This window comes from Scyliorhinus torazame, chromosome 4 (assembly GCF_047496885.1).
Source record: "Scyliorhinus torazame isolate Kashiwa2021f chromosome 4, sScyTor2.1, whole genome shotgun sequence".
NCBI lineage: Eukaryota > Metazoa > Chordata > Chondrichthyes > Carcharhiniformes > Scyliorhinidae > Scyliorhinus > Scyliorhinus torazame.
Window position 1 is genome coordinate 23,770,871 of NC_092710.1, and position 143,858 is coordinate 23,914,728.

The window sequence follows — 143,858 nt, forward strand, 5'->3', positions numbered from 1 at the left end:
CAGGTGCAGCACGTGGTAAAGAAGGCTAATGGTATGTTGGCCTTCATTGTGAGAGGTTTCGAGTACGGAAGCAGGGATGTGTTGCTGCAATTATACAGGGCCTTGGTGAGGCCACACCTAGAATATTGTGTGCTGCTTTGGTCTCCTTCTCTGAGGAAGGATGTTCTTGCTTTCGAGGGGGTGCAGCGAAGGTTTACCAGACTGATTCCAGGGATGGCGGGGCTGTCATATGAGGAGAGATTGACTAGGTTGGGATTGTTCTCGCTGGAGTTCAGGGGGGATCTCATAGAGACTTATAAACGTTTTACGGGACTAGAAAGGATTGATGCAGGGAAGATGTTATCAATGATGGGTGCGTCCAGAACTAGGGGTCACAGTCTGAGAATTCAGGGTAAACCATTTCGGACAGAGGTAAGGAGACATTTCTTCACCCAAAGAGTGGTGAGCCTGTGGAATTCATTACCACAGGAAGTAGTTGATGCTAAAACATTGAATATATTCAAGCGGCGGCTGGATATAGCTCTTGGGGAGAAGGGGATGGCGGAGGAGGCTCAAAGGGCCAACACTCCCCCTCCTGCTCCTATCTTCTATGTATCTATGTAACAGATTCACCACAGTTTTAAAGGATCGTCCCTTCAGTCTGAGATTGTGTCCTCTGGTTCCAGTTTTTCCTACAAGTGGAAACATCCTCTCCACATCCATTCTATTCAGGCCTCGCAGCATCCTGCAAATTTCAAAAGGATTCCCCCCCCCCCATCCTTCTAAACTCCAACCAGTACAGACCCAGAGTCCTCAACCGTTCCTCATACTACAAGCTCTTCATTCCAGGGATCATTCTTCTGAACCTCCTCTGGTGCCTTTCCAAGGCCAGCACATCCTTCCTTAGTTACAGGGTCCAAAACTGGTCACAATACTCCAAATGGGGTCTGACCAGAGCTTATTCAGCCTCAGAAGAGCATCCCTGATATTGTATTCTAGCCCTCTCGACATGAATGCCTTCCTGACTGCCGACTGCACCTGCACGTTAACCTTAAGAGAATCGTGAACAACTCCCAAGTCCCTTTCAACTTCTGATTTTCTAAGCATTTCCTTATTTAGAAACTAGTCTGTGCCGCCATTCCTCCTTCTAAAGTGCATAACCTCACATTTGTCCACATTGTATTTCATCTGCCACTTCTTTGCCCGCTCTCCTAGCCTGTCCAAATCCCTCGGCAGCCCCCTGCTTCCTCAATACTACCTGTCCCTCTACAGATCTTTGTACCATATGCAAACGTAGCAACAGTGCATTCAGTTCCTTCTTCCAGATATTAATGGAGATTGTGAAAGGTTGTGGTCCCAGCACAGACCCCTGAGGCACACCACTAGTCACCGGCTGCCATCCTGAAAAAGACCCCTTTATCCCCACTCTCTGCCTTCTGTCATTCAGTCAATCCTCTATCTATGACATGATCTTACCCTTAACACCATGGGCTCTTAACGTATTTAACAGTCTCCTATGCGGCACCTTGTCAAAGGCCTTCTGGAAATCTAAATAAATCACATCCACTGGTTCTCCTTTGACTAACTTACTTGTTTCCTCTCAAAGAACTCTAACAGATTTGTCAGACATGACCTCTCTTTGTCAAAGCCGTGCTGACTCAGTCCTATTTTATCATGTACTTCCAAGGACTCCGCGATCTCATCTTTAATAATGGACTCTAAAATATTACCAATGACCGAAGTCAGGCTAACCGGCTTATAATTTCCCATCTTCTGCCTCCCTTCCTTCTTGAACAGCGCTGTTACATTAGCCACTCTCCAATCCTCTGGGACCCTTCCTGCCTCCTCAGATTCCTGAAAGAACACCGCCAATGTCTCCACAATCTCGTCAGATGTCACTTTTAGAGCCCTGAGGTGTAATCCATCCGGTCCAGGTAATTTATCGTCTTTCAAACCTTTCGGTTTCCCCAGACGCTTCTCCTTAGTAATGGTCACTGCACCCACTTCTTCCCCCGATTCTCCTGGAGCTCTGGAATCCCACTGGTGTCTTCCACCGTGAAGACTGATGCAAAGTAACTATTCAGTTCCTCTGCCATTTCTTTGTTTCCTATTATTTCTTCGCCAGCCACAATTTCCAGTGGCCCAATGTCTATTTTAGCCTCTCGCTTACCTTTTATATATGAAAACAACTCTTCCTATTTCTCTTAGATTACTAGCTAGCTGACTCGCATATTTCATCTGCTCTCTCCTTATTGCTTTTTTAGTTGTCCTCTGCTCTCTTTTACTGGATTCCCAATCCTCTGTTTTCCCACTAATCCTCGCCACTCTGTATGCTTCTTCTTTTGCTTTTATGCGGTCCCTGACTTCCCTCGTCAACCATGGATGCATTGTCCGCCCCTTATCATGTTTCCTCCTTCTCGGGATGAATTCCCGTTGTGCCTTCCGAAAACTCCCCCAAACCCCTGCCATTGCTGTTCCACTGTCTTGCCTGCTGGGGTCCTTTTTTAATCAACTCTGGCTTGCCTTCCCTCGTGTCTTTGTAGTTCCACTTATTTAATTGTAATACTGTCCAGCTTCTCCCTCTAAAACTGCAGGGTATATTCTATCATATTGTGGTCACTGCTCCCTAAGGGTTCCTTCACCTTAAGTTCCCTAATCAAGTCTGCCTCACTACACATCACCAAATCCAGATTTGCCTGTTCCCTAGTAGGCTCTGTCACAAGCTGATCCAAAAAAACATCTCTTAGACATTCCACAAATTCCTTTTCTTGGGATCCACTACCAACCTGATTTTCCCAGTCCATCTGCCTTTTGAAGTCCCCCATGACTATTGTGATAGTGCCTTCTTTCCACGCTTTCTCTATCTCCTGATTTATTTTCTGTCCCACATCCTGACAGGGGGCCTGTCCATAAGTCCCATCAGTGTCGTTTTACCTTTGTGATTCCTCAACTCTACAGAAGCTAAAGTAATTTGGCATGTCTGCCTCGTGTTGTGGGCCAGGGTTCAGAGAACCCCAAAGTGTATCATAGAGTTCACCTGACCCACAACTTTTACTAGATTGTGGTATGGGGAGCACACCTACAGGTGTGGGACAGCAGAAATGGAAAAAATATTTTTTAAAGCAAAACAATGTTTATTCTATTAACTCGTTAACCTTTTTAAAACAAACAGTGAACATCTTAGCAACCATTAATTCAAATACAACCCCCAAAGAATACAACACAAAGTAATCCATAAGCTGTCCTTTTGACATCCAAAAGACTTTAAAAAAAACCTTTAGACAGAAGCACATCAGGTTAAAGTCACTGCTGCGAGCAGTTATTAGTTTTAAATCACCAAACTACCGATTTACATTCTTTAGATTACAGAGGGAGACTCTAATACACCTTCTGGCTGTGACTGCAGCTAGTCAGCTCTGAAAACAGAACTAAAACACACCCTGCAGCAAACAGCCTAAAACGAAAAATAACCAATAGGCCGCTCTAGCCCTTCGTCGTCGTCTTGTAGAAGCACCGCACATACACCCACATCACTCGCATCAACAGCCACTTTGAATGGTTTGGTATAATTTGGGATGACTAACACAGGAGCAGTGGTTAACACAGCCTTCAGGCCGTCAAATGCCTGTTGACACTCCACTGTCCACTGGAATTTGTTACGCTTCTTGAGCAAGTCCGTCAGTGGAGCGACCACACTACTAAAATTCGGTACAAATTTCTGATAAAATCCACTCACACCAAGAAATCGCATTATTTCCCGTTGTGTCGAGGGTATCGGAAACTCCCCAATAACTTTTGTTTTCACATCCTGTGGGACCAGTCGACCGTGTCCGATTGTATGGCCAAGGAAAGTGACTCGGGCTTTTCCAAATTCACTTTTGGCTAGGTTTATCACCAAACCCGCCTCCTGAAATCGAGCGAATAACTCCATCAGATGGTTTAAATGTTCTTTCCATGTCTGGCTGCAAATTACCAGATCGGCGATGTATACCACACAATTGGGTAATCCTGAAACGACTTTGTTAGTTAACCGTTGAAATGTGGCTGGTGCGCTTTTCATACCAAATGGCATAACTGGTATATACCATCTGGAGTCACATAAGTTGAAATCTCCTTCGCCTTTCGGATAAAGGTACCTGCCAGTAACCTTTCAGTAAATCCTGTTTGGAAATAAAAGCTGATTGTCCCACTTTCTCAATGCAATCCTCCAAACGTGGGATAGGATAAGAGTCCGTTCTTGTAACTGCATTAACCTTTCTATAGTCCACACACAACCGTTGGGTACGATCTGGTTTAGGTACCATCACTATGGGTGAGCTCCATTGGCTGCAACCCACTTCAATTATGCCATTTTTAAGCATACTCTCAATCTCTTTGTTAACCTGTGCCAATTTTAAAGGGTTAAGTCTATATGGATGCTGCTTGATTGGAACAGCATTTCCCATATCTACATCATGTATAGCCATTTTAGTACTTCCCAATTTATCTCCGCAAATATGCCCATGTGATATCAATAACTCTTTCAGGTCAGTTCGTTTTTCCTCTGGAAGGTAACTCAACAATTTATCCCAATTTTTAAGAACATCCTCGTTTTCCAATTTAATTTGAGGTATGTTAAATAAACAGTCATCTGCATTTGGTTCATCACTTTGAGTTAGAATCATTAAAACCTCCTCCTTTTTCTCTCCTTCCCTTTCAAAGTACCTTTTAAGCATATTCACATGACACACTCGGTGAGTCTTCCTTCTATCTGGTGTTTTTAACCATATAATTCACCTCACTTAATTTCCTTTCAATCTGATAAGGTCCACAAAACCTAGCTTTTAAAGGTTCACCTACCACTGGTAACAACACTTTATCTCCACTGGCAAAACTACGAACTTTGGATTTCTTGTCCGCTACCGGTTTCATCACATTTTGTGCAACTTTTAAATGTTGTCTAGCTGATGCACAATTGATTACACTCGAGACAAGGGGAGTCATGTCTAATCGGCTTTAATCAGCTAGAACTGTACCCAGCAGCTTCGATACAGAAAGTGAAGGCTGCTGGGACGGCATGGGTTCTTACACCCCGCCTCTCAGGGCGGGGCGATGCAGTTAGCCAATGGTAGACTCCTAGGTCTAGCCAATGGTCATTCACCTTTCAGGTACTGCAATACCTGGTATTACCACATTCACCCCCTGTTAAAAATGACCCAGCGGGGTGATGTCAGCTTTACTGTCAGCTTTTGCATGGTAGGACCAGGTATGGAGGTACCGTGATGTCAAGGGTAACAGAAGAAGTGTTTATTGTGCAGCAATCAGACGATCGGGTTGCCTGGTCATCTTTCTGGAGCGTCTGAGTTTTGGCGATGATCCTGGTGGGGGCCCCGGCGATTGCGTCTCCGGGAATGTGGTGTCTTCCTCCCAGGCAGCTTCGTCACCCCAAGGCGGCGCTGTTGGGGCGAAAGGTGGGCAGGGGGGAGGGGCGCCTTTAGGGGGCGTCGGTGCCTGTTCGGCGGCGGCGGCAGTACTGACCCTCCGGTCAGGTGCTGCTGGGAGGGTGGGGGTGGGGGCAATGGTGCGGGTGCGCGTGGGGCTCCGGCGGGCGCCAGGTCCCGAAGAGAGACCGTGTCTTGGCGGCCGTCGGGGAACGCTACGTAGGCGTACTGGGGGTTGGCGTGCAGCAGGTGGACCCTCTCGACCAACGGGTCCGACTTGTGCGCCCTCACATGTTTCCGCAGCAGGACGGGTCCGGGTGTCGCTAGCCAGGTGGGGAGCGAGGTCCCGGAGGAGGACTTCCTGGGGAAAACAAGGAGACGTTCGTGAGGTGTCTGGTTGTGGTAGTACAGAGCAGCGACCAGATGGAGTGAAGGGCCACTGGGAGGACTTCTTGCCATCGGGAGACTGGGAGATTCCTGGACCGAAGGGCCGGCAGGACGGTCTTCCAGACCGTTCCGTTCTCCCTCTCTACCTGCCCGTTTCCCCGGGGATTGTAACTGGTTGTCCTGCTCGAGGCGATGCCTTTGCTGAGCAGGAATTGACGCAGTTCGTCGCTCATAAAGGAGGACCCCCTATCACTGTGGATGTATGCGGGGAAACCGAACAGTGAAAAAATATTTTGGAGTGCTTTGATGACGGTGGTCGTGGTCATGTCCGGGCAGGGGATGGCGAATGGGAACCGGGAGTACTCGTCAATCATGTTCAGAAAGTACGTGTTATGGTCGGTGGAGTGGAGGGGGCCTTTGAAGTCCATGCTGAGGCGTTCAGAGGGACGGGAAGCCTTTATCAGATGCACCCTCTCTGGTCGGTAGAAGCGCAGATTCGGCAGTCCCTGGTGATGGACCTGACCTCCTCAATGGAGTAAGGCAGGTTGCGGGTCTTAATGAAATGAAAGAAACGAGTGACCCCCCGGGTGGTAGAGGTCCTCGTGGAGGGCTCGGAGGCGGTCCACTTGCGCGGTGGCACAAGAGCCGCGGGACAGGGCATCAGGAGGCTCGTTCAGCTTCCCGGGACGGTACAAGATCTCGCAATTGTAGGTGGAGAGTTCTATCCTCCACCGCAAGATCTTGTCGTTCTTAATCTTGCCCCACTGCATTATCGAACATGAAGGCCACCGACCGTTGGTCAGTGAGGAGAGTGAATCTCCTGCCGGCCAGGTAATGCCTCCAATGTCGCACAGCTTCCACGATGGCTTGGGCCTCTTTTTCGGAATTTCGGAAGCATGGAGAGTGCGGGAGAAGAAGGCCATGGGTCTGCCCGCTTGGTTGAGGGTGGCCGCCAGAGCTACTTCGGATGCGTCGCTCTCGACCTGGAAGGGGAGGGACTCGTCGATGGCGCGCATCATGGCTTTTGCGATATCCGCTTTGATGCGGCAGAAGGCCTGGCGGGCCTCCGTCGACAGGGGGAAGGTTGTGGACTGGATCAGGGGTCGAGCCTTGTCTGCGTAGTTAGGGACCCATTGTGCATTGTAGCTGAAAAGCCGAGGCAGCGTTTTAGGGCCTAGGGGCAGTGAGGGAGGGGGAACTCCATGAGGGGCGCATGCGCTCAGGGTCGGGGCCTATGACCCCATTTCGCACTACGTAGCCTAGGATGGCTAGACGGTCGGTGCTAAACACGCATTTATCCTTATTGTAGGTCAGATTAAGGATATTCGCGGTCTGGAGAAATTTTCGGAGGTTGGTGTCGTGGTCCTGCTGGTCATGGCCGCAGATGGTGACGTTATCAAGATACGGGAACGTCGCGCGTAAGCCGTACCGGTCAACCATTCGGTCCATCTCACGTTGGAAGACCAAGACCCCGTTCGTGACACCGAAGGGAACCCTTAAAAAGTGATAGAGCCGCCTGTCTGCTTCGAAGGCAGTGTACTGGCGGTCACCATGACGGAGGGGTAGCTGGTGGTAGGCAGACTTGAGATCCACCGTGGAGAAAACCTTGTACTGCGCAATCCTGTTGACCAGGTCGGCTATACGGGGGAGAGGGTACGCGTCCAGTTGCGTAAACCTGTTGATGGTCTGGCTATAGTCGATGACCATCCTATGTTTCTCCCCGGTCTTTACCACTATTACTTGAGCCCTCCAGGGACTGTTGCTTGCCTCGATGATCCCTTCCTTCAGCAGCCTTTGAACCTCGGACCTGATGAAGATCCGGTCCTGGGCGCTGTACCGTCTGCTCCTGGTGGCGACGGGTTTGCAATCCGGGGTGAGGTTCGCAAACAGGGAAGGCGGTCGACCTTAAGGGTTGCGAGGCCGCCGAATTTAAAGGTCAGGCTTTCTAGGTGGCACTGGAAATCCAGCCCAAGAAGGGTGGCTGCGCAGAGGTGCGGCAGAATGTACAGGCGGAAATTGCGGAATTCCCTGCTTTGGACAGTGAGGTTCGCTAGGCAGAACCCCTTTATCTGCACTGCGTGTGACCCGGAGGCCAGGGAGATCCGTTGGTTCACGGGATGGGTGACAAGAGAACAGCGCCTTACCGTGTTGGGGTGGACAAAGCTTTCCGTGCTCCCGGAGTCGATCAGGCACGACGTCACGTGGCCGTTGATGGCGATCGCTGTGGTGGCTTTCGCTAGCGTCCGGGGCCGACTCTGATCCAGGGTAACGGAGGCCAGCTGCAGCAAGGGGGAGTTCTGGTCGGGCAGCGTGTAGTTGGCTGTGCTGGGGGCTTGAGGCCCCATCCAAGATGGCGTCAGCCACGGGTCGCACATGGAGTCCGGTGACGGGGATGCCGAAGATGGTGGCGGCGAGGGTCAAGATGGCGGCGCCCACCCATCCAGCGTGGTGGCCGGTGGGCAAAATGGTCGCGGCCGTGGATCGCACGCTACCTGGGGAGAGAAGGGCGGCGGTGGGCCTTGGACTGCCGGGACCTGGAAAAAAGGCTACGGTGGGCCTTGGACAGCCGGGACCCGGAAGAAGGGCTGCTGATAGTCGCTGGAGACCGCGGCCATGGCGCGGGCCAGGCAGACCGCGACATAGCGTTGGCCGGCGGCGGTAGCGGGCCGTCTTGCCGCGCAGGCCTGCGGGGTTAGCGGGAAAGTCTGGGGGGCTGCTGTGGCAGGGTGCCACGCAGCCCAGGGGGGCGCCGTGCGTGCGGGGGCAAAAGCCAGTGCGTTTTTGTACGCAACGTCCATGGACCCTGCCAGTGCCCGTGCCTCAGTGAGGCCCAGTGTGTCCATTTCAAGGAGCCTTCGGCGGATGTCGGGGGAAGTCATACCTGCCATGAAACCGTCCCGAATTAAAAGTTCCGTGTGCTCGTTCCTGCTGGGCAGCCGCAGTTCCGGCCCAGCACTAGTAGAGCCCGATAGAAGTCTTCCAGTGTTTCATCTGGGCTCTGCCTTCTAGTTGCCAGCAGGTGACGGGCGTAGACCTGGTTCAGTGGACGGATGTAATGTCCTTCTAGCAGCTCCATAGCTGCAGCATAGTTCGCCGCCCCTTCGATCAGGGGGTAGATCGCAGGGCTGACCCGCGAGCGTAGGAGGTGTATTTTCTGCCTTTCCGTGGGGGTGTCGGCAGCCGTGTCGAGGTAGCTCTCAAAACACGCCAGTCAATGCTTAAAAATAGCAGCGGAGTTGTCTGTGTGGGGGCTGAGCTGAAGGCACGCCGGCTTGATGCGGAGATCCATCCTTTCAGAAGTAATAGCTGATTAAATTGATGCACAATTGATTACACTCGAGACAAGGGGAGTCATATCTAAACGGCTTTAATCAGCTAGAACTGTACCCAGCAGCTTCGATACAGAAAGTGAAGGCTGCTGGGACGGCATGGGTTCTTATACCCCGCCTCTCAGGGCGGGGCTATGAACGTTAGCCAATGGTAACTCCTAGGTCTAGCCAATGGTCATTCACCTCTCAGGTACTGCAATACCTGGTATTACCACACTAGCCAATTCACCTGCTCTATTTATGCGTTCCCTAAATTTTGACATATATTCCAGTAATGTAATTTCTGATTTCTCACTCACCAATTTTTCCTTAATCAATTTAACTCATGACAAAGAACAAAGAACAAAGAAATGTACAGCACAGGAACAGGCCCTTCGGCCCTCCAAGCCCGTGCCGACCATACTGCCCGACTAAACTACAATCTTCTACACTTCCTGGGTCCGTATCCTTCTATTCCCATCCTATTCATATATTTGTCAAGATGCCCCTTAAATGTCCCTATCGTCCCTGCTTCCACTACCTCCTCCGGTAGTGAGTTCCAGGCACCCACTACCCTCTGCGTAAAAAACTTGCCTCGTACATCTACTCTAAACCTTGCCCCTCTCACCTTAAACCTATGCCCCCTAGTAATTGACCCCTCTACCCTGGGGAAAAGCCTCTGACTATCCACTCTGTCTATGCCCCTCATAATTTTGTATACCTCTATCAGGTCGCCCCTCAACCTCCTTCGTTCCAGTGAGAACAAACCGAGTTTATTCAATCGCTCCTCATAGCTTATGCCCTCCATACCAGGCAACATTCTGGTAAATCTCTTCTGCACCCTCTCTAAAGCCTCCACATCCTTCTGGTAGTGTGGCGACCAGAATTGAACACTATACTCCAAGTGTGGCCTAACTAAGGTTCTATACAGCTGCAACATGACTTGCCAATTCTTATACTCAATGCCCCGGCCAATGAAGGCAAGCATGCCGTATGCCTTCTTGACTACCTTCTCCACCTGTGTTGCCCCTTTCAATGACCTGTGGACCTGTACTCCTAGATCTCTTTGACTTTCAATACTCTTGAGGGTTCTACCATTCACTGTATATTCCCTACCTGCATTAGCCCTTCCAAAATGCATTACCTCACATTTGTCCGGATTAAACTCCATCTGCCATCTCTCCGCCCAAGTCTCCAGACAATCTAAATCCTGCTGTATCCTCAGACAGTCCTCATCGCTATCCGCAATTCCACCAACCTTTGTGTCGTCTGCAAACTTACTAATCAGACCAGTTACATTTTCCTCCAAATCATTTATATATACTACAAACAGCAAAGGTCCCAACACTGATCCCTGTGGAACACCACTGGTCACAGCCCTCCAATTAGAAAAGCATCCCTCCATTGCTACCCTCTGCCTTCTATGGCCTAGCCAGTTCTGTATCCACCTTGCCAGTTCACCCCTGATCCCGTGTGACTTCACCTTTTGTACTAGTCTACCATGAGGGACCTTGTCAAAGGCCTTACTGAAGTCCAGATAGACAACATCTACTGCCCTACCTGCATCAATCATCTTAGTGACCTCCTCGAAAAACTCTATCAAGTTAGTGAGACACGACCTCCCCTTCACAAAACCGTGCTGCCTCTCACTAATACGTCCATTTGCTTCCAAATGGGAGTATATCCTGTCTCGAAGAATTCTCTCCAGTAATTTCCCTACCACTGAAGTAAGGCTCACCGGCCTGTAGTTCCCGGGATTATCCTTGCTACCCTTCTTAAACAGAGGAACAACATTGGCTATTCTCCAGTCCTCCGGGACATCCCCTGAAGACAGCGAGGATCCAAAGATTTCTGTCAAGGCCTCAGCAATTTCCTCTCCAGCCTCCTTCAGTATTCTGGGGTAGATCCCATCAGGCCCTGGGGACTTATCTACCTTAATATTTTTTAAGACACCCAACACCTCGTCTTTTTGGATGACAATGTGACCCAGGCTATCTACACCCCCTTCTCCAGACTCAACATCTACCAATTCCTTCTCTTTGGTGAATATTGATGCAAAGTATTCATTTAGTACCTCGCCCATTTCCTCTGGCTCCACACATAGATTCCCTTGCCTATCCTTCAGTGGGCCAACCCTTTCCCTGGCTACCCTCTTGCTTTTTATGTACGTGTAAAAAGCCTTGGGATTTTCCTTAACCCTATTTGCCAATGACTTTTCATGACCCCTTCTAGCCCTCCTGACTCCTTGCTTAAGTTCCTTCCTACTTTCCTTATATGCCACACAGGCTTCGTCTGTTCCCAGCCTTTTAGCCCTGACAAATGCCTCCTTTTTCTTTTTGACGAGGCCTACAATATCACTCGTCATCCAAGGTTCCCGAAAATTGCCGTACTTATCTTTCTTCCTCACAGGAACATGCCTGTCCTGTATTCCTTTCAACTGACACTTGAAAGCCTCCCACATGTCAGATGTTGATTTGCCCTCAAACATCCGCCCCCAATCTATGTTCTTCAGTTCCCGCCTAATATTGTTATAATTAGCCTTCCCCTAATTTAGCACATTCATCCTCGGACCACTCTTATCCTTGTCCACCAGTACTTTAAAACTTACTGAATTGTGGTCACTGTTACCGAAATGCTCCCCTACTGAAACATCTACCACCTGGCCGGGCTCATTCCCCAATACCAGGTCCAATACCGCCCCTTCCCTAGTTGGACTGTTTACATGTTGTTTTAAGAAGCCCTCCTGGATGCTCCTTACAAACTCCGCCCCGTCTAAGCCCCTGGCACTAAGTGAGTCCCAGTCAATATTGGGGAAGTTGAAGTCTCCCATCACCACAACCCTGTTGTTTTTACTCTTTTCCAAAATCTGTCTACCTATCTGCTCCTCTATCTCCCGCTGGCTGTTGGGAGGCCTGTAGTATACCCCCAACATTGTGACTGCACCCTTCTTATTCCTGATCTCTACCCATATAGCCTCACTGCTCTCTGAGGTGTCCTCTCGCAGTATAGCTGTGATATTCTCCCGAACAAGTAGCGCAACTCCGCCTCCCCTTTTACATCCCCCTCTATCCCGCCTGAAACATCTAAATCCTGGAACGTTTAGCTGCCAATCCTGCCCTTCCCTCAACCAGGTCTCTGTAATGGCAACAACATCATAGTTCCAAGTAGTAATCCAAGCTCTAAGTTCATCTGCCTTACCCGTAATGCTCCTTGCATTAAAACATATGCACTTCAGGCCACCAGACCCGCTGTGTTCAGCAACTTCTCCCCGTCTGCTCTGCCTCAGAGCCACACTGTCCCTATTCCCTAGTTCTCCCTCAATGCTCTCACCTTCTGACCTATTGCTCCCGTGCCCACCCCCCTGCCATACTAGTTTAAACCCTCCCATGTGACACTAGCAAACCTCGCGGCCAGGATATTTATGCCTCTCCGGTTTAGATGCAACCCGTCCATCTTATACAGGTCACACCTGCCCCGGAAGAGCTCCCAGTGGTCCAGATAACGGAAACCCTCCCTCCTACACCAGCTGTTTAGCCACGTGTTTGTCTGCTCTATCTTCCTATTTCTAGCCTCACTGGCACATGGCACAGGGAGTAATCCCGAGATTACAACCCTCGAGGTCCTGTCTTTTAACTTTCTGCCTAGCTCCCTGAACTCCTGCTGCAGGACCTCATGCCCCTTCCTGCCTATGTCGTTAGTACCAATATGTACAACGACCTCTGCCTGTTTGCCCTCCCCCTTCAGGATTCCCTCTACCCGTTCGGAGACATCCTGGACCCTGGCACCAGGGAGGCAACATACCATCCTGGAGTCTCTTTCACGTCCACAGAAGCGCCTATCTGTGCCCCTGACTATAGAGTCCCCTATTACTATTACTCTTCTGCGCTTTGACCCTCCCTTCTGAACATCAGAGCCAGCCGTGGTGCCACTGCTCTGGCTGCTGTTGTTTTCCCCTGATAGGCTATCCCCCCCGACAGTATCCAAAGGGGTATATCTGTTCGAGAGGGGGACAACCACAGGGGATTCCTGCACTGACTGCCTGCCCTTTCTGGTGGTCACCCATTTCTCTGCCTGCACCTTGGGTGTGACCACATTTACATAACTGTGATCTATGACGCTTTCCGCCACCTGCATGCTCCTAAGTGCATCCAATTGCTGCTCCAACCGAACCATGCGGTCTGTGAGGAGCTGCAGTTGGGTGCACTTTCTGCAGATGAAGCCATCCGGGACGCTGGAAGCCTCCCGGACCTGCCACATCTCACAGTCAGAGCACAGCACCCCTCTAACTGACATTGCGTCAATTAATTAAAATTAAAATTTGTCTTTTTTTTTTTTTAAGTACTTTTTTTTAAAATTGCAAAGTTACTGTCAACTATCTGTTTCCTAGCACTAGATTTCTAATAGAAATGCGATAGCTAACTATAATACTCTCCGATCTCTGGCTTAGATATCCTCTAAATTATAATTAAGTTATGATGTTTAATTAGTTCCCAAATACTCACATTTTTTTTTTTTTTAATTTAGGTTAGAATCCCAACCAGCCACTCAGGTCACAGCTTTTCTGTGATGTCACTTCAGCTTCCCCCCGACACACACAATTTGAAAAAAGGTATAAAAGTAAAAATCACTTACTTATCTTCTGAGTGTCTGAGATGTTCTCAGGTTCTCTCGCTGACAGAGACTGCTCCTCCACCTCCGATCCTTGACCTGCACAATGCTAATAATATAATAATATAATATGGCACTTACCTTACACCAATGGGTCTTATTATTAGGTTAGAGGAGGAGGGCGGGTGGGAGACACTACACGTGTAGTGTCTCGGGTTTCCTCTCCACCAGAATTTATTGGTTGGGGGGGGGGGACTTGCCAGAGGTCGAACTTCCGGTTCCCGCCTTATATAAAAACAAATAAAACAGAAAAGAAGAACAGACACGGGACCAGGCAAGGCTTTTTAAATTCACTACTGACCTCCAAGAAGGCCCCTGCGCACCGCTGCCGCCGAAATCCAAAGGGCTGCTCCTGTAAAGGTAAGGTTTTTAAATACACTACTCACCTCCAAGAAGGCCCCTGCGCACCGCTGCCGCCGAAATCCAAAGGGCTGCTCCTGTAAAGGTAAGAGCTTTTAAACTCACTACTCACCTCCCAGAAGGCCCCTGCGCACCGCTGCCGCCGAAATCCAAAGGGCTGCTCCTGTAAAGGTAAGGTTTTTAAATACACTACTCACCTCCCAGAAGGCCCCTGCGCACCGCTGCCGCCGAAATCCAAAGGGCTGCTCCTGTAAAGGTAAGAGCTTTTAAACTCACTACTCACCTCCCAGAAGGCCCCTGCGCACCACTGCCGCCAAAATCCAAAGGGCTGCTCCTGTAAAGGTAAGGTTTTTAAATACACTACTCACCTCCAAGAAGGCCCCTGCGCACCGCTGCCGCCGAAATCCAAAAGAACTAAATTTGGTTGACTCATTTGCTGCATCCCTAATTGCAAACAGTACGAATGGAATTCCTTTGTCCCAATCCTCTGGATAATCGTGACAATAAGCCCTCAACATTGTCTTTAATGTCTGATGCCACCTTTCTAACGCTCCCTGCAATTCTGGATGGTACGCAGTTGATTTAAATTGTTTTATTCCTAAGCTATCCATAACTTCTTTGAATAACCTTGAGGTAAAATTTGACCCTTGATCCGTTTGTATTTCTGTGGGTAGTCCATATCTAGTAAAGAATTTAAGTAACGCCACCACAACCTTTTTAGCTGTAATATTACATACCGAATGGCCTCTGGAAACCTAGTAGACACATCCATTATAGTCAAAAGATATTGATTCCCACTTTTCGTTTTAGGAAGTGGTCCTACACAATCAATTAAGACCCTTGTAAAAGGTTCCTCAAATGCTGGAATGGGTATAAGGGCACTGGTTTTATCACTGCTTGAGGTATCTCTAACACTTGACATGTGTGACATGATTGACAAGATTTAACTACATCTTTATGTAGTCCAGGCCAATAAAAATGCTTTTGAATTTTAGCTTGAGTTTTCCTTATTCCCAAATGACCTCCCACTGGTACCTCATGTGCAACTTGCAACACCTCCTTTCTATACCCTACCGGCAATACTACTTGATGAGCTTCAGCCCACTTTTCATCCGCATGCTTTCTGATACATCCGTTTTATTTCTATATCTTTTTGTTGTAACTCCGCCAATTTTCCTGAACTAAAAATATCTGCCTCATCTTCCACCTGTTCTTAGGCCCCATTTAGAATGCTGTGAGCAATTTTGGGCCCCACACCTCAGGAAGGACATACTGGCACTGGAGCGGGTCCAGCGGAGATTCACACGGATGATCCCAGGAATGGTAGGCCTAACATACGACGAACGTCTGAGGATCCTGGGATTATATTCATTGGAGTTTAGGAGGTTGAGGGGAGATCTAATAGAAACTTACAAGATAATGAATGGCTTAGATAGGGTGGATGTAGGGAAGTTGTTTCCATTAGCAGGAGAGACTAGGACCCGGCGGCACAGCCTTAGACTAAAAGGGAGTCACTTTAGAACAGAGATGAGGAGAAATCTCTTCAGCCAGAGAGTGGTGGGTATGTGGAATTCATTGCCACAGAGGGCGGTGGAGGCCGGGACGTTGAGTGTCTTTAAGATAGAAGTTGATAAATTCTTGATTTCTCGAGGAATTAAGGGCTATGGAGAGAGAGCGGGTAAATGGAGTTGAAATCAGCCATGATTGAATGGTGGAGTGGACTCGATGGGCCGAATGGCCTTACTTCCACTCCTATGTCTTATGGTCTTATGGTGTGCCACCATTACACAAAACGGTTTGCTTCACATTTGGCTCAGTGAGGCTCCCTTCCTCCTGTGCCCACCCGAGCCAGGTATTGCACTATCGTTCTACAAGATGCCATTGTAGGTTTTATTACCCTCCCTGTCTATGTATTCAACATCCGCCATGGAATCAGCTCAAATTAGACACCCATTGATATTTCCATGACTTGAGATGGATGCCCCCATTAAACAGTTTAGAACGAGCTGGCACCCTTGCTCTGTCAGCTCGACCATTCTGCACCCTGTCCTCCCCAGTCTTTGAGTGACCCTCCAGGGCTGGTTGGCCTCCCATTTGCTGCCGAGATTGTCAAGTGTTAGCAAGCTTATTTTGCTTTGTAAAAAACTGCGCCATGCCATACACTGCCACTTGCATCATTGCCAATGAACAACGCGACGTTTGGAGGCGTCAGTCCACTGGATCTTCCCCGTTGCTCTCTTACGGCTGATTCTGCCTTAGTGGTTTTCCGCCCTGTTCGGACAGAAGCTCCTTCAGGAACACCAAATTGCCTTTGAGCCTGAGAGATTGAAGCAACACAAGAACATCCCAATAGCAGAGAAGGCAGGAGGGGATCTAGAGAATAAACTGCTACCCCATCATCCACTTGGAGGCCTGCTCACATATTTGGTACTGTCCATTGCCAGCGCACATCTGAACTAATGACTTCATTCTTCAGACCTTTCTGCGAGGAAATTAGGTTCACAGAGGGACCAGTTTGGCAATGTTCAAATTCCCCTGCCTGACTAAAAGGTTCTGGAAACTCAACATCAGCTCCATCAGGTCAAACATCCACCCAGGCAGATGTCCAAGACACTCCTAGCTGTGCGGCCAACTTTCACTGGCCAACCTTATATACATGGTTAATTGAGATACCCCAACTTTCACGATGATCGCAACAAGCGTGGAATATTATTTGGTTATCTCCATTGGTGACAGCTTGTGCAATATTTACAAATTTTTACAAGCTCCGGCGCACAAACGTTTTTGAGATAATTTTCACGGTATGTGGGCGTCGCTGCCTATGCCAGCATTTCTGTTGCCCATCCTTAATTACACCTCAGGAGGGATTGGTGAGCTGCTGCAATCCATGTGATGTAAGTACATCCACAGTGCTGTTAGGAAGAAAGTTATTTGCGAGTTAAGAGACCTGACTGCTGCAGTGTCTCTTTAATAAGGACACGGGGGAGTCCACACCGAGGGAAATAAGAATTAAAGTTTTATTTACACAAATAATTATTTACACTGCCCAGTAGACCCCCTACCGGGTTCCTGCTGAGGACGGCACCTGACTGGCCAACCTTATTTACTTGGGTTAATTGAGGTACCCCACCCTAGCGAGGGAGCTCGAACCCGCAAGGAGCACGGGGAAGACAGGCATTGTCATCCCGTAGGTTCCGTGCGGGATATTACACTCCCTTGCTTCTGCTCTGACTCGACGACTTGCTTCATTTCTGGTTATGGTTCTACCACCCCTGCTGAACACTCGGTGCCTGACAGGACTATTCCTGCAAACCTCACACCAGCTCAGCTATCTGTGCCGTCCACAGCTCCCCAGGGGTGAAAGAAGTGGGAGCTTTGGGTCAACTACTCAAATTCGTCAGAGGGATCCCACGGTCCTGTCTCAATCACTGCTATCAGGATGAATCTCTGAGCTCTCCTCCTGATGTGGGGACAAGGATATTTGATCCAGAACAATGGTCTTTGCCTCCTGCTCCAGTTCTTCAGGCTCATGTTCCTGAACCTATATCACCATCTTGTCACACATACACCCAGTTACCGGTCCATCACTACCCCCTGTTCCCTCAATGCCTGATTTAAGATTCTCCTCTCGACAGAGACTTCACCCACACGTCGAGTAGATTTCACATTTCTGGAATGATGCTGATATTCAGGTGCTCGATGAACCCAGTGGTTCAAAGGTAGTTCATCCCTCAGGAAATGTATGTGTGTGTGTTTATATGTGTGTGTATGTATGTATGCGTGTGTGTATGTGTGTGTGGGTGTTTATATGTGTGTGTATGTATGTATGTGTGTGTGTATGTATGCGAGTGTGTGTGTGTGTTTATATCTGTGTATATCTGTGTATGTGTGTATGAGTGTGTATGTATGTGTGTATATATGTGTCTGTGTGTGTGTATGTATGTGTATGAGTGTGCACATGTGTGTATGTACGTATGTGTGTCTGAGTGTGTGCATGTGTGTGTATATATGTGTGTATATATTGTAGCCACCTAAAATGGCTGATTCCCGATTAATTTGGCCAAAACCCGATCTAAAATGGCTACCTGAAAAGGCTGATGGGAAAAGCAGCCAACAGGGCACAAACGGACAGCTGCAGACAGAATAGCGTATTCGGCTCTGGGGCAGTCGGCCCAGATCGATACCTGCGACCATTAGCAGCTCATCAACCCAGACATCTGCAGTTTAATCGGCTATCCCCGGGAACAATTGCAACATATTAGCAATTGAATGCCGGGCCAGACCTCTCGGCGCCAGCAGTGGCCGAGACAAAGACAGGTGAACGACCACCCCCCGATCAAGGAATCGCCCCATTATTGGAGCATATCGAACCCAGTGATTGGGAACAAGTCCAATCACTTGGGACTCAGGGTCAAGGTCCGCCCTGAGAGGCGGGAAGCCCCTGGCCCCTATAAAAATAGGGGCCAATTTCAGATCGACCCCTCTCTCTCCCTTCTTCTCCTGCTCGCAACCTTCGCAAGAACATCGACCAGAAACTGTAAGTTTGACTCCAGCGATCGCTACCCGATAGAGACTCCTAGCCATCGACCCGTATCAGCCTTTGAATCCCGCAGGCCAGACCCAATTCGATAAGCCATTCGTTTCCCTGACCTGGTGGGCCATCCCCAAAAGTTAAGTATTGGCCAGTAGCGGTAGGTAGTGATCTAGAAAGTAGTATTATTGTATGAACATTTATTGCTGTATATAATAAATGACCGTTGATTTTGATCTTACTAAGCGGTGTGCTGTCTTATTAATCATAACTTGAGCTTGAACCACTTGGCGGTATCAGAAAGATACCTGCCGACTCGTGAGCAAAGGTGACATAATTAAAGGTAATAAAACTAAGGCTAATAAGAGCAACAATATGTGTGTATGTATATGTGTGTGTGTATTTGTATGTGTGCATGTATGTGTCTGTGCTTACATGTGTGTGTGTGTGTCTGTATGTGTGTGTGTATCTGTGTATGCCAGTGTGTATGTGTATCTGTGTAAGTGTGTGTATATGTATGTGTGTGTTTGTGTGTATGTATTTGTGTGTATATGTATGTATGTATGTATATGTGTACGTATGTGTGTATGAGTGTGTTTTTGTGTGTGTATGTATGTCTGTGCATATGTGTATGTGTGGGTGTATCTGTGTATGTGTGTGTATGCTTGTGTGTATTTATATGTGCGTGTGCATGTACGTGTGTGTATGTGTTTGTATGAGTGTGCGCATGTGTATGTATGCGTGTGTATGAATGTGTGCGTATATATATGTGTATGTATATGTGTGTGTATCTGTGTATGTGAGTGTTTGTGTGTGTGTATGTATGTGTGTATGTATGTGCCCTTGTGTATGTGTGTGTGTATGTCTGTGCTTGTGTGTGTATGTATCTGAATATGTGTGTGTGTATCTGTGTATGTATGCCAGTGTGTGTGTAATGCTGTGTGTATCTGTGTATGTGTATATATGTATGACTGTATATATGTGTGTGTCTATGTGTATGAGTGTGTTGTGTATGCATGTGTATATGTACTTTAAAAAAAAATTAAAATACCCAAATCATTTTTTCCAATTAAGGGGCAATTTAGCGCAGCCAATCCACCTAGCCTGCACATTTTTAGGCTGTGGGGACGAAACCCATGAAAACAGGGGGCGAATGTGCAAACTCCTCATGGACAGTGAGCCAAAGCCGGGATCGAATCTGGGACCTCAGCGCCTTGAGGCAGCAGTGCTAACCACTGCGCCACCATGCTTCCCTATATGTGTGTATGTACGTGTGTGTGTGTTTGTATGTGTGTCTCTGTGTGTGTATGTGTATGTATGTATGTATCTGTGCTTGTGTGTGTATCTGAATGTGTTTGTGTATCTGTGTGTGTATGTGTGTGTGTATCTGTGTGCATATGTATGTGTGTGTATGTATGTGTGTAGGCCTGTGTATGTGTGTACCTGTGTGTTTGTGTGTATGTATGTGTGTGTATCTGTGTATGTGTGTGTGTATCAGTGTGTTGTTTATGTATGCGTGTACGTACTTTAAAAAAAAATAAACTTAAAGTACCCAATTCATTTTTTCCAATTAAGGAACAATTTAGCGCAGCCAATTCACCAATTCTGCACATCTTTGGGTTGTGGGGCCGGAACTCACGCAAAGCTGGGGAGACTGTGCAAACTCCACACGGTCAGTGACCCAGAGCCGGGATCAAACCTGGGACCTCAGCCACTTGAGGCTGCAGTGCAAACCACTGTGCCACCGCGCTTCCCTATATGTGTGTATGTGTGTGTATGTATGTGTCTGTGTGTATGTATGTGTCTCTGTGTGTATACCTGTGTATGTATGGGTGCGTATGTCTGTGTGCATGTATGTGTCTGTATATCTGTGTATGTGTGTGTGTGTGTGTGTATGAGTGTATTTTTGTGTGTATATGCCTGTGTGTACGTATGTGTGTGTGTGCGTGTTTTTGTGTGTGTGTGTGTGTATGTATATATGTGTCTGTGTGTTTGTATGAGTGTGCGCATGTGTGTGTGTACGTATGTGTGTGTGAGTGTGGGCATGTGCGTGTCTATACGTGTGTGTATATATGTGTGTATGTATATGTATGTGTGTGCGTATTTGTGTGTGTGTGTATGTATGTGTCTGTGCTTACATGTGTGTGTGCTTCTGTGTATGTGTGCATGTATGCAAGTGTGTATGTGTATCTGTGTATGTCTTCTTATAGCATTTACAGTGCAGAAGGAGGCCATTCGGCCCATCGAGTCTGCACCGGCTCTTGGAAAGAGCACCCTACCCAAGGTCAACACTTCCACCCTATCCCCATAACCCAGTCACCCCACCCAACACTGAGGGCAATTTTGGACACTAAGGGCAATTTATCATGCCCAATCTACCTAACCTGCACATCTTTGGACTGTGGGAGGAAACCGGAGCACCCGGAGGAAACCCACGCACACACGGGGAGGATGTGCAGACTCCGCACAGTCGCAAGGGAGCCTAGCAGCTGCACCGAGGCATGGACGGGATGTGTGTATATGCTTGTGTGTATGTATCTGTGTGTATTTGTATGTGTGTGTATCTGTGTATGTATGGTGTGTATGAATGTTTTTGTGTGTCTATTTGTGTGTATGTATCTCTGTGCGTATTTGTGTGTGTATGTATGTCTGTATACGTATGTGTCTGTGTGTATGTGCCTGTGTGTGTATGTATGTGTGCATGCATGTGCATGTGTGGGTGTATCTGTGTATATGTGTGTGTATATGTGTATTTATATGTGTGTGTATGTATGAGTGTGCGCGTAGAGATATGTGTGTATGTATATGTGTGTGTATCTGTGTATGTGAGTGTTTATGTGTGTATGTATGTGCTTGTGTGTGTATGTATCTGAATATGTGTGTGTATCTGTGTGTGTATATGTGTGTGTGTATGCCAGTGTGTGTATGTCTGTGTGTATCCGTGTATGTGTGTGCATATGTATGAGTGTGTATATATGTGTGTGTGTATGAGTGTGTTGTGTATGTATGTGTAAATGTACTTTTTAAAAAAAAATTAAAGTACCCAAATCATTTTTTCCAATTAAGGGGCAATGCAGCGCAGCCAATCCACCTATCCTGCACATTTTTAGGTTGTGGGATGAAACCCACGAAAACAGGGGGCGAATGTGCAAACGCCTCATGGACAGTGACACAAAGCCAGGATCGAATCTGGAACCTCAGCGCCTTGAGGCAGCAGTGCTAACCACTGCACCACCGTGCTTGACTATATGTGTGTATGTACGCGTGTGTGTGTATGTGTCTGTGTGTGTGTATATCTGTGTATGTATGTGTGTAAATGTGTATGTATGTGTCTGTGCTTGTGTGTGTGTATCTCAATATGTGTTTGTGTATCTGAGTGTGTATGTGTGTGTATATGTATGTGTGTATGTATGTGTGTGTATGTACGTATGAGTCTCTGTGTGTGTATCTGTGTATGTATGTGTGTAGATGTGTGTGTGTGTATGTATGTGTCTGTGCTTGTGTGTGTGTATCTCAATATGTGTTTGTGTATCTGAGTGTGTATGTGTGTGTATATGTATGTGTGTATGTATGTGTGTGTATGTACGTATGAGTCTGTGTGTGTGTATCTGTGTATGTATGTGTGTAGATGTGTGTGTGTGTATGTATGTGTCTGTGCTTGTGTGTGTGTATCTCAATATGTGTTTGTGTATCTGAGTGTGTATATGTATGTGTGTATGCAAGCCTGTGTATGTGTGTGTGTGTTTGTGTATGTATGTGTATCTGTGTGTGTGTGTTTGTGTATCTGTGATGTGTGTGTGTATTAGTGTGTTGTGTATGTGTGTAGGCACTTTAAAAATAAACTTAAAGTACCCAATTCATTTTTTCCAATTAAGGGGCAATTTAGCGTAGCCAATCCACCAATTCTGCACATCTTTGAGTTGTGGGGCCGAAACCTACGCAAACACGGAGACAGTGACCCAGAGCTGGGATCAAACCTGGGACCACAGCCCCTTGAGGCAGCAGTGATAACCACTGTGCCACCATGCTTCCCTAATGTGTGTATGTGTGTATGTATGTGTCTCTGTGTGTGTATCTGTATGTATGGGTGTGTATGTCTGTGTGCACGTATGTGTCTGTGTGTGTATGTCTGTATGTGTGTGTGTATGTCTGTGCATGAGTGTGTTTTTGTGTGTATGTGTGTGTATATGCCTGTGTGCCTGTGTGCGTATGTATGTGTGTGTATGTATGTGTGTGTGTATGTATGTGTGTGTGTGTGTGTCTGTATGTGTTTCTGTGTGTATCTGTGTATGTTTGGGTATGTGTGTACGTGTGTGTGTATGAGTGTGTTTTTGTGTGTGTAGATGCCTGTGTGAACGTATGTGTATGTGTGTATGTATGTGTATGAGTGTTTTTTGTGTGTATGTGTGTATATGTATGTGTGAACATATATGTCTGTGCACATCTGTGTATGTGTGTGTATATGTGTGTGTCTGTGTGTATCTGTATGTGTGTGTATATGTAAGAGTGTATTAGTGTGTGTGTGTATGTCTGTGTGCATGTATGTGTCTGCCTGTGTGAATGTGTGTGTGCCTGTGCATGGATGTGTCTGTGCGCATGTATGTGTGTGTATGAGTGTGTTTTTGTGTGTGTATGTCTGTGTGTATGAATGTGTCTGTGTGTTTTTGTGTGTATCTGTGTATGTACATATCTGTGTATGTGCATCTGTGTGTGTATGTTTACATGTGTGTATGTGTGTGTGTATCTGTGTATGTGTGTGTATATCGAGCATACACGCCATGTGCTGACATTCCGAGGTAGGGCTTTGGTTGCTTGTTCACATAGTCACGGTAGCACAGTGTCAGTGTGGGTTTCCCGGGTCTCCCCGTGTCTGTGTGGGTTCCCTCCGGGTGCTCCGGTTTGCTCCCACAAGTCCCGCCGAAGTGGCCGCACTGTCGTGAACGCCGTCGAGGTTCACGACGGCGCGAAACGGCCCCGGTCCCGACCGATTCAGGCCCTGACAATGGGCTAGAATTGGGGCCGCGTCATCTACACGCGCCAGGCCTTGTCGCTCGCGTAAAAGCGGCCCCGCATAGATGACGCGGCTGGCGCCGCATAACGGGCGTCATCCGCGCATGTGTCCTCACACTCTCCATGTTCCAGTAATTGTACACACTGTATCCCTCACACGCTCCATGTTCCAGTAATTGTACACACTGTGTCCCTCACACGCTCCATGTTGCAGTAATTGTACACAGTGTCCCTCACACCCTCCATGTTCCAGTAATTGTACACACTGTGTCTCTCACACTCTCCATGTTCCAGTAATTGTACACACTGTGTCTCTCACACTCTCCATGTTACAGTAATTGTACACACTGTGTCCGTCACACTCTCCATGTTCCAGTAATTGCACACACTGTGTCCCTCACACTCACCATGTTCCAGTAATTGTACACACTGTGTCCCTCACACTCACCATGTTGCAGTAATTGTACACACTGTGTCCCTCACACACTCACTCTCCATGTTCCAGTAATTGTACACACTGTATCCTCACACTCTCCATGTTCCAGTAATTGTACACACTGTGTCCCTCACACACTCACTCTCCATGTTCCAGTAATTGTACACACTGTGTCCCTCACACGCTCCATGTTCCAGTAATTGTACACACTGTGTCCCTCACACTCACCATGTTGCAGTAATTGTACACACTGTGTCCCTCACACACTCACTCTCCATGTTCCAGTAATTGTACACACTGTGTCCCTCACACTCACCATGTTGCAGTAATTGTACACACTGTGTCCCTCACACACTCACTCTCCATGTTCCAGTAATTGTACACACTGTGTCCCTCACACGCTCCATGTTCCAGTAATTGTACACACTGTGTCCCTCACACTCACCATGTTGCAGTAATTGTACACACTGTGTCCCTCACACACTCACTCTCCATGTTCCAGTAATTGTACACACTGTATCCTCACACTCTCCATGTTCCAGTAATTGTACACACTGTGTCCTCACACTCTCCATGTTCCAGTAATTGTACACACTGTGTCCCTCACACTCTCCATGTTCCAGTAATTGTACACACTGTATCCCTCACACGCTCCATGTTCCAGTAATTGTACACACTGTGTCCCTCACACGCTCCATGTTCCAGTAATTGAACACAGTGTCCCTCACACTCTCACTCTCCATGTTCCAGTAATTGTACACACTGCGTCCCTCACACTCCATGTTCCAGTAATTGTACACACTGTGTCCCTCACACTCTCCATGTTCCAGTAATTGTACACAGTGTCCCTCCCACTCCCACTCTCCATGTTGCAGTAATTGTACACACTGTGGCCCTCACACTCACACTCTCCATGTTCCAGTAATTGTACACAATGTATCCCTCACACTCTCCATGTTCCAGTCATTGTACACACTGTGTCCCTCGCACTCGCCATGTTCCAGTAATTGTACACACTGTGTCCCTAAAGCTCTCACCCTCCATGTTCCAGTCATTGTACACACTGTATCACTCACACTCCATGTTCCAGTAATTGTACACACTGTGTCCTCACACTCTCCATGTTCCAGTAATTGTACACACTGTGTCCCTCACACTCTCCATGTTCCAGTAATTGTACACACTGTATCCCTCACACGCTCCATGTTCCAGTAATTGTACACACTGTCCCTCACATGCTCCATGTTGCAGTAATTGTACACAGTGTCCCTCACACCCTCCATGTTCCAGTAATTGTACACACTGTGTCTCTCACACTCTCCATGTTACAGTAATTGTACACACTGTGTCCCTCACACTCACCATGTTGCAGTAATTGTACACACTGTGTCCCTCACACACTCACTCTCCATGTTCCAGTAATTGTACACACTGTATCCCTCACGCGCTCCATGTTCCAGTAATTGAACACAGTGTCCCTCACACTCTCACTCTCCATGTTCCAGTAATTGTACACACTGTGTCCCTCACACTCTCCATGTTCCAGTAATTGTACACACTGTGTCCCTGACACTCACCATGTTCCAGTAATTGTACACACTGTGTCTCCCACACTCCATGTTCCAGTAATTGTACACACTGTGTCCCTCACACTCACCATGTTCCAGTAATTGTGCACACTGTGTCCCTCACACTCTCACTCTCAATGTTCCAGTAATTGTACACACTGTGTCCCTCACTCTCCCACTCTCCATGTTCCAGTAATTGTGCACACTGTGTCCCTCATACTCTCCATGTTCCAGTAATTGTGCACACTGTGTCCCTCGCACTTTCACTCTCCGTGTTCCAGTAATTGTGCACACTGTGTCCCTCACACTCTCCATGTTCCAGTAATTGTGCACACTGTGTCCCTCATACTCTCCATGTTCCAGTAATTGTGCACACTGTGTCACTCGCACTCTCACTCTCCGTGTTCCAGTAATTGTGCACACTGTGTCCCTCATACTCTCCATGTTCCAGTAATTGTGCACAATGTGTCACTCGCACTCTCACTCTCCGTGTTCCAGTAATTGTACACATTATGTCCCTCACACTCAAAATGTTCCAGTAATTGTGCACACAGTGTCCCTCACACTCTCACTCTCCATGTTCCAATAATTGTACACACTGTGTCCCTCAAACTCTCACTCTCCGTGTTCCAGTTATTGTGCACACTGTGTCCCTTACAATCTCCATGTTCCAGTAATTGTACACACTGTGTATCTCACACGCTCCATGTTCCAGTAATTGTACACACTGTGTCCCTCACACTCTCCATGAACCAGTAATTGTACACACTGTGTCCCTCACACTCTCACTCTCCATGTTGCAGTAATTGTACACACTGTGTCCCTCACACTCTCCATGTTCCAGTAATTGTACACACTGTGTCCCTCTCACTCTCCATGTTCCAGTAATTGTACACACTGTGTCCCTCACACTCCATTTTCTAGTAATTGTACACACTGTCTTGCTCACACTCCATGTTCCAGTAATTGTACACACAGTGTCCCTCACACTCCATGTTCCAGTAATTGTACACACTGTGTCCCTCACACTCTCCATGTTCCAGTAATTGTACACACTGTGTCCCTCACACTCCAATTTCCAGTAATTGTACACACTGTCCCTCACACTCCCACTCTCCATGTTGCAGTAATTGTACACACTGTGGCCCTCACACTCACACTCTCCATGTTCCAGTAATTGTACACAATGTGTCCCTCACACTCTTCATGTTCCAGTCATTGTACACACTGTGTCCCTCGCACTCTCCATCTTCCAGTAATTGTACACGCTGTGTCCCTCAAACTCTCACCCTCCATGTTCCAGTCATTGTACACACTGTATCACTCACACTCCATTTTCCAGTAATTATACACACTGTGTCCCTCACACTCTCCATGTTCCAGTAATTGTACACACTGTGTCCCTCAAACTCTCCATGTTCCAGTAATTGTACACACAGTGTCCCTCACACTCCATGTTCCAGTAATTGTACACACTGTGTCCCTCACACTCTCCATGTTCCAGTAATTGTACACACAGTGTCCCTCACACTCCATGTTCCAGTAATTGTACACACTGTGTCTCTCACACACTCCGTGTTACAGTAATTGTACACACTGTGTCCCTCACACTCTCCATGTTCCAGTAATTGTACACACTGTGTCATTCACACGCTCCATGTTCCAGTAATTGTACACACTGTGTCCCTCACACTCACCATGTTGCAGTAATTGTACACACTGTGTCCCTCACTCTCCATGTTCCAGTAATTGTACACACTGTGTCCCTCACACTCTCCATGTTCCAGTAATTGTACACACTGTGTCCCTGACACTCACCATGTTCCAGTAATTGTTCACACTGTGTCTCCCACACTCCATGTTCCAGTAATTGTACACACTGTGTCCCTCACACTCAACATGTTCCAGTAATTTTGCACACTGTGTCCCTCACACTCTCACTCTCCATGTTCCAGTAATTGTACACATTGTGTCCCTCACTCTCCCACTCTCCATGTTCCAGTAATTGTGCACACTGTGTCCCTCATACTCTCCATGTTCCAGGAATTGTACACACTGTGTCCCTCGCACTCTCACTCTCCGTGTTCCAGTAATTGTGCACACTGTGTCCCTCACACTCTCCATGTTCCAGTAATAGTACACACTATGTCCCTCACACTCTAAATGTTCCAGTAATTGTGCAAACTGTGTCCCTCACACTCTCACTCTCCATGTTCCAATAATTGTACACACTGTGTCACTCACACTCTCACTCTCCGTGTTCCAGTTATTGTGCACACTGTGTCCCTTACACTCTCCATGTTCCAGTAATTGTACACACTGTGTATCTCACACGCTCCATGTTCCAGTAATTGTACATACTGTGTCCCTCACACTCACCATGTTCCAGTAATTGTACACACTGTGTCCCTCACACTCTCCATGATCCAGTAATTGTACACACTGTGTCCCTTACACTCTCCATGTTCCAGAAATTGTACACACTGTGTCCCTCACACTCAACATGTTCCAGTAATTGTGCACACTGTGTCCCTCACTCTCCCACTCTCCATGTTCCAGTAATTGTGCACACTGTGTCCCTCATACTCTCCATGTTCCAGTAATTGTGCACACTGTGTCCCTCGCACTCTCACTCTCCGTGTTCCAGTAATTGTGCACACTGTGTCCCTCACACTCTCCATGTTCCAGTAATTGTGCACACTGTGTCCCTCATACTCTCCATGTTCCAGTAATTATGCACACTGTGTCACTCGCACTCTCACTCTCCGTGTTCCAGTAATTGTGCACACTGTGTCCCTCACACTCTCCATGTTACAGTAATAGTACACACTATGTCCCTCACACTCTAAATGTTCCAGTAATTGTGCACACTGTGTCCCTCACACTCTCACTCTCCATGTTCCAATAATTGTACACACTATGTCCCTCACACTCTAAATGTTCCAGTAATTGTGCACACTGTGTCCCTCACACTCTCACTCTCCATGTTCCAGTCATTGTACACACTGTGTCCCTCGCACTCTCCATCTTCCAGTAATTGTACACGCTGTGTCCCTCAAACTCTCACCCTCCATGTTCCAGTCATTGTACACACTGTATCACTCACACTCCATTTTCCAGTAATTATACACACTGTGTCCCTCACACTCTCCATGTTCCAGTAATTGTACACACTGTGTCCCTCACACTCTCCATGTTCCAGTAATTGTACACACTTTATCCCTCACACGCTCCATGTTCCAGTAATTGTACACACTGTGTCCCTCACACGCTCCATGTTGCAGTAATTGTACACAGTGTCCCTCACACCCTCCATGTTCCAGTAATTGTACACACTGTGTCCCTCACACGCTCCATGTTCCAGTAATTGTACACACTGTGTCCCTCACACTCACCATGTTGCAGTAATTGTACACACTGTGTCCCTCACTCTCCATGTTCCAGTAATTGTACACACTGTGTCCCTCACACTCTCCATGTTCCAGTAATTGTACACACTGTGTCCCTGACACTCACCATGTTCCAGTAATTGTACACACTGTGTCTCCCACACTCCATGTTCCAGTAATTGTACACACTGTGTCCCTCACACTCAACATGTTCCAGTAATTGTGCACACTGTGTCCCTCACACTCTCACTCTCCATGTTCCAGTAATTGTACACACTGTGTCCCTCACTCTCCCACTCTCCATGTTCCAGTAATTGTGCACACTGTGTCCCTCATACTCTCCATGTTCCAGTAATTGTGCACACTGTGTCCCTCGCACTCTTGCTCTCCTTGTTCCAGTAATTGTGCACACTGTGTCCCTCACACTCTCCATGTTCCAGTAATAGTACACACTATGTCCCTCACACTCTAAACGTTCCAGTAATTGTGCAAACTGTGTCCCTCACACTCTCACTCTCCATGTTCCAATAATTGTACACACTGTGTCACTCACACTCTCACTCTCCCTGTTCCAGTTATTGTGCACACTGTGTATCTCACACGCTCCATGTTCCAGTAATTGTACATACTGTGTCCCTCACACTCCCGATGTTCCAGTAATTGTACACACTGTGTCCCTCACACTCTCCATGATCCAGTAATTGAGCACACTGTGTCCCTCACACTCTTCATGTTCCAGTAATTGTACACAGTGTCCCTCACACCCTCACTCTCCATGTTCCAGTAATTGTACACACTGTGTCCCTCACAGTCTCACTCTCCATGTTCCAGTAATTGTACACATTGTGTCCCTCACACTCACCATGTTCCAGTAATTGTACACACTGTGTCTCCCACACTCCATGTTCCAGTAATTGTACACACTGTGTCCCTCACACTCAACATGTTCCAGTAATTGTGCACACTGTGTCCCTCACACTCTCACTCTCCATGTTCCAGTAATTGTACACACTGTGTCCCTCACTCTCCCACTCTCCATGTTCCAGTAATTGTGCACACTGTGTCCCTCATACTCTCCATGTTCCAGTAATTGTGCACACTGTGTCCCTCGCACTCTCGCTCTCCGTGTTCCAGTGATTGTGCACACTGTGTCCCTCACACTCTCCATGTTCCAGTAATAGTACACATTATGTCCCTCACACTCTAAATGTTCCAGTAATTGTGCAAACTGTGTCCCTCACACTCTCACTCTCCATGTTCCAATAATTGTACACACTGTGTCCATCACACTCTCACTCTCCGTGTTCCAGTAATTGTGCACAGTGTCCCTCACACTCACCATGTTCCAGTAATTGTACACACTGTGTCCCTCACACTCTCCATTTTCCAGTAATTGTACACACTGTGTCCCTCACACTCTCCATGTTCCAGTAATTGTACACACTGTGTCCCTCACACTCACCATGTTCCAGTAATTGTACACATTGTGTCCCTCACACTCACCATGTTCCAGTAATTGTACACACTGTGTCCCTCACACAGGACCGGTTCCACTACCTCCGAGAACTTCTTGTAAAACTCTACTGGGTATCCATCCGGTCCCGAGCTTTCCCCGACTGCATGGCCTTTAGGCTCCCCAATACCTCCTCTGCTCTAATCGGGGGCCCCAGCCCGTCCACTAGTCCCCTGCCTTCTTTTGGGAAGGTTAGTCCATCCAGGAACCTTTTCATCTCCTCCGGCTCTTCCGGGGGTTCTGGAGTGTACAGCTTACTGTAGAAGTCCCAAAATACCTTATTCAGTCCTGCCGGGTCCTCCACTCTGCTCCCCTCCCCATCAGCCACTCTACTTATTTTCCTGGCCACCTCCCTCTTCCTGAGTTGCTGCGCTAGCAATCTGCTGGCCTTCTCCCCATGCTCATACACCACTCTCCTCGCCTTCCTAAGTTGTTCCACGGCCCTACTCGTGGATAGCACCTCCAGTTCCGCCTGCAATCTCCGTCTCGCCCCCCGGGGACCCCGCATGCTCCTCGTCTATCCGGTGAATTTCCCTAACCAATCTGTCCATTTCTGCTCTGTCCGCCCCGACCCTGTGAGACCGAATTGAGATCAGCTCACCCCTCACTACTGCCTTCAGCGCCTCCCACAGGGTCGCTGCTGAAACCTCCCCTGTATCGTTCACCTGCAAGTAATTTTGCATACACTTCCGAAGTCTCTCACATATCCCCTCCTCCGACAACAGTCCTACGTCTAACCTCCATTGCGGGCGTTGGTAATTCGCCCCCCCCGACCTGCAGGTCCACCCAGTGCGGGACATGGTCCGAAATAGTGATCGCCGAGTATTCCGTATTCTTTCCCTCCCCTCCACAGTCCCTGCTCACAATAAAAAAATCAATCCTAGAATATACTTTATGAACATGAGAATAAAACGAGTAGCCCCGTCCCATCGGCTGTCTGGCTCTCCATGGGTCCACAGCCCCCATTTGCTCCATGAACCCTTTCAGCTCCCTTGCCATTGCTGGGAGTCTGCCCGTTCTGGGACATGACCGGTCCAGCCCCGGGTCGAGGACCGTATTAAAGTCCCCTTCCCCCTCATTATCAACTTACGTGAGCCTAGATCCGGGATCTTCCCCAGCACTCTTTTGATAAAGTCAACATCGTCCCGGTTCGGCGCATATATATTCACCAGCACCACTCTCCTCCCCTCCAGCTTGCCCCTTACCATAAGCAATCTGCCCCCGCCGTCTGCGACTAGGCCCTCCTCCTCAAATTGAACCCACTTATTGATCATAATTGCTACTCCCCTGGACTTAGAATCCAAGTCCGAGCGGAAGACCTGGCTGATCCAGCCCCTCCTTAGCCTAGTCTGTTCAGAAACTTTCAGATGAGTCTCCTGCAACATAATTACTTCCGCCTTTAGAGCCCACAAATGCGCGAACACACGTGCCCTTTTAACTGGCCCATTTAGTCCCCTGACATTCCAGGTGATCAGCCTGGTTGGGAGGCAGAACCCCCCACCCCGCCGGTCAGCCATAACTTTTCTTGGGCCCGCCCTCGGCCCATGCGCCGTGCCATTCCTGGCTCGCCTCTTGGCTGCCTCCATCCTCGACCTCCTTTCCATTACCTACTTCAGATCACCCGTCAGCAAAATAACTCCTCCCCCACCCCTAGCAACATCCCCCGATAACCCCACCCTTGCCATTCACTGGCTGTATTCCCCCCCCCCCGCCCCCCGCACTTGACTCCCTTGACTAGCCAATCTGCTAGCCCGGTGACTCATCGCTCCGGCGCCCCTAGTCTCACTCCCATCGTTTACCCGACCACTCCCCAGCACACCGTTCCCCACTCCGACCCACTGGAGCAGTCTCACTAAGATGGGAAAGATCAAACAAGATGTAAACATCAAACAGCAACGCGAGGCTGCTCCAGGTACAATACAGTTCCAGCTGTGTACACAGAAAAGTGTTAACCAACATCCCTTTTTGAGCACCAAAAAGAAAAAAATATATATATATATAACACCGCAATACAAGGAAAAAGACCATTCGAGAGGGGGGGGGGGGGTGGATACCCTCCCCCCACATCTCCCACAGGCAAAAACTGCCCTCAAAAAAATACACAAGGCACCTTTAAAGCAGTAAACAGTCAACCTGCAGTCCAGGCACAGTAAGCGTCCCTTCAACCAGTAATTCTCGGACCCTAGCTTGCGTCCGTGGGACCTTTTTCGAGACCAACCCTAGATCCCTCACAAAGTCCATCGCTTCTTCGGGCTCGGAGAAGTAGTGGTGTTGGCCCTGATGCGTATCCCAAAGACGGGCCGTGAAGAGCAGACCAAACTTCACATGCTTTTTGAACACCTCCTTAACTTGTTGCAAAGGCTGCTCGCCGCCTGGTCACCTCCTGGCTTAGGTCCTGGTAAATGCGAAGGACATGTTATTCCACGTGCTGCTCAACGCTCTTTGCGCACTGCAGCACATGCTCCTTCTCGACAAACCTGTGGAACCTAATCACCATCGGACGGGGGGTGGGGGGGGGGGGGGGGGTGGGGGCACCTGACTCGCCTGTACTCTGTGTGCCCCCTCCAGCTCCGGCGGTCGCGGACAGGCCTCAGCCCCCATCAGCTGCATCAACAGATCCGCCACGAACGCTATGGCATCAGCTCCCTCTGCCCCCTCCGGGAGGCCGATGATCCTCCGATTTTGTCTACGGGCTGTATTTTCCAGTTCCTCTACTCTGTCCAGCAGTCTTCTCTGTCTCTCCTTCAACCCGTCGACTTCTAGCGCAGCAATCATCTGCGCGTCCGCCTGCTCCTCCACCGCCTCCCCCAGCTCCTTAACTTTTTTCGTCCTGGGCATCCAGTCTCTGGTTCAGCTGATCCACTGCCTTCTGAAGTGGGTCCAGGTATTCCGCTTCAACGATTCAAAACTGCTTTTTATCACCTGCAGCATGTTTTCCAGCGCCTGCTGGATCGCCGGGTCCGAGGTCCGCAGGTCAGCCATCTTTGCTCCCGGGTCAGCTTCCCCTGCACCTTGTCTTTGTCCCTTCCTCTCCCGTTTGCGCTGCTTTCTGCTCTCCCGCAGTTCCATGCAGCTCTGCCCGTTCCTCAGCACCTCCGTAGTCGTCTTTCCCGCGCTCCGCAGTCCCGCAAAACCGGGGAACCAGGTTGTCAAATCCCGCCGGAGTGAGAGCCCCCGAATGTGCGGCTCACTCACTCATTGCCGCCACCGGAAGTTCTCTTCCTTTCCAAGGAGCACGTCTGCTGATGGTATGGTCATGGGCCCTCACTAGTGTTAAGGAATGGCCTCTTTGAACAATTGTTGTTGTGGATATTTTGTATTTTTGTTGTGCTGAGGTTTGCAAGGTGAGACCGGATTCTGGAATGACACGGGCAGGTCTCCTATCCAAGAAAAGGATGCTAGAAGGAGCCTTTGGTGCCTCTGACAGTGCAGCGCTCCCTCAGTACTGACCCTGACAGTGCGGCACTCCCTCAGTACTGACCCTCTGACAGTGCAGCACTCCCTCAGTACTGATCCTCTGACAGTGCGGCACTCCCTCAGTACTGACCCTCTGACAGTGCAGCACTCCCTCAGTACTGACCCTCTGACAGTGCAGCACTCCCTCAGTACTGACCCTCTGACAGTGCAGCGCTCCCTCAGTACTGACCCTGACAGTGCGGCACTCCCTCAGTACTGACCCTCTGACAGTGCAGCACTCCCTCAGTACTGACCCTCTGACAGTGCAGCGCTCCCTCAGTACTGACCCTGACAGTGCGGCACTCCCTCAGTACTGACCCTCTAACAGTGCAGCACTCCCTCAGTACTGACCCTCTGACAGTGCTGCACTCCCTCAGTACTGACCCTCTGACAGTGCAGCCCCTCAGTACTGACTCTCTGACAGTGCAGCACTCCCTTAGTACTGACTCTCTGTCAGTGCAGCACTCCCTCAATACTAACCCTCTGACAGTGCAGCACTCCCTCAGTACTGACCCTCTGACAATGCAGCAGTCCCTCAGTACTGACCCTCTGACAGTGCGGCACCCCCTCAGTACTGACCCTCTGACAGTGCGGTGCTGCCTCAGTACTTACCCTCTGACAGTGCAGCGCTCCCTCAGTACTGACCCTGACAGTGCGGCACTCCCTCAGTACTGACCCTCTGACAGTGCCAGCGCTCCCTCAGTACTGACCCTAACAGTGCGGCACTCCCTCAGTACTGACCCTAACAGTGCAGCACTCCCTCAGTACTGACGCTCACAGTGCAGCACTCCCTCAGTACTGACCCTCTGACAGTGCAGCACTCCCTCAGTACTGACCCTCTGACAGTGCAGCACTCCCTCAGTACTGACCCTCTGACAGTGCAGCACTCCCTCAGTACTGATCATCTGACAGTGCAACACTCCCTCAGCTTTGACCGTCTGTGTCTTTGAGGCCTAGGAGCAATCAACGTCCTAGACCCGTAATCTTTCCCTTTCAAAGCTTCATAGATCTCCAGAAGTTTCTGGAGGTGGTGAGGTGTGGTGGGACCTGGCTGCATTGATGGTTTGACAATCTCATTTTCCAGGAGTTCTCGGTGGTGACACAGCACAAGTGCAGAGGCTTCGGTGAAGTTAGAAAACAGCTCACTGCAGATGGAGTGAATCTGCCCTGCTTTATCCTGCAACTCTCTGTTAGAGAGAGGGTCAGTACTGTGGGAGAGCTGCACTGTCAGAGAGAGGGTCAATACTGTGGGAGAATGCACTGTCAGAGAGAGGGTCAGTACTGAGGGAGCACTGAATTGTTGCATGGTTAAACACAAGAGATGCAGCAGTATTGTATTATTTTGGTACTGAGGGACCTGGGCATGATTGAACCATAGCATGAGGTGCTATATTATGTGGTTCGAGTTTGTATTATTCTCGAGCTCCTGACCTTCAGATTCAGAGATGAGAGAGAGATTGAGACCCACTCAACCAGACCGTTTGTTCAGGATGTGGGATCTTTCCCAATCCACCTGAGAGAGGAGACGGTGCATTTGTCCAAATATTTCCTGACACTCCCAAGTCTGATCATTAAAGGAGTATGTGAGGAATGCAGAACTGCTGAATAAAACCTTGGGGCAGAGAACAAGTTTACGCAGGATATTTATCAAAAACCGGTTTGTTGCCCTGCAGCACATCAGTTCCAGTGAAAGCTGAGACACAATCTCCATTGTGGTGCCTGGAGATCACTGCCAGAATGTGTAGATGTCCGTGTGAGGAAATCATTGCTTTAACCAACAAGCAGTTCCAAGGAATAGGTTGAGAAACAGCACGACAGAGAAAGTGGCCATTCAGCCCATTGCACAATGACTTTGTCTCCCCTACTCTTTCTGCTAAACCTGTGTAAGTATCCCCTTCGATTAGTTGTCCAAATCATTTTCATTTGCTTCTATTTCAGACAACGTATTGCAGATCACATCAACGTGATGAATAGAAATAGTTCTCCTTATCTCTGGATCATTTGGCAAGTATCATAAATTTATTGCCAATGTTGCTGCTGGAGAAGCAGTTCCCACTCATTGATGAATGGTTCTGTTAAATGTCCATTTCGGGTGATCACGTGATGCGTTCACGGGAATAGCAGCTTTTCCACAGGCTCTGGCTCTGCTCATTTTTTGATCCTTCTTTTGTCAAGTTTATGCAGCACATGCTGACCTAATCTTAGGCCATAGTATGTCCCGAGAAGATGCAACACTCCCTCAGTATTGACCGTCTGTGTCTTTGAGGCCTAGGAACTATGAACATCCCAGGCCCGTAATCATTCCCTTTCACAAGTTCATAGATCCGGACCTGGCTCCATGAGGATGTGACAATCTCATTTTTCCAGGAGTTCTCGGTGGCGACACAGCAGAAGCGTAGAGGCTTCGAGGAAGTTAGAAAACAGCTCAATGCAGATGGCGTGAATCTGCCCTGCTTTATCCTGCAACTCTGAGGGTGATATCCCACCACTCCATGCAGACATTCGATAATCTGCCTGCTGCCTTGGTCTATGTGATGTCCACAGAAGGCGAGGCTTTGGACTAACCGTCTGCAGCTCGTTTAAATAATTGGACTTTCTCCCTGTTATAATGCATCTTGTCTGATCTTATATTATTTATCAGGTTGTTGGGAGGTGTTAATAATTGAGCACTATCTCAAATGTTTTTTCCTTAAGAATCACAGGGACTTCATTTATGATAGCTGTGCTGTGTGCTAGGTGGCGGTCTTTTCTTCTCCCTGTTTATGATGGGAATATTGGTTGTTTAGTATCTTTACTTTAATCCTGATAGAATTGAGAGGCACCATTTCCGGGAAGTGGGTGAAAGGTTTAGGACTTCAAGGGTGGTCCCAAAATGCTGGCGGAGCATTTGGCTCCCATTCTCTTTTTGGCATCTCTCTTCTCTTCCTTTTCTTTTTTTTAACAAACAATTTTATTGAGGTTTTTTTTCGCATTGTAAACAGTTACAGCTAACAGAAATGTGCAAACATTAATATAAAACCATCAATATAAAACCACTACTTCAATCAAACCATACTGCACATGCCCGCTCCTCTCCCCTCGACACTACCCGCCTATTTATCCCTCCTACTCTACCCTAATCTCCCCCCGCTCCTGCTGACGTTCACTCTCCCGCGAAGAAGTCGATGAATGGTTGTCACCTTTGGGCGAACCCCAGGACAGATCCCCTCAAGGCGAACTTAATTCTTCCCTCCCCAGAAAACTTGACATGTCCGAAAGCCTTAGTTCACTCTTCGGGGGTTTTGAGTCCCTCCATGCCAGCAGTATCCGTCGCCGGGCTTTTCGGGAAGCAAAGGCCAGAACATCTGCCTCTTTCTCCCCCTGGACTCCCGGGCCTTCCGAAACCCCGAAAATTGCCACCTCTGGACTCACCACCACCCTTGTTTTCAGCACCCGGGACATGACCCCCCGCAAATCCCTCTTGTACCCCCAAGCTTAGGACATGCCCAAAACATGTGAACATGGTTTGCTGGTCCTCCCGCGCATCTAGCGCACTTGTCCTCTACCCCAAAGAATTTGCTCATCCGAGCTACCGTCATGTGGGCCCGGTGAACGACCTTAAATTGAATCAGGCCAAGCCTGGCACATGTTGCGGTTGAATTTACCCTACTCAGAGCTTCCGCCCACAGCCCGTCCTCCATCTCCCCGCCAAGCTCCTCCTCCCATTTGAGTTTCAGTTCCTCCGTCTGGGACTCTTCCCCCTTCATGAGCACCTTGTAGATATCTGAGACTCGACCCTCTCCTCCTTCTCCTCTAGAGACTATTCTGTCCTGGATCCCCATTGGCGGGAGGCGTGGGAAGGAGGGGACCTGTCTGCGTACCTGTAAGTACCTAAAGTCATTTCCCCTTCCCAGACCAAATTTCTTCTCCAAGCCCCTCAAACTCGCAAAGCTACCCTCCAGGAACATATCGCCCACCCTCCCCACCCCCGCCCGCTGCCATGTTCGAAACCCTCCATCCATGTTCCCGGGGGCGAATTGATGGTTATCACAGATTGGAGCCCAAACAGACGCACCACCACCACCCCCCCGCCCCCACATGCCTCCTCCCATTGGCCCCTTATCCGCAGGGCCGCCCCCACTACCGGGCTGGTGGAGTACCTGGCCGGCGATAGCAGTAGGGGAGCCGTGACCAGGGCTGCCAAACTGGTGCCCCTGCACGAAGCCGCCTCCAATCACTCCCAGAGAGACCCCGTACCCACCATCCACTTCCTTATCATGGCTATGTTAGCCGCCCAGTAGTAGTTGATCAGACTCGGCAATGCCAGGCGCCCCTCGCTGCGGCTCCTTTCAAGCATCGCCTTCCTCACCCGTGGGGATTTTCCCGCCCAGACAAAACACATAATGATTTTGCCAGTCCTTTTGAAGAAGGACCGTGGGATAAAGATCGGGAGGCACTGGAAGATGAACAGAAATCTAGGGAGGATTGTCATCTTTACAGTCTGCACCCTCCCCGCCCCGCAGCAGGGGCGGGGAGGGTGCAGACTGTAATTTTCCCCCAAACTGGCCGCCACCGCCGGTGGGGCATTAGGCAGCCCATTCAGGGCAACGTCCACTGTAGCCCCTTTGTGGGTGCCAGACGGGTCCCATGGAGCATAATGCTGGGAAGAGCAGCGCCAGCCAATGGTACCACTGGTACCAGGGATGGGCGCCAAGGCCAGTGGCCGACAATGTAACTGGACCGCTCTGGAAGGGCCCTGCAGTATGGTGCTGAGAGGGTCGCTCACATCGTGGCGGCCTGCTACGTCCTCAACAACATCCTGCAGCAGAGGGGCGATGTGCTGGAGGAGGAGGATGAACGCCAGGCCTCGTCCGACGAGGAGGTTGCGGGGGAGGGCGAAGATGGGGAGGATAGAATAATAATTATAATAATGTTTATTGTCACAAGTAGGCTTACATTAACACTGCAATGAAGTTACTGTGAAAAGTCCCTAGTCGCCACATTCCGGCGCCTGTTTGGGTACACTGAGGGAGAATTCAGAATGTCCAAACTGCCTAATAGCACATCTTTTGCGACTTGTGGGAGGAAACCGGAGCACCCGGAGAAAACCCACGCAGACACGGGGAGAACGTGCAGAGTCCGCACAGACAGTGACCCAAACCAGGAATTGAACCTGGGACCCTGGCGCTGTGAAGCAAACTGTGCTGATATGGAGCCGAGGCAGGCGAGGGAGGGCACACAACATGTGAGCCAGGGCCAATGCGCATGGGACACTCTGATTGCCTCCAGATTCACCGACTCGGGGGTGGGATTGGCCAGGAGACGGACACTGCATCCCAACACCCCCCCCCCCCCCCCCCCCTCCCTTCCCGGCCACCCCTCCGCCTGCAACCCCCTCCTTGATACAAACCTTTTTTGATTTGATTTATTATTGCCACATGTATAAGTATACAGTAAAAAGTATTGTTTATACATGCTATACAAACAATGCATGGGGAAGGAAGGACAGACTACAGAATATAATGTTACAGTCATAGCTAGGGTGCAGAGAAAAGATCAACTTAATACGAGGTAGGTCTATTCAAAAGTCTGATGGCAGTAGGGAAGAAGCTGTTCTTGAGTCGGTTGGTACGTGACCTCAAACTTTGGTATTGTTTTCCTGAGAGAAGAAGGTGGAAGGGAGTATGTCCGGGGTGCGTGGGGGCTTTAATTATGCTGGCTGCCTTTCCGAGGCAGCAGGAATTGTAGCCAGAGTCAATGGATGGGAGGCTGGTTTGTGTGATGGACTGGGCTACATTCAAGACCTTTTGTAGTTTCCTGCTGTCTTGGGCTGAGCAGAATCCATACAGCCAGAAAGAATGCTTTCTATGGTGCATCTGTAGAAGGTGGTGAGGGTTGTAGCTGACATGCCAAATTTCCTGAGTCTTCTGAGAAAGTAGAGTCGTTGGTGGGCTTTTGTAACTATAGTGTCGGCATGGGGGGACCAGGGCAGATTGTTGGTGATCTGGACACCTAAAAACATGAAGCTCTCGACCCTTTCTACTTCGTTCTCATTGATGTAGACAGGGGCATGTTCTCCACTATGCTTCCTGAAGTCGATGACAATCTCCTTCGTTTTGTTGACATTGAGGGAGAGATTATTGTCGTCGCACCAGTTCACCAGATTCTCTATCTCATTCCTGCACTCTGTCTCGTCATTGTTTGAAATATGACCCACTACGGTGGTGTCATCAGCAAATTTGAAAATCGAGTTGGAGGGGAATTTGGCCACACAGTCATAGGTGTATATGGAGTATAGTAAGGGGCTGAGGACACAGCCTTGTTGGGCACCGGTATTGAGGATGATCGTGGAGGAGGTGTTGTTGCCTATCCTTACTGATTATGGCCTGCGGGTTAGAAAGTGCAGGATCCAGTCGCAGAGGGAGGAGCTGAGGCCAAGGCCACGGAGTTTAGAGATGAGTTTTGTAGGAATAATGACGTTGAAGGCTGAGCTGTAGTCGATAAATAGGAGTCTGACATAGGTGTCTTTGTTATCGAGGTGTTCCAGGGTAGAGTGCAGGGCCATGGAGATGGCGTCTGCTGTGGACCTGTTGCAGCGGTAGGCAAACTGTAGTGGATCAAGGCAGTCTGGGAGGCTGGAGTTGATTTGTGCCATGACTAACCTTTCGAAGCACTTCATGATGATGGATGTCAGAGCCACTTGACGATAGTCATTAAGGCACGCTGCTTGGCTTTTCTTTGGTACAGGGATGATGGCCGTCTTCTTGAAGCAGATAGGGACCTCAGACTGTTGTAAAGAGAGGTTGAAGATGTTGAATACCCCCGCCAGCTGATCTGCGCAATACCTGAGTGCTCATCCGGGTACCCCATCCGGGCCAGTGGCTTTCCGTGGGTTGACCTTCGAGAAGGCTGCTCTGACGTCTGCAATGCTGATCTTATATACAAGTTCATCTGAGGCTTCTGGGGTGGAGGGCTTGCTTTCGCTGACCTCTTGCTCACAGCGTGCATAGAATGTGTTGAGCGCATCAGGAGGGGTGCATTGGAGCCGGTGATTTTACATGCCTTCATCTTGTGGCCCGTTATGTCTTGAAGACCTTGCTATAGTCGGTGGGGGTCCGTGTGGCTAGCCTGGGACTCGAGCTTGGTCCGGTACTGTCTTTTGGCATTTTTGATGGATCTCCTTAGATCTCATATCTGGCTTTCCTGTATAGGTCAGGGTCGCCTGACTTGAACGCCTCAGACCTTGACTTCAGCAAGCAGTGGATATCCCTGTTCATCCAGGGTTTCCGGTTGGGAAACACGCGGATTTGCTTCTTTGGCACACAGTCTTCTACACACTGACTAATGAGGTCAGTTACTGTAGTGGCGTAACTCATTCAGGCTGGTTGCAGAGTTTTTAAATACTGACCAGTCCACTAGCCCTAAGCAGTCCCGTAGGACATCATCCGATTTTTCAGACCAACAATGCCCGACTTTCTTTGACGGATTCTCCCGCTTCAGTTCATAAGCCGGGAGCAGGAGCACAGCCTTGTGGTCAGATTTGCCAAAGTGTGGCCGGGCGATAGAGCAGTAGGCATGTTTGATATTTGTGTGGCAGTAGTCCAGGATGTTTGGGCCTCTGGTGGAACAGGTGAGGTGTTGGTGGTAACTTGGTCGTACGCTCTTGAGCTTGGCCTGATTGAAGTCCCCAGCGACAATGAACAAGGCCTCGGGATGTTTTGTTTCAAGGCTATTTATGGTGGTGAATATTTCGTCCAATGCGATTTTCACATTCGCATGGGGTGGGATGTAAACTGCCGTCAGGATAACAAAGCTGACCTCCCGCGGAAGGTAGTAGGGGTGGCATTTTAGCGTCAGGTATTCTCGGTCCGGGGAACAGAAACTCTCCAATGTTGCGACATCTAGTCACCAGGAGGTGTTAATTAGGAGGCAGACCCCACCTCCCCTAGACTTGCCTGAGGCTGCCGTACGGTGCATTCTGTGGATCGAAAAGCCCTTTGGTTGTAGGGCACAGTCCAGTGAAGCAGGAGTGAGCCATGTCTCCGTAAATCAGAGCACACAGCAGTCCCTCAGTTCTCTTTGCAAAATGAGTCTGGCTTTAACTTCATCAAACTTGTTTTCTGGAGGTTGGACATTAGCTAGGGGTAAGCGAGGCAGAGGGGCTTTGGGGCCGCATTGTTTCACTCTCACCCACAGGCCTGCACCCCACCATGAACTTTCTCCCATCCCCCCCCACCGCACCAGCTCTCTGGCCAGCCCAGACCAGCCCATCACTCAAACCCATCAGGCAGAGCACCGAGGAGGTTGCAACAGTGTGAACAGGTGTTTAACATGAACAAATATATACAGATTTGTGCCCAAGACCCTATCACTAAACTGTGCTCTGCACCCGTGCCAAATTAACTGGTGTATAACTTTCTTGCCTTACGGCTCAGTGAGTCAGTACTGAGGGAGTGCTGCACAGTCGGAAGGTGAGTCCTGAGGGAGGGCTGCACTGTCAGAGGGTCAGGACTGAGGGAGTGCTGCACTGTCAGAGGGTCAGTACTGAGGGAGCGCTGCACTGTCACAGGGTCAGTACTGAGGGAGTGCTGTACTGTCAGAGGGTCAGTACTGAGGGAGTGCTGCACTGTCAGAGGGTCAGTACTGAGGGAGTGCTGCACAGTCACAGGGTCAGTACTGAGGGAGTGCTGTACTGTCAGAGGGTCAGTACTGAGGGAGAGTTGCACTGTCACAGGGTCAGTACTGAGGGAGTGCTGTACTGTCAGAGGGTCAGTACTGAGGGAGAGCTGCACGATCAGTGCGTCAGTATTGAGGGAGTGCTGCACTGTCAGAGGGTCTGTACTGAGGGAGTGCTGCACTGTCAGAGGGTCAGTACTGAGAGAGTGCTGTACTGTCAGAGGGTCAGTACTGAGGGAGTGCTGCACTGTCAGATTGTCAGTACTGAGGGAGTGCCGCACTGTCAGAGGGTCAGTACTGAGGGAGCGCTGCAGTGTTGGAAGGTCAGCACTTACAGACTGCTGCTTTGGGTAAATTATGTAACAATTCTCTCGATCTGACTCAATACTCTGATTAGAGAGGCAGAACTCAGCAAGAGTGAATGAGAATTCGGAAAGAATGAGTGAAACATTTAGACACCAGGTCATTAGAATGCTGAATCGACTTTTTACATTGACCTGAGAAAGCCTCAGTAACCTCTGCGTGACTTGAATCAATAAAGGTGTCCAAACTGCTCACTCAAGCTGAAATGTGGGTGGGGAATGTTTTTAAAGTAGCCGTTTCTCTGATTCAGATGACTGCAACAGGTATTGTCCATGTAAGTTGGCACAGTGAACAGTATTCAGTAAGATGTACTGAGGTGTGTGTGTCAATACGGGAGGCGCTGCCATGAGTCAATCATCACAGGTGACATGAAACAAACATGGAAACCTGGGATGAGAGTTAATGTGGAGAGAGTGAAGAATCTGCAATCGTTCTCCTTGGAGTAGAGATGTTGTAAATCATAGAATGAAATTACACAGAGTCTGCCTTTCAAATACATATCCAATTAATCACAATCTCCGTTCTCTTTCCACAATTGTTATGGGCCAGGGTTTAGAGAACCCCAAAGTGTATCATGGAGTTCACCTGACCCACAACTTTTAATAGATTGTGATATGGGGAGCACACGGCCCACTCTACAGGTGTGGTACAGCAGAAATGGAAAAGTATTTTTTAAGCAAAACAATGTTTATTCTATGAACTCAAGTTAACCTTCTTAAAACATACAGTGAACATCTTAGCAACCATCAATTCAAATACAACCCCCAAAGAATACAGCACTAAGTAATCCTTCATAAATTCCCCAAACAACATTCCATAGATTACCATAGAATTTACAGTGCAGAAGGAGGCCATTCGGCCCATCGAGTCTGCACCGGCTCTTGGAAAGAGCACCCTACCCAAGGTCAACACCTCCACCCTATCCCCATAACCCAGTAACCCCACCTAATCCCCATAACCCAGTAACCCCACCCAACACTAAGGTCAATTTTTGGACACTATGGGCAATTTATCACGGCCAATCCACCTAACCCGCACATCTTTGGACTGTGGGAGGAAACCGGAGCACCCTGAGGAAACCCACGCACACACGGGGAGAATGTGCAGACTCCGCACAGACAGTGACCCAAGCCGGGAATCGAACCTGGGCCCCTGGAGCTGTGAAGCAATTGTGCTATCCACAATGCTACCGTGCTGCCCTATTCAGAAGACAAAAGACCCTTTTAACACAAAGATTAGGTTTAAATTCACTATTGAGCAGTTATTAGTTTTAAATCACCAAAGGATCGATTTACAGTCTTTAGATTGCAGAGAGAGAGACTAATACACCCCCTGGCTCTGACTGCAGCTAACCAGCTCTGAAAAGCGAAACTAAAACACACCCTGCAGCAAACAGCCTAAAATGAAAGTAAAAAGCTGACAGACAGCCCAGCTCCACCCACTCTCTGACATCACTGCTGTAATAAACACCCATTTCTTAAAGGGACACCCACTACAGAATACACACCCATTTCTTAAAGGTACTCTCACATGACGCCTCCCCCCAAGAAAAAAAAACCCATCAACTTCAAGATGGTTTCATCTTTCACCTTTTCACTATCTTTTAAGAAATACACACAGTAAATATACTTTTTTGTTTAAAAAAACACGCAAACAGGTATAATAATATTGTTCATTTTCTTCCTCCTCCAACTGAAACTGCTTCTGTTCATCACATTCCTGACAAAGCATCGGCTATCACATTTTCCCGTCCTGCCACATGTACTATTTTTTAATGAAATGGCTGTAACTATAAACTCCAGCGAAACAGCCTTGCATTGTTGTTCCAGAATCGCTCCAAAAACGTCAACGGATTATGATCAGTATATAATAGTGTCAGACGGATTGCTGGTCACATAAATGTAAAAATGTTGCAAAGCCAGCACCAAACTCAAAGTCTCCTTCTCCTTTTCTGGTGAGAATTCAATTTCTTTGAAAAATAACCAATAGGCCGCTCTAGCCCTTCGTCGTCATCTTGTAGAAGCACCGCACATACACCCACATCACTCGCATCAACAGCCACTTTGAAAGGTTTGCTCAAATTTGGGATGTCTAACACAGGAGCAGTGGTTAACACAGCCTTCAGGCCGTCAAATGCCTGTTGACACTCTGCTGTCCACTGGAATTTGTTACGCTTCTTGAGCATGTCCGTCAGTGGAGTGACCACACTGCTAAGATTCGGTCCAAATTTCCGGTAAAATCCACTCATCCCAAGAAATCGCATTATTTCCCGTCGTGTCAAGTGTATCGCAAACTCCCCAATAACTTTTGTTTTCATATCCCGTGGGACCATTTGACCCTGTCCAATTGTATGTCCAAGGAAAGTGACTTGGGCTTTTCCAAATTCACTTTTGGCTAGGTTTATCATCAGACCCGCCTCCTGAAGTCGATCGAATAACTCCATCAGATGTTTTAAATGTTCTTTCCATGTGTGGTTGAAAAGTACCACATCGTCGATGTATACCACACATGGAAAGAACATTTAAAACATCTGATGGAGTTATTCGATCGACTTCAGGAGGATTAATTGGGTAATCCTGAAATGACTTTGTTAGTTAACCGCTGAAATGTGGCTGGGACATTTTTCATGCCAAATGGCATAACTTTGATTGGTATATACCATCTGGAGTCACAAAAGTTGAAATCTCCTTCGCCCTTTCTGATAAAGGTACCTGCCAGTAAAACCTTTAAGTAAATCCAATTAGGAAATAAAATCGGATTGTCCCACTTTCTCAATGCAATCCTCCAAACGTGGGATAGGATAAGAGTCCGTTCTTGTAACTGCATTAACCTTTCTATAATCCACACACAACCGTTGGGTACCGTCTGGTTTTGGTACCATCACTATGGGTGACCTCCATTGGCTGCAACCCACTTCAATTATGCCATTTTTAAGCATACTCTCAATCTCTTTGTTAACCTGTGCCAATTTTAAAGGGTTAAGTCTGTATGGATGTTGTTTGATTGGAACAGCATTTCCCACATCTACATCATGTATAGCCATTTTAATACTTCCCAATGTACCTCTACAAACTTGCCCACGTGATATCAATAACTCTTTCAGGTCAGTTTGTTTTTCCTCTGGAAGGTAACTCAACAATTTATCCCAATTTTTAAGAGCATCATTTTCCAATTTGATTTGAGGTATGTCAAATTCACAGTCATCTGGATTGGTTCGTCACTGAGTTAGAATCATTAAAACCTCCTCCTTTTTCTCTCCTTCCCTTTCAAAGTAGTTTTAAACATATTCACATGACACACTTGGTGAGTCTTCCTGCTATCTGCTGTTTTTACCAAATTATTCACCTCACTTAATTTCCTTTTAATCTGATAAGGTCCACAAAACCTAGCTTTTAAAGCTACCACTGGTAACAACACTAAAACTCAATCTCCACTGGCAAAACTACGAACTTTGGATTTCTTGTCCGCTTCCTGTTTCATCACATTTTGTGCAACTTTTAAATGTTGTCCAGACAATTCACCTGCTCTGTTTAATCATTCCCTAAAATTTGACACATAATCCAATAATGTAATCTCCGATTTCTCACTCACCAATTTTTCCTTGATCAATTTAAGTGGTCCTCTTACCGCGTGACCAAAAATTAGTTCAAAAGGACTGGATTTGGTTGACTCATTAGGTGCATCCCTAATTGCAAACAGTACGAATGGAATTCCTTTATCCCAATCCTCTGGATAATCGTGAGAATAAGCCTTCAACATTGTCTTTCATGTCTGATGCCAACTTTCTAATGCTCTCTGCGATTCTGGATGGTACGCAGTTGATTTAAATTGTTTTATTCCTAAGCTATCCATAACTTCTTTGAATAACCTTGAGGTAAAATTTGATCCTTGATCCGATTGTATTTCTGTGGGTAGTCCATATCTAGTAAAGAATTGAAGTAACTCCTCCATAATCTTTTTAGCTGTAATATTGCATACTAGAAAGACCTCTGGAAACCTAGGAGAGACATCCATTATCGTCAAAAGATATTGATTCCCACTTTTCGTTTTAGGAAGCGGTCCTACTCAATCAATTAGGACCCTTGTAAAAGGTTCCTCAAATGCTGGAATGGGTATTAAGGGCACTGGTTTTATCACTGCTTGAGGTTTCCCTATCACTTGACATGTGTGACATGATTGACAAAATTTAATTACATCTTTATCTAGTACAGGCCACTAAAAATGTTTTGGGATTTTAGCTTGAGTTTTCCTTATTCCCAAATGACCTCCCACTGGTACCTCATGTGCAACTCGCAATACCGCCTTTCTATACCCTACCAGCAAGACTACTTGATTAACTTCTGCTCACTTTTCATCCGCCTGCATATGTAAAGGTCTCCATTTTCACATCAAGACAGCACTTTTACGTGAATAACACTATGGTATACACGCTGATTCATCTTCCGTATATGGGGCGTCATTCTCCGACCCCCCAGCGGGTCGGAGAATGGCCGTTGGCCGCCGTGAACCCGCCCCCGCCAGTTGCCGAAGTCTCCGAAGGGAGAAAAGTCAGCGGGGCGTTAATGGCGCCGCAGCCGTCAGAGAATGGCACGGGTGTGCGCAAGGCAGCCGATTTTGGGCCTGCCGATATTCTCCCGTCCGGATGGGCCGAAGTCCCGTCGACGTGATGACGGGTCACGTCGACGTAAATCAAACCTCCTTTTAATCGGCGTCAACCTGTGCTCCAGGTTCACGCCGACCAGCGTGGAGGTGAGTGACGGCCTGGGGTTTGGCCGCTGGGCAGGCGATGGCGTGGCCGCAGTCTGAATGTGTGGGGAGAGGTGTGTCTAGGGTTGTGTGTGTGTGCGTGCGGCGGGGGGGGTGGTTAGAGTGGGCTGGGCTCCGGGGGAGTGCCGGGAGGGGGGTCAGTGCCGGGGAGTAGGATGGGGGGTACGTGCCAGGGAGGGGGATGGGGGGGGGGCCGTGCCGGGGAGGAGGATGGGGGGTCTGTGCCGGGGAGGGGGATGGATGGGGCCCGTGCCGGGGAGGTGGGGCGGTCCGTGCCGGGGAGGAGGATGGGGTCCGTGCCGGGGAGGAGGACGGGGGGTCCGTGCCGGGGAGGGGGATGGGGGGGGATCCGTGCCGGGGAGGAGGATGGGGGGTCCGTGCCGGGGAGCAGGATGGGGGGCACGTGCCGGGGAGGGGGGGGGTGGGGTCCGTGCCGGGGAGGAGGATGGGGGGCCCGTGCCGGGAAGGAGGAAGGGGTCCGTGCCGGGGAGGAGGATGGGGGGTCCGTGCCAGGGAGGTGGATGGGGGGGGGGGGTCAGTGCCGGGGAGGAGGATGGGGGGTCCGTGCCGGGGAGGGGGATGGGGGGCCGGTGCCGGGGAGGAGGATGGGGGGTCTGTGCCGGGGAGGGGGATGGGGGGGGGCCCGTGCCGGGGAGGAGGTTGGGGGGCCCGTGCCGGGGAGGGGGATGGGGGTCCGTGCTGGGGAGGATGATGGGGGGCCCGTGCCGGGGAGGGGGATGCGAGGGCAAGTGAGTTGGTCCACCTGGCCAGGTGCCAGCCTCCTACAGTTGGACCCATGCGGTCCATGCCACCTGGCTGGGGGGAGAAGGGGATATGGGCAATGATGACATGTCATCGTTTCCCCCCCCCCCCCCCCACCCCAACCAGGCCGTCATGTTTTCCGATCATCCAGCGATGTTGGCCGCCGTGGCGGCAGCCGCTAATGTCTATGTTGCCCTGGATGAGGAGGAGGAGGAGCGTGCCAGAGAGGCGGCGCAGGATGCCGCAGAGGGGCAGGCGGCAGCCGCCCAGGCTGGAGGGACACCTGACCCACAGGACGAGGAGGGGGAGGAGGACGTCGCGGCCCCACGGCAACGGAGGCACCCGAGGGCGCCCCGTGTGTACCGGCCCCAGCAGTCATACCAGGACCTCACGGACCGGGAATGCAGGAGGAGACTCCGGATGAGGCGGGAAACCGTGGCACAGATCTGCCACCTGCTGGCACACCTGTCACCGCGTGGCACTGGCGGGGGACACCCTCTCCCCGTGTCCGTCAAGGTTACGGTGGCCCTGAACTTTTATGCAACGGGGTCATTCCAGTCACCGAGTGGGGACCTGTCCGGCATATCGCAGACATCGGTGCATCGGTGCATCCGGGCAGTGACAGATGCCCTATATGCCATGGCGCACTGCTACATCCGCTTCCCTGTGGACCGGGCCAGCCAAGATGCCCAGGCCGTGGGCTTCTCTGCCGTGGCCGGGTTCCCCATGGTCCAGGGCGCGATTGATGGGATGCACGTCGCCGTGCGGCCACCTGCAGATAACAGGGCCGTGTTCACCAATAGGAAGGGGACCTATTTGATGAACATACAGGTGGTCTGTGACCACCGCATGATGATCCTGCACGTCTGCGCCCGTTACCCTGGCAGTGTACACGACTCATACGTGTTGTCGCGGTCATCCATCCCCGGCATGTACGAGGGACGCCATCCCCGGCTGAGGGGCTAGTTGCTGGGCGACAGGGGCTACCCATTGCGATCGTGGCTGATGACGCCTATACGGAGGTCACGCAATGAGGCGGAGAACCGCCACAATGATGCCCATGTAGCGACAAGGGGAGTGATAAGAGAGGTGCTTTGGCGTGCTGAAGATGCGTTTCAGGTGCCTGGACCTCTCTGGGGGCGCCCTCCAGTATCGGTCAGATAGGGTCGGCCGCATCATTGTGGTGTGCTGCGTCCTGCACAACATAGCCCAGCAGAGGGGCGATGTGCCGCAGGCAGAGGAGGGCGGAGTGGAGGAGCAGCAGGAAGAGGCGCAGTCCTCCCCAGATGAGGGGGATGGGGGCAATGGTCAGGGCAGATGGGCTAGACACAGGCGAGTGGCTGTCCATCGTTACCGGCTGGCCCAGCGGGCACGGGACAGGCTGATAGCCGCCCACTTCACTGATTAGATGGGCGTGGGAATCGGGTAGTACGGCCACAGACCGCACACCATGGCAACAGCCGACCACCCACACCCCCCACCCATCCACCCACCCAACACCCTCACCCCCCTCTCCAACCCCACGGGTTACGGGGGTCAGCTCTTTCCAAGTGCCGGTGCAGACACGACGGGCCGATTTGCCTGCTACTGCACTGTAAACTCTATGATCCTATCCCCACCCCAACCCCCTCATTCTCCACCCTCCTCCCCTTTTCTGTTATCCGGTCTCCGCCTTAGGCCCTGTCTTCCATCGGAGATGTTATTGCCTATCGTTCATCTTGTTTTTCTTCTTATGGCTTTGTGCCATCTGGGTGCCCTCTGGCCTTCTCTTTGATCCTTCCCTGGATATTCGTCTGGTGTCTCTTTACGTTCCTCCCCTCCTGCCTCTCACCCCCCTCCCTTGTTCCTGTCTGCTCTGTGTGGCCCTGGTGGTTCCTGTCAGTCCCCCATCTTGGAACAGGCTGATTAATGGCCCCCACGCTTTGTGGATGCCCTCGGATGGTGAACTTGATCTTCTCCAGATGGAGAAATTCTGCCAGATCTGCCAGCCAGTCTGCAGCTGTGGGTGGAGCTGCTGATCGCCAGCCGAGCAGGATTCTCTGGCGGGCGATTCGGGAGCAAAGGTGATTTCCGGTGGCGGCCATGGAGTAAACGGTCGCACATTCAGCAGCCCTCACCCTTGGTGTTTTTTTTAATGGTGTTGAAGCCGGATTTTTCAGAAAATCTCTCAACATAAGTTGATCGAAGGGAGAGGAAAAGGAGGTGACCCTAAATTTATGGAATCATGTCCAAATAAGAGTCGCAAAAGAAGAAACCAAAAGATGAGTGAAAGCAAGAATTAGAGGTCATTGAGCTCAGTGGTAAATGGACAAAGTGTGTCCACGCCAGCTCACTGGTCAATGGAGCAATGGGTCGAGTACCTGGGTGAGAAGTTCGCCCGGCATCGCAAAGAGTTTACAGAAGATGTAACCCAGATGGTGGTCTCGATTAAGGAGGTGGTTGACTGGGTGGAGGAGAAAATGACAATCCAGGGACAGGAGATTCTAAAGTTGCAGGAGCTGGTGACTGAATGAGAGGAGGAGTCCACTGCGATGGCTTTGGAAATTAGCATACTACAGGACAGCCAGAAACGACTGCTAGATAAAGTGGAGGACTTGGAGAACCGGTCTCGCAGGCAAAATATCCGAAATCGTCGGGTTGCCAGACGGGAAGGAGGGATCAGATGCGGGAGTGTATGTGGGGAAGATCTTGCAGGAGATGGTCGGGGCCGATGTGTTTGACAAGCCGCTGGAGGTGGACCGGCCGCACAGGATGCTCGTATGTAAGCCCCTGGGTCGTGAGCCCCCAAGGGCCATGGTGGTGAGGCTACGTCGATTCCTCGACAAGGACCGTATCATGAAGTGGGCCAGGCAGACAAAACGGTACATGTGGGAAGAATCAGAGATCCGGGTGTACCAAGACTGGGGACCAGAACTCACAAAGAGGAGAGCAAGTTTTAACAAAGTTAAGGCGGCCCTGTTTGAGAAAGACATTAAATTTGGACTGTTATACCCGGCGCATCTTTGGGTGACCTATGAGAACCGGGAGCTGTACTTTAATTCTCCGGAAGAGGTGGTTACTTTCATGAAAGACAATAATCTGGCTTAAGGACTTTTAAATTCCAACTGTGGTGGGCTGAGTTTGAGGGAAGGGATGGAGTGGCGGGGAGGAGAGAAAAATGGTTCTGTGTTCTGCTTTGTCTTGTTTAAAATTTCAGTCTTTTAATTCTGTGAGGTAAGTTGTGATGTTCGGGAAGAAAAGGATTTGGGTGTTTTATTTTTAGAAAAATGTTTTTATCTCTTTTCTTTTCTCTTGTCTTGTGTAATTTGATTTTGATTTATTCTCTGTAACAAAGATGGTTGATTCTTGCATGCATAATTTTGATTAAGCTGCTTGAATCTTCCTCTATTGTGTTTAATTCTCTTTGAAGGTGATGTGATTGATAAGAATCGGTCAAAGGGGGAGGGGTAGAACCTGGCAATCTGGTGTAATGACTTTTAAACTCAAACTGTGGTGGTCTGCGTTTGGGGGAAGGGACAGTCTTGTTTAAAATTTCTGTCTTTTAATTCTGTGAGTTAAGTTGCGATATTCGGGAAGAAATGGGTTTTGGTGTTTTAATTTTTTCCCCCTCTTTTTGTGTAATTTGATTTTGATTTATTGTTTCATGTACTGGATAGAGGGAAGAACTTTTAAAATTCGATGGGGTGTTTTAGTTTCTGCAAGAAGGATGGTTGATTCTTGCATGCATAAATTCGCTTAAGCTGCTTAAAGCTTCTTCTTTTGAAGGTGACAGGACTGATAAGAATCGGTTAAAGGGGGAGGGGTTTGCTTTGTTGCCTGCACGTTGGGGGAGGGTATGTTTGCTTTTCGGGATTGTTGTTACTGTTTTGAGTGCTTGTGTTATTGCTAGGTGTGATAGAATCTGGCAGTCGGCAGGCTTTTTGACGCCAGAGGGTGGGAGATGCTGAACTAGCTGGATAGCTGGTTTATGGGAGCAAAATGAGGAACGACAAAGTGAGGGGGAACAGGGAGGGCGGGAGGGGAGGTACTGCTGATGGGTGAGGGACAATTAGGAGACTGAAGATGGAGATCATATGGCGGTCGACGCCGAGGGGCGGATCAAGTGAGGTGCGGAACACGGGCTAGGAGCTGGCCGAGGAAAGGTCTTGGTTGACCGACAGGAGAGGGGGGCAAAAGCCCCCCCGACCAGACTGGTTACATGGAATGTTTGTAGACTGAATGGGCCGGCTAAGAGAGCTTGTGTGTTCGCACACCTGAGACAGTTAAAAGCAGTAACTGTTACAGGAGACACACTTGAAGCTGGGAGACCAAATTAGATTAAAGAAGGGATGGGTCGGGCAAGTGTTTCATTCAGGAGTGAACTTTAAAACAAGGGTGGGGGGGTTATCCTGATTAATTAAAGGGTGACATTCGAGGTGGGGAGGATAGAGGTAGATCCGGGAGGCAGATTTATTATGGTTAGCGGGAAGCTAGAGGGAATGGCAGTGGTGCTGGTGAATATATAGGCCCCAAACTGGGATGATGTCGCGTTTATCAGGAAGGTGCTGGGGAAGATCCCAGACCTTGACTCACACCGGCTGATCATGGGGGGTGACTTTAATACGGTCCTGGACCCAAGGCTAGACCGGTCGAGTGCTAGGTCGGGGAAGCTATCAGCTATGGCAAAGGAACTGCGTGGGTTCATGGAGCGCATGGGAGGGGTAGATCTGAGGAGATTTGAGAGACCAAGGAGCAGGGAATATTCATTCTATTCCCACGTACATAAGGCGTACTCCAGGATAGATTTCTTTGTGCTAGATAAAACACTGTTAGCAGGGGTTGAGGACACTGAGTACTCAGCAATTGTGGTCTCAGATCATGCACCACACTGGATAGACCTAGGGGCAGACACGGGAATGTCCGAGCGCCAACAGTGGAGACCAGATACAGGGCTGTTAGCGGATGAGGAGATCTGGGAGCGAGTGAGAGAGGCCATTCGCGGGTACATAAAGATCAATGAGACACTGTCCGCATCCAATAGCTCCTCCAGCATTGTGTCTCTCAGGGCCGATGATATCTTTCTGCTTGCGGAGAAAGTTTTTGACTTGTAAGTGTCGGAGCTGCTGTCCATTCGGTAGCTCCAGTCTCTCCGTCAACCCATCCAAAGTTGCAAGTCTGTCTCCCGTGTAAAAGTCCCAAATCGCTAGTGTGCCCCCGTCCTGGCTCCACCTCTTAAAGGTGGCGCCTAGCATGACTGGTGGGAAGCCGTGGTTGCTGCAGGTGGGGGACATAGCGGACATCTCGGTTAAGCCCAAGTTGTCTCATCTCGTTCCAGGTTCTTGGTCCCTGGTTCCAGTGTTGGTGCCACCACTGGGCTGGATGTGTGTTTTACAGGCGGGGATGGGAGCGCTGTCGTGGTGAGAGCTCGGAGGGTCGCTCCCGTGCAGGAGGACTCCTCCATCCTCACCCATTCCATGTTCAGTTCCCTCATCCATCCCTCACCCTCTCTGATGTGGCTGCCCAGTGGTAGTATTGTGGGTTCGGGAGGGCTCGGCCGCCCATGCTTCTTCTCCTCTGCTGTGTTGTCTTAGGGATTATTGGATTCTTCACCCCCATAAAAACAAGATAATCATTTTTTCAAATCTTTGGAAAAAGGCTTCGGGGATGAAGATCGGTGTGGATCTAAAGAGGAAGAGGAACCTTGGCAGTACGTTCATCTTGATTGTCTGCACCCTCCCCGCCAGGGATGGCGGGAGCGAATACCATCTCTGTCGGTCATTTTTAACTTCCTCCGCCAGACTGGTCAGATTCCACTTGTGGATCCGTGTCTAGTCATGGGCTATCTGGATCCCCAGGGAGTGGAATTTGATTTGAGCTAGTTTGAATGGAGACCTTCCAGCTCTGTCCCTCATTCGAGTGCGCCGGGAATACCTCACTTTTGCCCAGATTAACTTTGTAGCCCGAGAAGGCTCCAAACTCTTCCAGGAGCTTCATGATTTCCTTGCAGCCGTTCTGCGGGTCAGAGTTGTAGAGTAGCAGGTCATCCACATAGAGTCAGACTCTGTGCTCTCAGCCTCCTCTTCAGATTCCCATACAACCTCTCGCGTCTCGCTGAGCGATCGCCAGCGGCTCGATTGGCAGGGCGAACAGGAGCAGGGACAGCGGGCAGCCCTGCCTGGTGCCTCTGTGCAACTGGAAGTATTCAGAGCTGTTGGAGTTGGTCCGAATGCTCGCCTTGGGGATGTTGTTCAGGGGTTTCACCCATGAGGTGAACCCCGTCCCGAGTCCAAACCACTCCAGCAACTCAATGAGGTACATCCACTCGACTCTGTCGAAAGGCCCTTTCTGCATCTAGGGAGACGATCACCTGTGGTGTTCTCTCCCCGGATGGGGTCAGTATCATATTCAGCAGCTGTCCTATGTTCACAGTACCTGTCTACCCTTGACGAAGCCGTCTGTTCTTCTGCGACCACTTCTGGTACGCAGTTCTCCGGTCTCTTGGCCAGGACATTTGTGAGTATTTTCGCGTCCACATTGAGCAGCGAGATGGGTCTGTATGATCCAAATTCCGTTGGGTCTTTGTCTTTTTTGGGTATCAGCGGTATGGTGGCCTGTGTTAGAGCAGGAGGCTTGGTGCCCCTCGTTAGTGAGTCGGCGAACATCTTCCCTAGGTGTGGGACGTGAGCTGGTGCGGGTTTATGCAGAGATCTGCCAGGATCCCATCGAGTCCTGTTGGTGCTTCCAGCTCCCTCCATCTATCCTTCCCCACGATTGGCATGTCCAATCTATCGAGGAACCGTTTTATCCCCAAGTCCCCAACGGGGGCTCAGAGATGTACAGTCGCCGGTAGAAGGCCTCAAATGCTTGGTTGACTTTTTTTTGGTTCAGCTACCAGTCCGCCTCTGCTGTCTTTTACCTGGGCTACTCCCCTCGTGGCTGCCTGCTTTCTCAACTGGTGAGCCAACAGGTGGCTAGCCTTCTCTCCGTGTTCATAAAAGGTCCACCGTGTCTGGCGGAGTTGGTGCACTGCCTTCGTGGTGGATAGCAGATTAAAGTCCATTTGTAGCTTTTTGCTCTCCGCCAGAAGCTCTACGGTCAGGGCCTCGGAGTACATCCTGTCGACCTCCAGGATGGAGTCGGTGGATGGGGGAAAACTCACCAATTCTGGTGAAAAAGCATGAAAATTGTAAATAATAACCATTTCAAACAGCTCCGGTACAATGTACAAATGTAAAATTCAACAAAAATGTTTCTAAAAAACTTGACCTCTCACAGGATCGCAATCTTTGGAATAGGTTCACCTCGTGAACACTAGAAGCTGCAAAGAGTGGAGTCAAGGCCATAGTGAGAGCTGCCGTGATCTTACTGTATGCTGGAACAGGATTGAGGGGCCCAATGGCCTTACCGTGCTCTGAAATCTAATCTCCTAATTCAGGAGGAGTGTGACTGAACACCTCAGCTCTCACACCCCTGGAATGGAGAAATTACTGTAACGCTGAGAATCAGAAGGGCAGCAAGAGAGAGAATACATTGATAAATGGATGAGAATTGAGATTCGTATTTTGTATCTTCAATCAGTAGAGGTGTTGAGTGCAGAGGCAAGAAATGCTTCACTAAATGTTTATCATTCTTTGCTTCAGTCTTGGTTTGAGGATTGTGTTCAATTCTGGCCACAACACTTTAGTCAGGATGTCAAGTCTTGGAGAGGCAGCAGAACAGATGAGAAGGATTATCGTTAATGTGGAGAGGCTGGACAAGCTGGGATTGTTCTCCTTGGAGCTGAGAGGCTGTCTGAGAGTTACCACGAGGAGAAAGTCAGGACAAATGTGTCCAGAGGCAGCAGGATGGTTAATCAGAGGACACAGAATTAGGATCATCAATAACAGGACCACATAGGAAGAATATGAGAATTATTATTTATACAGCGAGATCTTATGATGCTCAGAAGGTGTTAGAATCTCATTCAGCAGCATCTTTCCAAAGGGAATTGAAATAAATCTTGAGGGAAATATTGGCAGTATTGTGGAAAGAGAACGGAAATTGTGATTAATTGGATATGTATTTGAAAGGCGGACTCTGTGTAATTTCATTCTATGATTTACAACATCTCTACTCCAAGGAGAACGATTACAGATTCTTCACTCTCTCCACATTAACTCTCATCCCAGGTTTCCATGTTTGTTTCATGTCACCTGTGATGATTGACTCACTGCAGCGCCCCCCGTATTGACAGACACACACCTCAGTCCATCTTACTGAATACTGTTCACAGTGCCAACTTACATGGACAGTACCTGTTGCAATAATTTGATTCTGAGAAACAGCTCCTGTAAAAACATTCCCCACCCACATTTCATTTTGAGTGAGCAGTTTGTACACCTTTATTGATTCAAGTCACACAGAGATTAACCAATAAAGGAGATGTTAAATCGAGGCACGAGGCTCTCTCAGGCCAATGTAATAAGTCGTTTCAGCATTATAATTACCTGGTGTCAAAGTGTTTCATTCATTCTTTCTGCTTGCTGAGTTCTGACATTGATAATCAGAGTATTGAGCTACGATCAAGAGTATGGTTCCATAATTTACCCAAAGCAACCACCTGTAAGTACTGACCTTCCAACACTGCAGCGCTGCCTCAGTACTGACCCTCTGACAGTGCAGCGCTCCCTCAGTACTGACCCTGACAGCGCGGCACACCCTCAGTACTGACCCTCTGACAGTGCAGCGCTCCCTCAGTACTGACCCTGACAGTGCGGCACTCCCTCAGTACTGACCCTGACAGTGCAGCACTCCCTCAGTACTGACCCTCTGACAGTGCAGCGCTCCCTCACTACTGACCCTCTGACAGTGCGGTTCTCCCTCAGTACTGACCCTCTGACAGTGCCAGCGCTCCCTCAGTACTGACCCTGACAGTGCAGCACTCCCTCAGTACTGACCCTCTGACAGTGCAGCGCTCCCTCACTACTGACCCTCTGACAGTGCGGTTCTCCCTCAGTACTGACCCTCTGACAGTGCCAGCGCTCCCTCAGTACTGACCCTGACAGTGCGGCACTCCCTCAGTACTGACCCTCTGACAGTGCAGCGCTCCCTCAGTACTGACCCTCTGACAGCGCAGCACTCCCTCAGTACTGACCCTCAGTGCAGCACTCCCTCAGTCCTGACCCTCTGACAGTGCAGCACTCCCTCAGGACTGACCCCCTGACAGTGCAACACTCCCTCAGCTTTCACCGTCTGTGTCTTTGAGGCCTAGGAGCTATCAACGTCCCAGACCCGTAATCATTCCCTTTCACAGCTTCATAGATCTCCAGAAGGTTCTGGAGGTGGTGAGGTGTGGTGGGACCTGGCTGCATTGAGGGTTTGACAATCTCATTTTCCAGGAGTTCTCAGTGGTGACACAGCACAAGTGTAGAGGCTTCGGTGAAGTTAGAAAACAGCTCACTGCAGATGGAGTGAATCTGCCCTGCTTCATCCTGCAACTCTCTGTTAGAGAGAGGGTCAGTACTGAGGGAGCACTGAATTGTTGCATGGTTAAACTCAAGAGATACAGCGGTATTGTATTATTTTGGTACTGAGGGACCTGGGCACGATTGAACCATCGCATGAAGTGCTATATTATGTGGCTCGAGTTTCTATTATTCTCGAGCTCCTGACCTTCAGATTCAGAGATGAGAGAGAGATTGAGACTGTGGTAGTATGTATTGGGGGTCATGTGGGACTGGAAGCCCTAATGTCATTGGCTGACAGATCCCGGGTCCTGGTTGGCCGTTGACCTCAAGCTCCGCCCTGAAGGCGGAGTATAAGAAGCCGGAGTCTTCCCCCGCAGGCCAGTTTACTATCGAGCTGCGGGGGAACAGACACGCTTAATAAAGCCTCATCGACTTCACTCTATTCGTCTCATGGAGTCTTTGTGCGCTACAATTTATTAAGCGTGCCTAAAAAGGACTATGGAGGTCAGGATCATTCCAGAATGCCTGAGGATCAGCCCCCACGCAGTGAACGCGGCAGCAGCCCTCAAACACTGGCAGACTTGCTTCGAGGCCTACATCAGAACGACCACCGGCCGAGTCTCAGACGAACAAAAACTGCAGGTCCTGCACTCGAGGGTGAGCACGGAGATTTTCACCCTCATTGAAGACACCGACGATTTCCAGACGGCGTTCACAGCACTGAAAAGTCTCTATGTCCGCCCAGTTAACCAAATCTACGCTCGCTACCAGCTCGCGACGAGACGGCAAGCTCCCGGAGAATCGATGGACGAGTTCTACGCCGCGCTGCTGATTTTGGGACGAGCCTGCAGCTGCCCGTCGGTGAACGCAAACGAACACACGGACATGTTAATGCGCGATGCTTTTGTGGCAGGTATGCAATCCTCCCAAATCCGCCAAAGACTTCTAGAAAAAGAGTCGCTAGGACTCTCAGAGGCACGGGCCCGAGCAGCCTCCCTAGACGTGGCCGCGCGTAATACCCGCGCCTACGGCCCCGACCGCGCGGCAGGCCATTGGGCCCTGTACGTACCTGTCGCGGCAAACCCCCTACCACCCCCGTCGGACACCCCACAGGCTTGCGCGGCCCAAAAGCCGAGTCGCACCGGGGGCGCCCGCTGTTATTTCTGCGGCCAGGCGAAACACCCCCGACAGCGCTGTCCGGCCCGCGCAGCCATCTGCAAAAGCTGCGGAAAAAAGGGCCATTATGCGGTTGTGTGCCGGTCCCGCGAGGTCGCCGCCGTCCCGGGAGCACAGGGAGCCCTTCAAGCAGTCTATGCGCCCCAACCCCCCCAGCACGCCATGTACGACCCGCAGGCGCAGCCGCTCTGGGTCCCGACCACCGCGGTCCCGGGAGAACTGGGAGCCCTGCATGCCGCCTACGCTCCCCAACCCCCCTCCCCGCAGCCCATGTATGACCCGCCGCCGGCGCTACCGCTTTGGGTCCCGGCCAACACTCTCCACGGAGAGGAGGGAGTTTTTCGCGTCCCTAACGCCACCCTAACCCCCGTCCCGCGCCCCACGCCTGACCCGCCGGCGCCACCTACTTGGGCCCCGACCACCGCTGTCCCCGGTGAGGGAGCTCCTCGCGGTCCTTGCGCTCGCGGCCCCACGCCTGACCCGCCGGCGCCGCCGACTTGGGCCCCGACCACCGCTGTACCCGGTGAGGGAGCTCCGCGCGGTCCTAGCGCTCGCGGTCCTAGCGCTCGCGGTGATGGAGCTCCGCGCGGTCCTAGCGCTCGCGGTCCTAGCGCTCCCCAGCCCCCCCAGCACACCATGTGCGACCCACAGATGCCGCCATTTTGGGTCCCGACCACCACGAGGGGAGGAGGGGCGCCGATGTGCGACCCGCAGACGCCGCCATTTTGGGTCCCGACCACCACGAGGGGAGGAGGGGCGCCGCCATCTTGGACCGCCCCAGACCTGTACGACGCATGGGGGCGGCCATTTTGTCCACCCCCGCCGCCATCTTGTGACCCCCCAGCCACGTGCGATGTATGGGGGTGGCCATTTTGTCCATCCCCGACGCCATCTTGGACGGCAACAACGGACCCCACTCCACTACTACAACCACGGCTCGCTTCGATTACGCTCGATCAGGCTCGGCCCCGGACACTCCAGACGACGACGACAACGGTCCTAATTAACGGCCACGAGACGCCATGCCTAGTCGACTCCGGGAGCACGGAAAGCTTTATACACCCCGACACGGTAAGACGCTGTTCCTTGACCACCTATCCCAGCGCACAAAAGATTTGCCTAGCTGCAGGATCCCACTCCGTACAGATCCAGGGATTCTGCATAGTTACCCTTACGGTGCAGGGGAGGGAGTTCAAAAACTACAAACTTAACGTCCTTCCCCAACTCTGTGACCCCACCTTGCTGGGATTAGATTTCCAATGTAATCTACAGAGCCTTACGTTCAAATTCGGCGGCCCCATACCCCCACTCACTATCTGCGGCCTCGCTACCCTCAAGGTGCAACCCCCGTCCTTGTTTGCGAACCTTACCCCGGATTGCAAACCCGTCGCCACTCGGGGCAGACGGTACAGCGCACAGGACCGGACCTTCATTCGGTCCGAAGTCCAGCGGCTACTAAAGGAGGGCATAATCCAGGCCAGCAATAGTCCCTGGAGAGCGCAGGTGGTAGTAGTGAAGACAGGGGAGAAACAAAGGATGGTCATTGACTATAGCCAGACCATCAACAGGTACACACAACTAGACGCGTACCCTCTCCCCCGCATATCCGACATGGTCAATCGGATTGCCCAATATAAAGTCTTCTCCACCGTGGACCTCAAGTCCGCCCACCATCAGCTCCCCATCCGCCCAAGTGACCGCAAGTACACAGCCTTCGAGGCAGACGGGCGATTATACCATTTCCTACGGGTCCCTTTTGGCGTCACAAACGGGGTCTCGGTCTTCCAACGGGAGATGGACCGAATGGTTGATCAACATGGGTTGCGGGCCACGTTCCCGTATCTCGACAATGTAACCATATGCGGCCACGATCAGCAGGACCACAACGCCAACCTCCAGAAATTCCTCCAGACCGCCAAAGCCTTGAACCTCACGTACAACGAGGACAAGTGCGTTTTTAGCACCGACCGGCTAGCCATTCTGGGCTACATAGTACGCAATGGGATAATAGGCCCCGACCCCGAACGTATGCGCGCACTCATGGAATTTCCCCTCCTGCACTGCCCAAAAGCCCGGAAACGGTGCTTGGGGTTCTTTTCGTACTACGCCCAGTGGGTCCCCCAGTACGCAGACAAGGCCCGCCCCCTAATACAGACCACGACCTTCCCTCTGTCGACAGAGGCTTGCCAGGCCTTCAGCCGCATCAAAGCGGATATCGCAAAGGCCACGATGCGCGCCATCGACGAGTCCCTCCCCTTCCAGGTCGAGAGCAACGCCTCCGACGTAGCTCTAGCGGCCACCCTTAACCAAGCGGGCAGACCCGTGGCCTTTTTCTCCCGAACCCTCCACGCCTCAGAAATCCGCCACTCCTCAGTGGAAAAGGAAGCCCAAGCCATAGTGGAAGCTGTGCGACATTGGAGGCATTACCTGGCCGGCAGGAGATTCACTCTCCTCACTGACCAACGGTCGGTAGCTTTCATGTTCGATAATGCACAGCGGGGCAAAATTAAAAATGACAAGATCTTAAGGTGGAGGATCGAGTTCTCCACCTTCAACTATGAGATCTTGTACCGTCCCGGAAAGCTGAACGAGCCGTCCGATGCCCTATCCCGCGGCACATGTGCCAACGCACAAATTGACCGCCTCCAAACCCTCCACGAGGACCTCTGCCACCCGGGGGTCACTCGGTTTTACCACTTCATCAAGTCCCGCAATCTCCCATACTCTTTAGAGGAGGTCCGTACAGTCACAAGGGACTGCCACATCTGCGCGGAATGCAAGCCGCATTTTTTCAGGCCAGATGGAGCGCACCTGATTAAGGCTTCCCGCCCCTTTGAACGCCTCAGTCTCGATTTCAAAGGGCCCCTCCCCTCCACCGACCGCAACGCATATTTTCTTAATGTAGTGGACGAATACTCCCGCTTCCCTTTTGCCATTCCCTGCTCTGACATGACCGCGGCCACAGTCATTAAAGCCCTGAACAGCATCTTCACACTGTTCGGTTACCCCGCATACGTCCACAGCGACAGGGGGTCCTCTTTCATGAGTGACGAGCTGCGCCAGTTCCTGCTCAGCAAGGGCATAGCCTCAAGCAGGACGACCAGCTACAACCCCCGGGGGAACGGGCAAGTAGGAAGGGAGAACGGCACGGTCTGGAAGGCCGTCCTACTGGCCCTACGGTCCAGGGATCTCCCAGTTTCACGGTGGCAGGAGGTCCTCCCGGACGCTCTCCATTCCATCCGGTCGTTATTATGTACGAGCACTAATCAAACGCCTCACGAGCGTCTCCTTGTCTTCCCTAGGAGGTCCTCCTCTGGAACGTCGCTGCCGACCTGGCTGGCGGCCCCAGGACCCATCCTGCTCCGAAAGCATGTGCGGGCACATAAGGCGGACCCGTTGGTCGAAAGGGTTCACCTCCTCCACGCAAACCCAGTACGCCTACGTGGAGTACCCCGACGGCCGACAGGACACGGTCTCCCTGCGGGATCTGGCGCCCGCCGGCAACACGCACACCCCCCCGACACCATCAACCCAACCGCCCCCCTTCCTGCCACCGCCGCACCCCGCGACCGCCTCCTTCCCAGGAGGATCGGTCCCCCTCCCCTTTGCACCGACAGCTGAAACCGTACGGCTCCTGGAGGCGACAACACTGGTACAAGCACCACCACCACCGCCGGGGCCGAGGCGATCGACACGGACGACCAGACCGCCCGACCGACTCGTGGCGTCGATGTAAAACAAAGATGGACTGTTCAAAGAACATTTTGCTTTTCTTTCCTATACCCTCTGTAAATAGTTGCAACAGGACGAAATTGTCCAATACTGTATTGCCATGTGAATGTTCTATCCTCCCAGGACCAGCCCTGTAAACCCTTACCACCATACGAAGCATCACCCCGCCGGGTTCATTTTTGACAAGGGGTGAATGTGGTAGTATGTATTGGGGGTCATGTGGGACTGGAAGCCCTAATGTCATTGGCTGACAGATCCCGGGTCCTGGTTGGCCGTTGACCTCAAGCTCCGCCCTGAAGGCGGAGTATAAGAAGCCGGAGTCTTCCCCCGCAGGCCAGTTTACTATCGAGCTGCGGGGGAACAGACACGCTTAATAAAGCCTCATCGACTTCACTCTATTCATCTCATGGAGTCTTTGTGCGCTACAGAGACCCGCTCAACCAGACCGTTTGCTCAGGATGTGGGATCTTTCCCAATCCACCTGAGAGAGGAGACGGTGCATTTGTCCTAATATTTCCTGACACGCCCAAGTCTGATCATTAAAGGAGTATGTGAGGAATGCAGAACTGCTGAATAAAACCTTGGGGCAGAGAACATGTTTACGCAGGCTATTTATCAAAAACCGGTTTGTTGCCCTGCAGCTCATCTGTTCCAGTGAAAGCTGAGACACAATCTCCATTGTGGTGCCTGGAGATCACTGCCAGAATGTGTAGATGTCCGTGAGAGGAAATCATTGCTTTAACCAACAAGCAGTTCCAAGGAATAGGTTGAGAAACAGCACGACAGAGAAAGTGGCCATTCAGCCCATTGCACAATGACTTTGTCTCCCCTACTCTTTCTGCTAAACCTGTGTAAGTATCCTCTTCGATTATTTGTCCAAATCCTTTTCATTTGCTTCTATTTCAGACAACGTATTGCAGATCACATCAACGTGATGAATAGAAATAGTTCTCTGTTATAACCTGCCTACTTACCATTGGCTGGGGACTAATGACTATCCCATAATCCTGTGGGAGCATGAGCTTCCCCAATGAGGGGACGGAGAAACTCCTTGTATAAATAACCTGGCCAGTTCAGGAACCAGGTGGAAGGAGAAGGTAGCAAGGGAAGTTACTGCTGCTGTTATGTATATATGTTATAGTAAATAAATGTTATTACTTTGCATCCTTAAAACTCGTGCTGGATTCTTCGTGGCCCTTACAAAACTGGCGACGAAGGTAAAAGTGAATAGCTGTCTACACTGCTGAAGCCACCTCCCTGGATTTTTGTTGGATACAGGTTGGAAGTTGTTTTCTATTATACCATGCCTCTGTACGGACGTTTGGATGTTTTTGATGCTGCGCTGGAAAGCTGGAACCAGTACACACAACGGATGCGTTACTATTTCCGGGCAAACAATATCACCGAAAACGAGCACCAGGTGGTCATATTGCTCACCGCCTGCGGCCCGCATACGTTTGGGGTGATTAGGAGCCTTACGTACCCAGCTGCGCCGGACACCAAAACGTTTGATGAACTTGTGAATATAGTGGGGCAACACTTTAACCCAACCCCGTCCACGATAGTCCAGCATTACCGGTTTAATACCGCTGAGAGGACCCCTGGAGAATCCCTTGCCGATTTTCTATCCAGGCTACGCAGGATTGCGGAGTACTGTGACTATGGTGAGACCTTGTCAGAAATGTTACGCGACCGTTTGGTTTGCGGTATTAACAATGCAGCCACCCAGAGAAAGTTGTTAGCGGAGCCAACATTGACTTTTCAACAGGCCATTCAAATAGTCTTGTCCCGAGAGAGCGCAGAGCGAGGAGTACAGGAGCTGCAGAGAATGGAAGTGCATGCCTTGGGGCGCAACCCTTTCCGTCCAAAAATGTCCCCCCGCACTCCTGCGGTACCTTGGGCGAGGCAACGTCCAGACCGACGCCAGTGGCCATCGGACATTCCTCCCCTAAGGGAGCCTTCTCCAGAGCCAATGGATGAGGAGCCATGTCCGTGTCAGACTTGTAGGCGCCGACCCCGTCGTGGACGGCGGTCCTGGGGACGCCAGAGGCGCCGTCGTTCCGACCGAAACTGGGACCAGCCCAGGGGCCGTAACTGGGACCAGCCCAAAGGCCGTACCTTCCATGTGGATGAACCTGCGGCGACTACTCCTGAGGACGTGGAGACGGAGGACGACTGCCTGCAGCTGCATTGTGTGGCAGCTCCCCGTGTGGCCCCCATTAAGGTGACAGTATGGGTCAATGGCCACCCGCTTGAGATGGAGTTGGATACTGGCGCAGCGGTCTCCGTGATCGCCCAGAGGACATTCGAACGCATCAAGCAGGGTATACAGACCCTTACATTAACTGTCTCACAGGCCAGGTTGGCCACCTACACGGGGGAACCACTGGACATTGCAGGAACTACAATGACCCCTGTTGTCTATGGACGCCAGGAGGGGCGTTTCCCACTTATCGTGGTGCGCGGCCATGGGCCCAGCCTGTTGGGTCGGGACTGGTTGCGCCATTTGCGGTTGCAATGGCAGCACATCCTCCAAACAGTTTCTGGAGGGTTGACTGAGGTGCTAGGACGATACCCAGATGTATTCCAGCCTGGTTTGGGGAAAATAAAAGGGTCCGTAGCCCGTATCCAAGTTGAACTAGGAGCCATGCCGCGCTATTTCCAGGCGCGCCCAGTGCCTTACGCCTTGCTCGAGAAGGTAGAAGGGGAGCTCACCCATTTGGAGAGTTTGGGTATTATCAGGCCCGTCTGTTTTGCTGACTGGGCAGCACCAATTGTACCTGTAATGAAGCCAGATGCCACAGTTCGCTTGTGTGGCGACTATAAACTTACAGTGAATACAGTTTCCCGACTCAACCGATATCCAATGCCTCGCATAGAGGATCTCTACGCGAAACTTGCAGGTGCACTCTCGTTCACAAAATTAGATATGAGTCACGCCTATCTGCAGTTGGAGCTGGACCCTGCCTCCACACCATATGTAACGATTAATACACACCGGGGCCTGTATGAATATACACGGTTGCCCTTTGGAGTATCCTCTGCCTGCGCAATTTTTCAACGTGTTATGGAGGGCATTTTGAGAGGTTTACCACATGTGGCTGTCTACCTAGATGACGTTTTGATTACAGGGACGTCGGAGCAAGAACATTTGGAAAATCTGGAGGCTGTCCTTAGACGCCTTTCGGAGGCTGGAGTCCGTTTACGTCGCACAAAGTGCGTATTTCAGGCAAAGGAAGTAGTCTACCTAGGTTATCGGGTGGACCGCGAAGGTCTGCACCCCGCCGCAGAGAAGGTGCGTGCAATTCAACATGCCCCCACCCCGACTGACACTTCGCATCTTCTTTCTTTTCTCGGTCTCGTAAACTATTACGGGAAGTTCCTCCCCAATCTGGCAACTACGCTGGTCCCTTTGCACCTTCTGCTAAAGAAAAATCACACCTGGGTTTGGGGTCAGCCACAAGAAACCGCTTTCCGGCGGGTAAAGCAACAATTATCGTCGTCTGGGTTACTAACCCACTATGATCCTGGAAAGCCTTTGCTCATCACATGTGATGCATCCCCGTATGGTATTGGGGCCGTCCTGTCCCACAAGATGGAGAACGGGGCCGAGCGACCGATAGCTTCGCCTCCCGCACATTGACTGCAGCGGAGAAAAAGTACGCGCAGATCGAGAAGGAGGGCCTGGCAGTGGTTTTTGCGGTGAAACGCTTCCACCAGTACGTGTACGGCCGCCATTTCACTATCGTGTCTGATCATAAGCCCCTGCTGGGACTTTTCAGAGAGGATAAGCCAATACCGCCCATTGCTTCTGCACGGATCCAGCGCTGGGCTTTGTTGCTTGCTGCATACGAGTATTCTCTGGAGCACAAACCAGGTACGCAGATAGCAAATGCCGACGCACTGAGCCGATTGCCTTTATCGACCGGCCCCATGTCGACCCCCACGACCGGTGAGGTGGAAGACGGCATCCTCTTGTGGGGGACACGTGTGATTGTCCCTGAAAAAGGTCAGGAGCTGATACTATCAGACTTGCACAATGGGCATCCAGGCGTGACCAAAATGAAAATGTTGGCCCGGAGTTATGTCTGGTGGCCAGGCCTCGACACCGACATTGAGAAGGTGGCCCAAAACTGCTCCATTTGCCAGGAGCATCAGAAGCCTCCGCCGGCCGCGCCCCTACATCACTGGGAATGGCCAGGGCGGCCTTGGGCACGCTTGCATGCAGATTTTGCAGGCCCTTTTCAAGGATCCATGTTCCTTCTACTAATTGACGCCCAGTCCAAATGGCTAGAGGTGCATAAGATGCAGGGGACAACGTCCTGTGCAACAATTGAAAAGATGCGTTTATCGTTTAGTACGCTGGGCCTCCCCGAGGTGCTGGTCAGGGATAATGGCACTCCATTCACGAGTGAGGAGTTTTCTAGGTTCACAAAGATGAACGGCATCCACCATATCCGCACTGCCCCATACCACCCGGCTTCAAATGGGTTGGCAGAGCGCGCAGTGCAGACATTCAAAAGAGGCCTAAAGAAGCAGTCTTCCGGATCAATGGACACGAGACTGGCTCGCTTTTTGTTTACGTACAGGACCACCCCCCATGCAGTGACTGGGGTAGCTCCCGCAGAACTCCTAATGGGCCGGAGACTTCGCACCCACCTTAGTATGGTTTCCCCGGACATTGGCACAAAAGTACGCCGCACACAAGAACGGCAGGGACAGGGATTTTCTCGGCATCGTCCGATTTGGCAGTTTGCGCCCGTGACCCAGTATTCGTTCGGAATTTTGCTGGTGGTGGCCAATGGGTTCCTGGAGCAATCTTTCGCCAAACGGGCCCTATATCTTACCAAGTGCAAGCCCAGGGTCGTCTCCAGTGAAAACAGGTAGACCACGTTCGGTCCAGAAGATCATCCCCTCAAAAGATTCCCCGTCCCCGGAGCTCATTTCAACAGCCGCAGAGACCAGAGACAAGGGAAGGTAGTCCTCACAATCTTCCACTGGTGCCTCACTCGAAGCCTGCGCAGGTCGTTACGGGACCGAATGGAGATAGAGACGCTGACATGACGGAGGCAGCAGACTCTGACTCCGAGATGGAGACACAGGATGCATCAGAGGGGGAATCCTCGGGTCCACGGGCCGTGGATGTACAACCGCGCCGTTCATCACGGAAGCGCCGGTCTCCGTCTCATTACACGCCGCCTGATCCAGCGCCGCGTGCAAATGGCGTCCGGCCTGCGGCCAAACGAGTCCAACGCCTTCCTTCGCCAGGGTCTTCGGTGGATTCCTTGGACTTTGTGGGGGAGGGATGTTATAACCTGCCTACTTACCATTGGCTGGGGACTAATGACTATCCCACATTCCTGTGAGCTTCCCCAATGAGGGGGGCGGAGAAACTCCTTGTATAAATAAGCTGGTCAGTTCAGGAACCAGGAGGAAGGAGTATATAGCAAGGGAAGTTACTGCTACTGTTATGTATATATGTTATAGTAAATAAATGTTATTACTTTGTATCCTTAAAACTCGTGCTGGATTCTTCGTGGCCCTTACAAAATTCTCCTCATCTCTGGATCATTTGGCAAGTATCATAAATTTATTGCCAATGTTGCTGCTGTAGCAGTTCCCACTCATTGATGAATGGTTCTGTTAAATGTCCACTTCGGGTGATCACGTGATGCGTTCACGGGAATAACAGCTTTTCCACAGGCTCTGGCTCTGCTCATTTTTTGATCCTTCTTTTGTCAAGTTTATGCAGCACATGCTTACCTAATCCTAGGCCATATAGTATGTCCCGAGAAGATGCAACACTCCCTCAGTATTGACCGTCTGTGTCTTTGAGGCCTAGGAACTATGAACATCCCAGGCCCGTAATCATTCCCTTTCACAAGTTCATAGATCCGGACCTGGCTCCATGAGGATGTGACAATCTCATTTTTCCAGGGGTTCTCGGTGGCGACACAGCAGAAGCGTAGAGGCTTCGAGGAAGTTAGAAAACAGCTCAATGCAGATGGAGTGAATCTGCCCTGCTTTATCCTGCAACTCTGAAGGTGATATCCCACCACTCCATGCAGACATTCGATAATCTGCCTGCTGCCTTGGTCTATGTGATGTCCACAGAAGGCGAGGCTTTGGACTAACCGTCTGCAGCTCGTTTAAATAATTGGACTTTCTCCCTGTTATAATGCATCTTGTCTGATCTTATACTATTTATCAGGTTGTTGGGAGGTGTTAATAATTGAGCACTATCTCAAATGTTTTTTCCTTAAGAATCACAGGGACTTCATTTATGATAGCTGTGCTGTGTGCTAGGTGGCGGTCTTTTCTTCTCCCTGTTTATGATGGGAATATTGGTTGTTTAGTATCTTTACTTTAATCCTGATAGAATTGAGAGGCACCATTTCCGGGAAGTGGGTGAAAGGTTTAGGACTTCAAGGGTGGTCCCAAAATGCTGGCGGAGCATTTGGCTCCCATTCTCGTTTTGGCATCTCTCTTCTCTTCCTTTTCTTTTTTTTAACAAACAATTTTATTGAGGTATTTTTTTGGCATTGTAAACAGTTACAGCTAACAGAAATGTGCAAACATCAATATAAAATCATCAATATAAAACCACTACTTCAATCAAACCATTCTGCACATGCCCGCTCCTCTCCCCTCGACACTACCCGCCTATTTATCCCTCCTACTCTACCCTAATCTCCCCCCCCTCCTGCTGACGTTCACTCTCCCGCGAAGAAGTCGATGAATGGTTGCCACCTTCGGGCGAACCCCAGTACAGATCCCCTCAAAGTGAACTTAATTTTTTCCATACCCAGAAAACTTGATATGTCCGAAAGCCATAGTTCAGTCTTCGGGGGTTTTGAGCCCCTCCATGCCAGCAGTATCTGCCGCCGGGCTTTTCGGGAAGCAAAGGCCAGAACATCTGCCTCTTTCTCCCCCTGGACTCCCGGGCCTTCCGAAACCCCGAAAATTGCCACCTCTGGACTCATCACCGCCCTTGTTTTCAGCACCCGGGACATGACCCCCGCAAATCCCTCCCAGTACCCCCTAAGCTTAGGACATGCCCAAAACATGTGAACATGGTTCGCTGGTCCTCCCGCGCATCTAGCGCACTTGTCCTCTACCCCAAAGAATTTGCTCATCCGAGTCACCGTCATGTGGGCCCGGTTAACGACCTTAAATTGAATCTAGCCGAGCCTGGCACATGTTGCGGTTGAATTTACCCCACTCAGAGCTTCCGCCCACAGCCCGTCCTCCATCTCCCCGCCAACCTCCTCCTCCCATTTGAGTTTCAGTTCCTCCGTCTGGGACTCTTCCCCCTTCATGAGCACCTTGTAGATATCCGAGACTCTACCCTCTCCTCCTTCTCCTCTAGAGACTATTCTGTCCTGGATCCCTATTGGCGGGAGGCGTGGGAAGAATGGGACCTGTCTGCGTACAAAGTCCCGCACCTGTAAGTACCTAAAGTCATTTCCACTTACCAGCCCAAATTTCTTCTCCAAGCCCCTCAAACTCGCAAAGCTCCCCTCCAGGAACATATCTCCCACCCTCCCCACCCCCGCCCGCCGCCATGTTCGAAACCCTCCATCCATGTTCCCGGGGGCGAATTGATGGTTATCAGATTGGAGCCCAAACAGACGCACCCCCCGCGCCCCCCCCCCATGCCTCCTCCCATTGGCCCCATATCCGCAGGGCCGCCCCCACTACCGGGCTGGTGGAGTACCTGGCCGGCGACAGCGGTAGGGGAGCCGTGACCAGGGCTGCCAAACTGGTGCCCCTGCACGAAGCCGCCTCCAATCGCTCCCAGATAGACCCCGTACCCACCATCCACTTCCTTATCACATGGCTATGTTAGCCGCCCAGTAGTAGTTGATCAGACTCGGCAATGCCAGTCCCCCCTCGCTGCGGCTCCTTTCAAGCATCGCCTTCTTCACCCGCGGGGATTTTCCCGCCCAGACAAAACTCATGATGATTTTGCCAGTCCTTTTGAAGAAGGACCGTGGGATAAAGATCGGGAGGCACTGGAAGATGAACAGAAATCTAGGGACGATTGTCATCTTTACAGTCTGCACCCTCCCCGCCAGTGACAGCGGGAGTGCATCCCATCTCCGAAACTCCCTCTTCATTTGTTCCACCACCATAGTCAAATTTAACTTATGCAACCTGCCCCAGTCTCGTGCCACCTGTATCCCCAAGTGCCGGAAACTTTCCTGCACCAGCCTAAATGGCAGCTCCTTCAGTCTATTCTCCTGGCCCCTTGCCTGCACCACAAACATCTCACTCTTGGCCATATTTAATTTGTACCCTGAAAACCGGCCGAACTGCCTCAATGTTTCCAGTATATTTTCCATCCCGGCCAGTGGGTCCAACACGTACAGGAGCAGGTCGTCCGCATAGAGAGAGACCCTATGCTCCACCCCCCCCCCCCCCCACCTAGTCATTCCCTTCCACCCCTTTGCAGCTCTCAACGCCATCGCAAACGGCTCTGTGGCCAGCGCGAACAGCAACGGGGAGAGTGGGCACCCCTGTCTGGTCCCGCGGTGTAGTCTGAAATAATCTGACATTATCCTGTTCGTCCTAACGCTAGCTTTTGGGGCCTGGTGCAATAGTCTGACCCAATGAACCAGTCCCTCCCCGAACCCAAACCGTCCAAGCTCCTCCCACAAATAGTCCCACTCCACCCGGTCGAAGGCCTTCTCAACGTTCATTGCCACCACTAGCTCCACCTCCTTGCCTGTCTGGGGCATCATGATCACATTAAGCAATCTTCTCAAGGTAGCTGTCAGCTGCCTGCCTTTCACAAACCCTGTCTGATCGTCCCCAATCACCTCCGGTACGCAGTCCTCAATTCGAATCGCCAGGACCTTGGCCAGGAGCTTGGCATCCACATTGATCAGGGAGATTGGCCTGTATGACCCGCAGGATTCCGGGTCCTTGTCCCGCTTTAGTATCAGCGAGATGGTGGCTTGTGACATCGTCGGTGGCAGGGTCCCTCTGTCCCTTGCCTCATTAAAAACCCTTGTCAGGACCGGTTCCACTATCTCCGAGAACTTCTTGTAAAACTCTACTGGGTATCCATCCGGTCCCGGGCTTTCCCCGACTGCATGGCCTTTAGGTCCCCCAATACCTCCTCCGCTCTAATCGGGGGCCCCAGCCTGTCCACTAGTCCCCTGCCTACTTTTGGGAAGGTTAGTCCATCCAGGAACCTTTTCATCTCCTCCGGCTCTTCCGGGGGTTCTGGAGAGTACAGCTTACTGTAGAAGTCCCAAAATACCTTATTCAGTCCTGCCGGGTCCTCCACTCTGCTCCCCTCCCCATCAACCACTCTACTTATTTCCCTGGCCGCCTCCCTCTTCCTGAGGGAGTGCTGCACTGTCAGAGGATCAGTACTGAGGGAGTGCTGCACTGTCAGAGGGTCAGTACTGAGGGAGTGCTGCACTGTCAGATGGTCAGTACTGAGGCAGTGCTGCACTGTAAGAGATTCAGTACTGAGGGAGTGCTGCACTGTCAGATGGTCAGTACTGAGGCAGTGCTGCACTGTCAGTGGATCAGTACTGAGGGAGTGCTGCACAGTCGGAAGATGAGTCCTGAGGGAGGGCTGCACTGTTAGAGGGTCAGTGCTGAGGAAGTGCTGCACTATCAGAGGGTCAGTACTGAGGGAGTGCTTCACTGTCAGAGGGTCAGTACTGAGGCAGTCCTGCACTGTCAGTGGGTCAGTACTGAGGGAGTGCTGCACTGTCAGAGGGTCAGTACTGAGGGAGAGCCGCACTGTCAGAGGGTCAGTACTGAGGCAGTGCTGCACTGTAAGAGATTCAGTACTGAGGGAGTGCTGCACTGTCAGATGGTCAGTACTGAGGCAGTGCTGCACTGTCAGTGGATCAGTACTGAGGGAGTGCTGCACAGTCGGAAGATGAGTCCTGAGGGAGGGCTGCACTGTTAGAGGGTCAGTGCTGAGGAAGTGCTGCACTATCAGAGGGTCAGTACTGAGGGAGTGCTTCATTGTCAGAGGGTCAGTACTGAGGCAGTCCTGCACTGTCAGTGGGTCAGTACTGAGGGAGTGCTGCACTGTCAGAGGGTCAGTACTGAGGGAGAGCCGCACTGTCAGAGGGTCAGTACTGAGGGAGTGCTGCACTGTCAGAGGGTCAGTACTGAGGGAGTGCTGCACTGTGGGAAGGTGAGTCCTAAGGGAGTGCTGCACTGTCAGAGGGTCAGTACTGAGGGAGTGCTTCACTGTCACAGGGTCAGTACTGAGGGAGTACTGCACTGTCAGTGGGTCAGTACTAAGGGACTGCTGCACTGTCAGAGGGTCAGCACTGAGGGAGTGCTGCATTGCCAGACGGTCAGTACTGAGGGAGTGCTTCACTGTCAAAGGGTCAGTACTGAGGGAGTGCTCCACTGTCAGAGGCTCAGTACTGAGGGAGAGCACCATTGTCAACGGTCAGAACTGAGGGAGTGCTGCACTGTCAGATGGTCAGTACTGAGGCAGTGCTGCACAGTCGGAAGGTGAGTCCTGAGGGAGGGCTGCACTGTCAGAGGGTCAGGACTGAGGGAGTGCTGCACTGTCAGAGGGTCAGTACTGAGGGAGTGCTGCACTGTCAGTGGGTCAATAATGAGGGAGCGCTGTACTGTCAGAGAGTCAGTACTGAGAGAGTGCCTGCATTTTTAGAGGGTCAGTACTGAGGAAGTGCTGTATTGTCAGACGGTCAGTACGGAGGGAGTGCTCCACTGTCAGAGGATCAGTACTGTCGGAATGCTGCACTGTTACAGGGTCAGTACTGAGGGAGTGCTGCACTGTCAGAGGGTCAGTACTGAGGGAATGCTGCACTGTGAGAGGGTCAGTACTGAGGCAGTGCTGGACTGTCAGAGGGTCAGTACTGCGGGAGTGCTGCACTGTCAGAGGGTCAGTACTGAGGGTGTGCTGCACTGTCAGAGGGTAAGTACTGAGGGAGTGCTGCACTGTCAGAGGGTCAGTACTGAGGGAGTGCTGCACTGTCAGAGGGTCGGTAATGAGAGTGCTGCACTGTCAGAGAGTCAGTGCTGAGGGAGTGCTGCACTGTCAGAGGGTCAGCACTGAGGGAGTGCTGCACAGTCAGGGGGTCAGTACTGAGGGAGTGCTGCATTGTCAGATGGTCAGTACTGAGGGAGTGCTTCACTGTCAAAGGGTCAGTACTGAGGGAGTGCTGCACTGTCAGAGGGTCAGTACTGAGGGAGTGCTGCACTGTCAGAGGTTAAGTACTGAGGGTGTGCTGCACTGTCAGAGGGTCAGTACTGAGGCAGAGCTGCACTGTCAAGGGTCAGCACTGAGGGAGCACTGCACTGTCAGAGGGTCAGTACTGAGGGAGTGCTGCATTGTCAGATGGTCAGTACTGAGGGAGTGCTGCACTGTCAGAGGGTCAGTACTGAGGGAGTGCTGCACTGTCAGAGGGTCAGTACTGAGGGAGTGCTGCACTGTCAGAGGTTCAGTACTGAGGGAGTGCTGCATTGTCAGACGGTCAGCACTGAGGGAGTGCTCCACTGTCAGAGGGTCAGTACTGATGGAATGCTGCACTGTCACAGGGTCCGTACTCAGGGAGTGCTGCACTGTAAGAGGGTCAGTACTGAGGGAGTGCTGCACTGTCAGATGGTCAGTACTGAGACAGTGCTGCACTGTCAGTGGGTCAGTACTGAGTGAGTGGCGCACTGTCAGAGGGTCAGTACTGAGGGAGTGCTGCACTGTCAGAGGATCAGTACTGATGGAGTGCTGTACTGTCAGAGGGTCAGTACTGAGGCAGTGCTGCACTGTCAGACGGTCAGTGCTGAGGGAGTGCTGCATGTCAGAGGGTCAGTACTGAGGGAGTGCTGTACTGTCAGAGGGTCAGTGCAGAGGAAGTGCTGCACTGTCAGAGGGTCAGAACTGAGGCAGTGCTGCACTGTCAGAGGGTCAGTGCAGAGGAAGTGCTGCACTGTCAGAGGGTCAGAACTGAGGCAGTGCTGCACTGTCAGAGGGTCAGTACTGAGGGAGAGCACCATTGTCAGACGGTCAGAAATGAGGGTCTGCTTCACTGTCAGAGGGTCAGTACTGAGCGAGTGCTGCACTGTCAGAGGGTCAGGACTGAGGGAGTGCTGCACTGTCAGAGGGTCATTACTGAGGGAGTGCTGCACTGTCAGATGGTCAGTACTGAGGCAGTGCTGCACTGTCGGTGGGTCAGTACTGAGGGAGTGCTGCACAGTCGGAAGGTGAGTCCTGAGGGAGGGCTGCACTGTCAGAGGGTCAGTGCTGAGGAAGTGCTGCACTGTCAGAGGGTCAGTAATGAGGGCGTGCTGCACTGTCACAGAGTCAGTACTGAGGGAGTGCTGCACTGTCAGAGGGCCAGTACTGAGGGAGTGCTGCACTGTCAGAGGGTCAGTAATGAGGGAGTGCTGCACTGTCAGAGAGTCTGTACTGAGGGAGTGCTGCACTGTCAGAGGGTCAGTACTGAGGGAGTGCTGCATTGTCAGATGGTCAGTACTGAGGGAGTGCTTCACTGTCAGAGGGTCAGTACTGAGGGAGTGCTGCACTGTCAGGGTCAGTACTGAGGGAGTGCTGCACTGTAAGAGGGTCAGTACTGAGAGTGCTGTACAGTCAGAGGGTCAGTACTGAGGGAATACTGCACTGCCAGAGTGTCAGTACTGAGGGCGTGCTGCACTGTCAGAGGGTCAGTGCAGAGGAAGTACTGCACTGTCAGAGGGTCAGTCATGAGGGAGTGCCGCACTGTCAGAGGGTCAGTACTGCGGGAGTGCTGCACTGTCAGAGTGTCAGTACTGAGGGAGTGCTGCACTGTCAGAGGGTCAGTACTGAGGGGGTGCTGCATTGTCAGACGGTCAGTACTGAGGGAGTGCTGCATTGTCAGAGGGTCAGTACTGAGGCAGTGCTGCACTGTCAGAGGGTCAGTACTGAGAGTGCTGTACAGTCAGAGGGTCAGTACTGAGGGAGTACTGCACTGCCAGAGGGTCAGTACTGAGGGATGCTGTACTGTCAGAGGGTCAGTGCAGAGGAAGTGGTGCACTGTCAGAGGGTCAGTACTGAGGGAGTGCTGCACTGTCAGAGGGTCAGGACTGAGGGAGTGCTGCATTGTCAGAGGGTCAGTACTGAGGGGGTGCTGCATTGTCAGACGGTCAGTACTGAGGGAGTGCTGCACTGTCAGAGGGTCAGTACTGAAGAGGTGCTGCATTGTCAGACGGTCAGTACTGAGGGAGTGCTGCACTGTCAGAGGGTCAGTACTGAGGGAGTGCCGCACTGTCAGAGGGTCAGTACTGAGGGAGTGCTGCACTGTTAGAGGGTCAGTGCAGAGGAAGTACTGCACTGTCAGAGGGTCAGTACTGAGGGAGTGCTGCATTGTCAGAGGGTCAGTACTGAGGGAGTGCTGCATTGTCAGATGGTCAGTACTGAGGGAGCGCTGCACTGTCAGAGGTTCAGTACTGAGGGAGTGCTTCACTGTCAGTGGGTCTGTACTGATGGAGTGCTGCACTGTCAGAGGGTCAGTACTGAGAGAGTGCTGCACTGTCAGAGGGTCAGTACTGAGAGAGTGCTGCACTGTCAGAGGGTCAGTACTGAGAGAGTGCTGCACTGTCAGAGGGTCAGTACTGAGAGGGTGCTGCATTGTCAGACGGTCAGTACTAAGGGAGTGCTTCACTGTCAGAGGGTCAGTACTGAGGCAGTGCTGCACTGTCAGAGGGTCAGTACTGAGAGTGCTGCACAGTCAGAGGGTCAGTACTGAGGGAGTACTGCACTGCCAGAGGGTCAGTACTGAGGGCGTGCTGCACTGTCAGAGGGTCAGTGCAGAGGAAGTACTGCACTGTCAGAGGGTCAGTAATGAGGGAGTGCCGCACTGTCAGAGGGTCACTATTGAGGGAGTGCTGCACTGTCAGAGGGTCAGTCCTGAGAGAGTGCTGCACAGTCGGAAGATGAGTCCTGAGGGAGGGCTGCACTGTTAGAGGGTCAGTGCTGAGGAAGTGCTGCACTATCAGAGGGTCAGTACTGAGGGAGTGCTTCACTGTCAGAGGGTCAGTACTGAGGCAGTCCTGCACTGTCAGTGGGTCAGTACTGAGGGAGTGCTGCACTGTCAGAGGGTCAGTACTGAGGGAGAGCCGCACTGTCAGAGGGTCAGTACTGAGGGAGTGCTGCACTGTCAGAGGGTCAGTACTGAGGGAGTGCTGCACTGTGGGAAGGTGAGACCTAAGGGAGTGCTGCACTGTCAGAGGGTCAGCACTGAGGGAGTGCTGCATTGCCAGACGGTCAGTACTGAGGGAGTGCTTCACTGTCAGAGGGTCAGTACTGAGGGAGTGCTCCACTGTCAGAGGGTCAGTACTGAGGGAGAGCACCATTGTCAACGGTCAGAACTGAGGGAGTGCTGCACTGTCAGATGGTCAGTACTGAGGCAGTGCTGCACAGTCGGAAGGTGAGTCCTGAGGGAGGGCTGCACTGTCAGAGGGTCAGGACTGAGGGAGTGCTGCACTGTCAGAGGGTCAGTACTGAGGGAGTGCTGCACTGTCAGTGGGTCAATAATGAGGGAGCGCTGTACTGTCAGAGAGTCAGTACTGAGAGAGTGCCTGCATTGTCAGAGGGTCAGTACTGAGGAAGTGCTGTATTGTCAGACGGTCAGTACTGAGGGAGTGCTCCACTGTCAGAGGATCAGTACTGTCGGAATGCTGCACTGTTACAGGGTCAGTACTGAGGGAGTGCTGCACTGTCAGAGGGTCAGTACTGAGGGAATGCTGCATTGTGAGAGGGTCAGTACTGAGGCAGTGCTGCACTGTCAGAGGGTCGGTACTGCGGGAGTGCTTCACTGTCAGAGGGTCAGTACTGAGGGTGTGCTGCACTGTCAGAGGGTAAGTACTGAGGGAGTGCTGCACTGTCAGAGGGTCAGTACTGAGGGAGTGCTGCACTGTCAGAGGGTCGGTAATGAGAGTGCTGCACTGTCAGAGAGTCAGTACTGAGGGAGTGCTGCACTGTCAGAGGGTCAGCACTGAGGGAGTGCTGCACAGTCAGGGGGTCAGTACTGAGGGAGTGCTGCATTGTCAGATGGTCAGTACTGAGGGAGTGCTTCACTGTCAAAGGGTCAGTACTGAGGGAGTGCTGCACTGTCAGAGGGTCAGTACTGAGGGAGTGCTGCACTGTCAGAGGTTAAGTACTGAGGGTGTGCTGCACTGTCAGAGGGTCAGTACTGAGGCAGAGCTGCATTGTCAAGGGTCAGCACTGAGGGAGTCCTGCACCGTTAGAGGGTCAGTACTGAGGGAGCGCTGCACTGTCAGAGGGTCAGCACTGAGGGAGCGCTGCACTGTCAGAGGGTCAGTACTGAGGGAGTGCTGCATTGTCAGATGGTCAGTACTGAGGGAGTGCTGCACTGTCAGAGGGTCAGTACTGAGGGAGTGCTGCACTGTCAGAGGGTCAGTACTGAGGGAGTGCTGCACTGTCAGAGGTTCAGTACTGAGGGAGTGCTGCATTGTCAGACGGTCAGTACTGAGGGAGTGCTCCACTGTCAGAGGGTCAGTACTGATGGAATGCTGCACTGTCACAGGGTCAGTACTCAGGGAGTGCTGCACTGTAAGAGGGTCAGTACTGAGGGTCTGCTTCACTGTCAGAGGGTCAGTACTGAGCGAGTGCTGCACTGTCAGAGGGTCAGGACTGAGGGAGTGCTGCACTGTCAGAGGGTCATTACTGAGGGAGTGCTGCACTGTCAGATGGTCAGTACTGAGGCAGTGCTGCACTGTCGGTGGGTCAGTACTGAGGGAGTGCTGCACAGTCGGAAGGTGAGTCCTGAGGGAGGGCTGCACTGTCAGAGGGTCAGTGCTGAGGAAGTGCTGCACTGTCAGAGGGTCAGTAATGAGGGCGTGCTGCACTGTCACAGAGTCAGTACTGAGGGAGTGCTGCACTGTCAGAGGGTCAGTACTGAGGGAGTGCTGCACTGTCAGAGGGTCAGTAATGAGGGAGTGCTGCACTGTCAGAGAGTCTGTACTGAGGGAGTGCTGCACTGTCAGAGGGTCAGTACTGAGGGAGTGCTGCATTGTCAGATGGTCAGTACTGAGGGAGTGCTTCACTGCCAGAGTGTCAGTACTGAGGGCGTGCTGCACTGTCATAGGGTCAGTGCAGAGGAAGTACTGCACTGTCAGAGGGTCAGTCATGAGGGAGTGCCGCACTGTCAGAGGGTCAGTACTGCGGGAGTGCTGCACTGTCAGAGTGTCAGTACTGAGGGAGTGCTGCACTGTAAGAGGGTCAGTACTGAGGGGGTGCTGCATTGTCAGACGGTCAGTACTGAGGGAGTGCTGCACTGTCAGAGGGTCAGTACTGAGGCAGTGCTGCACTGTCAGAGGGTCAGTACTGAGAGTGCTGTACAGTCAGAGGGTCAGTACTGAGGGAGTACTGCACTGCCAGAGGGTCAGTACTGAGGAATGCTGTACTGTCAGAGGGTCAGTGCAGAGGAAGTGGTGCACTGTCAGAGGGTCAGTACTGAGGGAGTGCTGCACTGTCAGAGGGTCAGGACTGAGGGAGTGCTGCACTGTCAGAGGGTCAGTACTGAGGGGGTGCTGCATTGTCAGACGGTCAGTACTGAGGTAGTGCTGCACTGTCAGAGGGTCAGTACTGAAGGGGTGCTGCATTGTCAGACGGTCAGTACTGAGGGAGTGCTGCACTGTCAGAGGGTCAGTACTGAGGGAGTGCCGCACTGTCAGAGGGTCAGTACTGAGGGAGTGCTGCATTGTCAGAGGGTCAGTACTGAGGGAGTGCTGCATTGTCAGATGGTCAGTACTGAGGGAGCGCTGCACTGTCAGAGGGTCAGTACTGAGGGAGTGCTTCACTGTCAGTGGGTCTGTACTGATGGAGTGCTGCACTGTCAGAGGGTCAGTACTGAGAGAGTGCTGCACTGTCAGAGGGTCAGTACTGAGAGAGTGCTGCACTGTCAGAGGGTCAGTACTGAGAGAGTGCTGCACTGTCAGAGGGTCAGTACTGAGAGGGTGCTGCATTGTCAGATGGTCAGTACTAAGGGAGTGCTTCACGTCAGAGGGTCAGTACTGAGGCAGTGCTGCACTGTCAGAGGGTCAGTACTGAGAGTGCTGCACAGTCAGAGGGTCAGTACTGAGGGAGTACTGCACTGCCAGAGGGTCAGTACTGAGGGCGTGCTGCACTGTCAGAGGGTCAGTGCAGAGGAAGTACTGCACTGTCAGAGGGTCAGTAATGAGTGAGTGCCGCACTGTCAGAGGGTCACTACTGAGGGAGTGCTGCACTGTCAGAGGGTCAGTCCTGAGAGAGTGCTGCACTGTCAGAGGGTCAGTACTGAGGGGTTGCTGCATTGTCAGACGGTCAGTACTGAGGGAGTGCTTCACTGTCAGAGGGTCAGTACTGAGGCAGTCCTGCACTGTCAGATGGTCAGTACTGAGGCAGTGCTGCACTGTCAGTGGATCAGTACTGAGGGAGTGCTGCACAGTCGGAAGATGAGTCCTGAGGGAGGGCTGCACTGTTAGAGGGTCAGTACTGAGGGAGTGCTGCACTGTCAGATGGTCAGTACTGAGGCAGTGCTGCACTGTCAGTGGATCAGTACTGAGGGAGTGCTGCACAGTCGGAAGATGAGTCCTGAGGGAGGGCTGCACTGTTAGAGGGTCAGTGCTGAGGAAGTCCTGCACTATCAGAGGGTCAGTACTGAGGGAGTGCTTCACTGTCAGAGGGTCAGTACTGAGGCAGTCCTGCACTGTCAGTGGGTCAGTACTGAGGGAGTGCTGCACTGTCAGAGGGTCAGTACTGAGGGAGAGCCGCACTGTCAGAGGGTCAGTACTGAGGGAGTGCTGCACTGTCAGAGGGTCAGTACTGAGGGAGTGCTGCACTGTGGGAAGGTGAGACCTAAGGGAGTGCTGCACTGTCAGAGGGTCAGTACTGAGGGAGTGCTTCACTGTCACAGGGTCAGTACTGAGGGAGTACTGCACTGTCAGTGGGTCAGTACTGAGGGAGTGCTGCACTGTCAGAGGGTCAGCACTGAGGGAGTGCTGCATTGCCAGACGGTCAGTACTGAGGGAGTGCTTCACTGTCAGAGGGTCAGTACTGAGGGAGTGCTCCACTGTCAGAGGGTCAGTACTGAGGGAGAGCACCATTGTCAACGGTCAGAACTGAGGGAGTGCTGCACTGTCAGATGGTCAGTACTGAGGCAGTGCTGCACAGTCGGAAGGTGAGTCCTGAGGGAGGGCTGCACTGTCAGAGGGTCAGTACTGAGGGAGTGCTGCACTGTCAGTGGGTCAATAATGAGGGAGCGCTGTACTGTCAGAGAGTCAGTACTGAGAGAGTGCCTGCATTGTCAGAGGGTCAGTACTGAGGAAGTGCTGTATTGTCAGACGGTCAGTACTGAGGGAGTGCTCCACTGTCAGAGGATCAGTACTGTCGGAATGCTGCACTGTTACAGGGTCAGTACTGAGGGAGTGCTGCACTGTCAGAGGGTCAGTACTGAGGGAATGCTGCACTGTGAGAGGGTCAGTACTGAGGCAGTGCTGCACTGTCAGAGGGTCAGTACTGCGGGAGTGCTGCACTGTCAGAGGGTCAGTACTGAGGGTGTGCTGCACTGTCAGAGGGTAAGTACTGAGGGAGTGCTGCACTGTCAGAGGGTCAGTACTGAGGGAGTGCTGCACTGTCAGAGGGTCGGTAATGAGAGTGCTGCACTGTCAGAGAGTCAGTACAGAGGGAGTGCTGCACTGTCAGAGGGTCAGCACTGAGGGAGTGCTGCACAGTCAGGGGGTCAGTACTGAGGGAGTGCTGCATTGTCAGATGGTCAGTACTGAGGGAGTGCTTCACTGTCAAAGGGTCAGTACTGAGGGAGTGCTGCACTGTCAGAGGTTAAGTACTGAGGGAGTGCTGCATTGTCAGATGGTCAGTACTGAGGGAGTGCTTCACTGTCAGAGGGTCAGTACTGAGGCAGAGCTGCACTGTCAAGGGTCAGCACTGAGGGAGTCCTGCACCGTTAGAGGGTCAGTACTGAGGGAGCGCTGCACTGTCAGAGGGTCAGTACTGAGGGAGTGCTGCATTGTCAGATGGTCAGTACTGAGGGAGTGCTGCACTGTCAGAGGGTCAGTACTGAGGGAGTGCTGCACTGTCAGAGGGTCAGTACTGAGGGAGTGCTGCACTGTCAGAGGGTCAGTACTGAGGGAGTGCTGCACTGTCAGAGGTTCAGTACTGAGGGAGTGCTGCATTGTCAGACGGTCAGTACTGAGGGAGTGCTCCACTGTCAGAGGGTCAGTACTGATGGAATGCTGCACTGTCACAGGGTCAGTACTCAGGGAGTGCTGCACTGTAAGAGGGTCAGTACTGACGGAGTGCTGCACTGTCAGATGGTCAGTACTGAGACAGTGCTGCACTGTCAGTGGGTCAGTACTGAGTGAGTGGCGCACTGTCAGAGGGTCAGTACTGAGGGAGTGCTGCACTGTCAGAGGATCAGTACTGAGGGAGTGCTGTACTGTCAGAGGGTCAGTACTGAGGCAGTGCTGCACTGTCAGACGGTCAGTGCTGAGGGAGTGCTGCATGTCAGAGGGTCAGTACTGAGGGAGTGCTGTACTGTCAGAGGGTCAGTGCAGAGGAAGTGCTGCACTGTCAGAGGGTCAGAACTGAGGCAGTGCTGCACTGTCAGAGGGTCAGTGCAGAGGAAGTGCTGCACTGTCAGAGGGTCAGAACTGAGGCAGTGCTGCACTGTCAGAGGGACAGTACTGAGGGAGAGCACCATTGTCAGACGGTCAGAACTGAGGGTCTGCTTCACTGTCAGAGGGTCAGTACTGAGCGAGTGCTGCACTGTCAGAGGGTCAGGACTGAGGGAGTGCTGCACTGTCAGAGGGTCATTACTGAGGGAGTGCTGCACTGTCAGATGGTCAGTACTGAGGCAGTGCTGCACTGTCGGTGGGTCAGTACTGAGGGAGTGCTGCACAGTCGGAAGGTGAGTCCTGAGGGAGGGCTGCACTGTCAGAGGGTCAGTGCTGAGGAAGTGCTGCACTGTCAGAGGGTCAGTAATGAGGGCGTGCTGCACTGTCACAGAGTCAGTACTGAGGGAGTGCTGCACTGTCAGAGGGTCAGTAATGAGGGAGTACTGCACTGTCAGAGAGTCTGTACTGAGGGAGTGCTGCGTTGTCAGATGGTCAGTACTGAGGGAGTGCTTCACTGTCAGAGGGTCAGTACTGAGGGAGTGCTGCACTGTCAGGGTCAGTACTGAGGGAGTGCTGCACTGTAAGAGGGTCAGTACTGAGAGTGCTGTACAGTCAGAGGGTCAGTACTGAGGGAATACTGCACTGCCAGAGTGTCAGTACTGAGGGCGTGCTGCACTGTCAGAGGGTCAGTGCAGAGGAAGTACTGCACTGTCAGAGGGTCAGTCATAAGGGAGTGCCGCACTGTCAGAGGGTCAGTACTGCGGGAGTGCTGCACTGTCAGAGTGTCAGTACTGAGGGAGTGCTGCACTGTCAGAGGGTCAGTACTGAGGGGGTGCTGCATTGTCAGACGGTCAGTACTGAGGGAGTGCTGCACTGTCAGAGGGTCAGTACTGAGGCAGTGCTGCACTGTCAGAGGGTCAGTACTGAGAGTGCTGTACAGTCAGAGGGTCAGCACTGAGGGAGTACTGCACTGCCAGAGGGTCAGTACTGAGGGATGCTGTACTGTCAGAGGGTCAGTGCAGAGGAAGTGGTGCACTGTCAGAGGGTCAGTACTGAGGGAGTGCTGCACTGTCAGAGGGTCAGGACTGAGGGAGTGCTGCACTGTCAGATGGTCAGTACTGAGGGGGTGCTGCATTGTCAGACGGTCAGTACTGAGGGAGTGCTGCACTGTCAGAGGGTCAGTACTGAAGGGGTGCTGCATTGTCAGACGGTCAGTACTGAGGGAGTGCTGCACTGTCAGAGGGTCAGTACTGAGGGAGTGCCGCACTGTCAGAGGGTCAGCACTGAGGGAGTGCTGCACTGTTAGAGGGTCAGTGCAGAGTAAGTACTGCACTGTCAGAGGGTCAGTACTGAGGGAGTGCTGCATTGTCAGAGGGTCAGTACTGAGGGAGTGCTGCATTGTCAGATGGTCAGTACTGAGGGAGCGCTGCACTGTCAGAGGGTCAGTACTGAGGGAGTGCTTCACTGTCAGTGGGTCTGTACTGATGGAGTGCTGCACTGTCAGAGGGTCAGTACTGAGAGAGTGCTGCACTGTCAGAGGGTCAGTACTGAGAGAGTGCTGCACTGTCAGAGGGTCAGTACTGAGAGAGTGCTGCACTGTCAGAGGGTCAGTACTGAGAGGGTGCTGCATTGTCAGACGGTCAGTACTAAGGGAGTGCTTCACTGTCAGAGGGTCAGTACTGAGGCAGTGCTGCACTGTCAGAGGGTCAGTACTGAGAGTGCTGCACAGTCAGAGGGTCAGTACTGAGGGAGTACTGCACTGCCAGAGGGTCAGTACTGAGGGCGTGCTGCACTGTCAGAGGGTCAGTGCAGAGGAAGTACTGCACTGTCAGAGGGTCAGTAATGAGGGAGTGCCGCACTGTCAGAGGGTCGCTACTGAGGGAGTGCTGCACTGTCAGAGGGTCAGTCCTGAGAGAGTGCTGCACTGTCAGAGGGTCAGTCCTGAGAGAGTGCTGCACTGTCAGAGGGTCAGTACTGAGGGGTTGCTGCATTGTCAGACGGTCAGTACTGAGGGAGTGCTTCACTGTCAGAGGGTCAGTACTGAGGCAGTGCTGCACTGTCAGAGGGTCAGTACTGAGAGTGCTGTACAGTCAGAGGGTCAGTACTGACGGAGTACTGCACTGCCAGAGGGTCAGTACTGAGGGCGTGCTGCACTGTCAGAGAGTCAGTGCAGAGGAAGTACTGCACTGTCAGAGTGTCAGTAATGAGGGAGTACCGCCCTGTCAGAGGGTCAGTACTGCGGGAGTGCTGCACTGTCAGAGGGTCTGTACTGAGGCAGTGCTGCACTGTCAGAGGGTCAGTACTGAGAGTGCTGTACAGTCAGAGGGTCAGTACTGAGGGAGTACTGCACTGCCAGAGGGTCAGTACTGAGGGATGCTGTACTGTCAGAGGGTCAGTGCAGAGGAAGTGGTGCACTGTCAGAGGGTCAGTACTGAGGGAGTGCTGCACTGTCAGAGGGTCAGGACTGAGGGAGTGCTGCACTGTCAGAGGGTCAGTACTGAGGGGGTGCTGCATTGTCAGACGGTCAGTACTGAGGGAGTGCTGCACTGTCAGAGGGTCAGTACTGAAGGGGTGCTGCATTGTCAGACGGTCAGTACTGAGGGAGTGCTGCACTGTCAGAGGGTCAGTACTGAGGGAGTGCCGCACTGTCAGAGGGTCAGTACTGAGGGAGTGCTGCACTGTTAGAGGGTCAGTACTGAGAGAGTGCTGCACTGTCAGAGGGTCAGTACTGAGAGAGTGCTGCACTGTCAGAGGGTCAGTACTGAGAGAGTGCTGCACTGTCAGAGGGTCAGTATTGAGAGGGTGCTGCATTGTCACGACGGTCAGTACTAAGGGAGTGCTTCACTGTCAGAGGGTCAGTACTGAGGCAGTGCTGCACTGTCAGCGGGTCAGTACTGAGAGTGCTGCACAGTCAGAGGGTCAGTACTGAGGGAGTACTGCACTGCCAGAGGGTCAGTACTGAGGGCGTGCTGCACTGTCAGAGGGTCAGTGCAGAGGAAGTACTGCACTGTCAGAGGGTCAGTAATGAGGGAGTGCCGCACTGTCAGAGGGTCACTACTGAGGGAGTGCTGCACTGTCAGAGGGTCAGTACTGAGGGAGTGCTGCACTGTCAGAGGGTCAGTAATGAGGGAGTGCTGCACTGTCAGAGAGTCTGTACTGAGGGAGTGCTGCACTGTCAGAGGGTCAGTACTGAGGGAGTGCTGCATTGTCAGATGGTCAGTACTGAGGGAGTGCTTCACTGTCAGAGGGTCAGTACTGAGGGAGTGCTGCACTGTCAGGGTCAGTACTGAGGGAGTGCTGCACTGTAAGAGGGTCAGTACTGAGAGTGCTGTACAGTCAGAGGGTCAGTACTGAGGGAATACTGCACTGCCAGAGGGTCAGTACTGAGGGCGTGCTGCACTGTCAGAGGGTCAGTGCAGAGGAAGTACTGCACTGTCAGAGGGTCAGTAATGAGGGAGTGCCGCACTGTCAGAGGGTCAGTGCTGCGGGAGTTCTGCACTGTCAGAGTGTCAGTACTGAGGGAGTGCTGCACTGTCAGAGGGTCAGTACTGAGGGGGTGCTGCATTGTCAGACGGTCAGTACTGAGGGAGTGCTGCACTGTCAGAGGGTCAGTACTGAGGCAGTGCTGCACTGTCAGAGGGTCAGTACTGAGAGTGCTGTACAGTCAGAGGGTCAGTACTGAGGGAGTACTGCACTGCCAGAGGGTCAGTATTGAGGGATGCTGTACTGTCAGAGGGTCAGTGCAGAGGAAGTGGTGCACTGTCAGAGGGTCAGTACTGAGGGAGTGCTGCACTGTCAGAGGGTCAGGACTGAGGGAGTGCTGCACTGTCAGAGGGTCAGTACTGAGGGGGTGCTGCATTGTCAGACGGTCAGTACTGAGGGAGTGCTTCACTGTCAGTGGGTCTGTACTGATGGAGTGCTGCACTGTCAGAGGGTCAGTACTGAGAGAGTGCTGCACTGTCAGAGGGTCAGTACTGAGAGAGTGCTGCACTGTCAGAGGGTCAGTACTGAGAGAGTGCTGCACTGTCAGAAGGTCAGTACTGAGAGGGTGCTGCATTGTCAGACGGTCAGTACTAAGGGAGTGCTTCACTGTCAGAGGGTCAGTACTGAGGCAGTGCTGCACTGTCAGAGGGTCAGTACTGAGTGGGTTCTGTACTGTCAGAGGGTCAGTACTGAGGGAGTGCTGCACTGTCAGAGGGTCAGTACTGAGGGAGTGCTGCACTGTCAGAGGGTCAGTACTGAGTGAGTTCTGTACTGTCAGAGGGTCAGTACTGAGGGAGTGCTGCACTGTCAGAGGGTCAGTACTGAGGGAGTGCTTCACTGTCAGAGGGTCAGTATTGAGGGAGTGCTGCACTGTTAGAGGGTCAGTACTGAATGAGTGCTGCACTGTCAGAGGTCAGTACTAAGGGAATGCTGCACTGTCAGAGGGTCAGTGCTGAGGAAGTGCTGTTTAATTTCATTTGTGGGTAAGCTTCCCAAAAAAATTATTCAGGATAGAAATAGTCATAGAATCGTAGAATTTACAGTGCAGAAGGGGCCATTCGAGTCTGCACCAGTTCTTGGAAAGAGCACCCAACTTAAGCCCACATCCCCACCCTATCCCTGTAACCCAGCAACCCCATCTAACCAAAGGGCAATTTAGCCTGGCCAATCCACCTAACCTGCACATCTTTGGACTGTGGGAGGAAACCGGAGCACCCGGAGGAATGTGCAGACTCCACACAGACAGTGACCCAAGTGGGAATCTAACCTGGGACCCTGTGAAGCCATAGTGCAAACCATTGCGCTACCGTGCTGCCCTGTCATCACACAGAGGAATATGCATTTATTTCCTCAAGGGGAAACTGTGTTTTACGAACGTGCAGAATTTTTTGAGGAGGTAACAGAAAGGGTTTGATGAAGGTGATGCTGAGGGTAACAGAAAGGGTTTGATGAAGGTGATGCTGAGGGTAATGATGAGGGTAACAGAAAGGGTTTGATGAAGGTAATGTTGCATTCACTATCAGAAGGCCTCTGGTACAGTGTCACAAAATAACCCTTGGAATAAAAGGGACAGTAGCAACAGGCAGACAAAATTGGCTCAATAATAGGGAGCAGGGATTAATGCTCAAATGATATTTTTCTGGCTGGAGGAAGGTTTGTGGTGGTGTTGCCCAGGGGTTGGGATTCTAATGCATATTGTGTTCTGGGCTTTACTAGCAGGAGCATTGACCACAATAGCGAGGAGATACTCACACAAGACATGAGTTCGACCTCATCTGGAATATTGTTCACAGTTCTGTGAGCTACACAGTCGGAAGAATGTGAAAGCACTGAAGAGATTACAGAAGAGGTTTACAATAACCGTTCCAGATAGGAAGATAGATTGGAGAGGGTTTATAAAAGTTCATTCACGGGATTTGGCGTCGCTGGTTAGGTCAGCATTTATTGCCCATCCCTAGTTGACCTTCAGAAGGTGGTGGTGAGTTGCCTTCTTGAACCGCTGCAGTCTTTGAGGTGTAGGTACACCTACTGTGCTGTTAGGGAGGGAGGAGAGAGAGAGAGAGAGAGAGAGAGAGAAAAAAAGGAGGAAGAGGGAGAGTAGCGGGAGGGGAAGTCAAGGGAGAAGGGAAGAGGGTGGGGACGGAGAGAGGAGGATCGGGAGGGAGAGAAGAGGAAGAGAGAGGAGGATCGGGGAGGGAGGGAAGATGGCAAGTGAGGATAAAAAGGTGCCAGAGGAGGAGAGAGGAAGAGGGGAAGGAGGAGCAGGGGGAATGGAGGTGGAGCAGGGACAGAGGTGGGGAAGTGTAGGAGCAGGAAGAGGTTGGGATGGGGAAGTGTAGGCAGGGCATGGCTGGGAGAGGAGAAGGGGAGGAGAAAGAGTTGTTAGAGTGGAGGTTGGAGGGATTGAGAGGAGGGTATTCCAGCAAAATTCCTATTCAATATAATTTGCATTTTTCATTTGCTGTTTCACTTGTTTGTTGCTTTAGCCACTCCTGAACAAGGACACCCAGATTCCCTTGATAATCGCTTATTGTCACAAGTAGGCTTCAAATGAAGTTACTGTGAAAAGCCCCTAGTCGCCACATTCCGGCGCCTGTTCGGGGAGGCTGGTACGGGAATCCACAGTACCCACCCTCTCACTATTTAACAAATGCTCTGGATTTGTTTTCCGACCAAACTGGATAACTTCACATCTTTCCACGTTAAATTCCATCTGCCATTTTTTTCATCCTCACTTAGCCTGTCCAAATCCACTGGAAACCTCAACATCCTCCTCACAACTCACACCTCTAACCAATCTATGTCATCAGCAAAGTTAAAAATGTTACATTTGGTCCCCACATCCAAATTATTGATAGTTTAGGCTTCAGACTATATGCCTAGCCCCTCAGGCTTTTCTATTTGACCCGCCGACCCCTTGTTTAATAGATGCCAGCCAGCGAATATGAAGATTCTTCAATAATCTGCACATTCAGTCTCTGCACCTTTGCTATTGCGAGGATCACTAGTGAGAAAACCTCACAGCACCAGGGACCTAGGTTTTATGCCGGCTTTGGGTGACGGTGTGGAGTTTGCACATTCTCCCCGTGTCTGCGTGGGTTTCCTCCCACAGTCCAAAGATGTGCAGGTGAGGTGAATTGGCCATGGTCAATTTACAGGGTTAAGGGGATCGGGTGGGGGAGTGGACCTAGTTTGGGTGTTTTTTCGGAAGCTGGATGTAGACTCGATGGGCTGACTGGCCTCCTTCTGCACTGTAGGGATTCTATGAGAACAAGTCTCTGATTGGAGGAGCAGCATTCATTAGGTTGAGGCCTCCAAGTATGATGTGCCAGCAGCGGTGGATCTGCTGGGAAGAGGGCGAAGAGTGAGTGGCTGGCAGGTGGGAGGGGTGCAGTGGGGGGACGGGTACTGGGCACCAGAGGGGGAAAGGAGCAGGGTTCTGGCGGCAGAAGGGACCGAGTAACAGGTGAGGAAAGAAACTGGCTGCTGGTGTGGGGTAGGTTTTGGCTGCTGGTAGGTTTACAAGAGACTGGCTGCTGATGGCAAGGAGAGTTTGTTTGTTCATATATGAGCAAGAGTGAAAGTGTGTGTTACTCCCCCACCCAGTCTGTTCTCTAACCCCCCCCCATTCGTCTTGTACCCCTTTGCCTTCTCCCCCTCCACGCACCGTTGTTGGTAATTGAAGGTACATTGCCATCGTCAATGGTCCATATGTGTCTATTACTGTTCCTGTATTCCCAGCCTGTTCTTGCAGATAAACCCTTCTGCTTCTCCTGGCGTGGTGAAATAGTGTTCCCTATTTTTGTAGGTCTTGCTGGGTACAGCATCCTGAACCGTTCCGTGCTTGTAAATAGAGCTGCTTTGCCTCCATTGAACTCGGCCTGGTGCTTAGCCAGGTCAGCCCATGTCTTGATCAATAGGGAGAGTATGCTCTTCCCACTTGCAGGATCATGTGTTTCTTGCCCAGCTGAAGATCTGTTCCTTGTCCTGGAATTGGTGGAGCTTGGTGATAATCGTCCAATGTGGACCTCCTGCCTTGGTCCTCTGATGGAGTGACTAGTGGGCCCTGTCCACCTCCGGGGGCTTGGGGATACTTTCTCCCCGACCAGCTTTCCCAACATCTGCGCCACGACATTCATTGGGTTCCAACCCTCCATCACCCAAACAATTCCAAGGTTCTGGCAGTGAGACCTGTCTTCCTGGTCTTCCACCTTCCCTTTGTGCATTCCATGAGATATCACCAACCTCGCCACCTCTGCTTCGAGTGAGGCGATCCGCTCACTCTGGTCTGTGGCTCCCTTCTCGCGTTCCTGCACCGTTGCCTCCTGATTCTCCAGTCGCTGTTCTGTCCTCTCCAGCACCTCTTTGAAGGGAGCCAAGGTGTCTGCTACTGCTGACTTCACCATTGCCATGACTTTCCCCTTAATGGAGTCCCTAAGTTTTAGGAGTTCTCATGTCACGAGCTCCATCCATTGCCCTGCCAGAAGGATGTCTGCCGGTGGCGTTGGTGACTCCGCTTGATCCGCCATGTCTTGCTCTGCCTCGCTCCTCCTGTATGTAGCCTCAGCCTTCCCCTCCTTGCTCTGGTTTTATTGTCTTTTCAGCCCCTTTGCTGGTTTGAGGGCATTTCTTCAGCTGCTTTATGTTTCCGGATGAAGGTGGGGCGGTTTGTTTGCTCAGTGACCGATTTTCGGGTCAGGTACCTTCAAAAGTACCTTGGTTGGAGTCTCTTAGGGGAGAGCCACTGCTCAACACAACCCCCGCACCGGAAGACCCACTTTCAGAAACTTCATTTGTGAACAAAGAGCAATTTATTAGCAAGTCTTCTGGAGCAGCATGTTTGCAGCTAATTCTAAAATACCTCTGCAAAGGGACAATCGCCACACCTTGTGTGCCATACCAGGATCTCTGTGGGTGAGAACTGATGTTGACCAGCATCGGAGTCAATGCATGGGAAGTCCTCGCTGCTGAGCAGAGTACCTGCGGACAAACAATCAGGAAGAGTGTTGGTAAAGCCAAGGAGAAGTGACCAGATGGCAGGAAAGAAAGACCACCTGAAAGAACAGCAAACATCAGTTATCTGGGGGCAAAGACTATTTGTTTGTGCCAGCTGTGGAAGGGATTGGCTGAATCAGCCTCTACAGCGACAAACAATGTTTAATCCAGAAGTCTATTACTCAGCTCCATGCATAGATAGGTGTCTACATATGAAGGACTTGGAATGGGTGACTGAGTGTGACCTGTTTGAATTCCCTGATGATCCAATGTGATACAGAATGGAATCTATTCAGAGGAATTGGTCAATGAGGCTGCCAAGAGATTAAGAACAGGTTGGGTGGTTGGTCAGGAACAGCCACAGATGAAATACAATCAGGTGACGTGTGAAACTATCCACTTGGTTGGCACAGAAATAAAGAGAATATTATTTGAATGTTGCGAGACCGGGGAAATGTATACATTCAACGGGAGCTAGGTATCTTTGCTCACGACTGGTACAGTCAGCAAATAAAGGAAGGTTAATGGAGTGGGAGAGGGGAGGACCCACAGACAGATAGCAGCATCTAAAAGAGCTATTGTTATGTATTGTAACCAATGCCCTTCTGTGCCGTGAGTCACATGATGACAGTGACATCATTAGAGGCACTTGGGAGATTTTCCCTCTCTTCCATTTTAGACTGTGAGCAAGCAGCATCTCTGTAAATAATGTCTGTAAACTGGTTAATGAACCTACCGTGTGGAAACCTGGTTAACCTTTATCTCCGCTGTCAATTAAATGCAAAAACCCTAAAAACAGAACAGCTAAAGGACAAAGTCAGCGACAAGGATTTGTTCTGAAAATAATAGTTAAAAAAAGCCAAGACTCGAAATTCGAGGTGAGGATCAACTTTCAGGAGACCACTGCACCTTCCACGAATGTGCGGTAAAACTGGTCATCGGGAGCTCAGGGCCATTCTTAAATATATTCTTTGCAACCACGACCCAGGAGCGCCCGACCATCGGTTGCGGGAAACGAGACGTTTTTCAGCCAGAACGTCGATTGTTGTGTCAGTTGATTTGCACAACGAGTTGGCTAAAAAATACCACTAAAGCTGAGGAGTTTCTCCAGCTGTGAACCATCGCACGTCTTGGGCGGCAGCATTGGATCCTTGAACTCGGAGAGCGAGAGAGACCTGCTTTTTGGAAGTAACTGCACAAAAAGTAAAATACAGTGACGGTAACCAAGATCACGCTGGATTAACACTGAAATCTCCTTTTTAAAAAACAGATTTGGTGTTTGCAAAATAAATGTTTTCTTAAAGTCAGAGTCCAACCAAGAAAATATTTTTTGGAAGAAACAAAAATTAAGATAATAGAATTTGAATTGGAAGAGAATATAAATGAGTGGGGAGGAAAAGTTAAATACACTACAAATTAAGAACTGGTAACTGCGATGGTGGGAAAAAGTGGCGCTATGGAACCAGTCCAAAGATGTGCAAGTTAGGTGCGGTTGCAGGATGGGGTGGGGGAGTAGGCCTCAGTGGGGTGCTCTTTCAGAGGGCAGACTCAATGGGCTCAATAGCCTCCTCCTGCACTGTGGGAGTTCTGTGGTTCATTTGGTTGGTCCCGCGCTTTCTCCCCGGGCTTATCCTCCAGCCTTCCTGGTACGGTTCCTCCTTGGAGGTGGCCGCATTTTCCTTCTCCACCTCCAGCACGTCACCCTGCTGTTGTGCCAGGTAATGGAGGGCACAGCAGCCCATCACAAAGCATGTGGCTCTCGGGGGAGTGTACTGCAGTGCACCACGAGCAGTCAAAGCATCAGAATCGCATGTTCAGCAGTCCGCTGACCGCCTAATGAGCCTGCGTTGTCACATGGGCCTCATTATATTTGATCTCCACATCAGTCTCTGGACTGGTGTCATTCGCCAGTATCTAAGCGGGTACCCCTTTATCCCCCCAGACAACCGGTCATCCAGGGGTGTCCCTTAAAGAAGCCGGGAATTTCCGACTGCCCCAGGATGTAGTTGTCGTGCACACTCTTGGGGAAGCTTGCACACACACGCATGATCTTCAGGTGCTGGTCGCACAAGTTGAACATTCAGGGATTGGAACCCCTTCCTGTTGATGAAGGGCACTCCTGGACAACCTGGTGTGCGCAAGATGACATACGTGTCATCTATTACCCCCTGGACCTGGGGCATCCCGGCGATGGTGGGAAATCCTGCTAGCTGGACATCTTGATGTGCCTGGAACAGGTCAAAGGTTATGTAGTCAGCAGCCGGGCAAACAGGGGTTCCGGGGGGATGGGGCAGGGATGCTTCAAGACTTAAGAAAACTCAGTGAGCTGAATTAACCCCCCCTCCCACACCACCCCCTTCACCAACACTTCACTGAAACGTCCAATTCATCATTTGGTCTTCAACAGAGGAGATATTTGGGAATTATAACAATACTTTACACGGCCTCACATTTAGAAATACACATCCAGAACCTCGGGAACATTATGAAGGTTGATACATTCATGTTTACATGTTGAATGCACATGTAAGGAAAGGCTCCGTCGAAGAAGCGTTGGGCCCGTTCCAGAAACAGCTTGGCACAACTGCCAAGGGTGTGAGGGAGCAGGGTGAGATGTTAAATGGCTTAGAGGAGGCCCTGTCACACCACGAGGACTGATTAGTTTCGTTGGAGGCTGAAATGCAGATTCTGGCGGATAAAAACAAGGGCCTGAAAACCAAGGTAGACGATATGGAAAACAAGTTGAGGCACTTAAACCACAGAATCATGGGCCTGCCAAAGGGATCGGAAGGCGCGAAACAGATCGAATACTTTTTGATGTTCTCTCGGCTGGTGGGCAGAGATAAGGCGCGCGATTCTCCCACCCACCACCGGGTCGGAGAATCGCCGGGGGCCGGCATGAACCCGCCCCCGCCGAATTCTCCAAAGGGAGAAAAGCCGGCGGGGCCTCAATCGCGCCGCCCGCCTCGGAGAATGGCAGGGACGGGAGCGAGGCAATGGACTCCGGGGCTGCCGATATTCTCCCGTCCGGATGGCCGAAGTCCCGCCGACTTGACAACGGGTCACGTTGGCGTAAATCAAACCACCTTTTAATTGGCGTCAACCAGTGCTGATGGTTGACGCTGTCCAGCGTGGAGGTGGGTGACAGCCTGGTGGGTTGGCCGCAGGAGAGGTGATGGCGTGGCTGCAGTCTGTGTGTGTGGTGGAGAGGTGTGTGTGGGTGTGTGTGCGGTGGGGTGGGCTTCGGGGGAGTGCCAGGGACGGGAGGATGACTGCCGTGGAGGGGGACGGGGAGGTGCGTGCCGGGGAGGGGGACGGGAGGATGACTGCCGTGGAGGGGGACGGGGAGGTGTGTGCCGGGGAGGAGGACGGGAGGATGACTGCCGTGGAGTGGGACGGGGAGGTTCGTGCCGGGGAGGGGGACGGGAGGATGACTGCCGTGGAGGGGGACGGGGAGGTGCGTGCCAAGGAGGGGGATGGGAGGATGACTGCCGGGGAGGGGGACGGGGAGGTGCGTGCCGGGGGCGGGATGACTGCCGGGGAGGGGGATGGGGAGGTGCGTGCCGGGAAAGGGGACGGGAGGATAACTGCCGGGGAGGGGGACGGGGAGGTGCGTGCCGGGGAGGGGGACGGAGAGATGCGTGCCGGGGAGGGGGACGGGAGGATGACTGCCGGGGAGGGGCGTGCCAGGGAGGGGGATGGGAGGATGACTGCCGGGGAGGGGGACGGGGAGGTGCGTGCCGGGGAGGGGGACGGGGAGGATGACTGCCGGGGAGGGGGATGGCAGGATGACTGCCGGGGAGGGGGACGGGGAAGTGCGTGCCGGGGAGGGGGGACGGGGAGGTACGTGCCGGGGAGGGGGACAGGGAGGTGCATGCCGGGGAGGGGGACGGGGGGGGGGTGCGTGCCGGGAAGGGGGACGGGTGCGTGCCAGGGAAGGGGACGGGGGGGGGACGGGGGGGTGCGTGCCGGGGAGGGGGGACGGGGAGGTGCGTGCCGGGGAGGGGGACGGGGAGGTGCGTGCCAGGGAGGGGAGGTGCGTGCCGGGGAGGGGGACGGGGGTGGTGCGTGCCGGGGAGGGAGGGTACGAGAGCAAGCTGGTTTGTCCGCCTGGCCAGGTGCCATCCTCCAACAGTCACGCCCATGCAGTCCATGCCACCTGGCTGGGGGGAGGAGGGGGTCCGGGCAATGATGACATGTCGTCGTTTCCCCCCCCCCGCAGGCCGTCATGTTTTCCGATCAGCCAGCGATGTTGGCCGCCGTGGCGGCAGCCGCTATTGTCCATGTTGTCCTTGATGAGGAGGAGGAGCGTGCCAGAGAGGCGGCGCAGGCGGCAGCCGCCCAGGCTGGAGGGACACCTGCCCGACAGGACAAGGAGGGGGAGGAGGACATCGCGGCGCCACGGCAACGGAGGCACCCGAGGAGTCCCCGTGTGTACCGGCCCTGGCTGTCGTACCAGGACCTCACGGACTGGGAATGCAGGAGGAGACTCCGGATGAGCCGAGAAACCGTGGCACACATCTGCCACCTGCTGGCACCGCGTGGCACTGGCGGGGGACACGCTCTCCCCGTGTCCGTCAAGGTTACGGTGGCCCTGAACTTTTATGCCACGGGGTCATTCCAGACGCCAGGAGGGGACCTGTCCGGCATCTCGCAGACATCGGTGCACCGGTGCACCCGGGCAGTGACAGACGCCCTATATGCCATTGCGGACCGCTACATCCGCTTCCCTGTGGACCGGGCCAGCCAAGGTGCCGGGCCGTGGGCTTCTCTGCCGTGGCCGGGTTCCCCATGGTCCAGGGCGCGATCGATGGGATGCACGTCGTCGTGCGGCCACCTGCAGATAACAGGGCCGTGTTCACCAATAGGAAGGGGACCTATTCCATGAACATACAGGTGGTCTGCGATCACCGCATGATTATCCTGCACGTCTGCGCCCGGAACCCGGGCAGTGTACACGGCTCATACGTGTTGTCGCGGTCATACATCCCCGGCATGTACGAGGGATGCCATCCCCGGCTGAGGGGCTGGTTGCTGGGCGACAGGGGCTACCCATTGCTGTCCGGAATGACGCGGAGAACCGCTACAATGATGCCCATGCAGCGACAAGGGGTGTGATAGAGAGGTGCTTTGGCGTGCTCAAGATGCGTTTCAGGTGCCTGGACCTCTCAGGGGGCCCTCCAGTATCCGTCGGATAGGGTCGGCCGCATCATTGTAGTGTGCTGCGTCCTGCACAACATAGCCCAGCAGAGGGGCGATGTGCCGCAGGCAGAGGGGCGATGTGCCGCAGGCAGAGGAGGGCGGAGTGGAGGAGCAGCAGGAAGAGGCGCAGTCCTCCCCAGATGAGGGGGATGGGGGCAATGGTCAGGGTAGACGGGCTAGACATGGGCGGGTGGCTGTCCACCGTTACCGATGGGACCAGCGGGCACGGGACAGGTTTATAGACGCCCGCTTCACTGACTAGAGGGGCGTGGGAATCGGCTAGTATGGCCACATACCGCACACCATGGCAACACCCTCACCCACCCCGCACCCTCACCCCCCTCCCCAACCACCCCCCCCCCCCATTGCAGATCCACCTGCGGCACAACGGCCGGGCGCACACAGTTGCCGGTGGACGCGTGTCTATTGCAGGCCATGGAGGATGATGACAACCCGCTCTGCGATGAGCTCCTGGCTCCACATCGTTGGACAATGTCTGACCCATGGCCACAGTACCACCATCCACCCGGACCATCCCTGCATGTGGCTGTGACACTGCAGCGCACGGTCCCGTCCTCTGCCCGGGGGGGATGGTGAGGCGGCCTAGGGGGAAGGGGGCAGACTCACCTGGGGCCGAGGTAAGACCACCCCTCATACACACACTTGCGCTCAACGTACATGACACCCCCGCACGTTTGGACAGAGCAAAGGCAGCTTCTGTAGGTGTAACATTGACTTTAATAACAAAAGCAGTGCATGCACGTGCCCTAGCCCCTAAAACATCTGTGCCCTGCACCCGTGCCAACTTACTCAGTGTCTAATTGTTTGGCCTTACGGGCCCTTTGACTACGCCTCGGTGGTTCCCCAGACGGTACAGCAGAACTGGAGGTGGACTCCTGTGATTCCTGCCCTCTGACTCGGGATCCCTTTGGCGGCCGTTTCCTGGGGCTTCCTGGCCTAGATGGGCCAGGCTGCGGCCCGGGCGACTGGGATGGCGAGCTGCCAGCCTGTCCTGCCCAGTGCCCACACGATGCACCTGGGACGGAAGGGGGGGAGCCCGAGGTGTTGAGGTGTTCCGGGACTTCCCCTACAGGGGGACCCGGGACGGGCCCCAGCACCTCCTCCTCCCTCGGGGTGCCCGATGGCCCCCCGGCCTCTACATGGGTGGGGGATGCGAACGGACTGGCCATCCGACGCCCCTCCGACACCTGGCGCTTCCAGTCCTGGAGGCCGGTGCTGGTATCGACAAGGGTCTGCAGGTTTGCAGCTGTGGAGCTCAGGGAGGTGCCCATCCCTGTCTGTGACTGTGCAACGCCGGCTAGCGCATGGGCAATGGCGCCGATGCCCTCAGCGATGGCCTGCTGAGACTGGGCCACGGCCTGCAGAGACTGGGCCACGGCCTGCAGAGACTGCAGCGACTGGGCCACGGCCTGCAGCGACTGGGCCACGGCCTGCAGCGACTGGGCCACGGCGTTGAGCGCCTCTGCCATCTGCCGCTGGCTCATGGCTTCATGTGAGAGGGCAGCCATGTCCTGGGCCTCAGATGCCGCCTGCACGGAAAGCCCCAGGCCTCGCAAACCGCTCCCCATGTCTGACAACGTCGCCCCCATTGCTTCCACCGCGGACGCCACCCGTGCGGTGTCGGCCTGGGTGGCACGCATGACCGGCACCACTCCCAGCTCCTGGACGCGGGTGGACACCTCCACCTGCGACTGCAGCTGTCGCAAGCAGGCCGTCACCCTCTTCGCTCGTCCCAGGTTCGGTGGTTGCATCGGGTCTATGGGTGGGTGCGGTAACTCCAGGAACCCGGGATCCATCTGGGCGGCAGATGTTCACTTGCGCCGGGCTGCCCTCCGACCGCCCGGCCCTTCTGCTGCTCCTCCCTCCACCTGCTGTACCGGGACGGCTGTGTTGTGCGCATCAGTGAGTGTACCAGACGCCTCATCACTAAAGTGCCCAACCGAGGTGAGTGTCTCTGCGATGGCGGAGGGTGTTGGAGATAGCAGTGGCATTGTGTCGTGCACATCATCCGACTCGGAGTCCATGGCACTTTGGGGTGGCGGTTCGTGTCCATCCATCCACTCTGTGTCACTGTCCGGTATTTCAGTTTCCTGGGTAGGAGCGTCCTGGGTTGGGGTGTCCTGGGTAGGGGTGTCCTGGGTAGGGGTGTCCTGGGTTGTGGTGTCCTGGGTTGTGGTTTCGTGGCTCGGCTGCGACGGGGGCCTGTGGCTGCCCCCCTCGTCGCTGGGTGGCACACGCCTGCGTCGCCGCACCCGCATGAGACGGGGGCGTCGTCTCCCTGTTGCTCCAGGTCTCTCCGTCTCCCATGGTCTCCGTGGGGCATCTGCGGGTGTCGCGTGCCAGAGGGTCCAGGTCTCTCCGTCTCCCGTGGTCTCCGAGGGGCATCCTGCGGGCGTCGCGTGCCAGAGGGTCCGGGTCTCCCCGTCTCCAGTGGTCTCCGAGGGGCATCCTGCGGGCGTCGCGTGCCAGAGGGTCCGGGTCTCTCCGTCTCCCGTGGTCTCCGAGGGGCATCTGCGGGCGTCGCGTGCCAGAGGGTCCGGGTCTCCCCGTCTCCAGTGGTCTCCGAGGGGCATCCTGCGGGCGTCGCGTGCCAGAGGGTCCGGGTCTCTCTGTCTCCCGTGGTCTCCGAGGGGCATCCTCCAGGCGGTCTGCATCTGCGGGGATGGGTGCCTCGACGTTTGCTCCTGCGATACACAATGAAGCATGCATGGTTAGACACACAGGCGGTGATCAGATGATATGGGGAGGTGGTATATGGGGGAGGGGGGATATGGGGACAGGCTGTCGGTGGGCCCCCGACCTCTGCATCGGCAACCTCCCGGTCCTCAGGTCCGCCAGCCAGTTCCAGGGCCCTTTCCTCATGTTCGGTGAGTTGCCTCTCAACAGCTGGGCCTGGGAGGGGGGATATGAGGGAGGGGGTTGTGGGGGAGGGGGGTTATGGGGATATGGAGGAGGGGGATATAGAGGAGGAAGATATGGGGGATATGGAGGAGGGGGGGATATGGGGGAGGGGGGATACGGGGGAGGGGGGAATACGGGGAGGGGGAATATGGGGAGGGGGGAATACGGGGAGGGGGAATATGGGGAGGGGGGATACGGGGGAGGATATGGGGGATATGGGGAGGGGGGATATGGGGGAGGGGGATGTGGGGGAGGGGGGATGTAGAGGAGGGGGATATGGAGGAGGGGGATATGGAGGAGGGGGGATACGGAGGAGGGGGAATACGGAGGAGGGGGAATACGGAGGAGGGGGAATACGGAGGAGGGGGGATGTGGGGGATGAGGAGATGGGGGATATGGGGGAGGGGGATATGGGGAGGGGGAATATGGAGGGGGGATATGGGGGGGGATATGGGGAAGGGGGAATAGGGGCGACGGGGGATATGGGAGATGGGTATATGAGGGAGGGGGGATATGGGGGAGGGGGGATATGGGGGGTATGGGGAGGGGGGATATGGAGGAGGGGGGATATGAGGAGGGGGGATATGGGGAGGTGGGATATGGGGGAGGGGGATATGGGGGAGGGGGGATATGGGGGAGGGGGGAATATGGGGGAGGGGGGAATATGGGGGAGGGGGGAATATGGGGGAGGGGGGAATATGGGGGAGGGGGGATATGGGGGAGGGGGGATATGGGGGAGGGGGGAATATGGGGAGGGGGATATGGATATCGGGCAAGGAGAGGGGGGGCTCACCCTGGCTGCCCTGACGAGGTCGTTCACCTTCTTGTGGCACCGGGTGACTGTCCGTGGTGTCAGAGCCACAGCGCTGACGGCCTCTGCCACCTCCCTCCACAGACGCCGGCTGTGGCGTGGGGCGACCCTGCGGCCGTGCCCGGGATACAGGGCCTCCCTCTTCTGCTCCACTGCGTCCAGGAGCGCCTTGATGTCGCGGTACTGGAACCTCGGGGCTGCGCAGCGGGCGGCCATCCGGTCGGGTCTTCTGGTCGGGCGGGTGGAGCAGCGCGTCTTTTGAGCCATGTGAGCCAGCACGAATAGCATCACGCCGCTGCTAGTCCATTGCGGACCGGAGAATTCACGATGTTTGGGGCGGCGCGTTGCCGGACTGATTCCCGCCGTTTTTGGTGCCGGTCGGCGGACGTTGCGCCGTTTGAGGAGAATCCCGCCCAAGGTGTTAGCTCCACCGGAATTAGATAGGTTGCACCGGGCCTGAGACAGAAGCCGAGGTCGAATGAAGCGTCATGTACGGTGATTGTTCGGTTTCATAACTGGCAGAGGAAGGACTGAGCCCTGGAATGAGCGAATCAACGACTGGGATTGCAACATGGGACGCATGGAGATCATGTTTTAACACCAGCAATGCTGAGTGTGAAAGTGGAACCCTGCCCACTGGTGCCGATATTTGGATGTGCTGGAACTGGGGATGGGGCAGGGGCGCACGTTGTGGCTAGTGCTTCATTCATAGCACAGGCGCACATCCTATTGGGCTGGAGGCTGGTGGCACCCCCGAAGGTTTTGGAGGGGACAGATGATTTGATGGAATTACTGCACTTTGAGAAGGTGAAATACACTGTTAGGGGGTCGATGAAGGGGCTCTATCATTGATAGCAACCGTTTATAATCTACTCAAAGAATTGGTCACCACTAGTTCAATTTAGTGTACAATTCTGGTCGCATAGTGTTCAATTCCGGTCGCCACACTACCAGAAGGATGTGGAGGCTTTAGAGAGGGTGCAGAAGAGATTTACCAGAATGTTGCCTGGTATGGAGGGCATTAGCTATGAGGAGCGGTTGAATAAACTCGGTTTGTTCTCACTGGAACGAAGGAGGTTTAAGGTGAGAGGGGCAAGGTTTAGAGTAGATGTACGAGGCAAGTTTTTTACGCAGAGGGTAGTGGGTGCCTGGAACTCGTTACCGGAGGAGGTGGTGGAAGCAGGGATGATAGTGACATTTAAGGGGCATCTTGACAAATACATGAATAGGATGGGAATAGAGGGATACGGACCCAGGAAGTGTAGAAGATTGTAGTTTAGTTGGGCAGCATGGTCGGCACGGGTTTGGAGGGCCGAAGGGCCTGTTCCCGGGCTGTACATTTCTTTGTTCTTTGTTCTAGTTATTAAGAGGGGAGGCTTTCTCGTTGTTGTTGGGGTAGTTAGGGTGCAGGGAGAGTTGGGAGGAGGGGTGGCTGAGGGAGGTGTATTTTGTATTATGTAAAAAAAGGTTTATGTCTGTTGTCATCGTCCACAACAAAAGTTTAAAAATCCAGCAAACGTAATTTCCAAATAAAAGTTGAAATTCCCCGAGCTGTCACGCTGAGATTTGAACCCGTTTCCCCACAGCATTATCCTGGGCGTCTGGATTACTAGCCCAGTGACATTACTGTTATGCTGCCATCCCGACAGTCATGGTAAAGGAAAAACTGGGCAGGTGTGAGCGACGCGCTCTCCACTGTGGGTATGAATCTGGTCATCAAGTGTGAGGTGCTCTTGGTGTTGCAGGTCTGTTCCCTGGCGACCAGTCGAGCCATCTTCCACTTTATCAGATCATAAATGGACAACGGTCAAGACAGGTGGCCAATATCGCCCTCACCCTGTTCACCACCCACATGTGCAGCTGCATTAAGCTGTACGTAATCACCGTGTCACTAAGTGCTCAGGTTCTATCCATCCCTGGACTCTGAAGGAAAGGCATGGCCGTATTTACCTCAGAAACTCCAAGCAATTGGACCGTGTATTAACCCCGTGGAAAGGTCAATGCAGAAAAAATACCTTTGACCACAAGTCCATCAGGAACTGCTCCACTCCTAATATTCTCCAGCCCCTGAGGGGGAAAAAAATACGGTAAATCCTGTTCGATGTTTCCCTCAGCAGCCTAGTCATTTGGCAGAATGCCTCATCACCAGAACTCTCAGACAAGCACCAAGATGCAGTTTGGCTCTTGATAATGAAAGCTCGCCCCATCGGGTCTTTTTGTACGCCCAGATCTCAGCAGATTGAGTGGATATTTCACTACGCTCTTCGGCGTTTACGAACATACGATTTAGGAGCAGGGGAAGGCCATCCGGTCTGTCGACCTGCTCTGTTATTCAATTCTATGTGCACCGTTTAATAGGTAAAGCGGTGCCCATACTACCCTGAGCCACCACCAGTAAGCGTGACCCACCATCCACTGCAGCACCGTGAAGGCGAGACAGATTGTTACCAGGGAGCTGCCGCATACACATGCAGGAACTGAATCTCAAAGCAGAGCTGCACCCCTTACCTTCACTCAATGTTCACCTACCTCTGATTGGATGTGGCCACCGGGAAAACTACAAATGGATGAAACAGGAAACCACGAGTTGAGGGCACATAAAAGTCTGCCATAGAAATAAAAGCAAAATGAAGCCCAATGTGTGGGGTTGGTTTATTTGCAGTTTGCACAGAGTGAGTAAGAGCAGTGTTTTTCAAACTTTTTTTCCGGGGACCCATTTTTTACCAACCGGCCAACCTTCGCGACCCACGCCGGCCGACCTTCGCGACCCACGCCGGCTGACCTGTGCGACCCACCATTTTCTCTTACCTTGTTTCCTGCTGACAAAAATGGAGGAAATGGTTTTGGGTCGCTTTGGCCCTCGTACACGCTCCTCCAATGAAGTTGGATGAAGGTGAAGCCTTCCGGTGTCGGAAAGTATGGAGTCTCCATCTGTCCAAAGTTCTGCATTATTTTCCTGTAAAATTTTAGCAAATAAACCCCCCCCCCCGAACTTGTTTTAAAAAAATGATTAAAACCGCCCCAAACTTGTGAAACAAAATAAAAATAAAATGAATAAAGTAAATGAATAACCGCCGCCCCCCCACCCCCGAACTTGTAAAAATGCTGCGACCGTTTAAAAAAAAGAGGGCAGGAGTGAGGAGGGTGAGAACGGGTGAATAGGAGAGAGAGAGAGCGTGAGCCGAGAGAGTGAGGAGAGAGAAAGGGTGAGGAAAGAGTGAGGAGAGAGTTAGAGAGAGTGAGGAGAGGGTTAGAGAGTGAGGAGAGAGGTAGAGAGAGAGTGAGGAGAGTTAGAGAGAGAGAGGAGAGGGTTAGAGAGAGTGAGGAGAGGGTTAGAGAGAATGAGAGGGTTAGAGAGAGAGTGAGGAGAGGGTTAGAGAGAGAGGAGAGGGTTAGAGAGAGAGTGAGGAGAGGGTTAGAGAGAGAGAGAGAGTGAGGAGAGGGTTAGAGAGAGAGGAGAGAGTTAGAGAGAGCGAGAAGAGGGTTAGAGAGTGAGGAGAGAGTTAGAGAGAGAGTGAGGAGAGTTAGAGAGTGAGGAGAGTTAGAGAGAGTGAGAGGGTTAGAGAGTTAGGAGAGGGTTAGAGAGAGAGAGTGAGGAGAGGGTTAGAGAGAGAGTGAGGAGAGAGTTAGAGAGAGAGAGCGAGGAGAGGGTTAGAGAGAGGGGAGAGAGTTAGAGAGAGTGAGGAGAGGGTTAGAAAGTGAGGAGAGAGTTAGAGAGAGAGTGAGGAGAGTTCGAGAGTGAGGAGAGTTAGAGAGAGTGAGGAGAGCGTTAGAGAGAGTGAGGAGTTAGAGAGAGAGGGTTAGAGAGCGAGAGAGAGTAAGGAGAGAGTTAGAGAGAGAGTGAGGAGAGGGTTAGAGAGAGAGAGTGAGGAGAGGGTTAGAGAGTGAGGAGAGAGTTAGAGAGAGAGAGAGTGAGGAGGGTTAGAGAGAGTGAGGAGAGGGTTAGAGAGAGTGAGGAGAGAGTTAGAGAGAGTGAGGAGAGGGTTAGAGAGGAGAGAGTTAGAGAGAGAGAGTGAGGAGAGGGTTAGAGAGTGAGGAGAGAGTTCGAGAGAGAGTGAGGAGAGTTAGAGAGAGTGAGGAGAGGGTTAGAGAGAGTGAGGAGAGGGTTAGAGAGAGTGAGGAGAGGGTTAGAGAGAGAGAGCGAGAGTGAGGAGGGTTAGAGAGAGTGAGGAGAGGGTTAGAGAGAGTGAGGAGAGGGTTAGAGAGAGAGTGAGTAGAGGGTTAGAGAGAGAGTGAGGAGAGGGTTAGAGAGAGTGAGGAGAGGGTTAGAGAGAGTGAGGAGAGTTAGAGAGAGAGAGTGAGGAGGGTTAGGGAGAGAGAGAGGGTTAGAGAGAGTGAGGAGAGAGTTAGAGAGAGAGAGTAAGTAGAGGGTTAGAGAGAGTGATGAGAGAGTTAGAGAGAGCGAGTGAGGAGAGGGTTAGAGAGAGTGAGGAGAGAGAGAGTGAAGAGAGGGTTAGAGAGTGAGGAGAGTTAGAGAGAGAGTGGGGAGAGGGTTAGAGAGAGAGTGAGGAGAGGGTTAGAGAGAGTGAGGAGAGAGTGAGGAGAGGGTTAGAGAGAGTGAGGAGAGGGTTAGAGAGAGAGTGAGGAGAGAGTTAGAGAGAGAGAGTGAGGAAAGGGTTAGAGACAGTGAGGAGAGAGTTAGAGAGAGCGAGGAGAGGGTTAGAGAGAGAGAGGAGAGAGAGTGAGGAGAGAGAGTGAGGAGAGGGTTAGAGAGAGAGAGTGAGGAGAGAGTTAGAGAGAGTGAGGAGAGGGTTAGAGAGAGTGAGGAGAGAGTTAGAGAGTGAGGAGAGAGTTAGAGAGAGCGAGGAGTGGGTTAGAGAGAGTGAGGAGAGGGTTAGAGAGAGTGAGGAGAGAATTAGAGAGTGAGGAGAGTTAGAGAGAGTGAGAGGGTTAGAGAGAGTGAGGAGAGGGTTAGAGAGAGTGAGGAGAGGGTTAGAGAGAGATAGAGAGTGAGGAGAGGGTTAGAGAGAGAGGAGAGAGTTAGAGAGAGTGAGGAGAGTTCGAGAGTGAGGAGAGTTAGAGAGAGTGAGGAGAGGGTTAGAGAGAGTGAGGAGAGTTAGAGAGAATGAGAGGGTTAGAGAGAGAGAGAGAGAGGAGAGTTAGAGAAAGAGTGAGGAGAGGGTTAGAGAGAGTGAGGAGAGGGTTAGAGAGAGAGTGAGGAGTTAGAGAGAGTGAGTGAGGAGGGTTAGAGAGAGAGTGAGGAGAGGGTTAGAGAGAGTGAGGAGAGAGTTAGAGAGAGAGTGAGGAGAGGGTTAGAGAGAGAGGAGAGAGTTAGAGAGAGTGAGGAGAGGGTTAGAGAGTGAGGAGAGAGTTCGAGAGAGAGTGAGGAGAGTTAGAGAGTGAGGAGAGTGAGAGAGAGTGAGGAGAGGGTTAGAGAGAGTGTGAGAGTTAGAGAGAGAGAGAGTGAGGAGAGAGTTAGAGAGAGAGAGGAGAGGGTTAGAGAGAGTGAGAAGAGGGTTAGAGAGAGTGAGAGGGTTAGAGTGTGAGGAGAGGGTTAGAGAGAGAGGAGAGGTCTAGAGAGAGAGAGTGAGGAGAGGGTTAGAGAGAGAGAAGAGAGTTAGAGAGAGTGAGGAGAGGGTTAGAGAGTGAGGAGAGAGTTAGAGAGAGAGTGAGGAGAGTTAGAGAGTGAAGAGAGTTAGAGTGAGAGGGTTAGAGAGAGTGAGGAGAGGGTTAGAGAGAGTGAGGAGAGGGTTAGAGAGAGTGAGGAGAGAGTTAGAGAGAGAGAGTGAGGAGAGGGTTAGAGAGAGAGAGTTAGAGAGAGTGAGGAGAGGGTTAGAGAGTGAGGAGAGTTAGAGAGAGAGTGAGGAGAGTTCGAGAGTGAGGAGAGTTAGAGAGAGTGAGGAGAGGGTTAGAGATAGTGAGGAGAGAGTTAGAGAGAGTGAGAGGGTTAGAGAGAGAGAGTGAGGAGAGAGTTAGAGAGAGAGTGAGGAGAGGGTTAGAGAGAGAGTGGGGAGAGGGTTAGAGAGAGAGAGAGTGAGGAGAGAGTTAGAGAGAGAGTGAGGAGGGTTAGAGAGAGAGAGAGTGAGAAGAGGGTTAGAGAGAGTGAGGAGAGAGTGAGGAGAGGGTTAGAGAGAGAGGAGAGAGTTAGAGAGACAGAGTGAGGAGAGGGTTAGAGAGTGAGGAGAGAGTTCTCGAGAGAGAGTGAGGAGAGAGTTAGAGAGAGAGAGAGTGAGGAGGGTTAGAGAGAGAGAGAGTGAGGAGAGGGTTAGAGAGAGTGAGGAGAGAGTTAGAGAGAGAGTGCGGAGAGGGTTAGAGAGAGGAGTTAGAGAGAGAGAGTGAGGAGAGGGTTAGAGAGTGAGGAGAAAGTTCGAGAGAGAGTGAGGAGAGTTTGAGAGAGTGAGGAGAGTTTGAGAGAGTGAGGAGAGTTAGAGAGAGTGAGAGGGTTAGAGAGAGAGTGAGGAGAGAGTTAGAGACAGAGTGAGGAGAGGGTTAGAGAGACTGAGGAGAGGGTTAGAGAGAGAGAGAGAGAGTGAGGAGAGGGTTATAGAGAGAGTGAGGAGGGTTAGAGAGAGAGTGAGGAGAGGGTTAGAGAGAGTGAGGAGAGAGTTAGAGAGGAAAGGGTTAGGGAGAGTGAGGAGGGAGTTAGAAGAGGGTTAGAGAGTGAGGAGAGAGTTAGAGACAGAGAGTGAGGAGAGGGTTAGAGAGAGAGAGGAGAGGGTTAGAGAGAGTGAGGAGAGAGTTAGAGAGAGGAGAGGGTTAGAGAGAGTGAAGAGAGGGTTAGAGAGAGAGTGAGGAGAGAGTTAGAGAGAGAGAGAGTGAGGAGAGAGTTAGAGACAGTGGGGAGAGAGTTAGAGAGAGTGAGGAGAGGGTTAGCGAGAGAGGAGAGTGAGGAGAGGGTTAGAGAGAGTGAGGAGAGAGTTAGAGAGTGAGGAGAGAGTTAGAGAGTGAGGAGAGTTAGAGAGTGAGAGAGTTAGAGTGAGGAGAGGGTTAGAGAGAGAGAGTTAGAGAGAGTGAGAGAGTTAGAGAGAGTGAGGAGAGAGTTAGAGAGAGAGAGTGAGAGGGTTAGAGACAGTGAGGAGAGTTAGAGAGTGAGGAGAGAGTTAGAGGGAGTGAGGAGAGGGTTAGAGAGAGTGAGGAGAGAGTTAGAGAGAGAGTGAGGAGAGAGTTAGAGGGAGTGAGGAGAGGGTTAGAGAGAGTGAGGAGAGGGTTAGAGAGAGAGTGAGGAGAGAGTCAGAGAGTGAGGAGAGAGTCAGAGGGAGTGAGGAGAGAGTTAGAGAGAGAGAGAGTGAGGAGAGAGAGCGAGGAGAGAGTTAGAGAGAGTGAGGAGAGAGTTAGAGAGAGAGTGAGGAGAGAGAGTTAGAGGGAGGAGAGAGTTAGGAATGAGTGAGGAGACTTGGAGAGTGAGGAGAGTTAGAGAGAGTTTGAAAAGATAGAGTGAGAATGAGGACAGAGTTAGGGAGAGGGCAGAGGGAGAGTTAGAGTGAGGAGTTAGAAACTTTGAGGAGAGTGAGGAGGAGAGAGACAGAGTGAGGAGAGTGAGTGAGGATCCACTCACAGGGAGGGAATTCCACATCCAGTGGTTGCTAACAGATTGGGATGAGGGTGGGAAGGGGCCTCCACAGCCGGTGCCGGACAGGGTGAAATGTTGACCCACAGGCAGCAGCCGCTGAGCCGACTCTCATTTGGCGCCCTTTTCATTTGGAGCACGTGGCCAGCGGCCGCCAACGGCTGGCTAATGATTTCTGAACCGTGCTGCGCGCGCAGTCTCGGTGACGTTGTCAGGTTAGAGCTGGCGCCGTACATGCGGCCGGAATCCGGCTGCGTGCGCAGTACCGATGACGTCCTCTCCAGCGCGGTGACGTCGGTTAGGGCCGGCGCTGAACAAAGGATTTCGGCCACTTGTTCAGCGCCGGCCCGAACCGACGTCACCGCGCTGGAGAGGACGTCATCGGCACTGCGGGCGCGGGGGGGGGGGGGGGGGGGACGGGGGCGGGGGAGAGGGAGAGTGAGGAGAGAGTTAGAGAGTGAGGGGAGAGTTAGAGAGTGAGGGGAGAGTTAGAGAGAGTGTGAGGAGCGAGAGGTAGAGAGAGTGAGGAGAGAATTAGGGAGAGTTAGAGAGTGAGGAGAGAGAGTGAGGACAGAATTACAGAGAGAGTGTAGAGAGAGTGAGGAGAGAAATTGAGGAGAGAGATTGAGGAGAGAGTTAGAGAGTGAGGAGAGAGTTAGAGAGTGAGGGGAGAGTTAGAGAGAGTGAGGAGAGGGTTAGAGACAGAGTTGGAGAGAGATAGAGAGAGAGTGAGGAGAGACAGAGTGAGGAGAGAGTGAGTGAGGACAGAGTTAGAGAGTGAGGAGAAAGAGAGAGAGTGAGGTGAGAAATAGAGAGAGAGTGAGGAGAGAGATCGAGAGCGAGTGAAGAGAGTGAAGAGTGCGAGAGACAGGAGAGAGGAGGGAGAGAGAGAGAGGAGAATCAAGACAGGTGAGTCAGAGAGAGTGAGGAGAGAGATAGAGAGAGTGCGTGTGGAGAGAGTTAGAGAGAGTGCGTGGGGAGAGAGTTAGAGAGAGAGTGAGGAGAGAGATAGAGAGATCGAGGGCGAGTGAAGAGAGAGCAAGTTAGAGAGAGAGGAGAGAAAGAGGGTGAGGAGAGAATCAAGACAGAGGAGAGAGATAGAGAGAGTGAGGAGAGAGTAGGTGGGGAGAGAGTTAGAGAGTGAGGGGAGAGTTAGAGAGTGAGGGGAGAGTTAGAGAGTGAGGGGAGAGTTAGAGTGTGAGGAGAGAGAGTTAGAGAGAGTGAGGAGAGGGTTAGAGACAGAGTTGGAGAGAGATAGAGAGAGAGTGAGGAGAGACAGTGAGGAGAGACAGAGTGAGGAGAGACAGAGTGAGGAGAGAGTGAGAGGAGAGAGTGAGTGAGGACAGAGTGAGTGAGGACAGAGTTAGAGAGCGAGGAGAAAGATAGAGAGAGTGAGGAGAGAGATAGAGAGAGTGAGGTGAAAAATAGAGAGAGAGTGAGGAGAGAGATAGTGAGAGAGATCGAGAGAGAGTGAAGAGTGAGAGAGTTAGAGAGAGACATTAGAGAGTTAGAGAGGGAGAGGAGAGAGAGTGAGGTGAGAGAGAGAGGAGAGAATCAAGACAGGAGAGTCAGGGGGAGAGATAGAGAGAGTGAGGAGAGAGTTAGAGAGAGTGGGTGGGGAGAGAGGAGGAGAGAGGAGGAGAGAGATTGAGGGCGAGTGAAGAGAGAGCAAGTTAGAGAGAGAGGAGAGAAAGAGAGAGTGAGGTGAGAGAGAGTGAGGAGAGAATCAAGACAGAGGAGAGTGAGGAGAGAGATAGAGAGAGTGAGGAGAGTGGTAGTGAGGAGAGATAGAGAGCGAGTGAGGTGAGAGAGAGTGGCGAGAGTTAGTGTGGAGAGTGTTAGAGTGAAGAGAGTTAGAGAGTGAGGAGAAAGAGAGAGAGTGAGGAGAGAGATAGAGAGAGTGAGGTGAGAAATAGAGAGAGAGTGAGGAGAGAGATCGAGAGCGAGTGAAGAGAGTGAAGAGTGAGAGAGACAGGAGAGAGGAGGGAGAGAGAGAGAGGAGAATCAAGACAGGTGAGTCAGAGAGAGTGAGGAGAGAGATAGAGAGAGTTAGAGAGAGTGCGTGGGGAGAGAGTTAGAGAGAGTGCGTGGGGAGAGAGTTAGAGAGAGAGTGAGGAGAGAGGAGGAGAGAGATAGAGAGATCGAGGGCGAGTGAAGAGAGAGCAAGTTAGAGAGAGAGGAGAGAAAGAGGGTGAGGAGAGAATCAAGACAGGAGAGAGATAGAGAGAGTGAGGAGAGAGTAGGTGGGGAGAGATTTAGAGAGTGAGGAGAGAGTTAGAGAGTGAGGGGAGAGTTAGAGAGTGAGGGGAGAGTTAGAGTGTGAGGAGAGAGAGTTAGAGAGAGTGAGGAGAGGGTTAGAGACAGAGTTGGAGAGAGATAGAGAGAGAGTGAGGAGAGAGAGAGTGAGGAGAGAGAGAGTGAGGAGAGAGAGAGTGAGGAGAGAGAGAGTGAGGAGAGAGAGAGTGAGGAGAGAGAGAGTGAGGAGAGACAGAGTGAGGAGAGACAGAGTGAGGAGAGACAGAGTGAGGAGAGACAGAGTGAGGAGAGACAGAGTGAGGAGAGACAGAGTGAGGAGAGACAGAGTGAGGAGAGACAGAGTGAGGAGAGACAGAGTGAGGAGAGACAGAGTGAGGAGAGACAGAGTGAGGAGAGACAGAGTGAGGAGAGACAGAGTGAGGAGAGACAGAGTGAGGAGAGACAGAGTGAGGAGAGACAGAGTGAGGAGAGACAGAGTGAGGAGAGACAGAGTGAGGAGAGACAGAGTGAGGAGAGACAGAGTGAGGAGAGACAGAGTGAGAGGAGAGAGTGAGAGGAGAGAGTGGGTGAGGACAGAGTGAGTGAGGACAGAGTTAGAGAGTGAGGAGAAAGATAGAGAGAGTGAGGAGAGAGATAGAGAGAGTGAGGTGAAAAATAGAGAGAGAGTGAGGAGAGAGATAGTGAGAGAGATCGAGAGAGAGTGAAGAGTGAGAGAGTTAGAGAGAGACATTAGAGAGTTAGAGAGGGAGAGGAGAGAGAGTGAGGTGAGAGAGAGAGGAGAGAATCAAGACAGGAGAGTCAGGGGGAGAGATAGAGAGAGTGAGGAGAGAGTTAGAGAGAGTGGGTGGGGAGAGAGTGAGGAGAGAGGAGGAGAGAGATCGAGGGCGAGTGAAGAGAGAGCAAGTTAGAGAGAGAGGAGAGAAAGAGAGAGTGAGGTGAGAGAGAGTGAGGAGAGAATCAAGACAGAGGAGAGTGAGGAGAGAGATAGAGTGAGGAGAGTGGTAGTGAGGAGAGATAGAGAGCGAGTGAGGTGAGAGAGAGTGGCGAGAGTTAGTGTGGAGAGTGTTAGAGTGAAGAGAGTTAGAGAGTGAGGAGAGAATTAGGAAGAGTGTTAGAGAGTGAGGACAGAGTTACAGAGAGAGAGTGAGGCGAGAGTGAGGAGAGAGATAGAGATTGAGGAGAGAGAGAGTGAGGAGAGAGTTAGAGAGTGAGGGGAGAGTTAGAGAGAGTGTGAGGAGAGAGGAGGAGAGAGATCGAGGGCGAGTGAAGAGAGAGCAAGTTAGAGAGAGGAGAGAAAGAGAGAGTGAGGTGAGAGAGAGTGGGGAGAGAATCAAGACAGAGGAGAGTGAGGAGAGAGATAGAGAGAGTGAGGAGAGAGTGGGTGGGGAGACAGTTAGAGAGAGAGTGTTCCAGAGAGAATCAGGAAAGAGAGTGAGTCGGGAGAGAGTAAGTGTGAGTGAGGAGAGTTAGAATGAGGAAAGAGTTACAGCGAAAGTGAGGAGAGAGAGAGAGTGAGGAGAGAGAGTTAGAGAGTGGAGAAAAAGAGAGAGTGAGGTGAGAGAGAGTGAGGAGAGAATCAAGACAGGAGAGTCAGAGAGAGTGAGGAGAGTGTTAGAGTGAGGAGAGAGTTAGAGAGAGTGGGTGGGGAGAGAGAGCGAGAATGTAACAGAGGGAATCAGGAGAGTTAGAAAAAGTGAGTCAGGAGAGAGTCAGGAGAGTGTTAGAGAGTGAGGAGAGAGTTGGAGATAGTTGGCGAGAGTGAGAGTTGGAGAGTGAGGAGAGAGTGATGAGGAGAGAGTTAGAGAGAGTGAGGAGAGTGTTAAAGAGAGATAGTGAGGAGAGAGAGGGAAGACAGAGTGAGGAGAGGGTTAGAGAGGAGAGGGTTTTAGAGAGAGTGAGGACAGAGAGAGAGTAAGGACAGAATTAGAGACAGGAGTTAGAGAGAGAGAGTGAGGAAAGAGACAGTGAGGAGAGAGTTAGTGAGGAGAGTTAAAGTGAAGACAGTAAGGAGAGAGTGTTAGAGTGAGGAGAGTGAGAGAGAGCGTGAGGAGAGAATTAGGGAGAGAGTGAGGAGAAAGTTAGAGAGAGTAAGGAGAGAGAGAGAGAGTGAGGAGAGCGGTAGTGAGGAGAGATAGAGAGCGAGTGAGGAGAGAGTGAGGTGAGAGAGAGTGGCGAGAGTTAGTGTGGAGAGTGTTAGAGTGAAGAGAGTTAGAGAGTGAGGAGAGAATTAGGGAGAGTGTTAGAGAGTGAGGACAGAGTTACAGAGAGAGAGTGAGGTGAGAGTGAGGAGAGAGATAGAGATTGAGGAGAGAGAGAGTGAGGAGAGAGTTAGAGAGAGGAGAGAGTTAGAGAGAGTGTGATGAGAGAGAGTTAGAGAGAGTGAAGAGAGAATTAGGGAGAGTTAGAGAGTGATGAGAGAGAGTGAGGACAGAATTACAGCAAGAGCGAGGAGAGAGTGGAGAGAGAGTGAGGAGAGAGATTGAGAAGAGAGATTGAGGAGAGAGTTAGAGAGTGAGGAGAGAGTTAGAGAGTGAGGGGAGAGTTAGAGTGTGAGGAGAGAGAGTGAGGAGAGGGTTAGGGAGAGAGATAGAGAGAGTGAGGAGAGAGTGAGTGAGGAGAGAGTGAGTGAGGAGAGAGTGAGTGAGGAGAGAGTGAGTGAGGAGAGAGTGAGTGAGGAGAGAGTGAGTGAGGAGAGAGTGAGTGAGGAGAGAGTGAGTGAGGAGAGAGTGCGTGAGGAGAGAGTGCGTGAGGAGAGAGTGAGTGAGGAGAGAGTGAGTGAGGACAGAGTGAGTGAGGACAGAGTTAGAGAGTGAGGAGAAAGATCGAGAGAGTGAGAGAGATAGAGAGAGTGAGGTGAGAAATAGAGAGAGAGTGAGGAGAGAGATAGTGAGAGAGATCGAGAGCGAGTGAAGAGAGTGAAGAGTGAGAGAGTTAGAGACAGGAGAGAGGAGGGAGAGAGTGAGGTGAGAGAGAGAGGAGAGAATCAAGACAGGTGAGTCAGAGAGAGTGAGGAGAGAGATAGAGAGAGTTAGAGAGAGTGTGTGGGGAGAGAGTTAGAGAGAGAGTGAGGCGAGAGGAGGAGAGAGATCGAGGGTGAGTGAAGAGAGAGCAAGTTAGAGAGAGAGGAGAGAAAGAGGGTGAGGAGAGAATCAAGACAGGAGAGAGATGGAGAGAGTGGGTGGGGAGAGAGTTAGAGAGTGAGTGGTACAGAGAGAATCAGGAAAGAGAGTGAGTCAGGAGAGAGTAAGAGTGAGTGAGGAGAGTTAGAATGAGGAAAGAGTTACAGAGAGAGTGAGGAGAGAGAGAGAGTGAGGAGAGAGAGTTAGAGAGTGGAGAAAAAGAGAGAGTGAGGTGAGAGAGAGTGAGGAGAGAATCAAGACAGGAGAGTCAGAGAGAGTGAGGAGAGTGTTAGAGTGAGGAGAGAGTTAGAGAGAGTGGGTGGGGAGAGAGAGCGAGAATGTTACAGAGGGAATCAGGAGAGTTAGAAAAAGTGAGTCAGGAGAGAGTCAGGAGAGGGTTAGAGAGTGAGGAGAGAGTTGGCGAGAGTGAGAGTTGGAGAGTGAGGAGAGAGTGATGAGGAGAGAGTTAGAGTGAGGAGAGTGTTAAAGAGAGATAGTGAGGCGAGAGAGGGAAGACAGAGTGAGGAGAGGGTTAGAGAGGAGAGGGTTTTAGAGAGAGTGAGGACAGAGAGAGAGTAAGGACATAATTAGAGACAGGATAGAGTTAGAGAGAGAGAGTGAGGAAAGAGACAGTGAGGAGAGAGTTAGTGAGGAGAGTTAAAGTGAAGAGAGTAAGGAGAGAGTGTTAGAGTGAGGAGAGTGAGAGAGAGCGTGAGGAGAGAATTAGGGTGAGAGTGAGGAGAAAGTTAGAGAGAGTAAGGAGAGAGATAGAGAGAGTGAGGAGAGCGGTAGTGAGGAGAGATAGAGAGCGAGTGAGGAGAGAGTGAGGTGAGAGAGAGTGGCGAGAGTTAGTGTGGAGAGTGTTAGAGTGAAGAGAGTTAGAGAGTGAGGAGAGAATTAGGGAGAGTGTTAGAGAGTGAGGACAGAGTTACAGAGAGAGAGTGAGGCGAGAGTGAGGAGAGAGATAGAGATTGAGGAGAGAGAGAGTGAGGAGAGAGTTAGAGAGAGGGGAGAGTTAGAGAGAGTGTGATGAGAGAGAGTTAGAGAGAGTGAGGAGAGAATTAGGGAGAGTTAGAGAGTGATGAGAGAGAGTGAGGACAGAATTACAGCGAGGAGAGAGTGGAGAGAGAGTGAGGAGAGAGATTGAGGAGAGAGTTAGAGAGTGAGGAGAGAGTTAGAGAGTGAGGAGAGAGTTAGAGAGTGAGGGGAGAGTTAGAGTGTGAGGAGAGAGAGTGAGGAGAGGGTTAGAGACAGAGTTGGAGAGAGAGTGAGGAGAGAGTGAGTGAGGAGAGAGTGAGTGAGGAGAGAGTGAGTGAGGAGAGAGTGAGTGAGGAGAGAGTGAGTGAGGACAGAGTGAGTGAGGACAGAGAGAGTGAGGAGAAAGATCGAGAGAGTGAGAGAGATAGAGAGAGTGAGGTGAGAAATAGAGAGAGTGAGGAGAGAGATAGTGAGAGAGATCGAGAGCGAGTGAAGAGAGTGAAGAGTGAGAGAGTTAGAGACAGGAGAGAGGAGGGAGAGAGTGAGGTGAGAGAGAGAGGAGAGAATCAAGACAGGTGAGTCAGAGAGAGTGAGGAGAGAGATAGAGAGAGTTAGAGAGAGTGTGGGGAGAGAGTTAGAGAGAGAGTGAGGCGAGAGGAGAGAGATCGAGGGCGAGTGAAGAGAGAGCAAGTTAGAGAGAGAGGAGAGAAAGAGGGTGAGGAGAGAATCAAGACAGAGGAGAGAGATAGAGAGAGTGAGGAGAGAGTGGGTGGGGAGAGAGTTAGAGAGTGAGTGGTACAGAGAGAATCAGGAAAGAGAGAGTGAGTCAGGAGAGAGTAAGAGTGAGTGAGGAGAGGTAGAATGAGGAAAGAGTTACAGAGAGAGTTAGAGAGTGAGGAGAGACTGAGAGAGAGAGTGAGGAGAGAGAGTGCGGAGAGTGAGGAGAGAGTTAGAGAGAGAGTCAGAGTTAGAGAGAGAGTGTGGAGATAGTTAGAATGAGGAAAGAGTTACAGAGTGTGAGGAGAGAGAGTGTGGAGAGAGATAGTGATAGAGAGAGTGAGGGGAGCGTTGCAGAGAGAGAGTGAGGAGACAGATAGTGATAATGAGAGTGAGGAGAGGGTTGCAGAGAGAGAGAGAGTGAGGAGAGTTAGAGGGAGAGAGTGTGAGAAGGGAGTTAGAGAGAGTGAGGAGAGAGTATGAGAGCGTTAGTGAGGAGAGTTAGAGTGAAGAGAGTATGGAGAGAGTGTTAGAGTGAGGAGGGAATTAGGGAGAGAGTGAGGACGGAGTTAGAGAGAGAGTGAGGAGAAAGTTAGAGAGTAAGGAGAGAGATAGAGAGAGTGAGGAGAGAGATAGAGAGCGAGTGAGGAGAGAGTGAGGTGAGAGTGTGGAGAGAGTTAGTGAGGAGAGTGTTAGAGTGACGAGAGTAAGGTGAGAGTGAGGAGAGTTGGAGAGAGTGAGGAGAGTTAGAGAGAGAGGAGAGAAAGAGTGAGGAGAAAGTTAGAGTGAGGAGAGAGAGTGAGGAGAGAGATAGAGAGTGAGGGGAGAGTTAGAGTGTGAGGAGAGAGAGAGAGTTAGAGGCAGTGAGGGTGAGTTAGAGACTGAGGAGAGAGTTAGAGAGAGATAGAGTGAGGACAGAGTTAGAGAGAGAATAAGTGAGGAGAAAGTTAGAGAGAGTGAGGAGAGATAGAGAGAGAGTGATGAGAGAGATAGAGAGCGAGTGGTGAGAGAGATAGAGAGCGAGTGAGGAGAGAGTTGCAGAGAGAGTGAGGTGAGAGTTAGAGAGAGGCGAGAAAGAGAGAGTGAGGTGAGAGCGAGAGTGAGGAGAGAGTCAAGACAGAGAGAGTCAGAGAAAGTGAGGAGTGAGTTATTGAGAGAGAGTGAGGAGAGAGAGAGAGTGAGGAGAGAGTTAAAGAGAGAGGAGAGATCGAGGAGAGAGAGTGGGGAGAGTGAGTAGAGAGAGTCAGGAGAGAGTTAGAGAGAGAGTGAGGAGAGAGTCAAGACAGAGAGGAGAGTCAGAGAGTGAGGACAGAATTAGAGAGAGTGAGGAGAGGGTTTGAGAGCGAGTGAGGATAGAGTTAGAGAGAGTGAGGGGCGATAGTGATAGAGTGAGGAAAGAGTTAGAGAGAGTGTGAAGATAGAGTAAGGAGAGAGTTAAAGAGAGTGCGGAGAGAGTTAGAGAGAGAGGAGAGAGTTAGAGAGTGAGGAGAGGGTTTGAGCGAGTGAGGATAGTTAGAGAGAGTGAGGAGAGATAGTGAGGATAGAGAGAGTGAGGAGTGCGTTGGCGAGGGAGTTAGAGAGAGAGAGTGAGGAGAGAGAGTTAGAGAGTGTGCGGAGAGGGTTGGAGAGAGAGTGAGGAGAGAGTGAGTGAGGACAGTTAGAGAGAGAGTGAGGAGAAAGATAAGAGAGAGAGTGAGGAGAGAGATAGATAGGAAACCCACTCACACACGGGGAGGATGTGCAGACTCCGCACAGACAGTGACCCAAGCCAGAATCGAACCTGGGACCCTGGAGCTGTGACCCTGTGGCAGTATTCAACATCAAAATAACTACATTCGGGGTTTCGTCAACAGTTTCACATAGCTTCTAACCACAATTATCAGCACCCTGTTCCTTCATCCCAAAATGGGAAGCAGTATCGTCAAGGCCGAGTTGGCATTGCCAAATGGAGATGGTGGGTTAGCCAATTCAACAACTGAAAATGAAAAGCTCCTTGTGTACCCCAGGCTTATCGAACAGCCTCATTTACCGCCAGGGAAGTATGGGAACGTGATGCAAGTTAGGAATTTCCTGAGCAGCTTCCAGCTCCACTGTCTCAGACGAATATTGGCACATCCTGACAGTACACAGTGTGCAATATGGAAGTAGAGCAGCATGCAGGGCTTTACAGCACTTTGTCTCTCTTGGGTTACCAGTGAATCCATTGGCTGGGTCATGTGAGTCAAATAGATGACTCCCGCATCTGTGACGGGCTGACTGCTGGCAGGAGACCAACTTGTTACTCCTGTATAATGATACACTTTCAGAAACTTCATTTGTGAACAAGGAGTGATTTATTAGCAAGCCTTCTGGAGCAGCATGTTTGCAGCTCATTCTATAATACCTCTGCAAAGGGACAATCTCCACACCTTGTGTGCAATACCCGGATCTCTGCGGGTGAGAACTGATGTTGACCAGGATCGGAGTCAGTGCTTGGGAAGTCCCCGCTGCTCAGCAGAGTACCTGCAGACAAACAATCAGGGAGGGTGCGGATAAAGCCAAGGCGAAGTGACCAGATGGCGGGAAACAGAAACCACCTGAAAGAACAACAAACATCAGTTAACCGGGGACAAAGACTACATGTCTGTGCCAGCTGTGGAAGGGATTGGCTGAATCAGCCTCTACAGTGACAACAGACAATGTTGAAGAATAATAATAATCTTTACTATTGTCACAAGTAGGCTTACATTAACACTGCAATGAAGTAACTGTGAAAAGCCTCTTGTTGCCACACTCTGGCACCTGTTTGGGTACACAGAGGGAGAATTCAGAATGTCCAATTCACCTAACAAGCACGTCTTTTAGGACTTGTGGGAGGAAACTCACGCAGACACGGGGAGAACGTGCAGACTCCGCACAGACAGTGACCCAAGCCAGGAATGGAACATAGAACATAGAACATAGAAAATACAGCACAGAACAGGCCGTTCGGCCCACGATGTTGTGCCAAACCTTTGTCCTAGATTAATCATAGATTATCATTGAATTTACAGTGCAGAAGGAGGCCATTCGGCCCTTTGAGTCTGCACCGGCTCTTGGAAAGAGCACCCTACCCAAACTCAACACCTCCACCCAACACCAAGGGCAATTTGGACATTAAGGGCAATTTATTATTGGCCAATTCACCTAACCCGCACATCTTTGGACTGTGGGAGGAAACCGGAGCACCCGGAGGAAACCCACGCAGACACGGGGAGGACGTGCAGACTCCGCACAGACAATGACCCAAGCCGGAATCGAACCTGGGACCATGGAGCTGTGAAGCAATTGTGCTATCCACAATGCTACCGTGCTGCCCTTAAGAACAAATAAATCTACCATATATCATTTTACCGTAATCCATGTACCTATCCAATAGCTGCTTGAAGGTCCCTAATGTTTCCGACTCAACTACTTCCACAGGCAGTGCATTCCATGTCCCCACTACTCTCTGGGTAAAGAACCTACCTCTGATATCCCTTCTATATCTTCCACCTTTCACCTTAAATTTATGTCCCCTTGTAATGGTTTGTTCCACCCGGGGAAAAAGTCTCTGACTGTCTACTCTAGCTATTCCCCTGATCATCTTATAAACCTCTATCAAGTCGCCCCTCATCCTTCTCCGCTCTAATGAGAAAAGGCCTAGCACCCTCAACCTTTCCTCGTAAGACCTACTCTCCAGTCCAGGCAACATCCTGGTAAATCTTCTTTGCACCTTTTCCAGAGCTTCCACATCCTTCCTAAAATGAGGCGACCAGAACTGTACACAGTAATCCAAATGTGGCCTTACTAAAGTTTTGTACAGCTGCATCATCACCTCACGGCTCTTAAATTCAATCCCTCTGTTAATGAACGCGAGCACACCATAGGCATTCTTCACAGCTCTATCCACTTGAGTGGCAACTTTCAAAGATGTATGAACATAGACCCCAAGATCTCTCTGCTCCTCCACATTGCCAAGAACTCTACCGTTAACCCTGTATTCCACATTCATATTTGTCCTTCCAAAATGGACAACCTCACACTTTTCAGGGTTAAACTCCATCTGCCACTTCTCAGCCCAGCTCTGCATCCTATCTATGTCTCTTTGCAGCCGACAACAGCCCTCCTTACTATCCACAACTCCACCCATCTTCGTATCGTCTGCAAGTTTACTGACCCACCCTTCAACTCCCTCATCCAAGTCATTAATGAAAATCACAAACAGCAGAGGACCCAGAACTGATCCCTGCGGTACGCCACTGGTAACTGGGATCCAGGCTGAATATTTGCCATCCACCACCACTCTCTGACTTCTATCGGTTAGCCAGTTTGTTATCCAATTGGCCAAATTTCCCACTATCCCATGCCTCCTTACTTTCTGCATAAATCTACCATGGGGAACTTTATCAAATGCCTTACTAAAATCCATGTACACTACACCCACTGCTTTACCTTCATCCACATGCTTGGTCACCTCCTCAAAGAATTCAATAAGACTTGTAAGGCAAGACCTACCCCTCACAAATCTGTGCTGACTATCCCTAATCAAGCAGTGTCTTTCCAGATGCTCAGAAATCCTATCCTTCAGTACCCTTTCCATTACTTTGCCTACCACCGAAGTAAGACTAACTGGCCTGTAATTCCCAGGGTTATCCCTAGTTCCTTTTTTGAACAAGGGCACGACATTCGCCACTCTCCAATCCCCTGGTACCACCCCTGTTGACAGTGAGGACGAAAAGATCATTGCCAACGGCTCTGCAATTTCATCTCTTGCTTCCCATAGAATCCTTGGATATATCCCGTCAGGCCCGGGGGACTTGTCTATCCTCAAGTTTTTCAAAATGCCCAACACATCTTCCTTCCTAACAAGTATTTCCTCGAGCTTACCAGTCTGTTTCACACTGTCCTCTCCAACAATATGGCCCCTCTCATTTGTAAATACAGAAGAAAAGTAGTCGTTCAAGACCTCTCCTATCTCTTCAGACTCAATACACAATCTCCCGCTACTGTCCTTGAACGGACCTACCCTCGCTCTAGTCATTCTCATATTTCTGACATATGCGTAAAAGGCCTTGGGGTTTTCCTTGATCCTACCCGCGAAAGATTGTTCATGCCCTCTCTTAGCTCTCCTAATCCTGGGAACCTGGGGGCCTGGCACTTTGAAGCAACAGTAAGAACCATGTGCTACCATTCCGCCCCAGAAGTCACATCCACACTTGACCTGTTAATCAGCTCCATGCAAAGATAGATGCCTATGTATTAAGCACTTGGAATAGGTGACTGAGTGTCACCTGTTTGTATTCCCTGATGATCCAATGTGATACAAAATGTAATCTGTTAATTAAGAAGAGATAACTGCGATAGTGGACAAAGGTGGTGCAATAGACTAATGAGAATGAGACTGCAGAATCATGGTTACCCTCTGAAGAGAGATCCCAGTACTATCTTTTTGTAAACAGGATACCGGATGAAATTCAAGTAGCAACATTCTTCAGTGTAATAGGATGGAAAGCTTTCACTGTGTTACAAGTCTTGGCCATCCTGCAAAGCCTGGTACAATACAAGCAATTGATGAAGACGCTTGAAGAACACCTCCCATCCAAACCATTAACCATAGCAGCGTAATTCAGATTACATTGACATTGTCAAGAAGACAATGACAATGTTTCACAATTTGTAGTCGGACTCTGGAGACTTAACAAAGTTTTGTGAGTTTGGATAAACCGCTGAGGATACACTGTGAGATAGACTTGTGTACGGATTGAGAAATGACACATGTCAGAGACGACTGCTAACAGAAAGCTGTCTAACACTCAAACTTGCTGTTGAAATGGCATCGTCCATGGAATTGGCAGCCAAAGTAGCTTGCCAATTTGGAGCTTGCGCCAAAATAAAGCTGTATACTGAGAGAAGAAGACGTCTCAACTTGCAAGCATGCCATCGGTGTGCCCATGTGGGACACTCTCCACAGGAATGTTGGTGCTGAAATTACGGATGTAGATGTGGGAAGAAATGTCACGGAACAAAAGTGTGTTGGGCCAGACAAAATCCACAAAACCCCAAAATGGATTAACAAGAACCCACCTAAATCCACACAAAGAGTCTACAAAATGACTGAAGTCAATGGAAATTCCCAGGATGATACAATATATACAGGGATCAAAGAAGTAAAGCTCATTGTATTATCATTGCAAGTCAATACACTGAGATTGTGGGTCCATCGGAAACTGAATGGGAATTAAATTAAAATGGAAGGCAATAAAGAAGATGCTGTATCTCTCATGTCTGAACATTTATATCAACAAAAACTCAAGAATGTACCTTTAAAACTGTCTGATATAATCTTGAGACCTTACATGGAAGACGTAGTTTTAGTCAAGGGTTCTATCATGGTGCAAGTCGAAGTAAATGGTCAATCTGAACAATTGTCATTACATTTGGTAAAAGGAAATGTTCCTGCATTTTTCGGAAGAGGGTGGTGAAACAAATCAAACTAATTTGTCAACTGTACCCAATTGGTTGGTGAAAGAACACAATCCAGAAGCTCTTTTAAACTCCGAGATAATGATCTCACGTGACTGAAAACTGGCTCAAAGACACAAGTCTGTGACACACTTCTGAGGAAGTGAAATGTTTGCAAAACCGTTAGGTGATGGCAATTTGTCAGGTTGCGATAGGGAGAGAGGGAAGGTGACAACGAGGGAGGAAGGACAGAGAAGAAAGGGAGGGGAGGGGCTGAAGATAGAGGGAGGGGAGGGAGAAAGAGGATCAAATTAGAGGAGGGTGATAGAAAGGAAGGAAGGAGAGAGAAGGGAGGGAGAATAGTGAAAAGGAGGGAGAGAGAATCTCAGAAATGGCTCGAATAGAGCCATTTGTCCCATGGCGTCTACACTAGCTCTTCAAGTGAGCATCACTCTCCAAGTGAGAATCATGAACTTGTGCTGCTCCCCTACCTCGTCCCTGCACCCCTGCATATTGTTTCCAATCAAATAATCATCTCATGAGCTCTTGAAAGACTCGATTGAACCTGCCTCCACCACAGTACTGGGTAGTGCATTGCAGACCCAATCCACTCGATGTGTGAAAAGGATTTTTCTCACATCACCTTTGCTTCTTTTGTAAGTCACTTTAAATCTGTATCCTCGTTCTTGATCTTTGATGCACGAGACTATTTTCTCCCTATCTAATCTGTCCAGCCCCCTCATGATTTTGAACATCACGACCAAGTGTCCTCTTAGCCATCTTCTCTCCAAGGAGAACAGATGGAACCTCTCCAATCTATCCACATATCTGAAGTTTCCCATCCCTGGAACCATGATTATAAACCTCTGCTGCACTCCCTCCAATGCGTTCACATTCTTCCTATAGTGCAGCACTCAGAACTGTGAAGAATACTCCAGATGAGGGCTCAGTCATGTCTTGTGTGAGTTCAGCGTGACCTCCTTGCTCTTCTGGTCTATGATCCTACTACTAAAGCCCAGAATACAATAGGCATTAGAATCCCAACCCGTGGGCAACACCACCACAAACCTTCCTCCAGCCAGAAAAGTATCATTTGACCGTTACTCTCTGCTTCCTATCATTGAGCTAATTTTGTATTCCTGTTGCTACTGTCCCTTTTATTCCATGAGCAATGCCTTTTCTTACAAATGCTATTTTGTGACACTGCATCAGAAGCCTTCTGGTAGTGCGTGCACACCACATCAACATCACCTTCATCAAATCCACATTTTCTCAAGTAAGGAGACCAAAACTGAACACAATACTCCAGGTGTAGCCTCACTAAAACCTTATACAATTGCAGCAGAACCTCCCTAGTCTCAAACTCCATCCCTCTAGCAATGAAGGACAAAATTCCATTTGCCTTCTTAGTCACCTGTTGCACCTGAAAACCAACTTTTTGCGACTCATGCACTAGCACACCCAGGTCTCTCTGCACAGCAGCATGTTTTAATATTTTATCATTTAAATAATAATCCCTTTTGCTGTTATTCCTACCAAAATGGATAACCTCACATTTGTCAACATTGTATTCCACCTGCCAGACCCTAGCCCATTCACTTAGCCTATCCAAATCCTTCTGCAGACTTCCAGTATCCTCTGCACTTTTTGCTTTACCACTTATCTTAGTGTCGTCTGCAAACTTGGACACATTGCCCTTGGTCCCCAACTCCAAATCATCTATGTAAATTGTGAACAGTTGTGGGGCCAACACTGATCCCTGAGGGACACCACTAGCTACTGATTGCCAACCAGAGAAACACCCATTAATCCCCACTCTTTGCTTTCTATTAATTAACCAATCCTCTATCCATGCTACTACTTTCCCCTTAATGCCATGCATCTTTATCTTATGCAACAACCTTTTGTGTGGCACCTTGTCAAAGGCTTTCTGGAAATCCAGATATAGCACATCCATTGGCTCCCCATTATCTACCGCACTGTTAATGTCCTCAAAAAATTCCACTAAATTAGTTAGGCACGACCTGCCCTTTATGAACCCATGCTGCTTCTGTCCAATGGGACAATTTCCAGCCAGATGCCTTGCTATTTCTTCCTTGATGATAGATTCCAGCATCTTCCCTACTACCGAAGTTAAGCTCACTGGCCTATAATTACCCGCTTTCTGCCTACCTCCTTTTTTAAACAGTGGTGTCACGTTTGCTAATTTCCAATCCGCCGGGACCACCCCAGAGTCTAGTGAATTTTGGTAAATTATCCCTAGTGCATTTGCAATTTCCCTAGCCATCTCTTTGAGCACTCTGGGATGCATTCCATCAGGTCCAAGAGACTTGTCAACCTTTAGCCCCATTAGCTTGCCCATCACTACCTCCTTGGTGATAACAATCCTCTCAAGGTCCTCACCTGTCATAGCCTCATTTCCATCAGTCACTGGCATGTTATTTGTGTCTTCCACTGTGAAGACCGACCCAAAAAACCTGTTCAGTTCCTCAGCCATTTCCTCATCTCCCATTACTAAATCTCCCTTCTCATCCTCTAAAGGACCAATATTTGCCTTAGCCACTCTTTTTTGTTTTATGTATTTGTAGAAACTTTTACTATCAGTTTTTATATTCTGAGCAAGTTTACTCTCATAATCTATCTTACTCTTCTTTATAGCTTTTTTAGTAGCTTTCTGTTGCCCCCTAAAGATTTCCCAGTCCTCTAGTCTCCCACTGATCTTTGCTACTTTGTATGTTTTTTCCTTCAATTTGATACTCTCCCTTATTTCCTTAGATATCCACGGTCGATTTTCCCTCTTTTTACCGCCCTTCCTTTTTGTTGGTATAAACCTTTGCTGAGCACTGTGAAAAATCACTTGGAAGGTTCTCCACTGTTTCTCAACTGTTTCACTATAAAGTCTTTGCTCCCAGTCTACCTTAGCTAGTTCTTCTCTCATCCCATTGTAATCTCCTTTGTTTAAGCACAAAACTCTAGTGCTTGATTTTACCTTCTCACCCTCCATCTGTATTTTAAATTCCACCATATTGTGATCGCTCCTTCCGAGAGGATCCCTAACTATGAGATACTGAATCAATACTGTCTCATTACACAGGACCAGATAGAGGACCGCTTGTTCCCTCGTAGGTTCCATTACATACTGTTCTAGGAAACTATCGCGGATACATTCTATAAACTCCTCCTCAAGGCTGCCTTGACCGACCTGGTTAAACCAATCAACATGTAGATTAAAATCCCCCATGATAACTGCTGGACCATTTCTACATGCATCAGTCATTTCATTGTTTATTGCCTGCCCCACCATAATGTTACTATTTGGTGGCCTATAGATTACTCCTATCAGTGACTTTTTCGCCTTACTATTCCTGATTTCCACCCAAATGGATTCAACCTTATCCTCCATAGCACCGATGTCATCCCTTACTGTTGCCCGGATGTCATCCTTAAATAACAGAGCTACATCACCTCCCTTACCAATCAGAAAGGGGGTGGTGGAGAGTGGGTAAACAGAAGATAGAATGAGAAAGGAAAGTAATGGTGAGGGAGGGTTGAGGGGGGACAGACAGATGAAGGGTGGGAGATCGATAGTGAGAGGAATTGGGAAGATGAGGGCGAATGGAGTGAGGGAAAGTGAGAGGAATGAGCGAGCAGAGGGACAAAGGAGCTGGTGAACGGGGAGGAAAAGAGGCATGGGGAGAGAGGACCAGAGAGTTGGAGGCTGGGCAGGGGAGGGGGAGAAACATAGCCCAGGGGAGAGAAAAGGATGGAAGATAGGGCAGGGTGCGAGTGAGAGGGGTGGTAAATACGGAGGCGAAGGGAACTGGGAATGACGGAGGGTGGGAGTGAGAGGGGTTGTAAATACGGAGGGGAAGGGAACTGCAAATGATGGAGGGTGGGAGAGATGAGTTGGCAGGGAAATAAGGAAGTGGGAATAGAATGGACGGAGAACTACGGTAGGGAGGGTGAGATGGGGAGAGAGATGGTTCAGAGGGAGAGGAAGGGTGGGTTGCAAGGCGGTGGAGGGAGAGTGAGGGGGAGACAGTGAGGAGTGGGATGGAGGGATGTAGGGGAAGGTGAGAGGTGGAAATGGATGGGAGGGAGGGCTAGAGGGAGGAAGAGTGAAGGAGAAACATTGAGAACGATGGGCTGAATTTCCGTCTTCTATCTTTCATCATTTGTTGGCCCCACCCCTTGGCACTACTTGTAAATAAATTAATGATTTCATGACACAAACTCATACTACATTCTGATTCCCCTGCATCAGCAGGTGCTCTATTTGCCATTTTGTACTGAGAACGGTTCATCAATCATCTGAATCTTTGGATAACGACATGGTGAAATCATGTTTTTTGCCTAAGGTGGTATTGTTAAATTTTGGATGCCTCAAAATATTCTCTTCAAGGTAAAATAAGCCTTCTGAGGTAATATTGACCTAAAGATTCCATCCACTCTCTCAGGCACTGGGGAAGGATCCTGTGTCTATGAGATTTCAGCCTTCACACACTGGCTCTCAATCTCACTCGCCTCTCTGAATTTGATGGTCATGGGTCCGGGAATCCATAATAAACACTTGAACCCACATAACATATCCCTTAACACCACAGCGCCACACTACAGTGCTCAATCAGGACTCACCGTCTGACAGTGCAGCACTCTCTCAATACTGACCCTCTGACAGTGCAGCACTTCCTCAGCACTGACCCTCTGACAGTGCGGCACTCCCTCAGTACTGGCCGTCTGACAGTGCAGCACTCCCCCAGTACTGATCCTCTGACAGTGCGGCACACCCTCAGTCCTGACCCTCTGACAGTGCGGCACACCCTCCGTACTGCCCCTCTGACAGTGCGGCACTCATTCAGTACTCCAGCACTCCTACCATCTAGAAATCCTGACAATGCAGCACGCTATTGCACTCTCGTTGCCTTCGACTTATTTGTCTGGCAGGTGCTTAAGTGAACTGAAAGCTGAGTTCAATTCCCATCAGGAAAGTTTGCAAACTAAAGTTGAATTAGTTCAGATATTCTGCAATAAAAGGCCTGCGGAGGTGCTTGGCTCTTTGTCAACCAATACACGTTGTAACCCTGTGGCAGTATTCAACATCAAAATAACTACATTCGGGGTTTCGTCAACAGTTTCACAAAGCTTGTAACCACAATTATCAGCACCCTGTTCCCTGATCACAAAATGGGAAGCAGTATTGTCAAGGCCGCAGTTGGCATTGCCAAATGGAGAAGATGGGTAACCAACTCAACAACTGAAAATGAAAAGCTACTTGTATACCCCAGGCTTATCGAACAGCCTCATTTACCGCCAGGGAAGTATGGGAACGTGATGCAAGTTAGGAAATTTCCTCAGCAGCTTCCGGCTCCACTGTCTCAGACGAATATTGGCACATCCTGACAGGACACAGTGTCCAATATGGAAGTAGAGCAGCATGCAGGGCTTTACAGCACTTTGTCTCTCTTGGGTTACCAGTGAATCCATTGGCTGGGTCATGTGAGTCAAATAGATGACTTCCGCATCTGTGACGGGCTGACTGGCAGGAGACCAACTTGTTACTCCTGTATAATGATACACTTTCAGAAACTTCATTTGTGAACAAGGAGTGATTTCTTAGCAAGTCTTCTGGAGCAGCATGTTTGCAGCTCATTCTATAATACCTCTGCAAAGGGACAATCTCCACACCTTGTGTGCAATACCCGGATCTCTGCGGGTGAGAACTGATGTTGACCAGGATCGGAGTCAATGCTTGGGAAGTCCCCGCTGCTCAGCAGAGTACCTGCAGACAAACAATCAGGGAGGGTGTGGATAAAGCCGAGGCGAAGTGACCAGATGGCGGAAACAGAAACCACCTGAAAGAACAACAAACATCAGTTAACCGGGGACAAAGACTACATGTCTGTGCCAGCTGTGGAAGGGATTGGCTGAATCAGCCTCTACAGTGACAACAGACAATGTTGAAGAATAATAATAATCTTTACTATTGTCATGATGTGGAGATGCCAGCGTTGGACTGGGGTGAGCACAGTAAGAAGTCTTACAACACCAGGTTAAAGTCTAACAGGTTTGTTTCAAACACTAGCTTTCGGAGCACTGCTCCTTCCTGAGGTGAATGAAGAGATGTGTTCCAGAAACATATATAGAGACAAATTCAAAGATGCAAGACAATGCTTTGAATGCGAGCATTTGCAGGTAATTAAGCATTTACAGATCCAGAGATAGGGGTAACCCCAGGTTAAAGAGGTGTGAATTGTCTCAAACCAGGACAGTTGGTGGGATTTTGCAAGTCCAGGCCACATGGTGGGGGATGAATGTAATGCGACTTGAATCCCAGGTCCCGGTTGAGGCCGCACTCATGTGTGCTGAATTTGGCTATAAGTTTCTCCTCGGTGATTCTGCGTTGTCGCGCCTCCTGTAGGCCGCCTTGGAGAACGCTTACCCTGTAGCCATCTGGGATGGCCACTTCCAGAATACAAAATGGACGCTCACAAAGAATGTAGGGAAATGTGGACAATGCTAGACAACAAGCAGGCACAGTGCCTGAATGTATATTTGGGAAGCAGTTACCAGACGGAATCGAAACTCTGGGTCGATTAGCATATTGATGGCCCATCTCCGAGGAACAAAGGACTAACACTCAGGTAGTTGATTCTGTTACAGACATCCCGGCACCAGAAAGGCACAAACAAAGCAAGGCCAACGGCCAACTAAGACACGCCCAGCCATCAGGGCACCCACCCCTTTATTGGTTATGATCGATAACAATGGTCGTGAAGCTGCCAAATTAATTGGGACCAAGTATAAGGCCCGCCTAAAAACGCGCAAAGCCCCTCCAAGTATAAGAAGGACCCACAAGAGATTCGCTCTCTTGGATTTGGCTCTCAGGCGGACAGACCCATCCACCAGTGACAAAACATTGAATTCTTTACCCGTCAGCCTTGCCTCAATAAAACTCGAGATGGATTTGTAGGTATAGTATTATTTATTTTAACCAACTTGCAAGGCTGACTCGCTTCACAGAGACTCAGAACACAGAAGCTGTCTCCTGGACCCCTCGAACCGAGTGAGGTCGGAGACAAAGAGATCTCTACAAATACATTCAAATGGCATCAAGTTTCACATACAAGATATCCATAGGTCATCCCAAACCCCTTCTGACCTGGCCATACATCCTGATTGGCTCACTTCGCATTCATTACCCTGGGCCTCTTGTTACCCAGCATCCTTTTCCCCATCCTTGCCATGCTTTCTGAATTCCTTTGTCCTTTGTCCTTTGTGAACTCACTACTATTAGACTGGCCCACATCTACATTACTGTAACTAATATCTGAACTAACTATTTTATATCACATTCATCATTCCCTCCTTTTATCATTTCATGATAACCTATCTGTCCAATCCGTAGCTACGGCCCCTCATCTAAGAAGATGCGTCGCTGCATTTCCAATTCCTCTCGCAGCCCCCCGTCATCCGCTGCACCCTCGTGGATCCTAACAGCCAAGATTCTAGGGTCTATCTGTTCCAGTGCACCCTGCATTTTACCCAGGTTTCCCTCAGTCCTAAATGAATTAAGTATATCTCCTGATAACCTACATTCTAGTTGTACTCCCCTTCTTACACGCTCCCCCTCTCTCTCTCACAACCTCTTCCTACTCTCTCCTCATGGTCTGACATTACCTTTATGGCACCAATCTTAACACATCCAAAATCAAACTTACATGTACTCCAAAAACAAGGCAATGTCCATGTAATGTTCCCTTCCCATCGCCGGGACCGGTGCAATTGCTTCATGAGTCCTGCATTGTCCGTTAACCCGATGACCTTCCATGAGTTGTTACCATGTCCTCGTATATGGGGACGTCGCCTCTGCATAAGTGAAATGTCCTTGTAGTTTGGTTGGGGTTACAGGTGTAGATGATATTTCCCTTTTCCATTTCCGTCGCCGATGTCACTCCAAGCGAGGCGAGGCCGAAGATTATACAGGCGATGCGTAGCCACCCCATCATGCTCCACACCTCTAAAACAGCGCTGGGTTAGGGAGGCAGGTTAGTGACTGACCTTTTTACAGTGATGGAGGTGGACCCAAGCACTCCACCCCTCCACTTTAACTGCAGTGGGGGTGGTAAGGAGAACTTGGAAGGGCCCCTTCCATCGTGGCTCCGACCCTTTCCGAGTCCAATTTTTGACCTTGACATAACTGCCAGGCTGCACTGAAAGCGATCTAGGTAATGGGGACGGTGACGGGTGAGCCGCGCGGACCTGGCCATGGAACTCCTTGAGGACCTTAGTGAGGGCGAGAACAAAGGTAGTCATTTCTTCAGTCATATGGTGAAACTGAACCAGTCTGGGAACATGCAGGTTCCAGGGAGTTCTAAGGGGCCTGCCATAAAGGATCTCGGAGGGAGAGAGCCGGGTCGGTCCCGCAGGTGTAACCCGCAGCTGGAAGAGGGCAACGGGGAGCAATTCAAGCCATGTCAGTGCCGTGTCTGCTCTTAATTTAGCCAATTTAGTTTTGAGGGTCTGATTGTGTCTCTCAACCAACCCGGCCGCCTGCGGTCTGTAAGCACAGTGTAACTGCTGGCGTATGCCCAACTGGGAGCAGAACTTTTTGTTCATCTGTTCAAGAAAATGAGACCCGTTATCAGAACTCATTGAGCTGGTATACTGTACCGGGGAATGATTTCCCGCATCAGAACTTTAACCACAGTAGCAGCTTTATTATCGGTAGTCGGATACGCCTCGACCCATCTGCTGAACACATCCACAATGACCAAAACATATTTATAACATTGACACCTTTCCAACTCAATGTAATCCATTTAGAGAATCTCAAAGGAACCACTGGGCAACGGGGTTTGCCCCATCCCACAAGGGATACCTTTGCCGGTGTTATATTGCTGACAAATCAAACACCGATTCCTGATACTCTGGGCCAGCCCCTACATTTTAGGGTGCCACCAAGTGTCCAGCAACAAATCACTAGTCCCCTGAGCCCCACAATGAGTTGCAAAGTGTACACATTTAATGACCCATAAAGCCAGTACATCAGACATACAAGTCTGATGTGCTGGCGTGGTCCATAAAGAGGAAACAGAATCATATGTACAACCTAATCGTTTCCACATTTGTTTATCACTCTCAGGAGCGTCCTCCTGTAACCTTATGACGTCTTGGATGGTTGGCATTGGCTTGTCAGAGGCAGACCTATTTATTGCAGAACGTTTAGTCTGACTTAACATTTTAGGCACCATCACTTGCTGAATTTGCGCGGCTGTCCGCGCTGCACAATCTGCTCGTTCATTACCAACGTCAACTGGGGTCTTACCGTTTGTATGGGCAGCGCATTTAATGATGGAAATCTGCGCGGGCATAAGGAGGACCTGCAGTAGGTCATTAACTAAACCCCGGTGGGATATTTCCATGCCGGCCAAGGTAAGGAATCCCCTATTCTTCCAGAGCTGTGGGTTGACATATCCCAAAACGTCACGTTCCAGGTGATGCTGAAGTTGAGTGTTAATCATTTCAGGGACCTCAAAATATTTTATGGAAGTGCCGACTGGCATGACTTGAAGTGCATACTCTGTTGGGTCTGGATTATCCACTGCCCTCCTTACCATAGGCCCCAGATCCTTGGCATTGTACTGGTCGTGGACCTGACGTGTAATATGAGGGCCTACAGAAGCTGACTGTGGCCATAAATGTGGTGGTATTGTAACAAAATCGGCTGTACCTTCTTTTCCCGTGACTGTGGTTGTATTCTTGACTGGCCATTCGGTCCCAATTAACGGCCGGTATTTGTCCTCCAACTTCCTGTTTTGTCCGGTTCTGTCATAGGCCAGGTGCAGTGTCATAACGTGGTGCAGTGAATGTTCAATGTCTAACGCCCACCACTGGGGGGTGATAGAAATATAGCACTGTTGTCTCATCCTCCATGATTGAACCGTTACCCCTTCGTCTCCGCACTCTAGCTGTAGCTGGAAGATACACAGTAAATCTCGGGCCAACAAGTCACAGTCCAATCCAGTAGTCATCACAAACTGATGATCTGTAGACTTATTCTCATAAGTGACTGTCACAGGTTCAGAAATAGGATACTCACACACCTGTCCTTGGAACCCCGACAAATGCTGGGTGTGGTCGGATAATGGTAGTCGAAGTTCTGATTGCACCGAAGACATGGCTGCTCCAGTGTTGATTATAAATGGGTGATGTTGATCTCCTGTCTGCAGAGAGTTAATAGGTCCCCTGTCCGATTGGAGAGTCCTTATGACTAAATTAGCTAGTCAATCTTGTGTTGGGAAAGGGTTTGCCTGGGAGAAGTCGGTGTACCTCGTCTGTCCTCTCCTTGGTCGGGTAGTCACCTTCTGCTGCCCGTCTTTTAAAGGGGCATTCCTGATGCCAGTGATCTGTACGGCCACAATTAAAACATGTATTATTCCCTCTATATCTGCCCCGTCCTCTTTTCCCAGTAGACCAATGGCCCCTCACAGGGGTCAGCAGTTGTAAAGCTGTTAGTACATACGGTGGGCCATAAAGAGGAGCTGAGGGTCCCTTTGGGTGGGTTTGATATCCTCCCCCGTGTTGATCAACCCACCCAAGGTCACAATATTGGGGTTCCAGCTGGTAAGCCACTGTATCTGCCGCTGGTTGGGGTCTCAGATCATCCTTTTTCATTATATACTCAGTCTTAATCTTTGTAACTGAGCCTCCTTCCTGGCCTACACCCTTCTTCCAATAAAATCTGACTGCCCGGGCCATCAGAGAAGGGTCGTTCTCTGCCCAATTCATGTTATTACATTTCACGGCAGTAGCCACGGAAGGTGGTAGGCAATGCATTAACATAGCACAATATTGAGGGGAATTCTGACCATTTTGGTACAGCAAGTCGCCTGACTGCCCACAGTAGATTTCATTAAAACGTTCCAGAAATTCCTCTGGCTCCTCAGTCTTTTTAGGTTTGAGGTCTAAGATAGCAGAGATGTTTATTGGCTTTTGAAATGTGGCATTCAACGCATTCAAGATTTGTGCCCGTCTATCATCGTCCAAGGCATGGGCTTGCTGAAGTGTGGCACGGCTAGCATAATTCAAGTGGTTGTGTTGTCTGCGGTACTCTGCTGAGGTTAAAAACTGCTGGACTAGGGCCCAGAGGTCCCTTGAATCAGCTTGATAAACTGAGATGGTGGTTCTCAGATAGTCCACGAAAGCAGCAGGAGATTTCTTCCTGTCTGGGATTGCAGCCAGCATAGCCATCATCTCACTGGGTCTCCATGGGAAATTAACATCTATCGTGGGCTGGGCTGCTGCTGTTGCAGCATCTGGGTTGGGTATTTTCCTAATCGGCAACTGTCTCACTAGGGGACGCTTTAGCGGATTCCGCTGGCTCTTCAAAGACTTTGACGTCCTTCCCTTCCGATAGGGGGAGCTCCGGCTCCTCAGAACCATTTCCGTCCTCTTTCTTTGTTCTCATACTTTTCTGCCCTACCATTTCGGTCTTATGGGATCTAGGTGGTATGCGTAATTGTTTCTGGATAGGATCAGGCCCCTCTCTCATTGGCCGAGATCGGGTCCTAAAGTGAACTGGGCTTGTGGATCAGAGCTCCCCTTCTCTCGCAGACAGTGAAGGTGCAGAAATAGGACTCAAACTATGAACCGAAGGGACTGGAGAGGCTGGCATGATTTGAATCTGGGGAACAGTGACTGGATATAAATTATGGTACCCTGGTGGTTCTGGAATTAGTGCAGACAATGCTACTGGTGCAGTCGGGACTCTACCCGGCATGGTCCAATTCTCTGGGTCACCATCTGCCTCTGTCAATGCAAGGCCAGCCATTGAACTACGTAGCCCATTTTGTAAACTCGAGTCCACCCTCTCTTTACTTGCACGTTTTTTGAATGCACACTCCTTTTTCAAGATCTCCAGAGTTTTCTGGTTCCCCCCTTCACTAATTGGAATCCCAATTTTAAGGGCATTTTCTTGCCAACTTGATAACATGATCTTATCCCTCTCCTCTTCACAATATTGTCTCCATAATCCAATTAACTCTTTTGCTTTCATACTTTGGCTTTTTGCAGATTTCACCCTGAATTCTCTTAATGATGTCCAGATCTTTAGTGCCCCCTAGTGGCCATTCGTCACCCAATTTCTTCCTTAAAGTTGCTGACATTTTCCTAAAATCTCTCGCTTTGTCTGGATAAATATCACATAATATTTGCAATGAACTGTTTGGATCACTCGTGTTATCCAAGCAATTCCCCATAATCTCAAACTTGTCCTCAAGACTGCGTTTTTTCATCACTACAGTCCAAGGATACAATTTTAGCTTAATAAACTATCGTTTCCAAAACACTCACACATGGAATTAAACCATCCTTTCGATGTCCCATCAATTCCAAAACACACACGTGGAATGAAACCATCCTTTCAATGTCCCATCAATTCCAAAACACACACACGTGGAATTAAACCATCCTTCCGATGTCCCATCAATTCCAAAACACACACGTGGAATTAAACCATCCTTTCAATGTCCCATCAATTCCAAAACACTCACGTGGAATTAAACCATCCTCCCGATGTCCCATCAATTCCAAAACACACACACGTGGAATTAAACCATCCTTCCGATGTCCCATCAATTCCAAAACACACACACGTGGAACTAAACCATCCTTTCGATGTCCCATCAATTCCAAAATTAACCCAAAACTGAACTATCAATATTATGATATCCCATCAGTTTAATTTTCTAATCCCCAGACTGACCTTTGATTTCATCGAGCCGATCTTTCCGTACCAACCGCGAGTGACCAGGCCAATCAGACCATGAGAAGAGGGGAAAATCAATGTGGTCATTTTCCAGCTACACACATTGTGGGCCCATTTCCACTTTTTCTGTCCAACATCAGTCTAATTCTGATTTTGCAGCTGGCTGGTTACCGTCTGGAGAAATCCCGGGTTTTCGGCACCAAATGACAAAACATTGAATTCCTTACCTGTCAGTCTGGCCTCAATAAAACTCGAGATGGATTTGTAGGTATAGTATTATTTATTTTAACCAACTTGCAAGGCTGACTCGCTTCACAGAGACTCAGAACACAGAAGCTGTCACCTGGACCCCTCGAACCGAGTGAGGTTGGAGACAAAGAGATCTCTGCAAATACATTCAAATGGCATCAAGTTTCACATACAAGATTCCCATAGGTGATCCTATACCCCTCCTGACCTGGCCATACATCCTGATTGGCTCACTTCGCATTCCTTAACCCTGGGCTCTTTGTTACCCAGCATCCTTTTCCCCATCCTTGCCATGCTTTCTGATTTCCTTTGTCCTTTGTGAACTCACTACTATTAGACTGGCCCACATCTACATTACTGTAACTAATATTTGAACTAACTATTCTATATCACATTCGTCACCAGCATCACCAGAAGCAAGTAAGTTCAAGGTCAACGCTCGCTACCAGACGGACAACCTTAGCTGTTCTCCTGTATCTCTTCGAACCCAACAGCCTCAGATCCGAACAACGGCCATTGTTCCTCTGACTAAGTGGGCACCCGAAGTTAAGTATAGGCATTAGCGTTAGAGATAGTTTAGTTTTTAGTACTGTTGTGCATGAGTAGATCTTACTGTGTGTGTAAATAAATAGTATTGACTTTGAACTAACTAACTGGTGTATTGGCTCTTTGATCGGTATTCTGGTTGAACCTTGTGGCGGTATCGAGAGAGACCTTGTGACTCTGAAAGTAGAAACATAATTAGGATTAAGAAAGGCGACTGCCTTATTGACTGCCATATCTATAACCAGACAAAAAGAGCAACATTACTGGCGACTCTGGTGGACTCGACCTAGAAGTGGCTTTGTCACTCCGAGAGAACCCAAATTTGAATTAGAAGTCAAATTGGAAAAAGGAAAACCACAAGCATAAGACCAATACCGATCAAACCTCCAAGATTCGGAAGTGTGTTATTTGCATGCGTACTAACAGGGATATAGGGTAAACCTGAGAGATTTTGTTGCGTTAAACTGTTGGGAGTTTTGTAGGCCGGAAAACAGTGTAAGCCGTACCCGTGTTGACATCACCACTTTATTCCCCCCTGTTCCAAATTCAGTAGAAACCCCAGAGATAGCAATAGAAATGGCAAAGGAGGCAATGGAACGCCTTATGAACCCCCAGGAATTCGAGGTCGCAGCGACCAGTAGAGTAGGACAGTGTCCCGTATGGGAAGAGGAAATCAGAAAATATCTCAAAGGGAAAGGAGTGAATTTTGTGCGAACGATGAGCAGGTCCCGGATGTATAGGGCATACTTGGTGGGAAAACCTGACAGAGATCCATAAGAAGAGCTTATGGAAAGGTCGTCAGCCGATGGCAAGAGTGACCTGCTTGGCACAATTGCGAGGGAAAGAGGACGCTCCGCAGAGAGATTGAAGACAGAGAGAAGAATAGTGAGGGAGACATTAGTGAGTGTGAGAAAGTTAACAGGGAACTGAGAGAGCAGTTAGCGGCGAAGGACAAGGAGATAGCGGATGTCAAACGGGCACACCAATCTTGTCTCGCCCATTTAAGCAGCTTTCAATCGCAATATGATAAAGCCTACCAAGACACACAACGTGTTGGTAAGAGAAGAAACAGAACACCAAGTCGAGCAGTTACAGAAACCATATAACGATATAAAAGCAGCCCTACGAGCACTCCACAGTTCCACGACGGAACAAAGGCAGAGCTCGGTAGATCACGCCAAATGCCGAAAGCAAATTGTAGGCCTGCAATCTCTGCTTTCTGTACAAAATGGATTCGAGAACACGTTTGGACCCCAATTTGACCAAGAAAATGGCCCCGATTGGCAGGAGTTAAATGAGACGTAAGGGGGGGGGGGGGTGACATTGTTAATTAGAGATAGTATAACAGCTGCAGAAAGGCAGTTCGAGGAGTATCTGCCTACTGAGGTAGTATGGGTTGAAGTCAGAAATAGGAAAGGAGCAGTTACCTTGTTAAGAGTTTTCTATAGGCCCCCCAATAGTAGCAGAGATGTGGAGGAATAGATTGGAAAACAGATTTCGGAAAGGTGCAGAAGTCACAGGGTAGTAGTCATGGGTGACTTCAACTTCCCAAACATTGAGTGGAAACTCTTTCGATCAAATAGTTTGGATGGGGTGGTGTTTGTCCAGTGTGTCCAGGAAGCTTTTCTAACACAGTATGTAGATTGTCCGACCAGAGGGAAGGCCAGATTGGATTTTTTACTTGGTAATGAACAAGAGCAAGTGATAGATTTGTTAGTGGGGGAGCATTTTGGAGATAGTGACCACAATTCTGTGACTTTCACTTTAGTAATGGAGAGGGATAGGTGCGTGCAACAGGGCAAGGTTTACAATTGGGGGAAGGGTAAATACGATGTTGTCAGACAAGAATTGAAGTGCATAAGTTGGGAACATAGGCTGTCAGGGAAGGACACAAGTGAAATGTGGAACTTGTTCAAGGAACAGGTACTACGTGTCCTTGATATGTATGTCCCTGTCAGGCAGGGAAGAGATGGTCGAGTGAGGGAACCATGGTTGACAAGAGAGGTTGACTGTCTTCTTAAGAGGAAGAAGGAGCCTTATGTAAGGCTGAGGAAACAAGGTTCAGACAGGGCACTGGAGGGATACAAGATAGCCAGGAGGGAACTGAAGAAAGGGATTAGGAGAGCTAAGAGAGGGCATGAACAATCTTTGGCGTGTAGGATCAAGGAAAACCCCAAGGCCTTTTACACATATGTGAGAAATATGAGAGTGAATAGAGCCAGGGTAGGTCCGATCAAGGACAGTAGCGGGAGATTGTGTATTGAGTCTGAAGAGATAGGAGAGGTCTTGAACGACTACTTTTCTTCTGTATTTACAAATGAGAGGGGCGATATTGTTGGAGAGGACAGTGTGAAACAGACTGGTAAGCTCGAGGAAATACTTGTTAGGAAGGAAGATGTGTTGGGCATTTTGAAAAACTTGAGGATAGACAAGTCCCCCGGGCCTGACGGGATTATATCCAAGGATTCTATGGGAAGTAAGAGATGAAATTGCAGAGCCGTTGGCAATGATCATTTCGTCCTTACTGTCAACAGGGGTGGTACCAGTGGATTGGAGAGTGGCGAATGTCGTGCCCCTGTTCAAAAAAGGGACTCGTGATTACCCTGGGAATTACAGGCCAGTTAGTCTTACTTCAGTAGTAAGCAAAGTAATGGAAAGGGTACTGAAGGATAGGATTTCTGAGCATCTGGAAAGTAACTGCTTGATTAGGGATAGTCAGCACGGATTTGTGAGGGGTAGGTCTTGCCTTACAAGTCTTATTGAATTCTTTGAGGAGGTGACCAAGCATGTGGATGAAGGTAAAGCAGTGGATGTAGTGTACATGGATTTTAGTAAGGCATTTGAGAAGGTTCCCCATGGGAGGCTTCTGCAGAAAGTAAGGAGGCATGGGATAGTGGGAAATTTGGCCAGTTGGATAACAAACTCGCTAACCGATAGAAGTCAGAGAGTGGTGGTGGATGGCAAATATTCAGCCTTGATCCCAGTTACCAGTGGCGTACCGCAGGGATCAGTTCTGGGTCCTCTGCTGTTTGTGATTTTCATTAATGACTTGGATGAGGGAGTTGAAGGGTGGGTCAGTAAACTTGCAGACGATACGAAGATGGGTGGAGTTGTGGATAGTAAGGAGGGCTGTTGTCGGCTGCAAAGAGACATAGATAGGATGCAGAGCTGGGCTGAGAAGTGGCAGATGGAGTTTAACCCTGAAAAGTGTGAGGTTGTCCATTTTGGAAGGACAAATATGAATGCGGAATACAGGGTTAACGGTAGAGTTCTTGGCAATGTGGAGGAGCAGAGAGATCTTGGGGTCTATGTTCATACATCTTTGAAAGTTGCCACTCAAGTGGATAGAGCTGTGAAGAAGGCCTATGGTGTGCCAACGTTCATTAACAGAGGGATTGAATTTAAGAACCGAGAGGTGATGATGCAGCTGTACAAAACTTTGGTAAGGCCACATTTGGAGTACTGTGTACAATTCTGGTCGCCTCATTTTAGGAAAGCTGTGGAAGCTTTGGAAAAGGTGCAAAGGAGATTTACCAAGATGTTGCCTGGACTGGAGAGCAGGTCTTACGAGGAAAGGTTGAGGGTGCTAGGCCTTTTCTCATTAGAACGGAGAAGGATGAGGGGTGACTTGATAGAGGTTTATAAGATGATCAGGGGAATAGATAGAGTAGACAGTCAGAGACTTTTTCCCCAGGTGAAACAAACCAATACAAGGGGACATAAATTTAAGGTGAATGGTGGAAGATATAGGGGGGATGTCAGAGGTAGGTTCTTTACCCAGAGAGTAGTGGGGGCGTGGAATGCACTGCCTGTGGAAGTAGTTGAGTCGAAAACATTAGGGACCTTCAAGCAGCTATTGGATAGGTACATGGATTACGGTAGAATGCTGTAGTGTAGATTAATTTGTTCCTAAGGGCAGCACGGTAGCATTGTGGATAGCACAATTGCTTCACAGTTCCAGGGTCCCAGGTTCGATTCCGGCTTGAGCCACTGTCTGTGCGGAGTCTGCACATCCTTCCCGTGTGTGCATGGGTTTCCTCCGGGTGCTCCGGTTTCCTCCCACAGTCCAAAGATGTGCATGTTAGGTGGATTGGCCATGATAAATTGCCCTTAGTGTCCAAAATTGCCCTTAGTGTTGGGTGGGGTTGCTAGGTTATGGGGATAGGGTGGAGGTGTTGACCTTGGGTAGGGTGCTCTTTCCAAGAGCCGGTGCAGACCCGATGGGCCGAATGGCCTCCTTCTGCACTGTAAATTCTATGATAATCTATGATTAATCTAGGACAAAGGTTCGGCACAACATCGTGGGCCGAAGGGCCTGTTCTGTGTGTATTTTCTATGTTCTATGTTCTATGAAGGTGGTTCTGGTTGAAATGAAAATGAAAATCGCTTATTGTCACACGTAGGCTTCAAAGGAAGTTCCTGTGAAAAGCCCCTAGTCGCCACATTCCGTCGCCTGTTCGGGGAGGCTGGTACGGGAATTGAACCGTGCTGCTGGCCTGCCTTGGTCTGCTTTCAAAGCCAGCGATTTCGCCCTGTGGTAAACCAGCCCCCTTGGAGGGCAATCATCTTTGTTCCGGGACTTCAATATAGGAGCTCCTCAGAGTAGTGTCCTAGGATCAACATTCTTCAGTTGCTTCGTCAACAATCTTACTTTCAACATAATGTCAGAAGTTGCCTTCTTTATGCTTGCTATACCTGGCACGCCATGGCAATGGGGCGGGCATCTGTACGATGGGGGTCTTTCCAGTCATTGAATGGGACTGTCCGGCATCTCCCAGACATCGGTGCATAGGTGCACCCACGCCATGACTGACGCCCTATATGCCCTGACGGACCGGTACATCCAGTACCCAGTGAGCCACGCCCACCAGGATGCCCGGGCAGCGGGCTTCACCACCATCGCCGGGATGCCCCGTGTCCAGGGGGTAATCGATGGGGTGCACAATGCCTTATGGCCACCTGTGGATAGCAGGCCGATGTTAATGAACAGGAAGGGGTTCCATTGGATGAACATTCAGCTGGTCTGTGACCATAAGATGAGGATCCTGCATGTCTGCGTCCGGTACCCGGGCAGTGTACATGACTCATTCATATTGGCACAATCGGTGATTCCCGACATGTTCGAGGGACACTTCCCCCACCCCCCCAACCCCCCCCCCCCCAAAACTCCCCACCTCCAGTCTCCACTAGAGGGAGATTGTTAAATATGTGAGTGTGTGATCCTGACATTCTCCACTAGAGGGAGATTGGTAAAGATGTGTGTGTGATCCTGACATTCTCCACTCGGGGGAGATTGGTAGAGATGTGTGTCTGTGATCCTGACATTCTCCACTAGAGGGAGATTGGTAAAGATGTGTGTGTGTGATCCTGACATTCTCCACTAAGGAAAGATTGGTGAAGATGTGTGTGTGATCCTGACGTTCTCCACTAGATGGAGATTGGTAAAGATGTGTGTGTGTGATTCTGACATTCTCCACTAAGGAAAGATTGGTGAAGATGTGTGTGTGATTCTGAAATTCTCCACGAGGGGGAGATTGGTAAAGGTGTGTGTGATTCTGACATTCTCGACTCGAGGGAGTTTGGTAAATGTGTGTGTGATTCTGACATTCTCCACGAGGAGGAGATTGGTAAAGGTGTCTGTGAGTTTGATTCTGACATTCTCCACTGGAGGGAGATTGGTAAATGTGTGTGTGCGATTTGACATTCTCCACGAGAGGGAGATTGGTAAAGGTGTGTGTGTGATTCTGACATTCTCCACGAGGGGGAGATTGGTAAAGGTGTGTGTGTGATTCTGACATTCTCCACGAGGGGGAGACTGGTAAAGGCGTGTGTGTGTGATCTGACATTCTCCACGAGGGGGAGTTTGGTAAAGGCGTTTGTTTGTGATTCTGACATTCTCTGTGTGCGATTCTGACATTCTCCACAAGGGGGAGATTGGTAAAGGTGTCTGTGTGTGTGATTCTGACATTCTCCACCAGAGGGAGAAATGAAATGAAAAATGAAAATCGCTTATTGTCACAAGTAGGCTTCAATTGAAGTTACTGTGAAAAGCCCCTAGTCGCCGCATTCCGGCGCCTGTTAGGGGAGGCAGGTACAGGAATTGAACTGTGGCGCTGGCCTGCCTTGATCTGCTTTAAAAGCCAGCTCCTTAGCCCTGTGCTAAATCTTAGCCCCGTGCTAAACCCTGTGCTAAACCATTCTCCAATAGGGGGAGATTGGTAACGGTGTGTGTGTGTGATTCTGACATTCTCCACTAGAGGGTGATTGGTAAAGGTGCGTTTGTGTGATTCTGAAATTCTCCACGAGGGGGAGATTGGTAAACGTGTGTGTGATTCTGACATTCTCGACTAGAGGGAGTTTGGTAAATGTGTGTGTGATTCTGACATTCTCCACTGGAGGGAGATTGGTAAATGTGCGTGTGTGTGATTCTGACATTCACCACTAGTGGGAGATTGGTAAAGGTGTGTGTGTGATTCTAACTTTCTCCACTAGAGGGAGATTGGTAAATGTGTGTGTGTGATTCTAATCTTCTCCACTAAAGGGAGATTGGTAAAGATATGTGTGTGCGATTCTGACATTCTCCACGAGGGGGTATTCTGTGTGACTCTGACATTCTCCACAAGGGGGAGATTGGTAAAGGTGTGTGCGTGATTCTGACATTCCCCACGAGGGGGAGATTGGTAAAGGCGTGTCTGTGATTCTAATATTCTCCACTCGGGGGAGGTTGGTAAAGGCGTGTGGAGTGATTCTGACATTCTCCACGAGGGGGAGATTGGTAAAGGCGTGTGTGTGATACTGACATTCTCCACTACGGGGAGATTGGTAAGGATGTGTGTGTGTGATTCTGACATTCTCCACGAGGGGGAGATTTGTAAAGGTGTGTGTGTGATTCTGACATTCTCCACGAGGGGGAGATTGGTAAAGGTGTGTGTATGTGATTCTGATATTCTCCACTAGAGGGAGATTGGTAAAAGTGTGTGCGTGATTCTGACATTCTCCACGAGGGGGAGATTGGTAAAGGCGTGTCTGTGATTCTAATATTCTCCACTAGGGACAGGTTGGTAAAGGTGTGTGTTTGTTTCTGACATTCCCCACTAGAGGGAGATTGGTAACGGTGTGTGCGTGATTCTGACATTCTCCACAACGGCAGCTTGGTAAAGGTGTGTGCGTGATTCTGACATTCTCCACTAGGGGGGATTGGTAATGGTGTGTGTGTGTGATTCTGACATTCTCCACGAGGGGGAGATTGGTAAAGGCGTTTGTTTGTGATTCTGACATTCTCTGTGTGCGATTCTGACATTCTCCACGAGGGGGAGATTGGTAAAGGTGTCTGTGTGTGTGATTCTGACATTCTCCACCAGAGGGAGAAATGAAATGAAAAATGAAAATCGCTTATTGTCACAAGTAGGCTTGAAATGAAGTTACTGTGAAATGCCCCTAGGCGCCACATTCCGGCGCCTGCTCGGGGAGGCTGGTACGGGAATTGAACTGTGCTGCTGGCCTGCCTTGATCTGTTTTAAAAGCCAGCTCCTTAGCCCTGTGCTAATTATTAGCCCCGTGCTAAACCCAGTGCTAAACCATTCTCCAATAGGGGGAAATTGGTAAAGGAGTGTGTGTGTGATTCTGACATTCTCCACTAGAGGGTGATTGGTAAAGGTGTGTGTGTGATTCTGACATTCTCCACTCGGGGGAGATTGGTAAAGGTGTGTGTGTGATTTTGACATTCTCCACGTGGGGGAGATTGGTAAAGGCGTGTGTGTGATTCTGACATTCTCCACGAGGGGTATATTGGTAAAGGTGTGTGTGCGATTCTGATATTCTCCACTAGAGGGAGATTGGTAAAGGTGTGTGCGTGATTCAAACATTCTCCACTACGGGGAGATTGGTAAAGGTGTGTGTGTGATACTGACATTCTCCACTACGGGGAGATTGGTAAAGATGTGTGTGTGTGATTCTGACATTCTCCACGCGGGGGAGATTGGTAAAGGTGTGTGTGTGATTCTGACATTCCCCACGAGGGGGGATTGGTAAAGGTGTCTGTGTGATACTGACATTCTCCACTACGGGGAGATTGGCAAAGATGTGTGTGTGTGATTCTGACATTCTCCACGAGGGGGAGATTGGTAAAGGCGTTTGTTTGTGATTCTGACATTCTCTGTGTGCGATTCTGACATTCTCCACGAGGGGGAGATTGGTAAACGTGTCTGTGTGTGTGATTCTGACATTCTCCACCAGAGGGAGAAATGAAATGCAAAATGAAAATCGCTTATTGTCACAAGTAGGCTTCAAATGAAGTTACTGTGAAAAGCCCCTAGTCGCAACATTCCGGCGCCTGTTAGGGGAGGCTGGTACAGGAATTGAACTGTGCTGTTGGCCTGCCTTGATCTGGTTTAAAAGTCAGCTCCTTAGCCCTGTGCTAAATCTTAGCCCCGTGCTAATCCCTGTGCTAAACCATTCTCCAATAGGGGGAAATTGGTAAAGGTGTGTGTGTGTGATTCTGACATTCTCCACTAGAGGGTGAATGGTAAAGGTGTGTTTGTGTGATTCTGACATTCTCCACTCGGGGGAGATTGCTAAAGGTGTATGTGTGATTCTGACATTCTCTATGTGATTCTGGCATTCTCCACGAGGGGGAGATTGGTAAAGGTGTGTGTGTTATTCTAACATTCTCCACGAGGGGGAGATTGGTAAAGCTGTGTGTGTGATACTGACATTCTCCACTACGGGGAGATTGGTAAGGATGTGTGTGTGTGATTCTGACATTCTCCACGAGGGGGAGATTGGTAAAGGTGTGTGTGTGTGATTCTGATATTCTCCACTCGAGCGAGATTGGTAAAAGTGTGTGCGTGATTCTGACATTCTCCACGAGGGGGAGATTGGTAAAGGCGTGTCTGTGATTCTAATATTCTCCACTAGGGACAGGTTGGTAAAGGTGTGTGTTTGATTCTGACATTCCCCACTAGAGGGAGATTGGTAACGGTGTGTGCGTGATTCTGATATTCTCCACAACGGCAGCTTGGTAAAGGTGTGTGCGTGATTCTGACATTCTCCACTAGGGGGGATTGGTAATGGTGTGTGTGTGTGATTCTGACATTCTCCACGAGGGGGAGATTAGTAAAGGCGTTTGTTTGTGATTCTGACATTCTCTGTGCGCGATTCTGACATTCTCCACGAGGGGGAGATTGGTAAAGGTGTCTGTGTGTGTGATTCTGACATTCTCCACCAGAGGGAGAAATGAAACGAAAAATGAAAATCGCTTATTGTCACAAGTAGGCTTCAAATGAAGTTACTGTGAAAAGCCCCAAGTCGCCACATTCCGGCGC

General features: G+C 50.7%; 1 long non-coding RNA gene across 2 annotated transcripts; it reads left to right on the top strand.

The window, feature by feature from the left end:
- The first annotated feature begins 35,724 nt into the window (after nucleotides 1–35,724).
- LOC140411568 (uncharacterized) lies at nucleotides 35,725–102,526 on the top strand. Of its 2 annotated transcripts, none has more exons than XR_011940866.1 (3): nucleotides 35,725–35,908; nucleotides 63,547–63,756; nucleotides 102,294–102,526. It is a non-coding gene; the product is annotated as an uncharacterized lncRNA (long non-coding RNA). The 2 variants fall into 2 exon arrangements; XR_011940865.1 differs by lacking the exon at nucleotides 35,725–35,908 and adding an exon at nucleotides 57,087–57,152.
- Nucleotides 102,527–143,858: the final 41,332 nt, after the last annotated feature.